Raw genomic sequence first — 144,179 nt, forward strand, 5'->3', positions numbered from 1 at the left:
AGTTTGAGAAAAACTTACATAGATCAATGTAGTAGAGTGAAAATACAACAATTTGAGACAAATTTGAGCAAATTTGGTTGAGAAACGAAGGAGAATGAGCAGTTCGAACTTCCGCAACGACGAACGAGCAAACGCAAAGCAGCCAAGAAAACAAAGAAGAAGAAAGGTTTATATTCGCGGAAATGTGAATTTATTGCGGCGTGACAGACCTGTCGCCGCGTTATAAACCCGAATTTGCTTGTGTCAGCTTTTGTGGGTCCCACAATTTGACTTAATGGTCTACATTTATCCATTTGAGCCTCTTGATGCGCAATTGAGTCTTTGATTTGATTGGTTATCAGCGTGATTACAATCTTGATTAATGATCGGCTTGATGACGATCACCGCATTGATTTAATACGCCTAAGCATTGACAAAGCACGATTGAGAATGCCTAAACATTGGTAAAGCATATTTAAGAAGGCCTAAGCATTGGCTAAATACACTTGATAACGCCTAAACATTAGCTAAGCATATTTGATAAGCGCCTAAGCATTGGCTAATCACATTTAAGAGCACCTAAGCATTGGCTAAGCATGTTCATCTAAGCAGTGGTTGAGCATAATCAATACACCTAAGCATTGGTTAAGTCCACCTAAGCATTGGTCTGGCACATATCATTACACCTAAGCATTATATTGGTTAAATCCGCCTAAACATTGGTGGAGTACATTGACTTCTGCGGAAGTTAATTTGAAGCTCAGTAAAGCCTTAAGAGATGGGGTTTACGGTAGATTTTCTAAAGCTGGAGAAGATACCATTTACAGGAGTGAAGGCGAGAAAATTTGAAGATCGCTAAGCATTGTGATCTTCGACGACGTTCCCTAAGATGTGGAGGTTGTCCCCCTAAGGCTTGAAGACCGCTAAGCACTGTGATCTTTGAAGTTTTAAGATTGTTCCCTACGATCTTCAATGACGTTCCCTAAGATTTGGAGGTTTTCACTTTAAACCGAAGAAAGGCTAAGCATTGCAATATTCGATGGAGCTCCCTACGCTTTGAAGTTTGCCAAGTAAAGCAAGGTTCTATTTAGCAAATTGATGTCACATCGAGACGTGTACCCAACGGTGCAAGATACACGTTTCTAACTCCTTTATTTATAAAATTAACGCTTTCTGCAGGTATCAGCGTTAAACAGAGTGATTTAGGATTGTGGAACGTTCTGAATCATTATCGACTTACTTTGACTTTTGTATTCGAAACTTACATTTCTCCAAACTCAGTCAAAGTGGGGGCTTCTGTAGACACCTGATTGTGTCTCCCTAAAAACCAAACCCAGTGATGAGTACCTTTCGCGTCTTTGATTAACGAGTTTGGTAAAGAGTTGAAGAGTCTCGTGAAGTTCCCTCAAGACTTGACCATTTCTAACCTTTCCTACAAGGCTTTAAATCAAAATCATTCATTTCGTGTCTTTGAACCAAAAATCATTCATTTCGTGTCCTTAAAATCATTCATTTCGTGTCCTCTTTATAAAACGTCCAAACCAGTCTAGTTTGGTCAATAATCCTTGTCCAATTATTTCTTAGTTGGATGGGGCTTGGAAAGAGCTTTCCAATTATAAGCCCAAATCCGACTTATAACAATGAAGTTATGGCCAAAATACTAAACTGAGCCCCAACTGAGCCTTACTTACGAGCCATTGATCATGTGGAGGGTCCATTAACCTTAACCTTATTCCTAAGCGAATTAGGATTTATTACAAGCTTCTAGAATCCTCTAAAAGGTTGTTTTCGATCCTAAATCCCTTAGGATTTATAGTTAGCTTCTAGAATCCTCTAGAAGGTTCTACTTTATCCTGTTTTTGAAAAGATAAAGACTTATGAATTTTACATATAATAAAACATCTGTTTTTTGATGATCCTAATCCCGGTCAAAATAGAGTATGTACGGATATTTGTTTAACCCAATCCGATTGGGAATAGGATTCCGTATTGATTCAATCTCTCAAAAACCATCGCTAAGTGACAACACCATCGCGCCGCGACAAGGCTGTCGCGCCGCGATAAGCCTGTCGCGGCGCGATGGAACCTGTTTTACTTTAATTTGATTTCTGACTCTCTTCTGATCCTTCGACCCCTTTTTCCTTACAAATAGAGGTTGTTTCACCCCGTTTTCAATCATCAACAAGCTTGATCACCAACAATCATCACCTAATCCTCTCTCTAAGCTAAAGTTTTTCTCTCTTCTTTCTTGATTTCTAGCCTTAGCCTAAACACATCCTAACACACATCTTTTGATACTTTTCCCAAAACAAACACCATACCTCCTTCACGAGCTTTGAATACTCCTAACCAATCTCGAAGTTGCCTTCGACCTCGACGTGAAAGGTTGATAGTTTTGAGGGTTTGGTCCCTAATATATATTTCAGTAATTATTTGATTTAATCTTTCTTGAAGTTACTAACGCGTGTATTGTTTTGATAAAAAGAGATACGAGGCATCAAGGTGAGTAGATCTACTATCCTTATTCCTCAATTTTGGTATAGAAATCATGTTTACGATATTATATTAATTCCTAGTATCATGTTAGGATGTTGATTTGATTCCTAGTATTATGTTAGGATTTTGAATTTGATTCCTAGTATCATGTTTCGGGTGTTAATTAATATTTCTAATATCATGTTGATTTCTAGAATCATGTTTAGGATAATGTTTTGATTATGATTTTTTATTAGTGACATGCTAGGGTTTGTTATTAATCCGTTTAGTATCATGCCTAGGATCTTGCTAATCATGTTTGGATAAGATTATGATTATGATGATGATTGTTGTGCCATTCATATATTGCTTGATTATTCATGATTTATTGTTACTGCTTGATCACGCCCATCTTGCAGGTTTAAAGGGAATTCGTACTTCTAATAAGATAATTAATAATTTGATTTAGGCTTAATATGATTTTACTTTAAGTGATCACCGATATTAGATTTATTTGTGCATTAATAATCAACCAACGTAGCTTAAATATGCTTAGGATTAATTGGATGAATGTATGTTGATCGAAAAACGCACATGAATATCATAAGAATTAAGTAGAGGTCGATTTAGGGCGGGTTCATCTCTTTTAGGTTGGATTCGTACCATCATCCCCGAATATCCAGTCATGGTTCCGGACTACTATGGAGTCAGCGATCTCCGTGATCGTAAATGGGGTGTAACCTTCACACTCGTGAACGGTTTACAAGTTCCTAAATCTTGTTGGCGACTCTTTTATCTCTAGCTTCCTTTCCTTTGGACGCCATTGATGAGTCTATTTTATATATATTTTTATTCCCCGTCCCATGGTTATATTTGTGTTTATTTGAGCTTTGCGGAGCTATTTTATTACTAATATTCGTTTTCTAGTGTTTTTGTAGAGTTTGTATTGTTTTGTAAAAATTTGCAGAATTATGACAATTCCCGAGCTTATTGAGCCACTACGAAAATATTAGAGTTGGTTCGTATTTAATGACCGTGTGTTTGAGCCCAAGATCGAGCTAATTAAATTTAGTTCGGTGATTAAGGGCCCGATTGGTGAAAATATCCAAGTTTTAGAAGCGAGTATCACGGACCAACCAAGGAAGAAGAGTTGGGCCAAAGTTAGAAGCCCAATCACGTCCACACTCAAGAGCCAGTCCGCGAGCTTACTCCAAGCAATCGGGCCCGATCAGATACATAAATTAACACCTGGACGCGTCTTTTCCTTGGGCCTTACTTTGGCTACTAGGCTAATGTCGGTTTCTGACTTTCAGTGCTTTTGGGTTATTATCCTTATAAAAGGATGGAATATTAGTGGGGGGTTACAGAGGCTTTTCTTTAGTTTAAGTTTAAGTGGGATTTGATAGTTTAATGTTAGGAGTTGACTTTAGTTTTTAGTTTTCCAGTATTTACGCAACTTTTGGGGTTTGTTTTCATAGTTTAGCTTATTTGGTTTTCTTCCAGTTCATTAGTTTTCGTGACGATAGTTTCATTATTTGTAAGATTAATTTTTGCTTCTTTTTTTTTATTATAGTTTAATTTGATTGCTTTCATGTTAGTTTTTATATTATTGTTTTCTATATGCTTACTTTAATTGTTATATTAAATTGCTTTATTTAACTGTTTTTGAATTATGTTTAGTTTATTTGCTTTGATTAGTTTAGTTTTTATTATGTGTGAGTAGTTTAATTCTAGGGTTGTGGGGATCCATAATTAATATGAAGGGGTAATTTATTATTGTTGATTGTCAATGTTGTAGGTTAATTTCCTATTGATTGTTATAATGCTATGCAATTAGATTTGCGCAGGTTTAATTGTATGAGTTATGCAATATTGATTCGAGATTCGAGAGATGAGAATTGATGTTTAGGCTTAGTTTCAATAGACATGTTAATTTATAAATGGTTAAATCAAGATTTGAGAGATGCGATTTAATACCGCTAAGTTAATTATGTGATTATAATACGTAGTGAAAGCCCTTTATAATCTGATTAATTTATGCATTAATAATTGATTGTTATGTTTTATCCCGGAGTATTAATTATTGGTGAACCTATGACCCTATGATTTTTATTATTGATTATTCCCTTAATTTAATTATAGCCTGTAGTATAATTCTCACAATTGTTACTTGTTTCGTGATAATTTAGATTATAATAATTTATTAGGAATAAAAGAGCATTGTTTCCCTGTGGATTCGACCCTACTTCCCTATCTATTTTAGTTAGTGGTTTTAGAAATTACTTTTGATTAGGTGATACGACTTTAGCCTGTCAGCCACCATGCTTAAATGCATGATCACAGTGGGGCTCAAAGGTTAAGTTTGAAATATTCCTTACACATACCACTATGAGGTTTAAGGCTTTATTGTATTTATCACCCTCCGACGGTAAGTCTTTGTCAGAAAAAGTGATCAAATTATTTGGATTAGGGAGGTCACTTGTTCCGGAGTTGCTTCGGAATCTACTCCTACTTTTGCTAAAGCATTCATTACTGCAACTCTATGCTCATGAGATGAAGCTAGAAGCTTCCATACATTCATCTCTACTTTATTCTTCTTAAGTTGCTTGACTATATCATTGTCTTCTATGATGGATGTTGGAGCTTGTTGAGTTGTAGGTAGAGGCACAGTTGTAACTGGTTGTTGTAACCTCCCGGACCTTGTAAGCACTGTAATTGGGAAATCTTCATCCCATATATCATCATTGTCATTGTATGGGTAAAGTGCAGCAAGGGGTGATTCGATCATGTCCTTGAGGTATACATCTTCATCATCACTGTCCCATATTCCATTGACAATGGTATCGTTGGAGGTTGGGATAGTGTCATCTTCTAGTGGGATATTTGTCCTATTAATGAAGAGCTTCTTTTCTTCTATGATCTTTTGGACATATTCTCTGAAGCGAAAACATTATTCAATTGAGTGGCCTCTAGATTGATGGTATTTTCAATAGAAGCCATCTACCTTCATAAGGGATTCAAATGGTTTTGGTTCAAGAGGCTTGACCATACCCTTGTTATGAAGCATGTCAAAGGCTCTTTCATAGGTAGTGCCTATAGGTGTGTAAGCCTTTCTTTTCTTTCTCTCTTGTGGCTTATTAGCGTTGAAGATGAATGACTTTCTTTCAACGGTATTTGGTTTACGAGAGGAAGATGGAGGGTCACACTGGCATCCACGGTTTATCATAGAGTCTTGAAAGGCGGACTTTCTTTCATCACGACGGCATTCTATGATTGTCATTCGTCTAATAAGATCTTGAACTACGAGCTGGATTGCATCAACATGTTCACTGAGGTTAGCAAATGTCTTTATTGGTGTCCTTGCTTTGGAAATCGTTCATAGCATCGAAGAAGATGTCCTCTTCTTCTTCAACGGCAACAACCTCTTCCATGGACATATCTTCAATAGGCTTAATAAGGAGTGATGGATCGAGCAAGGTTTGATCATCAGAAATAGCCAAGGTGTCAGAAAGTGAAAAAGTGTTATGCTTGGCTTTTTGCCAACAGGAGGCACGGGAAGCTTGTTGTTATCAATCAAATATTGAATACCTTCCTTTAGCTTCCAACAACTCTCAGTAATGTGGCCCGTACCTTGATGGTACTTGCAATGGGCATTGGGATTTCAGTTAGATGACCTCTTCTCAGGTGCAGGATCTTGGATAGGTCCAATAGGAGTGATGAGTCCCTTGGCATGGAGATGATCAAAGGCGGTATCATAGCATATCCCAATAGGGGTGAACTCCTTCTTTAGTTGCCTTCTTTGGCCCTTGATTATCCATGGCTAAGACATCATTAAGATTAACGGTGCTAATATTTTTGCTAGAGTGGGTGTTTTTGGAAGAAGAAGGATGGTCGTTCTTCTTTCCTTTGTAGCCACTGTTATTACTATTGTTAGCAGCTTTCGATTTATAAGGTCATCTTGGATTTCAATGCCTACTTTATAAACGGCCTTGAAGGTACTTAAATTGTATTGATATTTTAGATGCTTTTGATATTTCTCTTGAAGGTTTCGAATGAACATTCTCACATATTCTCTCTCATTTGGGACTTCAATCATTCTAGCGGAAGTTTCTTTCCATCTATTGTAAAATGCAATGAAGCCTTCATTTTCTTTTTGCTTAAGAATTTCAAGTTCTCTATGATCAGTTTCTACTTGGATATTACATTTGTATCTATCAATAAAAGCATGTGTAATACTATCCCAATCAGCAATTTTCGCAGCGCCTAATGAGAAGAACCATTGTTGGCGTATTGGTGCAAGTGAAAGAGAAAAGATTGAGGGGAAATACTTTCTTGTCGATGCCCTTGATCTCCATGATTGTCTCGAATGCCTTCAAGTGAAAATAAGGATTGTCAGTAGCTTTGAACTTAGGGATGTCATTGGAAGAGAACTTTTGCGGTAGAAGGTCCTTGTCCACTAAGATCCCTTTAGAGCATAGACCAAGGTACTCGTAGTCATTGGAGATTTGACTTAAGTTGTCTTCGATGTGCTTGATTGTCTCAGTTGGTACTTGCTTATTAGTGTCCTCAGCCTTCTCCATTCGAGTGCTAAGTCCCTTGATCATTTCAGCAAGACCTTCCATGTTTTTTGGAGTTTTTCGACATCTTCTTATTTAGCTGCCATTGGTTTTGCTTTTCTTCTTGTTCTAACCGGGCTCTGGAAAAGGAGTACTTGAACAAAAGTGTTGTCTCAAATCAAACGCCCTTCTCTCCTTCACCAAGCGCTGTAAAAAATTATTGACTCGTTTAATAACTTGACTCTTATTGACTTGTATTTTTATTGGCTTAAAAAGCAAAAAATGGGTGCAAATTTTGTAGGAATCAAGCAAAGGAGACAAGTTTTTTCAAACAACATAGTTCATGTTAGGAGGATAATATCCGACTTACCCCCCTAAAAAAAATTACGGAAAAAATGCACGCAGGACTCTAAGCATGGTCATGGTGAAGAAGGGACATGTACAAAGTGTGTGCAAGGACTCATGAGCGAAAGTGATATGTTCAAGACTCGTGTGATGACCATGAGACTAGACATGTGGTCGGACTCAAATAAAGACCAAGTTAAGACCTCATTTATTCATTAAACTGGTTAATCATGAAGTTAGACTCAATGTGAAGACTCGGAAGGAATCAACCGAACCATCGCAGGACACTAGAACCATCACCGCGCGATAGAGACCTATGTTTTGTGCCACAGACCAAATTTTTGCGCCAATACTGGAACGTCAATCTGATCTGTTTTCGGTGACTCTTTCGAAGGTTTAATCCTATAGTCTGCTAGGTCGAGTAAATTTAAATTTATAGGTTCATATTAGTTAACCAATTTAATTAACAATGTACTTTTTAGTCCTTGGTTAGTTCATTAGACTTTATTTACAAGAAATCAAAGTCAACACAAAGGGTTAGTTTAATCACCAATAAGGTATGCACAAGTAAGGGATGCACAAGTAGTCAAGTAGTCACAATATGATGCAATGAGTTTGTCACTTAACCATGGCTTTAGTTCTCTAAGGTCAAGGATTATGGTGTCCAAGAGGGTCCATGGTTATGTGTCCGGATGCATCGCGCGGAAGCCTTACCTTAGAAGGGTTGGCACGATGGATGGGGACCCACAATTTTAACTCACTTCCATGGTTTGGTGAATTCACAAACTCGGATGCACCCATTGTTTCATGGAGCGTTTATTAGGGTGGATGGAGCGTGAATTCCCAAGGGATAAAACCATATGTAGAACACATATGGATTCAGAAAAGTCAAAAAACTAAATCAGGATCTAGAATCATTGAGACAGTATTATAATCGGGCAAAACAGGAAGACAGAATTCTGGCGCAATGTCGCCAGATCGTGTCGCTGACAGCAAGGACTATCGCACAGCGATAGCTTCATCGCTGTGCGATGGAACTATCGTCTGGCGATAGTTTCTAACGTCCTGTGACGGTTTCGACGCGTTGCAGCAATTTCAATTTTTGTTGTTTTTTCCAATTTTTCGTAGTGTCTGTTCGATTCTAGACGTGAAAGATATTTCCTGCCTTTCCTACGTGCATATTCCTATGTTTTTGACGCATTACGGATGGTCTTTCCAATGCGAACCTTTTAATTCTTATGCCACAATGTTAATAAAAATTACGCACAATGAATATTTAGAATCTTTCAAGTCTCATCCACTCATTCTAGATCAATTGCCAAAATAAATTTTAGGAATCAATCTAGAATTCCTCCCCAGTGGAGTCGCCAAAAACTGTAGGGAAATTTTCAAAATCAACCTTTTGAGCCCTACTGTGTTCATGCTTTTAGGCATGGTGGCGCTCCAAGGGAAGGAAGCTAGAGATAGAAGAGTCGCCACCTAGTGTTAGGAACTTGTAAACCATCCACGGGTGTGAAGGTTACACCCCATTCACAATCACGAAGATCACTAACTCTATAGTGGTCGGGAACCATGATTGGATATTCGGGGATGATGGTACGAATCCAACCTATAAGAGATTGAACCCGCCCTAAATCGGCCTCTACTTAATTCTTATGATATTCATGTGCGCTTTCCGATCAACATACATACATCAAGTTAGCCCTAAACCTATTTATTCTACATTGGTTGATTATTAATGCACAATCAAATCTATTATTGGTGATCACTTGAATTAAAATCATATTAGCCTAAATACAAATTATTAATTATCTTATTAGGCGTAATTTCAAGTACAAATTCCTTTAAGACCTGCAGAAAGGGGCGTGATCCAGCAATAACTGATTAGGGGATTTTTGTCCACCAATCACCGTCTGACAAGTGGACCAACCAGGTTCCGCCACGTGTCCTTCACGAAGGCCAACAGGAGCTTGCCACGTGTCAGTCACAGATACGCCCTCCACGGACCACTTAAGACACGCCACGTGTCCACCCATGCCAAATGGGACAACCGGCCATCAAGGCCCAATTCAGTCTAGAGGCCCGATCAGCCCTAGGTTTACCTTAAACCTAGAGAGTTGCACGCTTCCCAAGGCTATAAATACTCGATTAATCCTCATTAATCACACAACGGAAAACAACCGAATAATTAAGAGATCAAGCAGAGAAGAACAGACTTATTAACCGGCTAATCTCGTTAACAACACAGATTACCAACACTAAGCACTCTCACCTAGAGAGACCTCATTACTTTAATTTCTGTATTGATTACTCCTTAATCAGGTACTAACTTGACCGTTGGAGGCGGAGCTCTCAGGAGTCTCCGTTATTTTGCAGGTACAGGCGTCCGGTTCCAGTCTCGGAATTGTAACTCTCCCGCAGGACATCAGAAAACCTCGAAACATTTGGCGCCGTCTGTGGGGAGAGTACTTCAGAGATGGCATCCAAGTCTGTACCGACTCAAGAAGAGAGGCGTCCCCTAGACGACCCTCAAGTTCAGTCGGACCATGATACCGAAAGTGAATTTGAAGTTGAAACTCACACAGCTCCAGACGGGACCCTAAGGGCCCGACGTACCCGTCATACCGAAATGAGGGAACGGGAGTATCTTCGAACAGGAAGCGAGCCAGCAGGCGCACCGCTTGCTCGGCAACAGCCGACTGATGGGTCTGCTCCCATCACAAGGAACGAACTCATGACCTTCATGAGGGACTTCAAGGGAGAGATCCAAGAGTTAATCAACAAAAAACCGCCTGCTTCAGTCAAAGAGCAGTCGGCCAAGAAACCTTCCACTTCACTGAAGAGGAAGCCAGTTCAAGGGCGAGAGGCGACTCCCCATCCCAAATACAAGAAGCGGGAGCCGTCTGCTCTTGATTTCACAAAACTCTGTTATCCTACTGGAAATAGAAAACCGGTTCGTCATATTCAGGCGGACGGGTCAAAGCAAACGTTCACAGATGCTCGGCACTTGCTAGAGCAGAAGAAGAGTGACCGATTATCAGAGTCGGCTTCTACTTCAAATTTTCAGGACAGTTTGCGAAATACCTCGATGAGGCCAACTCAGTCGTACCATGAGAGTCAGTCAGGCGGCACCTCCCGTCAGTCCGGCTTTCATAGTGCCCAGGCGGTACCAAACTTACCATTTGTGCCGCAACAACAGTATTTTATGCAGCCACCTCCATTTGGTGGACCTGCAGCAAAAAACGTCCAACCTATGGACTGGCAGCTACGGCTGCTTAGACTTGGTGAACAGCCGACGGCTTTCTCCAAGGAAATTATTGAAGCCGCTCAGCCGGCCAAAGTAAAAAATATTCTAGTAGGCGCCTATGACGGCACTACTAACCCAGAAGACCATCTGATGGCATTCACCAACCTGATGTACCTTCAAGGGTTGGATGATCCCACTTGGTGCAAGTGTTTCCCAGCGACTCTCAAGGGAATTGCACAGCAATGGTTCGGCAACCTGCCGACTGGTTGTGTAAACAACTTCAGGACGCTTGCTTACTTATTTGCCTCCAACTTCGCAATGAACATCCCTGCGAAGAAAACGACCCTTGATTTGGGAACAATTCAGCAGGGTGAAAAGGAGGGGCTTCGTTCCTACATCAGGCGGTTCAACCTGATGAGAATACAGATTCAAGGGTTACCGGATGAGGTAGCTTATACTGACTTTTTTAGAGGTCTCAAAGACGGGTCTACCTTCAAATTTGATTTAGTTCGAAAAAGGGTGGCGACTCTTCAAGAGGCCTTGATTGAAGCAGAAGCCTATATACAGGCAACTGATCTGTGTACGATGAAACAGTCGGACGGGAAGAGGTTCGACAATAGAGAGGGACGACAGAAACAGTCGTCCAACAAAGATGAAAAAAGAAAAGGGGTCTGGGCGGCTGATTCCTCTAAACAGCCGGCCCAGAAAAAGAAAAAAGAATTCAAACCATACTCCCCAAAGTATGTGTTTAACAAGGATAACCAATTTATCCTAAAAGAAATAAAGGGACGGCTCTCAATTGAGAAGCCGCTCCCCATGAAGGGTTCTGTGAGCAACCGGAACCAAGACAAAATCTGTGCTTATCACGATGACATTGGTCATCACACCAATTACTGCATCAGTCTCATGCGGTACCTAGACCGCCTGGCTGAGCAAGGTGATCTTGACACTTATGTCAAGAAATCTACGGGGAATACTTCCTCAAAAAAGCAGTCGGCCAAAAAGAATCAACAGGCCGACAGTTCCGATACAGATGATGCAGTCGTCTACACCATTGCAGGCGGCTTCTCAGGAGGCGGCCCCACTATTAGGGGCAACAAAGATAATATAAGACGTTTAGATGTAAATTCCGTTCACCAAGAACGGCCGTCTAAATATACATTTCCTGAGATTGTCATCACTGAAGAGGATCTAGGAGGAATAAGGGGGCCGCATGACGACCCTCTCGTAATTGAATGTAAAGTGGCCAACCAGAGAGTTGGTCGAATCCTCATAGATACCGGGAGCTCTTCAGATCTCATCAGCAGCAAATGTCTGTCAAAACTGAAATATCAGACGGACTGCATACATCCAGCCTCCCACCCTTTAATAGGTTTTGGAGGAGGAGTCGTCCACCCACTGGGACGAGTAGATCTACCCGTCCGCCTGGGCGAAAAAGGGGAAGGACGACACATGGTAGTCCGGTTCCTAGTGGTAGAGGAACTCTCGGCCTACAACATGATTTTGGGTCGACCAACCCTGAATAATTCCAAGGCTGTTATAATTCCGTCACTTATGCTGCTTAAGTTTGAAAGGGACAACGGAACAGTCGGCTCCCTAAGGGGAGATCAGAGGATGGCCCGAGAGTGCTATCTCTCGGATGTCAAGCCCACTGCTATGGCCACTGGGTCAAGTGGAGAAAAAACAGACCTTGACAATGTCAAGGAAAGTGCGCCTGTTCAAGAAACAGGCGACAGAAAAAGAAAGGCGCCCCAGACTGAGTCCGCAAGAAAAGCAAGAAAATAGCAATCATTGGCAGGGGACCGGCCGGATGAGTTCCGCCCTCAGCCGGCTGGAGAGCATGCGGACCTGATATTAGACGACTCCCATCCTGACCGAACAGTCAAAGTAGGGACGACTGCTCTGAGAAACCTTGGGGACGACTTTCACAACTTGTTGAAAGAATACAAGGACATCTTTGCATTTGAAGTCCATGAAATGCCAGGCATTAGTCCTGATCTGGCAGTACATAAACTCGCTGTGGATCCGAAAAAGAAGCCGGTACGACAAAAGAAACGGAACCATGGTGAAGAAAGAGGTCAGGCGGCAGCCGCCGAAGTCAAAAAATTACTTGATGCAGGGTTCATTCGGCAATGTTACTTCCCAGATTGGGTTGCAAATGTGGTACTTGTTAAAAAGCCGAATGGCACCTGGCGAATGTGTGTAGACTACACAGACTTGAACAAGGCGTGCCCCAAAGACAGTTACCCTCTGCCTAAAATTGATAACCTGGTCGACTCAACAGCCGGCCATGCCTTGATGAGTTTTATGGACGCCTATTCTGGTTTTCATCAAATTCCTTTATGGAAGAAAGATCAGGAGAAGACGGCCTTCGTCACTGATCAGGGATTATACTGTTACACGGTCATGCCGTTTGGTCTTAAGAATGCCCCGGCTACCTTCCAACGAATGATAAACACAGTGTTCTTTGATCAGATTGGGAGAAACGTCGAGGCATACATTGATGATATGATTGTCAAGACTAAACTTCAGAAAGATCATCTGACGGACCTCCGAGAAACTTTCGCCACACTCAGGCGGCACCATGTCATGCTCAATCCCAAGAAATGTGTATTTGGAGTTGAGTCTGGGAAATTTCTCGGATTCCTTATCAACCAGAGAGGAATAGAGGCGAACCCTGAGAAGGTACAGGCGGTCATTGACATGCAGTCGCCTCGTACCGTCCGAGAAGTTCAGAAGTTAACAGGTTGTCTGGCGGCCTTGGGAAGATTTCTAAGCCGATCAGGCGACAAATGCCTATACTTTTTCCAGGCAATTAAGAAAAAGGCAAGGTTTGAATGGGGGCCGGATGCTGAGGCCGCCTTCCAGAAATTAAAGGTTCATTTGCATTCCTTGCCGAGGCTGGTCAGCCCTTTGCCCAAAGAAAATCTCTACATGTACCTGGCCGTCTCTGATCATGCGTTAAGCGCGGTGCTCCTTGCTGAAAGGGACGGCTGTCAACTTCCGGTCTACTTTGTCAGTCACGTACTGAAAAATGCTGAGTTGAGGTATCCCCTAGTGGAGAAATTTGGTCTTGCACTCTTCATGGCTGTTAAAAAATTGAAGCCCTACTTTCTGGCACATGCAGTCGTCGTGTATACCGACCAACCGATCAAGCGGCCCCTTACCACCATGGAGTCCTCCGGACGAATGATCAAATGGGCCATAGAAATGCAGAGTCTCGAAGTTACTTTCGAGCCTAGAAAAGCAGTGAAGGGGCAAGCCTTTGCTGACTTTATTGTAGAGATGACTCGTCCTCCAGACTCTCAAGTTCCAGACCAAGTCTGGAAGGTATATGTGGACGGAAGCTCTACTTCAAACGGTTGTGGAGCAGGCGTCGTATGTCAATCTCCAGAGGGCGACAGGTTCGAGTATGCTCTACGCTTCAGTTTCCAGGCTTCAAACAATGAGGCAGAATATGAAGCTTTACTAGCCGGGATCCGCATGTGTAAGGCGGCCGGAGCAAGGAAAATAGACGCCTGTTCTGATTCACAATTGATAGTGAGTCAGTACAACGGCGAATACGAAGCAACACATCCGGCCATGATCAAGTATTTACAGGCGGTCCGACAAGCAGTCGGCTCCCTTGAGGATTTCCATCTGATCCAAGTGCCGAGATCCGAAAACAACCAGGCAGATGCACTTTCGAAATTAGCATCGTCCGCCTCCTCCGATACTCCTCGAACTGTGTTTTGGGAAGTAATGGAGAAGAGAAGCATCGAGGAAAATCCTATTGGAATTCTAGACAGAAGCTCAACCTGGATGGATTCAATCAGGGCATATCTAACAAACGGTACACTGCCGGATGATCCTCAACAGGCGGCAGCATTGAAAAAACGAGCCTCCTGTTTTGAAATGATACAAGGAGAACTTCACAAGAGGGGGCACCTTCAACCCTTCTTAAAGTGTGTTACTCCTGAAAAGGGACGAGAGATACTAGATGATCTTCACTCTGGTTTCTGTGCTTCCCATATAGGTGGTAGGATGCTTGCCCAAAGGGCAAGGCGGCAGGGCTACTTTTGGCCTACTTTGGAAGCAGATGCAATGGAGATGGTGAAAAAATGTGACAAGTGCCAAAGGTTTGGCAAATTAATTCACCGTCCGGCTACTGACCTCACTACCATTCACAGCCCCCTACCGTTTGCTAAGTGGGGCATGGACATTCTGGGTCCATATACGCCTGCTACAGGCGGCAGAAGGTATATACTTGTTGCCGTTGACTACTTCACTAAATGGGTAGAGGCGGAGGCTGTAAAGGGAATCAAGACGAAAGATGTAATTTCATTCATTTGGAAAAACGTCATCACTCGGTTCGGGGTTCCCATGTCTATGGTTTTTGATAATGGTCCCCAATTTGAGACGCCTGTTCTCAAAAGCTGGTTGGGAGACCAAGGAATTGCACATTACTTTGCATCTGTCGGCCGTCCACAAGCAAACGGCCAGGTAGAAGCCTTTAATAAAATCATCTCAGACGGCCTCAAGAAAAAGATTGAACGAGCAGGCGGCCTATGGGCAGATGAACTACCACATGTTCTTTGGGCCATTAGGACGACTGAAAAAGGGGCGACTGGGGAAACTCCCTTCCTCCTAACTTATGGTGCAGAAGCTGTTCTTCCAATAGAACACTACGAGCCGACTCTTCGAGTAATGCTATATGACGAAGAGGCAAACTGGGAAGCTATGCGCCTGGCATTAGACTCACTTCCTGAAAAGAGGGGCAATGCTGTTTTGCGCCATGAGATCTACCGCCTGAGAATGACTAGATCATACAACAAAAAAGTACACAGGCGTCCACTCAAAGTAGGGGACTTTGTACTTAGAAAAATGGAAGCAGTTGGTAGGGCTAATGAGTCTGGCAAACTAACTCCCAACTGGGAAGGACCCTACCGAATCTATGCGGAAGTCAGGGACGGTACCTACCGTCTGGAAACACCAGACGGCCAACCGTTGCCTCGAACTTGGAATGTAGATAACCTTAAAAAATATTTTTTCTGAATGATGTAAAGTAAAGAGCTACTTAATAAAGTTTGCACTTACTATTCAATTTTGTATTACGAGGGGCATGCCGTCTGTACCTTTACAGTCGGCTACTCTCCATTGAGTTTTCACTCTATCTTTAGAGGGGCATGCCGTCTGTTCCTTTACAGTCGGCTACTCTCCATCGAGTATTTTACTCACCATACTTAGCTAAAAAGATTAGGGCCTGATCGATCCTGTACCTAACAGGCGGCTACCCTTCTTTTACTTAGCACCTACGTTCACCAAGAACGTTCACCAAGAACTGATCCAACTTTTGAAAACCAATCCGACCTGTCCCAACATTATAGCAGGCGTCCGGCGGCATCCATTAGGATGAAATTCGTCGCAGAGAGCAGCTCCCTTTTGGGTGGAACATTGTTCTATAAACTAATTACACGGCACCTATACGACTGTCCCAAAGGGCAACCACGTAGCCGTTTTTGAGACAAGGATAACCCTATCACTAACCAAACCAGTGGTAGCAGTTGACATCTGAGTCAGATGACCGCCTGTATTACTTGGGATAAATGCAGGGGGTACCTATTGAGTTAATAGCCAACAAACATTGGCGAATCAAGGGGTCTAGCCGGCCTACGCCGCCTGGTACCTCTACTTCTCAAACAAAAGTGACGGCGACTGAGTAACTCCAAAGTTAACTCATAGTCACTCCTTCAAATTTGGTATGGAACCTAAAAAGTTTGAGTCGTCCGCCTGTTTTAAACAAACAAGGGCACTCGAACCCCTATTCCTACTGGATAACCTATTGAGTAAATAGCCAACAAACATTGGTGAATCAAGGGGTCTAGCCGGCCTACGCCGCCTGATACCTTTACTACTCAATCAAGATTGTGACAAAGACTAAGTAACTCCTATGTTAACTTAATAGTCACTCAAACTTAGTATGGAGCCTAAAAGGTATGAGTCGTCCACTTGTTTTTAAACAAAGGCTCTCAACCAATACTCTTGCTAGGTTAACAAATAACAAATTAAAGGCCAACATTGGCAATAAAGGGAAACAACCGGTACCCGCCGCTTGTTTCCCTACTTAAATTCCTTGGCTACTAGGTAATTCAATTTACTTGGTCAAATTGAATAAAGAGTTCGAATACCGATTGATTAAATGGCCGACTGATCATCTATCCTGGAAACAGACAACCAGTCGTCCAGGGGCATAGGCGGCATACTTACTATTTGTACCTGTCTTAACGTTCGGCCATACACAACAGTCGGTCAAGTGAGCAAATTTCAAATACTTAGACAAATTTGAACAAAAACAAAAAATTTGATTAAAATGAGCCGGCCATAAAAGACCAGCAGAATATTCAAAACCCCGGCCCCCTGGCCGGGTAATTACAAAGCAAACGGCACGCAGGCCGTGAAAAGAAAAAAAATATACTTAAAGCTTAAGAAGGGGGCAGTTCAGCATCAGCAGCAGCCGCCTGGTCAACACTCTTCTTGCTGGACTCGGCCTTAGCTGCATCATCTTTTGATGCCTTACCCCCAAGTGGCACAAGCGCCACAACCGGCTCTTCCTCCTCCAACGCAACGTCCAACGCCTCTTCTTCAGCAGCCGCCAGGATCTGTTGATTATATATTTCCGAACACTGGCGGTACGTTCTTTCCCATGAGGCAAAGTCGGCACTGGGGAACAGTCGTTCCCAGGTCATGCGTTGGATTTGGGCGGAGTCTTCCACCATCTCCCGGACGAGCTCTTGTTTCTCTTGCTCGGCCTTGTCCGAGAGCTCTTGGGTAAGACTCTTCTCCTGGTTCACCAGGCGTTCTTTTACGTTAGCCAAAGATTTCTCCATGGCTTCGTAAGAGTGCATTTTTTGGCGAAGGGGTTTCAGCTCGGTTTTAAGTTTGGTGACGGTCCCCTCCAGCTCGTCAACCTTCTTTTGGGCCGTCTCTAGCTGAGCCCGAACAGCGGCGGTCGCCTGCGCCTGATAATAAAGAAGATCAAGGGTCAGTACTTCATTTTGGGCAATTTGAAACATTGCCTTATCACAGCTGGAGGCGGCCATAGCCTTTGCGGCCTTTACCTCTTTGTTTTTCCGATCAATCGGCTTGCGAAGGCTGTTGACTCGGAGCAGGGCCTAAGTACAAAGAAAAACAGGCGTCAGTTTCCAATCAAAAGAGTTAACAGGCGTCCTGGAACTCAAAAGCTCAAAAAGGTGCTAAGTATACCTCAGCTAGGATCCCCGAAATTCCATCGAGGTCAAGGGTGCCGGCACCCTTGACCGCCTCCCTGTCAGATGGAGGAACTACTTTAACCATTGACTTGGCTACCTCAACCAAGTCAAGTCCCTGGGGGCCGGCTGCATTAAGCAAAAGGAAAAAACAAGTTAGATCTAATCAAGAAGGAAGCAAGGGTGAGTTTTTACAAGCGAAGTGTCCATACATCTAGGCGGCCCCGCCTGGGTTTTTGAAGAAGTGGCCGGCTGCTTCTCAGCCGCCACTGTTTTCCTGGAAGACCCAGGAGAGCTTGCAACAGTCGTCCTCCGGGCCTTGGGGTCCGGCTGTTGCGAGGAAGAAGCCCTTGGAGTGCCAGACTGAAAAAAAAAAAAAAAAAAAAAAGAAGTTAGTATATGCATAATACAACTAAAAGGAGAAGAGTTTTCAAAGCTTACCAAGGGTGCCTCCTTGCTGGGGGAGTCGGCATACGACTGCTTCATAAGCGAGACCCGCAGCATGGCCGCCGCAGTCTTAGATGCTGTTATTTTACTCATGGCGTCGGCTGAAAGAAATAAACAGCAAAGTTAGTAAAAATTCCAAGTAAACAAGGCGTGAAAAAACAGAGTATTCGTCAGGCCGAGTACCTCTAGAGCACCGACTGCCGAGGCCACAGGCGGCCAAGAAGTACTCATCATAGAGCCACTTGAAGTTCGGGACGCAGTTTAGGGGTACTTGCTCTCGTACCCCTGAAGTAGAGTTCACCCTAGTCTCTACTTTGAAGAGTCCTTTGTCTAGGATCTCTTTTTTAGCCTTTGGGGGAACAGGCGGCATGCTGCGACCGCCTGCGAGAAGAGGCGGATCCCTGTTCCACTTGTTAAAACGTTTGTTCAGCTCCGTGTCTGAACTCTCGATAATAAGGAAGGTGTTCCGCCAATCCTTCCATTTGTTTGCCTTACCTCTCGTCATGAGGTAACCCCTATGGCTTGTTAATTGATACCAGCCGGTACCTCCCGACTTAGGGGTCCGGCTGAGATAGTTCATGTGGGCGAAAGCCTCAAAACTTGGCTCCACCCCGTTCAGTTCGCACCCGGCCACATAGCCGAGTACGTTAACCCAAGAGTTGGGGGCTAACTGCCATAACCCCAGATCATACCCATCTAAAATCCGCTGAACAGCCGGATGTAATGGGAAGCGCAGTCCAGCTTTGATGGCCGCCACATAGCAGCCAAAGCAGCCGTCACCATAGCTGGTACCAGCCGGCCAGACGACAGTATCTTCTGGATCCGGCACAAACAGTAAATACTCTGAGCCCATTTTGTGGTTAGCAATAAAGCTCGCCACGTTGTCTCGCATGGTTGCGATCCGGCCCCGGGGCACCCTGCAGTAGTAGGGGGCGTTTTCCTCTCTGTAAGAGGCGGACGGCTCTGCCCAATTATCCCCCTTCTCCACTGCATGGGAACTTCTCGCCTCTTGTAGGCGGCTATGTTTCTCTTCTGAGCCAGAAGAACTATGGTCAGAAGAGCTGGAATCGGACTCGTCCCCTGACGAGTCCGAAGAGGACGACTCCTCCCCTCTCCTAGAGGGGCCCGCCTCCTCTCCCTTAGAAGGAGCAGAAGGGAAATTAGACATGTCCACGGTTAGATGAGAAGGGAACACCTTGGTCCCTCTCTCAGAACTGTCAGCTTGACAGTCGCCTCGTTCTACATCTGGCGCCTGGTCAGATGTTTCGCTAAGGAGCACCCTTTGGGAGGAGCCGTCTGAGTTTGATATCATAGCAGTCTTTTTTGTTCTGGCCATCACGTTCTGCATAGACACAGATTCAGTCGGACTTTGTATAAAGGGCAAAGATGGGTCCAGAAAAGGGCAGGCGGCACTCCTAGTCCTAGATTCAGCCGTCCCCGGTGACCGGCTGATCACTAACTTAGGGCGTGTCGTGTGCTTCCATGGTGCCATTTCAAAAAATAAAAAGAAAATTAAGAGTAAGAGAACTGAGTTACCTGAACGGATGACGGTTGATGAAGTCCTGAAAGTTCGGGTCAGTCGGCTTGTCAGAACAGGCGGTAGGCAGAAAAAGTCCGAAATGTCAGAGCAAGTTCAGGGGTCCGAATGTTCTCGCAAAAGTTCTCAAATGTGAAAATGACCGAAGTCAGCACTTCCTTTTATAGGCAAAATGAGAAGGCGAAGGGTCGCTTCCGAATTCAAAATTTGGGCGGGAAAGTCTCTCGGCCGTCTGCAAGGTGACACCTGTAACGGGCCGTCGCCTGTCACCGTGCGACACCTGTCACAGGCGACACGTGACCAGTCGCGTGCCACCTGTGAGGGGCAAATGATTAGGGGATTTTTGTCCACCAATCACCGTCTGACAAGTGGACCAACCAGGTTCCGCCACGTGTCCTTCACGAAGGCCAACAGGAGCTTGCCACGTGTCAGTCACAGATACGTCCTCCACGGACCACTTAAGACACGCCACGTGTCCACCCATGCCAAATGGGACAACCGGCCATCAAGGCCCAATTCAGTCTAGAGGCCCGATCAGCCCTAGGTTTACCTTAAACCTAGAGAGTTGCACGCTTCCCAAGGCTATAAATACTCGATTAATCCTCATTAATCACACAACGGAAAACAACCGAATAATTAAGAGATCAAGCAGAGAAGAACAGACTTATTAACCGGCTAATCTCGTTAACAACACAGATTACCAACACTAAGCACTCTCACCTAGAGAGACCTCATTACTTTAATTTCTGTATTGATTACTCCTTAATCAGGTACTAACTTGACCGTTGGAGGCGGAGCTCTCAGGAGTCTCCGTTATTTTGCAGGTACAGGCGTCCGGTTCCAGTCTCGGAATTGTAACTCTCCCGCAGGACATCAGAAAACCCCGAAACAATAACAATAAATCATGAATAATTAAGCAACATATGATTAATACAACAATCATCATCATAACATCATCAAAACATCATCAATAGTAAGATCCTAGGCATGATACTAAACGGATTAATAACAAATCATAGCATGTCACTAATAAAAATCATAATCAAAGAATTATCCTAAACATAATACTAGAAATCATTAAAACATCCTAACATGATACTAGAAGTAAAACATCCTAGCATGATACTAGGAATTAAAATAATATTGTGAACATGATTTCTATTGCAAAATAAAAAAAACGATAATAAGGGTGATTGAATTACTTACTTTGATGCCGTTACCTTCTTGCTATTAACACAATACACACATTAGTAACTTCGAGAAAAATTAAATCAACAAAGTAAATAAATCAAATATGAATTGAAATACAGATTTGGGACCAAACCCTCAAAACTATCAGCTTTTCACGTTGAGGTCGAAGGCAATGTCGAGGATGGCTAGGAGTATTCAAATCTCGTGAATGAGGAATGGTGAATGATTTGGATGAATATCAAGGATGTATTTAGGGTTTGCTTAGGCTAAGGCTTAGAACATGGGAGAAGAGAGAAGAAAAGGGATGATTAAGAATATTTAAGGTGATGATGATGATTGTTGGTGATTAAAAACGGGGTGAAAGGACCTCTATTTATAGGGAAAAAAGAGAGTCTGGACGATCAGAAAAGATCAGAATATGGAACGGAATAAAACAGATTCCATCGCATGGCGATAAGAGTATCGCGGCGCGATGGTCCTGTAGTTCTGCGATGGATGCAAAGATGACTAAGCCGTACGAAATTTGATTCCTAATAGACCGGTTTAACGAAATACACCCGTACGTCTTTTAATTCGATCGGGATTAGGATTATCAAAAAGAGAGATGTTTTATTCAATATCAAATTTTGATCTTTTCTGATCGTCCAGACTCTCTTTCCTTAAAAATAGAGGTCGTTTCACCTCGCCAAAAACTTTAGGGAATTTTTCAAACTCAACTTTGAGCCCTACTGTGGTTCATGCTTTTAGGCATGGCGGCGTTCCAAGGAAAATAAGCTAGAGATAAAAGATTCGCCAACAAGTTTTAGGAATTTGTAAACCGTTCACGGGTGTGAAGGTTACACCCCATTCACGATCACGGAGATCGCTAACTCCATAGTGGTCCGGAACCATGACTGGATGTTCAGGGATAATGGTACGAATCCAACCTTAAAGTGATTGAACCTGCCCTAAATAGGCATCTACTCAATTCTTATGATATTCATGCGCGCTTTTCAATCAACATACATACATCAAATTAACCCTAAACCTCTTTAATCTATGTTGGTTGAATATTAATGCACAATCAAATCTTTTATTGGTGATCACTTGAATTAAAGTCATATTAAGCCTAAATTAAATTATTAATTATCTTATTAGGCGTGATTTCAAGTACAAATTCCATTTAAACCTGCCAAAAGGGGCGTGATCAAGCAATAACAATAAATCATGAATAATCAATTCAAGCAACATATGATTATTACAACAATCATCATCATAATAGATCATCAAAATAATATTAATGGTAAGATCCTAGGCATGATACTAAACGGATTAATAACAAATCCTAACATGTCACTAATAATCAAATCAAAGCTTTAACCTAAACATGATACTAGAAATCATAAAAATATCATAAACATGATACTAGAAATCAAAATAATGTTATAAGCATGATACTAGAAATCATAAAAACATCCTAAGCATGATACTAGGAATTAACATAATATTGTAAACATGATTTCTACTCCGAAATCAAAAGAATAATAATAATTAAGTAATCGAATTAATTACTTTGATGCCTCACCCTTCTTGCTTTCACGTTGAGGTCGAAGGCAACGTCGAGGATGGTTTGGAAAATTCGGATCTCGTGAATGAGGTATTGTATCAAGGATATGTTTAGGCTTTGCTTAGGCTTAGGCTTAGAACATGGGATCAAGAGAGAGAAGAGTTGATTAAAAATATTAGGGGTGATGATGAAGATTGTTGGTGATTTGACACGGGGTAAAGCAACCTCTATTTATAAGGTAAAAAGAGAGTCGAAGCAATCAGAAAAGTTCAAAATTTGAATGGAAGTAAAACTGCTTTTATCACAGCGCGATAGAAGTATCTCGGTCTGATGATGTCCATCGCGGAGTACCAGAGTCCATCTCGGCGCGTTAGTGCTGTAGCGGTGCGATAGTCCTGCAGTTTTGGTTTTTGTTTTATCTTAACTTTTGATCCAGAAATTGGAATAAGATAAATAATATATCGTTGAAAATCTCTAGAAGTCTAATTTCCAACCCAATTGGAATCAAATTGATATCTTTTGTAGAATTTTAGATAGGATTGAAATAGTGGAACAGTGTCAGTTTTGGATAAAGTTTAGTATTTTAATCATATCTTTTTCGTTTCTAATCGGAATTGGGATTATGATCTATCATTGGAAAACAAGTTTTGAGGGCTATCCAACCATCTAAGACTTGGATAAAAATTATGAGGCACGAAAATCAGAATGGCTCGATTTAGGCTTGTTTTAGTATTTTGGCCATATCTAATTCGTTTTAAGTCGAATTTGGGCTTATAATATATCGTTGGAAAACTAGTTTCAAACCCCATCCAACTAAGCAATAATTAGACCAGGATTATGGAAAAAATAATCTAGTTTGGACGTTTTTATGGATTGGACACAAATGAATGATTTTAAGGACACAAAATGAATGATTTTGGGTTTAAAGACACGAAATGAATGATTTTAGATTAAAACATTTTAGGTAAGGTTAGGAATATGGTCGAGGCTTAAGGGAACTTCACGAGACTCTTCAACACTTTACCGAGCTCGTAAATCAGAACGTGAAAGATACTCATCACTAGATTTGGTTTTTGGGGAAACACAATCAAGTGTCTACGGAAACCGAAATAAGATGATTAAAAATATGGTTGGACAATCAATTAACACCTAGCTCTTAATGGCATGCTCTGTAGCACAAATAACATTCATATGTGGCATGCCATTGATGATGTTATACGGAAATAATCAAAATAATTGACAAAAAAAAAATATATAAAACAACTCTAGCTTAATTTGTTTATTTTTTTTTTAACTTTTCTTCAACATGTAAACAGTCTAATATATTTTATTAACGAAATGCAAACAGAGAATTGAATTATATTCACATGTCATACTGTAGATTTGGATCTTTGAATATGTAACAAACAAAAGAGTCCTTAATTACTCCATCCTTTTAGAACTACGGTATGGTAGTTCTATGATTGGATTAAAATCGATAATGATTAACTCTTATAAAATGTATGTAAATTAATATATTCATGTAAATCATTAAAAAAAACATATTAATATTCTTTCGTAATGACTTTTATATTATATATGAACAAATATTATGTTGAAGCATATACATGCATTTATATTTATAATTTTCAGCGTGGATTTTCCACCTCATCAAGTTTGTTACGATTTCTGTTAGAATAACAAAATGTTGTTACTAGAATAGCTTCATGTATGTATAAATATTCTTCTTGGTTCTTCTTTCACTTTAACTTAATGAAAATTATCTTCCCCAAATTTCTTCTCTCTGATTTCTTCTTCTCTCTCTTTCTCTCTCTATTTTCTAGAATCTTCTCTAATACTTGATAAAAAAAAGACTAAGTTTCTACATGGTATCAAAGCTATTAGGTGCTCGATTCTCTTGATTTTCTCTTGATTTTATGAGATTCTTTAATTTTTCTTCTGATTTTGAGGTTTGATCGAAACTGTAATGGCGGCTTCCAGTAAATTTGGAGGAGTTTCTCATAATTCGAGCGTCAATTTTAATGACCCTTACTACCTTACGAATGGAGATCATCTAGGTATGCAACTTGGAACGCATGTTCTCACTGGTTCTAATTTCATTAATTGGAGTAGTACTGTAAATAGCATTAATTGCAAGGAATAAGCTAGGGTTTGTTGATGGTAGTATTCCTACACCTGATATTGCTAGTCCACATTATAAAAAATGGTTGAGAAATGACTATATGGTGATGAGCTGGTTGTTGAATTCTATGGAGAAAAACTTAGCATAAAGTTTTTATTCATAAATTCTTATGCTCGATTGTGGAAGGAATTATGGGAGATGTTTGAACATTCAAATTTACCACAATTATTTAAGTTACGTAGAAATTTGACACACATTCAACAAAATGATGCTTTGTTTGCTGAGTACTAAGACAATTTGAAGAGAATTTGGGACCATCTTTAGGTTCTTGAAGGTTTTCCTGATTGTAGTTAGGTGCTATGAAGCTTTGCTTATGTAGAATTTCGAAGAAGATTCTTGAGAATGATCAGAGGCAAAAGCCGATGCAATTTCTGTGTGGCTTAAACAAAAACTTTGATTAGTATAGGGCTGTAGTAATGATTTTGGGGGCCATGTTCCAAATCGAAAAAGGGGCCTTAAATAATGTGAAAATTATACAATTTTTTTTATCTATAATTTAGGAAATGCATAATTTCCCTATATATACATAACAAAATGAAAATGCTTTCATATAACAATGATATATTCAATTACGCAAAATTAAATTCAGATATTTTATTCATGTTGATAATAGCAACTAAATAGAATTCAAAGGCTCAAAGCTTATATCAACTTAACTTTTATTAACTTCTATTTATTTAAAAGGTGATATTCACTAACGCTCTTTGAGGCAAAATCATCAATCAAGTCTTCATATTCCACTTTCTCCAGATGATTCTTCTCAATTGCTATCATCACCAATCCATAAAGTCTTTCTTGTAGCATCGTAGAACGAAGGTATGACTTCAATAGCTTTAACTTTGAAAAACTCCTTTCTGCAGTTGCAACTGTCACCGGAATAGTTAACAAAATTCTATACGTAATAGTTGCATTAGGAAAACAGTCCACCCGTTTCAAAAATAAACCTCAAAATATCAATAGGTCCTTTTATGTCATTGGGCAAAATTTCTTTAAGCAACTTCAACTCCACACATAATTCATTCCCATAAATATCAAATTGTTCATTAGACATAAGTGCATTTTCAAATTTCAAACAAGAGGACTTCTATATGCGTCGATTGAAGCGCGCCTACGTAAGCATGTTGTGAATATGCTTGGCAATCATAGGAAGTGGGGTTTAACGTTATACGATAAGGGACAATATAAGTAGGGATCCGCCAACAAGTTTTTAAGGAACTTGTAAACCATTCACGGATCATTTAAGGCAACCACGATAAGGGACAACAAAAGGCAACAATGATTGACCCGTGAAGGTTACACCTAATTCATAATCCATGAGATTACTAAATCCATATGGTCATGAACCACGAATGAAGGATCGGGGATAATGGTACGAAGTGAGTCATGGAAGTCAACTTCGCCCTTATTGGCCCCTACTAGATTCTTATAGCGAAAAATATTTCTTGCGATCTCAAAGACATATAAACAAAGATTCGATTTGCTCCAAACCAGATTAGGCTAAATTGGCTGAATATTAATGCACACATAATTCTAAATATTTGTGACAACTTCAACTAATAACAAGATTAAAAAGGAACCTAAATCGATCGTCCAAATTATCTTATTAGTCGTGATTTTCAATTACAAATTTCCTTTAAACATGCAATACGGTGATCAACAATACAATAGAATAAAAAATAATATTGGAAGCAATTTAACCATAAAAACATAACAATTAATATATGAGAATCTTAATGAAAATCGTTAGTAATATAATAAAAATAACAGGAGCATGATGTCTTGCTTTGATTGCGTTTGCTTGCAACTATAAAACAATAAACGCGTTATTAACTTCAAGGAAAATAATAATTAAATTCGAAATTAAGAACAAATGAGTTGATTTGGTCAAACCCTCAATCGGTTCTACTTTTCACGTCTTGGTTTAAGTATAGAATTTCGGGTATAGTATGGACTCCGTGGAGTGCTTGAGAGAGGTATGGTGACGTTACAAGGGTCTTGCTTAATGCATAAGTATTAAACTATCTCCATTGGTGAGACTCAACTTTGAGTATTGAAATACAAAATGAGTTGTTTTTTTACCTTCAATGGTGATACCCAACCCACTTCTCAATTTAGCAACTCATGAGAAGTCTAATTTCCCAATGGTGAGACTCTCTAAAGTATACTAATGTCACTTTCAATTTATAGCCCACCAAATCCATATTGTAAGTTTTTCAAAAAAAAAAAAAAAAAAAAAACCTTATATAAATTACAAAATATATTATAAAATTGATAAAGGGCCCACACTTTTTGTCAAATGAGACTCAAAGTTGAGTATCTAAACTTAGCAACTTTCTTTTGGAGTTGCTAAGTTTAGATACCAACTTATTGGTATCCTTTGCAAAACATACTCTCTTTCTCCTAAAAAAACTCCCTCAAGTCTCACCATTGGAGATGGTCTTAAGGAGAGAAAGGAGAATAGAGGAGAATGTGTGTTGGTGCACCGAAACTCGTAAATGAGCCTTATATTTATAGGCAAAAATGAGGGAAAACAGTTCGGAACCCTAAAATGAGTCGTCGTTGAAAAACAAATGTACAGCAACACGACATGTGTACCTTGTCAAGGCACATTGTACCGTATCACGGCACATTGTACCGTGGTGCGGTACTTAATAATATATCGTTGGAAAGATCTTTAAGTGTGATTTCTATTCCAATTGGAATTAGGTCAAAATCTTTTGTAGATTTTATGATATGGCTGTTTTAGTGAAGGGGTGTTGGTTTTGGGCCGAGTTTTAATGTTTTGCTCATATCTTCTTCGTTTTAAATTAGAATTGGGCTTATGATGTATCGTTGGAAAGATTATTTCAAGGTATATTAAAAAAATTTAGATTTGAATTAAATCAAAGTTATGGGGCCAAAAAATCAGTTTTGCTCGGTTTTGGGTTGTATTCACGAAAAGAGAAAAATAAATCATGGTTTAGGAAAATGGGATAGGTATTGGGTTGTTTTAGGTTAATGAAATGGAAAAGTGCTGGGCTAAGGCTATGGTTTAAGCACTTCATGGATTCAATACGCAATCCTACCAATAACGGCGATGAAAGGTTGTTCATCATCGGGTTTGGATTTTGGGAGACATTTTTAGGTGTCTACAACTTCAAACTTAAATCATATGAATAAGAAACCAAAAACACTTTCATATTTCCTCAAATTGCTCAAATATTTTTCAAAGAGAACTAATAGCTTGATCAACAATGTAAAGAAAGTAATCAACTCTAAATGATTCTTCTAGAGATATAGGAGCATTTTATGAAGTGCGTGGATTTTCATCAAAATGTTTTTTTCTTTGAATTTTATGTTTTGGGGAAACGTAGGATCAATATCCATTTCGATAGCAATTTCTGTAGCATTATCTAAAGCATCATAAAATTCAGTTTCTCTATACCCCTCAAAAAAAGAAATCAACCCTCTTTTTTTTTTTCTTTAGCCATATCAATAAGAATATCCTTTGATTGTAAAAGCTTGCTTACCAAATTAATTGCACATAGTATTTCATACCAAATTATTATGGCAATTAAAAACTCAAAATCACCAATCTCATTATTTGCTTAGGATTTGGCTTCACTCTATATATTGTAATACTTATCATTACAATTTGCTACTCTAAGTAAAGCTTCTCGTATATTTGACATTTGAAATCTAATAGCCTTAACACTTTCAACACGAATTTTCCAACGAGTAGATGGCAAAGACTTATTAGTTAGTCCTTTTGCATTTTCTTTCAAGATTTTCCATCGCTTAGTAGAAGTTGCAAAAATTGTATATATACGTTCAATGACTCCAAAAAATTCTATAGCTTTACTACATGTGTTGGCCATATCACATAATGTCAAGTTTAAACTATGACAACCACAAGGAGCATAAAAAGCATTATAATTTAAATCAAAAAATTTCTTTTGAACTCCTTTATGTTTTGATTTCATATTAGATCCATTATCATAGCCTTTTCCTCGCACATCTATTATATCAAGATCAAGATTTTTCAATTCAATTTGTAAAACATTAAAAAGCCCTTGGCCAGCTGTATTATTTACATTCAAAAATCCTAAGAAAGATTCCTCAATGCAAACATCATAAGCAGAGACATTCACATATCTTAATATCAATGACATTTGCTCTTGATGGCTAACATTGGGAGTACAATCAAGAATTACCGAGAAATATTTTGCTTGCTTTATATTACTAATGATTTCATTTTTCGTTGTAGAACCAAGCAAAAGTATTAACTCGTTTTGAATTATATGACCTAAAATATGAAATTGAATATCATTATTAGTAATACGCTTGACATGTTCTTGAATAGTGCGGTCAAACTCGATCAACATTTCATTCAAGCCCAAAAAATTTCCATTACTTTTTTGGTATAGTTTCCTATTTGAACTATGAAAGGCTAGATTATGCTTGGCAATAAATTTGACAATTAAAACAATTCTTTGTAACACTTTCTTCCAATGGTCTTTTTCTTTTTCAATTAGCATTTTACACTAGTACATAACTAACCTTAAGTAAAACCCAAAAAATGTTACATAAAGGGTCAAAAGTGTTATTATAGACAATAGGTAACACTTTAGTGGGTGATACATCCGCCCATGTTCCCTAAGGTCTTATGTAACACTTTAGGTAACGTATGGTAACACTTTTACAAGTGTTACTAGAGACCCTCTTATGTATCACTTTTTTATTATATTAGTATCATTTTTAAAGTGTTACTTTTTTGTCCTTATGTAACATTTACTTATCTTTTGTAACATTTTTCAATTATATAGTAACACTTTATCCAACATTGTGTATCACTTGACGAACTAATGTAACACATTGTTAATTATTAGGTAACATTTTTCAATCATCTTTTAACACATAGTAACACTTTATTCGACATTATATATCACTTTTTGCAAACTAATGTAATACATATATTATTTAAATATAATATTAACATGTACAACCATAAATGAGAAATTAACATATGCGATAGCCAATATTTTGAATAGATATAATTTCATAGCTTCTTAAAAAAGTCCATATACACCAATTTTTTGTTTGGCTAAACAATTTAATAAATAAAATAAAAAGAAAGCCAACTTCGGCCTCTATTAGACCACCAAATTTACAAAAACAGAAAAAGCAAAATAAGTTAGCAGTAGTAACAACAAATAGCAGCAGCAAGCAATAACATCAACTAGCAGTATTAGTTGATAGTAGCAGCAGATGGCAGTGACAGCAGCAGGCATCAGTATTAGCAATAACAACAGCATGCATTAGTAACAACAATAACAGCACGCAGCAGCAATAACAGTGACATCGGCAGCTACATATATGCAAGCATGTTTCTTGTGGCATCATTACTTGCTACTTCAATCCTTCATCAATCTTGATCCATTTGATCCTACATATGACATAAGTATAAAGTATCTTAATAACTAATGTCTATATAATAGAAATCAGACCACTATTTATTTAATCTTTTACACTATAGTAAGGAATTTGAGTTGAGAGGGGACTTACTAGTGACAACTTAAATTTCAAATCTTATTGCTTTACAAGTCTTATAATGTTTCTACACACAATTAAGTTTTATTCCTAGTGTTTCTGAACTGCATTGGCACAAATTATTTAATTCTATTGCTACATGCTAAGTCCTTAATTGCTCTTATATATTAACGTATTACTTGGTATTTATTTTAAGAATTTATCAAATAATAAACTAAGTGGAAACATACCTGACTTCCTCACTGAGAATCTTGTAAACCCTTTTTCTTTCATTGCTTTATTGATTGTCAAACAATTCAATATAAGTAGAGTAACTGTCTTGGAACTGCTTCCAGGGATCCTTCAGGAAATAGCTTCATTTGTTCAGTTTCAAAACTTCTGCTAGAAAGATCCAAAAAAAGGATTGCTTTCGTTGAGGTAATTTTCTATAAAAGAAAAGAGGATTTTGTTATTCTTTTCTAATTAACTTACTAGTTACTATTTTAAATTCTATTCCTGAAAAACGAGATTCAGTTGATAAAAATCATTTTTTGTTGAGTTCAACTATAGCAAATCAGTTAAATAAACCAACTTTGTTACCCTTGCAATGAAAGTGTGGACAATAACCTAGCTCTTTGCTTGAGCACATCATGTACTTCACCGAAGAAAAAGATCGAAAGACTTCATTACACCAGTAGCAGCTTGTGTCGCTCTCTTTGTCCTACTTACAGCTGGTTTTCTTTCAATTTTGGTCTACATAAGAAGAAATAAGCAAAGTAGGAAAAATGTTGATATTTCTCTCATTATTTAATTAGCCATAACACTGTTCTCAAGAAGATAATAGCTGGATCATTTCATGCAGAATCATCAATAATAGAACTATGAAACCTCTAGCTATAACAAACATACCAAATCCGACTTAAAATGAATAAGTTATGGCCAACATACTAAACCAAGCCCAAACCGGACCTAGGTCCACCTTACCTACGACCCAATGATCATGTGGAGGGTCCAATACCTTAATCTCATTCCTAAACCAATTAGGATTCATTAGGAACTTCTAGAAGCCTCTAGAAGGTTCTAATCTATCCTTTTTGAAAGATAAAGATCAAAGAGTTTGAAATTGAATAAAACTCCTATTTTTTAAAGTCATTGTTCTATTCGAATTCAAAGATGTTCAGATATGATTTTCATGCCTCATAATTTTTATCCAAATATTAAATGGTTGGATTGAACTTGAAATTATCTTTCCAATGATATATCATAATCCCAATTCCGAGCTATAACGAAAAAGATATGATCAAAATACCAAACTCTATCCAAAACTGACACCGTTCCACTATTTCAGCCATATCTTTTAATATAAAATTGATATCAATCTGATTCTAATTGGGATGGAAATCAGACTTCTAGAGCTTTCCAATGATATGTTATTTATCTCATTCCGATTTATGGATCAAAAGATATGATAAAAACAAAAACCGCAAAAACTACTGTCCATCGAAAGAGTTTTATTCCTATTCGAATTTGGATCTTTTGCTAATCTTTCGACCCTCTTTTTTCTTATTAATAGAGGTCATTTCACCCCGTTTTCTATCATCAACAAGCTTGATCACCAAAAATCATCATCTAATCCCCTCTCTCTTTAAGCTAAAAGTTTTTCTCTCTTTCTTAGCCTAGCCTAAACACATCACAACACCTTCTTGACATCACACACCATACCTCCTTCACGAGCTTCGAATACTCCAAGCCAAGCTCGAAGTTGCCTTCGACCTCGACGTGAAAGGTTTATAGTTATGAGGGTTTAGTCCCAAATCTATATTTCAATTCTTATTTGATTTATTTGGTTTATTTGATTTAATCTTTCTTGAATTTACTAACATGTGTATTGTTTTGATAGAAAGGGATACGAGGCGTCAAAGTAAGTAATTTGATTACTTAATTATTCCTTTGATATAAAAATCATGCTTATAATATTATTTTGATTCCTAGTATCATGTTTAGGGTATGGATTAATATTTCTAATATCATGCTTTCTAGTATTATGTTTAGGCTAAAGCTTTGATTTTTATTATTTAGTGACATGCTAGGGTTTGTTATTAGTCTGTTTAGTATCATGCCTAGGATTTTGCTAATTATGATTATATTGATGATGATGATTGTTGTGTCAATTAATAATAATTATGTTGCTTGATTATTCTTGTTTATGGTTATTGCTTGATCATGCCCTTTTTTGCAGGTTTAAAGGGAATTTGTACTTGAAATCACGCCTAATAAGATAATTAATAATTTAGGCTTAATATGATTTCAATTCAAGTGATCGCCAATAATAGATTTATTTGTGCACTAATAATCAATCAATATAGATTAAATAGGTTTAGGGCTAACTTGTTGTATGTATGTTGATCGAAAAGCGCACATGAATATCATAAGAATTAAGTAGAGGCCGATTTAGGGCGGGTTCAATCTCTTTTAGGTTGGATTCGTACCATCATCCCTGAATATCCAGTCATGGTTCTATATTTTTTTTATGAAAAGATATAGTGAGTTTGATCATGGGTAATAGGTTTATGTTAGTACACTATAGTACTAAACTTTGTAATTAGAGTAGTCTAATTGTTTTCTTTTTGAGGAATTTCAATGAAAGCGGGTTTCTCCGCCATATATTTAATATAACGGGCAAGAATATAAATACAACTCAGCACAATTTCTAATAAATATGGGCAACCAGTTAAGGTAATGTGTCACCCCAACTATACTTACAGGCAACAAACTAATATTTTGTGGCCCAAAAGAATTAAAGGGCAACGCATTTCCCGTGTCTTTGCCCATAATTTGTAATATATAGGGCAACGAAATCAATACTTGTAGCTCTTTCTACTACATACTTTAGGCAACACATACAATCTCGTCGCCATTGATAACAAATTTGTGCAACAAAACGTTTTTTCGTCACCTGAACAACTCATTGCCCAAAAGTGTTTTTCTTGTAGTGTAATTATCAAAGACACCACCATTGTCCATATACCGACTTCTTATAAAAAAATAAAAAAAAATCTCTCGCTAAAACTATTACTGACATCTATCATTTTTTTTTCCTTTTCATAATGTTTGGAAAAAATAGATTAATTATACATTTTCTTAAAAGTTTTTATGATTTAATTGACTAACTACACAATTTCCTATAGAGTAAAAATAATAATAAAAAAAAAGGTGGATGGTCTCTTTCATTTTTCTTTTTGAAAAATTTATAAATATTAAGTCAACCTTTTGGTCGCCTGCTTTTATTACGTCAACCTTTTAATTATTTCTAAACACGTCAACCTTGTAGTACCATTAACTTTTATTATGTATTTTTACTGGTTACCTGATAAACCCTTAATATTGTTTAACTTGTGTGATGGAAAATCTGACTTGGCATTTTAACCCCTAAAAAAAATTAAAAATTGTCATTTAATGATGCCAACTCATCAAGACTATACTCCAATTTTACTAAAAAAAAAAAGGACTAGTACTATACTCCAATTTTGCAAACTCACGGTTCCTTCTTTTCACCATCTTCCTTTCATCATCATACTACTACTCCATTAAACACAATACTATACAATTCTTCCTTTAATTTGTCTTCATTCCTTTAAACACCTTATATTCTTCTTTTCTCTTTAAACTCCATTAAAACCCACTCCATACTCCAGGTGGTTAATGCAGTAGAAGATGTTTTGAGAATAATTTGGCAAGTTTTTAAGGTTAGTTTGCAAAATTAAATCTCCTATTTTGTGCGTTTAATGTGTAATTGGTGTAATTGTTGGAATTTTATGGTGATTGCTTCTTTAAATTGCAGAAATTGGGAATTAACTAGGGATTTTTTAAATTGAGGGAAAAATGGGAATTAGGGATTATTACTATACGATTGTAATTTACGATGTAAAATAAAGGGAATTCAACCAAGTAATATAAATTGTGTGTTAATTTTTATTTAATTAATCTAATTTGAAATCATATAAATATCAATTTAGATGAAAATGGTGGACCAAATATTTGATACTGTGACATTAAGTTTAGGCATGGTGGTCAGTTTAAAGTGATGGATAATGAGTTGTTGGTGTATTTTGGAGGAGAAGGTAAAACATTTTACCTTGATCCTGATGACATGAGTTATTTTGATGTGGTTGACTTGGCTAAGAAGTGTGGTGGTTACAGCAATGTGGATGAAATTTCATACTTAGTGCCTGGGTTGAAATTGGAAGATGGGTTAAGGAAAATTTTTAGTGATAGTGAAGTTGTGAAAATGGCAAAATTGTTGTGAAATTTAAGGTTGTAAATGTGTATGTTGTGCATTTAGATATGGACTTGAATATGGCTTCCAATCATACAACAAACAGTCCCCCCAAAACATAACCAACCCTTTGCAAATGAGAATTGAGTGATGCAAACGACGAAGCTACTAAGGCCTTTACTACATACAAACCAGAGTTATTTTGTAGGGCTTTCTTATCCACTATCATGAGGTCATATGCTATTACCAATAACATGGCAGAGACTTTTAATGGATACATAATTAATGCTAGAACCAAGCATTTGATTTATATGTTGGAGGATATAAGGGTAGCACTAATGGAAAGGTTAGTTTCTAAAAGAAAGCACATGGAGAAGCAGACCTCAACCTTTGCCCTAGAATTCAAGCTATATTAGAGAAAGGAAAGACCAAGGTAGCTTATTGTGATGTTATGCCTTCCACAAACACTTTGTTCAATGTTAGGCATAGCTTAGATCAGCTTAATGTAGACTTAGAAGCTAAGACTTGTACATGTAGAAAGTGGGAGATGACAGGAGTACCTTGTTGCCATGTTGTCGCATGTATATTCTTCTTACACAAACAATATGAGGATTATGTTGACCATTGGTTTACGAGGGAGGATTATTTGAGATCATATGCTGGAAGCAGACCACCTTGTGCTGGGGAGAAGCATTGGCCGAAGGTGAACGTGAGGTTAGACCTCCTGTAATCAAGGTGGGACCAGGAAGGCCAAGAAAAAACGGGATAAAAGATCCATTTGAGGATAAAAAGAAACTTGGGACTTTGAGAAGACATGGGATGGAGATGACTTGTAGTTTGTGTAAGGTCAATTGGCATAACAAAAGAAAATGCCTAATGGCAGTCAAATTGGAAGTGAGGTGACAGAACCAGCACCTAAGAAAGCTAAGGGAAGGCCTAAGAAGAGCACTACAACATCTTTGAGTCATCCTGAATCCACATGTACACCTCAGCCACAACCTACTCTAGAGCACTTCACCACTACCATACACCCTACTCAGATTGGTAGAGGTGGGAGAATGATTTTAGGTGGCCAAGGATCAAAGGGGAGAGGAACCAGAAGGAGAAGAGCTACAACTAAACAAGGTGAAGTTCAGACTCAAGATTTTGGAAGCAATGGAAGGGGTAAAGGAAAGGGAAGGGGTCAGGGTCGAGGCTCCACACATGCATGATATCTTCATTTGTAATTTATTTTTATAGTTAAGATCATCATCTAACAACGTAACTTGTTCATTTTCAAGCGATTCCAGGTGGAGTTGGTGTGTTTTTTACAAAAGATGAAATTCTAATGACCAATGAAAGCTTCTCATTAATGCATATATTATTATGCTCTACTTTGTTCTAATTACATTTGACATATATGTTTGGTTTTTTATTCTTTCTTTTTTTTTTTTTTTTTTTTTTTTTTTTTTGTGTGTGTTGCAAGCAAGTGGTAGAAGAGGCTCCGGAAGGGTTCTGACCACTCAATCAAGTCAAGTTTGATAAAGATGCTTCTATTATTGAACTTATTTATGTAATAAACTAGTTTAAGTTATTTGATGGACTTGAGTATGTTATACACTTAAGAGATGTAGACTTATTTTATTATAACATATTGGTAACCTATTATTCAGTATGAATTTCTGAAAAATCATGACCCTTGATTTGTGAGAAATCATAGTTTTAGATTATTATTAATATATTATATACAATGAAGCTTAGCAAGAGATTGAATAAAAAAAGTCCAAGAAGGCACATACGTGCCACTTTAAGGCTCATAATTATTCTTTGTTAGGTTCGGGTACACAAATGCGTTCATTGCATCAAAAAATAAATAAATAAATAAATCAAACATCATTCGTCTTTTGTTTTGAAAAAATAAATTTTAAACGTAAAAAAATAATGATATTACAAGGTTAACGTGTTAAAAAAATAATCAAAAGGTTGACGTAATAAAAGCGAACAACCAAAAGGTTGACTTATTATTTACATATTTTCCTTTTTTGGAAAATTACATCACCTTTTTACCTCCACCTAATACTCCACATAAGCAATTAACCCGCTTTTGCAGGTCATTTTCTATTTTAACATAATAAAATTTAATGGTACTACAAGGTTGACGTATTTAGAAATAATCCAAAGGTTGACCTAATAAAAGCGGATAGCTAAAAGGTTGACTTAATAATTACATATTTTCCTTTCTTTTTTTTCCTCCTATATAGATTTTTTTACAAATAATCTCCTACATTTTATTAATGATGGTATGAGTTTGGATTTTTCACTCTTTATTAATTTTTTAATTTTTTCATAATAAAACAGAAACCATTAAATTAATGTTACATTTATTATTTAAATTTTATTTTAATTAAAAATAGAAATAAAACTACTCAATCATAAAATAAATAATTAAAAATTGATCTAATAAAGAAACCATAATTTCTTGTAACAAATAAATAAAATATAGAATAAAAATAATTCAATGAATTAAAATAATAAACCCAATTCTAATCTAAAAATGATTAACAAAAAAAAAATAAGTGCGTTTTCTGTGTGGCTATCCACACCGTGTGACCAGCTAACACACACAAAAACACTGACCGAGTAACCCCTGATTGAATAACCCTTAACCGACCAAATAATACCTGACCTGACCAACCGAGTAACCCCTAACCAAGTAACCCCAACCACACGGTGTGGCCAGCCACATACTACCTCCGTTTTTTTTAGTTGACACCATTTGACTTTTACACTATTCAGAAACTACACTTTGACTACTTTGTGTTGTGACTTATAGCTATGATAAAACATAGTTAAGTGAGATCTTGTTTGAATCGTCTCATTGTAGATTTTATTAATATTCACTTTTTATAATTTTACAATGTCGAGAATTAAAGTATTACTCGTTAATATAGTGCATTGGCAAGCGCGATATATAAAATAAAGATGTCAACTAAATAAAAATGGAGGTAGTATGAAACTTTATGAAATAAAATATGAAAAGTAGCAACCACATAAGTGTTATTATGAATGGTCGATTAAAGGCGACAAGTCGAAGTGTAGTCGACAAGTGCTTGTGATGGTGGGAAGACGAGGCCATTGAAGACCTGTTGTGCACGCCCAAATAAGCAATTGTTGGCCAACCGACGGGCTGACAAGAAGCTCCTTAATGACTTGCTCCCGTGCTCCGTCGACTTGCGGGCTCTGGTCGTTCGCTAGTTCAATTGGTCGTCTTTCAGGGATTGTATCTCGAGTTCTAGGAAGTGCATGAGGGCATGTGACCTATCATTGATAAGCTCTTTAAGTCTCGTTTCCAACCCCACTTGATTCACCTCAATAAGATGTATAAAGCTCAAGTTATAGTTAAAAGAGTGAACAAAGGTTTGTTTTTGACACTTCATTCATCAACGTCTTGCTTTGTTTTCAACTCAAGTTCAATTTCGAAGACACTTCATTTCATGCATAAAATTCAAAATCAACACCCACAAACATAAACTTTTCAATCAACGAACTTAATCCATCGACTCTTCATCCAATCATCCGAATCATCTCTAAACACTACGATCGAAAGCATCTAAATAAATGGACAATTTATGCATATGTGACCCTAAAAAACGACTTGAAGACCTAAAAGCAACTATAAATGTTCTTATACATCCTATATAAATATGATTCATCAACCACATGGTCATGTGAATCGCTAAGTAGTTGTGTAGACTTCATGGTCATGTATCATGAACTACATGGTCATGTACCTATTCGATCACATATTCAAGGCCTATTCCATCATATATTACACACATACAACGCACGGGATTAACCTAGCTATTCATAAATTAGCAGCACCACATATCACTTGCAAAAAAAAATTTTATGGAAATGGTTTAGCATAGCAAAAACAAGTTGATGATAGTTTAACTATGCCATGAGTAACATATCTTTAATGTAGTGTCCCTTCACCCATGTCTATTATAAGGATTGTTTGCACCTAGATAACAAAACAATGTCAACTTTCTTTCTAACCAAAAGTCATATGCCTAGGTTTTGATAACAAAGATTTATGCACAAATAATCTATTTATGTTTTTAAGAAAGTAATTATTATAGGTATGGTAGTTCTCATTATTTTTTATCGTCATTGCTAAAGTATTAATTTATGATAAATGCCTATGATTTAGTTTTAAAAAGATGGAATTTGGGTATCTAATAGCTAAGAACCAAATTGAATAAGACCTCAAATTTAACAGAATTGTCATATAACCACAAAAAATCCAACAAAACTCTCCTAAAAGATAAAAAGAAGAATCTTCCATATTAATTAACTAGAGATGATCAACTACAGCCCAGCCCGCTAACCCGACCCGATCTAACAGAAAAAATTGGTGGGTTTGGATAAGCTTAAATATACATTTTTAGTTAAAGACACGAATCTGGCCTGATAAATGTCCAATGAGCCTACTTAGGCCCGATACGCCTGTCACTTTTGGGTGGTTGGGCATGAGTTATGATATTAAGGCCCAGCACAACCCAATTTTTTGATCACCTCTAATATTTAGGGGTGGCAATTCGGGTCAGTAGGTCTGGTTCGGGTCAGATTTCGGGTCGATTTCGAGTTGTGCTTAGAAACTATCAAAAATAGTGTAAAACTGAATATTATTACAAAATATGAAATTTAGGTCAAATCGAGTCGAATTCGAGTTATTCGGGTTTGGGTTGGGTTGGGGTCGAGTTTCTCTCATTAACTTCAAGTCGGGTCATGGATTCCCAGCCCTACTAATATTAACCCAAGTTTTACAGCTTACAAGATCATAATACAACACTCATGAAAATTGGCAAAAATGCGAATATCATTTAAGTATGCCCTTGGAGTTGGGTGGATTCTCGAGCAACCTTACAATACAACAATCCGTGTTATTTTAGCTCCTACCCAATTGGGGCACAAGCACGGCGAGGAAAAGTAGCTCTTCGACACTTTTTCTTGCGTTTCTTTAAGAGCTACTTTTCCTCGCCCTGCTCATGCCCCAAGTGGGCGAGCTCGGCCTGGGGCACCAGGTGAGGTTTCAGGGCAACGGAATTGGCGATTTTTGAACTTTTCTTCAAAACTTATAAATGCCCATTGTGCCTATTCATTGCTGACATATACAAAAGACGGAGTATTCTGAAACCCTAAACACAATAAACAAAATATCATTCCTCATGTAGATATCTGAGAAGTTTTTGAAATAATTTCACCCTTCCATTTGAGACACAAAGTTGGAAGGTAGCTGTGTTATCCCGGGAACCAATCGTCATTGAGAACCACAGATCTGTGGTGGTAAAATGCGTTTCTACAACTCCCGTAAATCGCATCACAACTTATTTGAGATCTTTTATCTTAGTATAGCATATTTTCCTAATTCTCTATCATTTTTCATACCATTACGCCCTTTGCATCTCTTCTTCATCATATGAAAATGTTCCATGGCTATATCAAGATATAATCATTGATTAGTCTTCTCGGAACAAAAGCACTTTGGTTCTGAGGAATGATTTTACAAAAAATATCTTTCAACCACCAGACTAAACACCTTCCGAATCCCTCCATGTAGATTTGATCTCCGACTCTCTCAACCACACTTCCACCTTCCGAATCCCTCCATGCAGATTTGATCACCTCCTTATATCCTTCCTCCAAATGCCAACAAGTTTCAAATTTAAAGCCCTTTCTTTTCTTCTTCTTTTTCGCTTGAGCCGGCTAGGTAGAAAGAATTATCGATGCATGATCCAGTTTAAATCTCATAAGATGTTTTACAGTGGCCTCCAAGTGCACCTAGAATCCAAACCCAAGAATTATTTAGATCTTTCACGCACCTGGGTTGAAGGCGTTTTGCCTCGTTCCCAAGTATACCAATCACCGTCCGTGGCGGAACCAGGGGAGCGTGAGCCATGGCCTCCCCCCTTGGTTATGGTTATTTATTAGATTTTGCAAATGATTATGTTAAAGTGTATCATAACTTAGTTGGTAATAGTGTTAAAGAGATCTATTTTGGAGGTCTCAAGTTAAAACCTTGCTCCTTACAATCTTTTGAAGCTTTTATTATTTTGCAACACTACATAGTTTACTATTTTGTATAATAAGGTTATAATACAACTTTAGGCATTAATTCCCTTTTCTATATATTTCGAATTTTTTTTTAAAAATAATACTTTCTCACCCTATTTTTTGACATTTCAATATTTTTTTTTTGAAAGAAGACATTTTAATGTTATATTTATTTATATATGTATGAGATATTAGTACATATATTAAGTTTGGCCCCCTAATACAAAAAATCTGGCTCTGTCCCTAATCATTGTGGAACTCCAAATCATGCAAATCACATGCTTCCACTACTTCTCTAAAATCCTCCAACTCCTTCCCAACACCACCTGTCCTTCCTTCCCTCTCTTCATAAGATATCGATAGCAGCTAATAGTAATTGCTCGGACTATGGCTAGACCCAGTCTAGCTAATAATTTGGGGTGAACAACCGGTCCAGCTCTGGTTAGGCGCGAGTCCAACCAATACTAACCTGTGAACGACCCTCCAAACTAAAAAGCCCAGTAACCCCCCTTACTATACGTTCGGCCAAACCAAAAAAAATTGCCAATTTGCTTCAACATTCATTTTTCTTTCTGTTTGCTAGGGTTTTAGAAAACTTACAAAGGTTTTAGAGAGAGAATAACCTCAACATCAACTTCAATCGGCTACCATGTCTTTCAACTCCCCTGAATTGCAGAATCTTCTCGAGGTTCGTCGACGTATCTTATCCTCTCCTTCATATTTTGAATATTTTGTGTACACATTTTTTTGATGATGTGAAACTTTGATTGAGATAAAACTGAAATCATAAGAATATCGCCGAATGTTTGGGGGTTTTTGCTATTGTTCGGCTATTATTGAGTAATTCGGTGTAATTTTGGGATTGTTTATATATGATGAATTGATGATATGGTAGGGTTTTTTGAATTTTTGTTATTTTTATGTAATAGAATATATCCTAATTATTGATTAAGTTGTGAAATAAGTGTTACGGAGTAATTTTTTCGAAGTGCGCGAATTGTATTGAGAAAATCTCAATAATTGTCAGCTAAATGTATTTTATTTTGTTTTTAGGACTGGTTGAATTGCATACCTATATTCGTCGATTTTTTTGTGTGTAAAATTGATCAAATATAAGCAAAAATTTAATGCCATTACGATATGCTATGAAAACTTGTTTAGTCGGCCGGAATGTGGTGGAATACTGGCATTGCCATAGTGTTGTAATAGAAGTGTTTGAAAGTAAGTACGATTGTTGAGAAACAACCCATAAATATAAAGCTCTTTGGGATCTAAAATAGTCACACCATGATGCTTTGTTGTAAGCTTTTCTTGAGATATTGGTACTAATATTGTGTAGTGAGGAGATTATGGGAAAGGTGCAACTTAGTCCTTGAATATAAGAGGTGGATCACGCGACAACAATTATTACTTTCGGAGGGAGGAATTTCTAATTTACAGTGAAATATGAATGTTTAACTACTTAAATGTAATACAAGTATTGTGTATATTGTTATGTGCTTTTAATCGTACCAACTACCAATAAGATGGAGAATTAGGATTGTTTGAAGCATCTTTTTTGGTATTTAAAGGAAAAATTGTTTACTTCATATGTGCTACTGTGTTAGAGTAAGTTTCTGTATCTTCAAATAATTCATCTAGTAGACTGATATAATTAAATGGTAACTTAAAGATGCTTTTTGATTGGAAGAGTGGGGTATAGTACTCCGTACTAAAGAGTGGAAAGAATATTATATGCTTATTTGTAGAAATTAGCTGCTGAATTTGTGGCAAATGATATTCCTTGTACTCTGTTTTTGTCTGTAACTCTCCTCTTCTTTTTTTGAGTTCCAATTTTCTCTATATATTTCCACTTAAGGGTGCGTTCTGTTCAGTTCATTTTCATTATTTTGAACTTACATGAAGTTCTTTCAAACTTCTCTGATTTCTAATGCAATTCCCCAAAATTAATCTTTTTACCGCAATATCTAAAAAATTCTGGTGTAAATTTTCTCCTCTTTTCACTAACATTGAGGTCTGATATTCTGATCCAAAATTATCACTTCCCTCCTATGCAAATTTACCCTTGCTAAGAACCAAATATGTTTGTATTGCGTTCTTGATTTTTGAACAGTTGAAGTGATTTCTCTATCTCTCTTTGCTTGTGTTAGTTTCATTGGTCTTAAGGGCTGGTTGGTGTGTTGATGATCTTACCTGGGAATGGGGTTTCTTATTTAGGCATTTGCAAAGAATTATGGTGATGGTACTATATTTTTGAGGAACGAATTATGTAGCTTAATTACCAGTGTTGCTTAAAAGTGAGTTTGATGTTAGTTTTGGAACTTAAGTATAGAAAAGCTACCTATTTTCAGTTTTTTTTTTAATTCTTGTCAGCTCAGTGACTAAGATTAATAGTGTACCTAATCCACCACTGTTCGGTCATTTTGGAGCACTCTCCTTCTGTTCTCCATTTCTTGAGCCACTGAGATGATAAACATGATGAAGTATTCAGGAGAATTCTGTTTAATCTTTAATGTGATATGTATTGTCCTGTTGTAATGCAAGTGTCTGTATGATACTTTATGTAGCCTTTGCTTTGTACTGTTAAGTTTTTAAAGGGGTGGGGTGTAGGGGGTATTTTCTATTGGAAGGTAATCCTTGAAATGATAGGAGAAAAAAATAAATCAAGGTTGTATTCTTTGTTACTAAATCATGTATATTTGGTTTATGTGGAAGTTTGACTCCATGGTCTGGGTGTTGGTTATATTGGACATAAAATGATGTAAAATTTTGTTGACTTTCTTAAGAGCTGCCTAATAATTATTCATGTTTAGTTGTGATTGATGTTATTTTCAAATTAAGTTATGTTGGTTGAAATTTTAAGAAGCCAGTCATTCTTGATAATTACTCTTGTGCAATATGTGCATTCCACTTCCTTCATTAGATACGGAGTAATTGTGTTGCTAACTGGCTATTGATGATAAAATTTCTGAGACTTTATTTATTAAGTTTCTTGTGGTAATCTGAAAGTTTCTTAAAGGAAGGGCATTGATAAAAGTTTTGGCATGTGTAACAGTATGCATCTCACTGCCATATACACAAGCTGATTATGTGGTGTCATCACAGCTGAGGTGCTCACTATTGAGTCATGCTAATTAATCTGGTTAATTCTTCGATCTAGATAATCCTTTTTTATTTTTTTTTTTTGGTGCTATCCATGCATGAATTTAGATAACTCGAAGAGAAATACTTTCTAGTTTTGCGAAGGTAGACCAGGTCCCCATAACCTTGCAGAAGTGGGGGCTAGAATAGTAGATAACCAATTTACTCTCAAAAGGCTCAAATTTGTTTTTGTGTAGTTTTAGCAGTAGTGCTCCCATTGCTGAATATGGGAAGCTCACACAGTCACACTTAGCTTATTATGCCCATCATACATAGTAAAAATTCTGTCTTTATTTGTTAGCATTTTCCTGCATGGGCTTGTTTTTGTACATGGTTTTTGTTTATTTTTGTTCAACCTTTATCTGTGCATCAATGTCTATAGAATGTTCAGTATTTGCAAGCCCTTGGTATTTACTGAAAAACAAATGCATACTCTGGAATACACTTTCTTTAATAAATTACTTTGCTGTATGATTTTGCAGTGCTGATTTTTTTTCCGTTGGTTTTGTTTTATTTGCAGCAAGAGAAGCAGAGAGCCATGGTCAATGAGATGGTATCGAAAATGACAAGTGCTTGCTGGGATAAATGCATTACCAGTGCACCCGGAAGCAAGTTCAGTAACAGTGAAGCAGCCTGCCTTCAGAATTGTGCTCAACGATATGTTGAGATGAGCATGATAATTATGAAGCGCTTTCAATCTATGCAGTAGAATAGGCAAGAAATCTCGATAAATTGCTCATTGATGATTGCTGTCTCACTTTTATGGTCTCCTTTAAATTAAACTTCCCTGTCGGGGTTTTACTGTTGCAACTGTGCATTGCCTATACATTTGATGCAAGAAAACACGAACTTACGCCACAATAATTTATCTATGAAAGTCTTTTTGCACATGCGTAATATCGTCTAGCATTTATGTTTTACTCAATGAACAATGTTTTTGAGGAGTTAAACTCTTCTGTAAATTAAACAAAGGAAATCCTTGGCTGCCAATCTTTTTTTGCCTTCGTTCTAATGTTGAATAAGTGATATAACTTAATTCTTTTGCCATTTGCAGTTGATACGCGTGGGGTTTAACTCTCATTTTGTTTTGCTTCAGTCATGACTTACCTTGCTTCTTGAGAAGTCGAATATTGTGGTGTTTTTGGTTAGAGCTCGATATTGGTTTTGCAATGGACACCATTCCTATGGGTGGAGCAGTTTGATATTAGCTGTTCGGTCTTGACCCAGATAGCTTGTCAGCTACTCAAACTTGGCCTAATATGGTTGTGACTCTTGTGAGTTGTGGCTATAAGCTCAAATTTAGTTATAAGATGCACTTATTTAGTTATTTTAACACAAATAATATCTTTAACCACGTAATATTACTCTGATAAAATTCTGAAAAGCCAATATTTCGAGATAATAAGACACTTCGTCGTTTGTACCGACCCATTGGCTACAAGTAATATGGAGTTGCGGGTCTGTGACTTAATTGACCACAACAATAATTCGTGGGATATTGACATCATTACCAACAATTTCAATGCAGCAGGTAAGGCTGTGATCCTTAACTAAGGTACCCTATTAAAATTCCTTACATCATTAACAACAATAGGGTACCCTATTAAAATTCCTGGAATCGGAATTGGGACATGTTGCAGCAAGTTCCTTAAAATGAGAATCAGAACCTGTTGAACAGGTTTCTAGAAAGTGGGAATCGGAACCGAAACTTGCAGGTTTCGACCCCGATTCAGAGTACCCTGTCTTTCAATATATTTCGTACTTTCTTTGCAAAGTTATTTCAAAAAAATTGGAAGGTCATATATTTACGACTCTTACAACTTGCAAATACATTAAACCAAAAATAGTTATTTACCAAATTTAATACATATATTTATAACTATTATTTATAAAAAATTGGACTTAAACTGATATATAATTTGGGTTGAAATAATACCGTTATTAAGTTACAGTGTACCCTACAGATTCCGGTTCCAAAAAAATCGAGAACCTATTACAACAGTTTCTCCATTTTACTACCCGGAACCGGAACCTCTTGTACAGGTTCCAGTTCCGGAACCTGCGATTTCTAACAGGTTCCGGTTTCGATTCAAGGTACCCTGATGTGTTCCTCACCCTTAACTCTCACCATCCACTATCTCCTAATCGCCCACCGGATAAAACGTTTTGGTGGCCTTCAAAGGATGGCGTATATAATGTGAAGTCGGGTTATTGGCTATGCAAGAAGGCTTAGAAGTCAGCAACTACTGCAGATATGAATGAGGTGTGGAAGCTAATTTGGTCTCTTATGTGCCCTCCTAAGCTCAAGCACTTCCTTTGTAGGGCTTGTAAAGGCTTCCTCGCAGTTAAGGAGCGCTTAATGTACCGCCACATTGTCACAGACAAAGCTTGCTCCATCTGTGGCGCCTCGGGGGAATCAATCATCCATGCTACCTTCAAGTGCACCACAGCTAAAGAGATTTGGGCTGCTAGCTCATTTACGGTCCAAATTCAGCTAGCTCCTTCATCGAGTTTTTTGGAGCGCTTATTATGGCTTTCGAAAAAGGTGTCTAAAGATGGGAAAATACTGGTTGATCTTCGTGATCAACATAATTTGTCAATCACAGGGGTGATGGTGTCTTTTCATTCATCAAGTCAAGAATAGTAATATCATTGCACATGTATTGACGTGTTCATATTGCCAGCTATGCAATATTGTGTTAGTCAAGGTTTGATGGCGTTAACAACAAAGTTAGGGTCAAAGCCCCAAATCCCCACACTCTTTCTCTCTCCTCTCTCAAAGTCTCAACAATGGCGGGTGTGTAGTAGCTCTGGCGCTGGAGGGTGTAGCGGTGACAATGAAACTGAAATCAATGCTGGGCGTAACTAGCTATGACTCCGGCAAAGGGTGGTGGTGGTGTCTGTACTTAAATCAATCTCTCATCCGCCAACGTCGGCAAGAATTATGTCCAAGAGCTTCTTGACAAAGCTTCTTAGGTTATTAATTTCAAGGTAAAATGGTGACCCTTACCCTTTGGGGTTGACCAAGCCCTTAATTTCACCTTTGATTCCTAGGATTTTCGTTTAATTCGGCAGCGAAGCCGCCGAAGATGGTGGTGTCGGTGGATGATTTATTGGATGAAAATTAGACATGATGAAGATGGTGGTGTGGTAGCTAGCTTCAATGGAGGAAGCAGCTTGAACACTACTATTGTTACCAATAAACGGAGTTAGGATTTAGGCTTGCATTCTTGGTTACTAAGCGGCTGACGAAGCACAAGTATGAGTTGGCTAGTATGAGTAAGCACTAGATTGACAAAATATGTTGACCATGAAGATCAATTGGGGCAAGCCCTCTGAAGATGAGCTAGTTATCATGGCTGCTCTTGCTTGGGCATCGTGGCACTGCAGGAATACGACTATCTTTGAGCAAGGCTCTTTCAATGCGGTTGAGGTTGCAAGGGGGGGTGAATATGGTGCGTGAGTGCAACGAGTATGTGGGGAAATTTGTGTGCAGAACTAGGCAATCAGGGGGGCAATCAGCTAGTTCATGGAGCTGCCAAGTTAGAGTTCTGTAAAAATTAATTGTGATGCTCACTTGGGTGCAAAAAACTGGTATGGGGTCTGTGATTAGGAATGAGCAAGGAGCTGTGATTGTTGCTATTGTGCGTCAGGAAGGGGCTGGGTGGGATGTGGGTACTGCAGAGGCTACAGCCTGCAGATTCGGATTGCTTGTGGCTAGAAGACTGGGTTTTGAACGTGTTCATCTTGAGTGTGATGCTGTGACTGTAGTGCCAGCTGTTAAGAGCAAGGCAAAAGGTTTTTCTCCTGTTTTTATGCTGTACGATGATATAGTTAAGCTTTCTTCTTGTTTTAGTTCGTTTTAGATTTCTCATGTCAAGTGTGCGGGTAATAGTATAGCACATAATGTTGCAAGATGGGATGCTAGGGGAGTGCTGAGCTTGTATCTTTTGGCCCTTTCCCTCAAAGTCTAATAACTTTGGCGGAGATTGATCTTTTTTAATGAAATTTGCGGCTTGGTTTAAAAAAAATAAAAATAAATAAATAAATAAAAAGAAAGAAAGAAAATAAAAGACAAGTGAACAAAAGAGTATTGTAAATCTGTAAGTTAGCAAAATAGAAATTTCGGGCTCGACAGTCGGAATTGAGCAAGAGTTTGAACAATTAGGATTGGTGCGAGCCAAATGAGTTATCTCTAAACCAAAGAAAATTTGCAAATTACAACCGGTTAAAATTCTCATTTTGTGGGTTACATTGTTACAACCATCAAAGTTTATTTTTGAAAATTACCACCAAAAAAGTCACCGAACATTTAAACTACAATTAAAATCCGATTTTCGGCCACTTTCACCGGAATATGACGTCAATGTATCAATAAATGATTCCAAACTAGTGCTGGCTAGGGATTATTTATTATATCAATAAATGATTAGTGACATCATATCCCAGTAAAAGTAGCCGAAAATCGGATTTTGATTGTAGTTTACAATATTTGGTGAACTTTTTGATTGTCATTTGTTAAAATAAACTTTGATGATTTTAACCTGCAAAAAGAATACTTTTATTAATTGTAATTGGCAAATTGCTTTTGTCCTAACGAGACATGAAATTGGTTCACAGAGGTTCATGTGCCCAAAAAAAAGATTTACTTCGTGCAATCAAAAAAATTAAGTCAGACAAACTAATCAACAAAGTAGAAATATGAAAACAATGGAAAATAACATAAAACTAAACTGTCAGGCATTAAACAAAAACATAAAAAGAGGTCCTACCGGGAGTCGAACCCAGGTCGCTGGATTCAAAGTCCAGAGTGCTAACCACTACACCATAGAACCCAATGTGCGAAAAAAGGTTTCTGGTTCATACTAACCTAAATTTAAAAAAAAATAAATTCACGGCCAACGCATTATGACTGATTTTTTTTTTTTTTTTTGAGGAAACATTATGACTGATTCTTAATGAAAGTAATCTCTTTTATATGACCAAATTATACACATAAAGCAATAAAACACATTTGGTAATTGGATTGTTTGACATGTCTATCGCTAAGATTGTCTGATATTCATTAGCTCACTTTTTAAAGAGTTGATTCATTTGAAAGTATGTGGTTAAAGTTTTGAAATATCTCTCTTTTTTTTTTCTTTTTTTTTTTTTTTTTGGACATTCCATCCATTAGTAGGTATATATACACAAGTTCATATCCAAGTAATTAAGGCCTAAGCCCAAAATATACATATAACTAAGTAAATGTTAATTACATAATATACTCCATCAATCCTAACACATCTCAAGTGAGAGTATGCAAATCACAAATATCCAACTAGCAAGTAGCAACAACACCTTCTTGTATAACATTTCTCATATATTGACTTGTAGCAATTATACCAAATTAGACTCGAGGATGAGAGTACATATTTGGCCAAAGGAGTCTAAACACGTCCATTAAATTGAACAATCTCTACTTGCTTGATTCAATTTGACATAACAAATTATTCCAATAGCAACATACAATCATCCATATACACCTGAGTGTATATAAAAAGGTGTTGTCTTAAGGTTGCATATAACTATACAACATGAAACACATTTCCTAAAATGTATTAGTTTGAAATTGATGACAATACCACACGATAATTGGCACTCTCTCCGTTTCATAATGATGTTCTTGTTTACGTAAATCAATGCAAATTTTTAATTGCAAAATTTTTTGAATCTGATCTCACACTAGCAAAAATTATAAAAGTTAGATACTTGTATTAATAATTTATTCACCAAGACGAATCATATTATACCCCATATGGTATATGACTATTTATTTTTATGAATTGAGAGAAATTTAGAGGATTTCGTCTCATTTTTAACAGTCAAAAGATCTCAAATTACATCATTTGTGAAACGGTGAGATTATTATTAATGTTTAGTGTTCCTTTATAATCTTCTAAGAATATACCCATTTAGTATGAAATCTGTCAAAGATCTGTTGAAAGCTAATTTTTTTTTTTACTATGATTGAGAATTGAGATTAATTTAAGCGTAATTAATCTGTGACCGTTTGTATTGAGAAACTGGTAGGATATGCAATGTCTGATTGTTATCAAAGAAAACCAATACTGTTTAGTATAGTATATTTTTAGCTGTTATTAGAGAGCTTTCTAACAGCTGGGTATGATTCTATAATCCAAATGGATTAGTGATTCAGCTAACTTTTCATTTTAATGATAAATAATTGTAAGTACAATTAGGATAGCTCAAGTGGTAAGAGCTATCCTTCCGGTTTTAAGAGATCAAGACCGACTCATCACTTGTTCTTGGCTCTTTTAACACCCAAAAAAAATAAAAAAATAAAAAATGGTAATATTAAAATGTTATAGACTTTGATTTCTTAGCCTCACTAATATTAATATGCACCAAGTCACCAATGTCACTTTCATGAAACCCTTACTAGAATGAATGTCATTCCAATTTTGTAAATTTTTATTAAAATTATAGATCAAGATTCTGGCTTGACCTAGAACTTGTTCTCTACACATAAAATAAGGTATTCTGGTCTGCTTAAAATAGGGTATGGTGTGGTATAATCTAAATTTTTCTAATCAGATCTGATTAGATCAAATGTACTAATAATTGACACACTCAAACTTTGCACGTATACACGCCGATACACTAGTTTGACCTTATTTTATATAAGTAAATATTAATGAAAATTAGAGAAAAATAATGTTATGAAACTTTATTTATATCAATACTTATCTAACAACATATTTTACAATAAATAGGGTGTAATTATGTTAATAAAAAAACCATAGTCGATGTTAATATATGAATACACTATAAAAAAAATTGTGCATATAGAAACGGAATACTAGAGACGGAAATTCAATCCGTTTCTAATATAGAAACGGAAATTACATAATCCATCTCTAAAATAATTTAGAGATGGAATTAAAAATCTGTCTCTAAATTAGCAACGAAATTAAATATCCGTATCTAAATTAGAGACGAATTTTGAAAATATGTCTCTAATTTAGGGATGGAATTAAAGTCGATCCGTCTCTAATTTAGGGGCAGAATTAAAATCCATTCTAAACTAGAGAAGGATTTCAATTCCGTCTCTAATTTAGAGACGAATTCTTGATTCCGTCCCTAATTTAGAGACAAATTTTTTAATTTTGTCTCTAAATTATGTAAAATAGTACTCCGTAATTTAGAGACGAATTAGGTAAAGACGGATTTGCAGTTCTGTCTCTAATATTTCTTTTACTTATCATCAATTATGTGCGTAGAAGTAAACAAATAGTATTTGGTAAGAGTTTCACCATATGACTTTGAGGTCACAGGTTCGCCTCTTACCAATTGCGATTCGATCTTGAGACAATAGAGTAAATGGGTTATGTGTTTTCATTTAGGCTTATTCTATTTTGGCAAAAGCTAACAAGCACCCCCGGGGCGTTAGATAAGAGAACTAAATGTGGAAATATTATAGTAAAACTAACATTATTTACACCGATCAACGCGTGATTTGTCATGCATTCCGAACTTAATACTATTTTAAGTAATATATTAATCCCTTATCTAACGCTCCGGGACGCTTGTTAGCAATAACCTTCTATTTTAGTGATCTATATAATACTTCATGTTGCTTGTAAATATGTGTATCTTTTGTTCTTTTTTGTTAATCTTTCTTATATCTGTCACAACCGTTCATTATTATCTTGTTTTTATAATTTAATGAAGTTATTGATTTTTTATTTTTCTTTTTTATTTTATTTTTATTTTTATTTTTTTAGGAGGTGGGTTGGGGGGAGGGGGGTGTTTATACAAGTCTGATAATTGTTTTTCTCTTATTTGATTTAAACTAAATGGTGTTGCCACATCAATGATCTATAGTATACCTTGATGGTCCTCGAATTTTAACCAATACAAAAGAGCACACAAAGTCGGTACACAACATTAGAGGTGTTAATTAATAATTTGGATATTCAGATTGGGTTCGATGAGATCGGATCGGATCAATTTTTAAAGTTGAGTCATATTAACTTATTGTATCTATGCGAGTCGAAATTTAAATCAGATTAATTTCGCATTGGTTTCTTATCGGGTCGAATTGGGTGTACTTTTAACACCTCTTCACAACATACACAACTACTCTAGTATAGTAGTTTAGCCGTTTATACCATGGATTCATTGGCACTACTAGGCGGCCTAGTATTGTAACTTTGATAAAAGATTTGTCATTTCAAAATTAACCAGACACGTATTATAAGAGAATCAATTATTATATTATTTTCTTGCTACCATTGACCAAACACATGGTTGTATTCAATAACAAATCATTAAGATAGCTCTTAATTGCGCCTATATATAAACGATTGATTTAGTTTTCATATGATTAGCTTGTATACAACGTGAAAACTGAAGCCATAATAAACCTTGTTATTAGATATATTTGGGTTTCGTTATCATTGTAATTAATGTAAAAAGACAATTAAGCATGTCAAATGCACAAAGTCAAAAGATAAAGTGATGGAGGCAAAAATGATTATATAGATTAATTTAATCAAAAGAACACATGGAGCACGTTGGTTGGAGCATAACTGTTTAAGGCCACTGTTAGGTGTTAATCCATTATTATAGGCCTCCCATGCTAAAAATGCACTAATTTTGTATACTTGTACTTGTTTTTTGGTTGGCTAAAAGACCTCTCTTTTAAAATCTATTCCTCGGGAGTTGATATAGAGAGATAAATTTCAACAACTCCCATTTTAACGTACTCCTCCGCCTTTAAGAGTTCTTCATGCTTCTCGTAAGTGATAAAGAAGGAAAAAATCAAATAGAAAGTTTGTTAAATTATCCAAAGATACCTTACCAACTCCTTTGCTACAAAGAGAATCAAATAAACAAAAGTTTATCTTCATCGCTTAATCTTGACGGTTTGAATTGAAATTACAGTTATTTGCTGTTAACCCTAAGTTTTGATGATGACTTGTTGGAACTTAAGCAAACTCATAAGGACTTAACTATGTATTTAAGTTGTATGAATAACAGGTTCTTTGTAGAATTAAGTTATGTGCTATGACAATCCAGAGTAGGAGAAAGCATGTAGCAATGTTTGAAGGCAGCTCATGGAGTTAAGGAAAGTAATAATGAAGACTATCAGAGGTCGAGTTCCTTAAGGGAGGAACTGAGGCTTCAGAGTCGAAGTTTCAAGAGTGTTCAAGGAGTCTAATTTATATTGTGCTTATCTTAGGCTTCTTATGTATATGTTAAGCACATTGATTTTATTTAGGAGTCAAGTGGATTTTATTTAATATGATAAGATTTTATTTTCCATATTTTAATTGGATGGAATATTTTATATCTTTTTAAATTAAAGATTGGTTTATTTGTTAACTTATCTGTCGGAAAATCTATTTTGGAAAAATCTCTTTAAACGTGTGTTTACTTCGTCAAAGGTTGTTAAGAGGAGTGGGGAAGTGGAAATTGTTCTTTAGTAAAAATAGGGAAGTTGGTTTTGCTTGTTGCCCAAGTTACCTCTAACTGCATGCTCCTACAAATCAAGAAGTTGTGGCTAAGTGGGGCAAAAGTAACGAGCAAATCAACTACCTTACTCCTTTATAAATAGACTTGGTTTTTCTGTTAAAAACCACACTTGAGCATCGCAATCATTCATGTTTTAAAGAGTCGAAATTCACTTGAGTCCTTGAGTGTCTTTGTGCTTAATATTAAAGTTTAATCTTGAGTTTTATTGGGTAAGAGTTTGAGCGAACTCTAAAGTATTTATTGCTTTGAGTGAAGCAAGGAGAAAGAGAGAGTTTGAGAGATCAACTGGTTGAGGGATCAGTTGAAAGGGGAACTCGAGTTTGTTAAGGAACTTGAGTTGTAGTCTTAGATTGTAATAGGTTGTTTGACCTTTTATAATTAAGAGTTGAGTTTTAAAATCCCTTGTGATCGTGGTTTTTCTTCTTGATTATGGCCAAGAAGTTTTCCACGTAAAAACTCTCTTTACACTTTAAGTTTCTTTATGTTTTATTTTATAAATTCCGCAAAAATTACCCTATTTCCTCTACAATACAATTCACCCCCCTCTTGTATTGTTCATTCGAGTCAACAATTGGTATCAAAGCTAAGTTCCTCGAAGAAATCAGGAAACCTCGACGAGTTAAGTTCCTGGAATCAAGATGAACAATCACGAGAAGCTGGAAGAAGGTTGCTCTACACAACGGCCACCTATGTTCAATGGAAACTTCTACACCTATTGGAAGAACAGAATGGAGATTTTTATCAAAGCCGAGAATTACCAAATTTGGTGGGTTTTTGAAGTTAGTGATTTCAACCAAAACAAATGCTGAAAATGAGGTAGTTCCTAAACCCAAGTCTGAATTTGAAAAAGAGTAGGACTTTGATAAAATAGAAATTAATGCACTTGTTAAACTGCTTCACTTTGGTCTTGGACCCCATGAACACAATCATGTTATGGGTTGCAAGAACGCTAAAGAAATTTGGGATTTGCTTCAAGTTGCTCACGAAGGAACTATTGAAGTAAAACATTCTAAAATTGATCTGCTTATGTCTAAGTATGAACGTTCGAAATGCAGCCAAAAGAAACTATCCAGGAAATGTTGACTAGATTTACTAACATTATTTACGAGTTAGTTTCTCTTGGAAAGAAAATCCCTATTGATGAGCAGGTTAGGAAAATTTTGAGAAGCCTTCCTTAAGACAAGAGATGGAGAGCCAAGGTGACGGGCTTACAAGAAACTAAAGACTTCACTAAGTTCAACATTGAGCAACTTGCTGGTTCTTTCATGACATATGAGTTACATTTGGGAACTAGCAACAGTGAAGGGAACAGAGGAAAAGGTTTGGCTCTCAAAGCCGAATAACAAGAGGATTCAGAGGTAGATGAAGAAGAAGCTGCCATGTTGGTGAGAAGGTTCAAAAGGATGTTCAACCGAAATAATTGAATAAGGAACTTCACCAAAAGGACCTCTACATCGAAAGCTGACTCTGGAAGTCATAAATGTGGATCTCAAGATCACTTTATTCAAGAGTGTCCACTTTGGGATATAGAGAAAGGAAAAGGGAAAACTAAGGAACAAAGCAAGGGCAACAAGACTCCATTCTCCAAAACTGATATCAGGAAAGCCATGATAGCTGCTTGGGTAGATTCTAATGAGTCTATTATATATATATTTTATTTCCCATCCCACGGTCATATTTGTGCTTATTTGAGCTCTACGGAGCTATTTTTATTACAAATATGCATTTTCTAGTGTTTTTGTAGAGTTGGTATTATTTCGTAGGAATTTGTAGATTTATGACAATTTCCCGAGCTTATTGAGCCATTACGAAGATATTGGAGTTTTATCATATTTTATGACTATATTTGAAGCCCAAGACTGAGTTGAAAGAATTTGGTTTGGTGATTAAGGCTCGATTAAGTAAAGAGATTCAAAATTTTAATGTTATTATCACAGACCAAACAAGTGTTGCGGATCAAGTGAGAATGAAAGAAGATTTGGGCCCAGGCAAAAGAAGCTGTCAAGGCCCATCTCTCCACTCAGCTGACCGGGCCCGATCGGGCAAGGCCCGATCTGGAGAAGGAGGCCACGAGTTCTGTTGGGCGACTTTTCTCCTTAGGCCTGCTGCTATGGGCTACTGATTTGGGTTTTGATTGGTTGGTTTTCATTGTTTAGGGGAGTAGTACTTTTAGTGGGATTAGGAGTTGACTTGGAATCAAACTCCTTTTCCTTTCTTTATAAAAGGAGGGTTGTTACATAGGTTTAGGGGTGTAGCTTTAGCTTTACTTTTTTTGTTAACTTTCTTTTAGTTTAGTTTTACGTAAATTATAGTTAAGTTTTGTTCTTTTTATTAGTTTTGTTTTTACTTTAGTTTTAATATATTGTCTTTACAGTAGTTTTATTATTATTATTATTATTATTTTTTTTTTTTTTAGTATTTGCTTTGTTATTAGTTTTATTATTATTGCTTTAATCATGTTTAATTTAATTATTTTGATTAGTTTAATTTTAATTATACACGAGTAGTTTAATTCTAGGGTTCCTGGGAATCCATATTTAATATAAAGGGATAAATTACTAAAGTTGATTATTGATGTTGCATGTTAATTTCTTATTGAAGTGTTTTAATTCTTTACAATTAGATTATGAATCGAGCAGATGTGATTTGATTGTAAAAGTATAGCAATATTGAGTTGATGAATCGAGCAGATGTTAATTTGATATTAAAGGCTATTTTCAATAGGAACTTAGGTCTAGTAAATTGCGAGAGCCTCTTAGATCTATGTTGATTAATAAATTGCGAAAGTCTGTTAATCATGTTATGTTTGCAATGTTAATTGTTGATTGTTATATTTTATCCCAGAGTATTAATTATTGGTGAACCTGTGACGTTAGACCTTTTTATTATTGATTATGCCCTCAGATTTAATTATTGTCTTAGTATAATTCTCACAATTCATCCTTGTTCTCTGACAATTTAGGTTATAATAATTAATTAGGAATAGAAGAACATTGTTTCCCTGTGGATTCGACCCTACTTCCCTATCTATATTAATTAGAGGAATTTAGGAATTACTTTTGATTAGGAGATACGACTTTACCCTGTCTGATTCTGACAGTGAAGATGAAGAGGAACAACCTGAAGAAGAAAAACCAATCTATGTTTGATGGCTAAACGAGATGAAAAGGCATATGATGATGAGCTTGCTAAAGAGGTATTCCTTGAACCTAAACAACTTAGAACTCTCTCTAAAGAAGTACTCGTTGATTTTCTTTTAGATATGAAAGATGATTAGAGAACTGATATAATTTGTTTGAATGAATGTGAAAAAGCTCTCAAAGTATGCAAGGAACACAATACTTGGCTTGAAAACCAACACACTGATGTTCAAGGCAGATTTGGTTAATGTGGAACTGACTCAATACAAGCTTGCATTGCTAGCGCAAATTTGAAATCGTCAGTTTCCTCTTCTGAATCCTTGCCCAAATTTAATGAAGATTTCGGAAAACTGAAAAAGAATCTTGATGAGTTAAGAATTGAAAAGGCAAATTTGGAAAAGGAACTTGCTATCAGAAAAGAAAGAAGCACTAGTCAGCTTGGTATTCCTAAATGGATTGAAAATGCTCAAACCAAGAGAACTAAAGGATTAGGATACATTCAAACTAATCATAAAGGCAAATAGAAAAAAGTATGTTGATTTGCCTAGTTATAAAGTGTGTTCCCTCTATGGAAAAACTGGTCGCCTAGTTAATACTTGTAAAAAGAAGGAAGAATCTATTACTAAGAATGTTAGCCAAGTTTGGGTTAGAAAATCTGATATTGCTTTAGCGTCCAAGGAACCCAAGGAAACCCGGGTTCCTGAAACTAATCAATAGTTCTTTTGCAGGTCTTAGTGAGGGGGAAAAACATGTGGTACTTCGACAACGATTGTTCAAAGCATATGACAGAAGGCAAATCAAAATTCCTCTCACTTGAGGCTTATCTAGGAGGAACTGTGACCTTTGAAGACAACAAGAAGGGTGAAGTTTTGGCAAGAGGAAAAGTAGGAAGGTCCAGTTCCCATTCAATTGAAAATGTACTTTTGGTCGAGGGATTGATACACAATTTACTGAGCATATCACAATTTTGTGATAAAGGAAACTATGTAAGTTCTACTTATGATAAATGCAAAATCATCAAAGACAAAACAGGGTGGGTTGTTCTTGAAGGAACTAGAAAAGGGAACACATACATTATGGATCTTAATTCTGTCCCAAGGAACAACCTTACATGCCTGAGTGTCATTGATGATGATCCTTCATTATGGCATAGACGTCTTGGACATGCAAGTTTCTCACTCATGGATAAACTTCGCATGAGGAACTTGGTCATAGGGTTACCCTCAGTCAAGTTCCCTGTGTAACATATTTGTGAAGCATGTGTGAGAGGCAAGCAAGTCAAATCTTCTTTCAAAAGCAAAAACATGGTCAACACCACAAAGCCATTGGAACTTATTCACATGGATTTGTGTGGCCCCGTGTGTGTTTAAAGTAGAAGTGGAAAGAAATATGTTCTAGTCATAGTTGATGACTTTTCTAGATTTACCTGGGTGATTTTTTTGTCTAGCAAGGATGAAACCTTTGATGAATTTGTGTCTTTTGCCAAGAAAGTGCAAAAATTGAGTGGACATCAAATTATGCACATTCGATTAGATCATGGAACAGAGTTCGAAAATTCAAGCTTTGATGATTTTTGCAAGGAGAATGGCATGGATCATAACTTCTCAGCTCCAAGAACCCCTCAACAGAACGGGGTTGTACATTGAAAGGAAGAATAGGACCCTAGAAGACATGACAAGAACTATGCTCATACCTAGTGGTCTTCCAAGGAACTTCTGGGCTAAAGCTATTAATACTGTCTGCTATATTATTAATCGAGTTATGATGAGACTAATCATCAATAAGACTCCATATGAATTGTTTCAGGGCGGAAAACCCAATATTTCTCACTTTAGAGCTTTTGGATGCAGGTGCTTTGTGCATAACAATGGAAAAAGGAACATTGGAAAATTTGATGAAAGAAGTGATGAAGTTGTGTTCCTTGGCTATGCCTCAAATAGAAAGGCTTACAAAGTTTTAAATAAAAATTCTTTGTGTGTCGAAGAAAGCATTCATGTTATTTTTGATGAATCTAATGTGTTTATGGATGTGCAGGATCAAGACACTAATTGGAATGATTAGAACCATGGAAGAAGATGAAGAGAGTTCAAAGCAAACCAAGGAAAGTGAGAAGGAACTAGTGTAAGAACAACAAGAGAATGCTGAAGTTCCTCAGCCTAAAATACAGGAGGAACAAGAAAATGAAGGAGCTGGCAACGAAGAGGATGTAGGAGAAACTGTGTCAGAAGTGCCTCAAATTGGAGTTCCATCCAGAGAGTTTCAACCAAAACCATTCAAATATCAAGGCTTTCATCCTACTAATCTCATAATAAGTGATATTGATAAAAGAAATCAAACCAAGTCGTAAATGAGGAACTTTTGTGCCTTTCAAGCCTTTCTATCCATAATTGAGCCAAGAATTCATGAAGAGGCTCTAAGAGATGCTGAATGGATAATTGCTATGTAAGATAAACTCAATGAGTTTGAGAGAAATAAGGTCTGGCATCTTGAGGAGAAACCCAAGAACAAAAAGGTGATAGGGCTCAAGTGGGTATTCATAAACAAGCTGGATGAATATGGAACAATTGTGAGAAACAAGGCCAGACTTGTTGTGCTAGGCTATAATTAGCAAGAGGGTATTGACTTCGAAGAAACTTTTTCTCTTGTTGCTAGATTAGAAGCTATTTGAATGTTAATTGCTTTTGCTTCCTTTATAGGTTTTTAAACTATATCAAATGGATGTTAAATGTGCTTTATTAAATGGTTTTCTTGAAGAGGATGTTTCCGTGGAACAACCACCTGGTTTTGAAAATCCCTAATTTCCTAATCATGTCTTTAAGCTTGATAAAGCTCTCTATGGGCTGAAACAAGCACCAAGAGCTTGGTATGAAAGGCTCTCGAAGTTCCTTCTTCCAAATGATTTTAAAAGAGCAAAAGTTGATAAAACATTGTTTTTGAAATATGAAGGAACTGACTTATTAGTTGTTCAAATATATGTTGTTGATATTATTTTTGGAGCAATTAACAAAAGTTTGTGCAAGTACTTTGCAAATCTGATGAGTGGTGAATTTGAGATGAGTATAATGGGGGAACTTAATTTTGTTTCTTGGACTTAAAATCAAACAAACTGAGAAAGGAATTGCAATTCACCAACAAAAATATGTCAAGGAATTGCTGAAGAAATATAATCTTGACCAAGCAAAAACAAATCATACTCCTATGGGTAATGGCATAAGATTGGATGAAGATCCACAAGGAACTAGTGTGGATCAAACAAAATATAGAGGTGTGATCGGATCTCTTCTTTATCTAACTGCTAGTAAACCTGATATTGCATTTAGTGTTGGCTTATGTGCTAGGTTTCAATCTAATCCTAAGGAGTCACACCTCACTGCAGTTAAGAGGATCCTTAAATACCTCAAAGGAACTGACACTCTCTGTCTCTTCTATCCTAGAAGTGATACTTTTGATTAAAAGGTTTTGCAGATGCTGGCTATGCAGGAGACTTGGTGAATAGTAAAAGTGCTTCAGGAATGATCCAATTCCTCGGGCCATGCTTAGTTTCTTGGGAAAAGAAACAAAATACAGTGGCCTTATCAACTGCTGAAGCTGAGTATATGGATGCTGCAGCTTGTTGCTCACAAGTACTTTGGATAAAACAACAACAAAGAGACTATGATATGAAGTATGATTGCATTCCTATTTATTGTGATAATACTAGTGCCATATGCATTTCGAAAGATCCAATTCATCATTCTCGTGTAAAGAATATTCATATAAGGCATCATTTTCTAAAGGATAATGTGGAAAAAAGGCTTGATTAAATTAGATTTTGTGATACTGAAAATCAGATTGCTGACATTCTTACTAAGCCTTTAAGCAGGGATAAATTTGAAAAGATGCACATGGAACTTGGTATGATACAATTGAGTTGAGAATACCTCAAGTTTCCCCCCAAGGTATTAGTCAATCTTGTATGCTTATTGTGTCTTGCACAACTTGAATATGTGAAAATATAGTCCTGAGTTCATTTGAATGTATGGCATTGCATATGGGATTGTGGCTAGTATATGAAGAAATCAAATGCATTAAGCGTGTTAATATTGCATTAAAGCTATGTTGATTTGTTCCAAGTTCCTCCATATTTTTATCTCAAAAGATTTGTTCTTATCTTACCAGATAAATTAGCTTCACAGTTAATTAATTCTATCTTCCAAAAAGATCTTTTATTCAAATTCCAGATATTTTTCAAACCTCTTCTCAAACCAAAACAAGAAAACATTGAGAATGACTGAAGAGGAGGAGTTGGAGAGATGGCTGGAGGAAGAAGAGAAGAATGTGGGAGTGAATGAGAAAATGGAGGAAAAGAAAGAAAAAGGTGAAGTTTTGGTCAAAGAAAAAGAGTGAGATTGACTATAAGGCCAAAATTAAAGATTGTGAGGATTGAGAAACTTGCCTTTGTTGATTTGAGTGAGGAGAAAGTATTTGTTCAGAGGGAACAGGGCACCTTTGAATAAGGTTCTATTACGTTCCTTTCCAACAACTATAGGGTTTGCTTCCTTTAGCTCTCTAAGTTCCTCAAATGAACTAAAAGAACTCAAAAAGTTTGTGAAGACATCGACCGATTGTAGACACCTAAAAATATCTTCCTTAAACCAAACCCGATGATGAACAACCTTTCACCACCATTATTGGTCGGGTCAAGTATTTATTCTTGGGAGTACTTAAAACCCACATTCAGTCAAACATAACCTGCAAATCAGTTAACAGATCAGTCCAAATGTTTATTCAAACTCAGTCCAATCCACATTTCAGCCCAAACCATTTTTAATTCGTTTTGTGTTATTTATTAATTAAGCCCGATTAATAAATAAAAAACCCTAAGCCTAAAATAAATCTATTTATCTGAAACGACGTCTAATTTATCACGTGCTTAATGCAAATTTAAACATAAAAATGAACTTAAACGATTTTCCAGAAAACAAAAATGTCGCGACATAGAAATGTTTTACGCGACACGGCGATTTCTGCCAAGCCACAACAATTTTTGCCGCGCCACAACAACATTTGCCGCAAACTATACCGTGTCACGGCAATTTGCGCCGTGACACGACAATTTTTAGGTTTAATTTCCTCTGCGGCGCTTTAATTCTAGGGTTCCGTGCTTTACCCCTCATATTTTCTCTATAAATACAAAGCTGATTTCTCAATTTTGGGGCACCAAACAATTCTCTCTTTCCCTCTTATACACCAAATCATTCTCTTTTTCTCTCTTATGCTCTAGCATAAACACTAGCCTTCCCTGTTCTTCAACAATACATCCCCTAAGCACTCCCCGGAATCCATACTTTACCCGAGCTTCTAAACTTAAACCAAGGCGTGAATGGTAAACCTGTTTGAGGGTTTGGCCCTAAATCAACTCTACTTTTATTTAATTAAATTTCAATTTTGATTTATTATTCTTTGAAGTTACTAACAATTTATTCATGATGTAGCAATTTAAAGGAGCGCACGGAACATGAGTAATTAATCACTTCATTACTCTTATTTTTATTCTTATTGCTAGTATCATGATTAGGATTATTATTATGATTTGATTTTACTAACGTTATTAAGGGTGAATTGCTTCTAATGTTAATGATGGTTATATTGTTATTGTAATGATCACCATATTGCATGTTTTAAGGGAATATGTAATGGGGAATATAACGCCTAATGAGATAATTTGGACGACCAGTTTAGGTTCCTTTTTAATCTTGTTTCTTAATCAAGTGATCACAATAGTTTAGAATTATATGTTGCATTAACATTCAACCAATTTAGCCTAATACTAGTTTAGAGAAAATTGAATCTTTGTTTGTATGCCTTTGAGATCGCAGAGAGGTCAATACGGGCAAATGTGACTCCATGACTCACTTCGTACCATCATCCCCGATCCTCCTTCGTGGTTCCAAACCATGTGGAGCTAGTAATTACATGGATTATGAATGGGTTGTAACTTTCACAGGTCAAGCGTTGTTGCCTTCATTGTCCCTTAATCGTGGTTGCCTTAAATGGTCCGTGAACGGTTTACAAGCTCCTTAAAAACTTGTTGGCTGCTCCCTACTTTTCTTTGTCCCTAATCGTGTCTTTAATCGTATAATGTAAATTCCCACTTTCTATGATTGCCAAGCATATTCACAACATGCTTAACGTAGGTGCACTTCGAATGACGCCTACAATTTGGCGACTCCACTAGGGAGGATTCTTGGTTACTTATCGATTTGAGTGATCGGTATTTAATTAAGATGAGTGGATGAGACTTGAAAGATTCTTGAATCGTATTCCTGTGATTAATTTGGCATTTTTGTATATGCATTGACGTTTTAACGTCGTATTTAGGTTCGCCTCATAGGAAAAATCGAATAACCTGATCGCAAACGAAATAAAACAAAGGCACTGGTCAGATTTCCTGACTGCCACGCCACGGCATAGTTGTCGTGTCACGTCACAGTTTACCGTCACGCGGTAAACTGTACCGTGACACGGTAATCCCTGCCGTGTCACGACAGTCCTGAAATCCTTCCAGTGGCTCTGTATTTTTCTAGTTATAAGCTTCCTTCATTTTTTTATGAAAACCGTATGTGTTCTACATACGTTTTATCCTTGGGGATTTAAGCTCTATCAACCTGAAAACATTCATGACAATAAGGGTTCATCCGAGTTATTAAATCCACCCAAACCATGGAGTCGTGTTCGATTTAATCACGAACTTGCAGAGCCGCCCGTTGGCATACACCCTCAAGGGAGGCTGCCTTGCTAACGCGTCCAAACTCATAACCGTGGTACCCTTTTGACACCAAAAAGCTTGACCATAGTGGAACATATAACTTGACTCTAGGTTGCGAACTTTTCGTTGCATCATTGTGACTGCGTGCCCTATGTGTGTATATTTGATCGTTTTGATCCTAACCTTAATGACTATTCTTTGTCTATGGTGTTGGTTTATTTCATGACTAACAAATGCCCATGGACCGTACTCACTTAGTAATTAGCGCAAACTCTAAAATTGAAAAAAAATGAAAAAACCGTACAAACAAACCTAGAACTGACCACCGTGCCACGGCAAAATTGCCGCGCCACGGCAGTCAGTGCCGTGTAACGGCAACTTGTACCGCACCACGGTACAGTTTTCCGTGATGCGACAGTATTACCGCAGCACAGTACCCAGGTTTGAGTCCAGTCAGTACTATTTTGGTCCACACGTCGGTCGTCTTGATACTGTTTACATGTCTCGCCATACGATCATACAACACGCCTATCACTTAATTAATAACTCACGAGTCAAGTTGAGTCCACACAAAATTTTATTTTTGACTTGAGTTGTGCACCATGTCGTTATGATCGTACACTAGGTTCATGCATGTGTCTCCTTTTTCCGTCACAATAAAGAATGAGTGGAGTTTTCTTATCTATTTTTTTTTAAATAAAAAAAAAACTCCTCTCTCTTTTTCTTTCCTATTTGGAATGTTGAGTCAAACCATTAAGCGAATTTGTTTTATTTCACAGTACTTGGTCAAGAAGCAGGGGTAGATTGGTACGATTCGAGCGCTGCCACAACAACCTCTTATACCTAAGAGGCGTACAAGGAAACCACCACAATCGTCTCCACGAAATTTATCTCCATCACCATCTCCTGTTTACTTTCAATTCATTCCAATGGCCACTAAGGAAGATATTGAGGGCATTCACAAGTCCATCGAGGTCTGCCATGATGCAAAAACTCACTACCCAAGTCAATACCATGGAACTAACTAAGGTCACTGTTGTTGCAGTTGACAAGATCAAAGAGCAAGTGAGCAAGATTTTTGAGGACTTCACCTATGTTGAACAACCTTCCACTGCTTTGGTTGTAAAGGACAAGCTTCCTGAAAAGTTCTCCACTGCCCACATACTTAAGTTTAAACCTACTAAAAATCCAATGATTCATTTGAAGGCCTTCTGATGAGTGACATTTATGTCACTTTTAGGGGTAGTGTTTAGGCCTTTTTCCTCCTATTTTTCTTAGGTTTTTCTACCTCATTTCTCCTCTTATGGCTTCTTTATGTGTTTATGAAAAGTATGCTTATTTGCGCTTGTTTTGATAATCTTTATGCATTATTTTATCATCCCCATGCTCTCGTGATCTATGCTATCTTTTGCAGGTTCCATGGCGGTCCTAAGTATGGTGGGAGGCCCCTTGGCCAAGTATGGAGGCATGGACAAAGGCAAGAGGAGCAAAAGGGAAGGAGAGGAAGCAAGAAAAGGAAGTGTAAGAGGAGGTGTGGCCGAACCTCTGAAAGGTTCGGTCGAACCTAGGTGTGGTCAAACTTTTGAAAAGTTTGACCGAACCTCCAAGGTGCAAAGAAGGCTGAGTCAAACCAGTTTTCAGCAATTTTGCAGGAGGGGTCGAACCTCAAAAGTTCGACCAAACAAGGATCAGGGAGGTTCGACCGAACCTACCCAGAGTTCGACCGAAACTACCCTGAGTCCGACCGAACCTACCCAGAGTTCGGTCGGACCTTTTCACGACCTCAGCCAACTCTGTACGGACTATTTAAGTTCCTTTTTAGATTGTTTTTTGGGGGAGAGAAGAAAAACAGTAGAATAGTTTTCAGCAAAAACTTTCTCTTAGTTATCACCTTAGTTCATTAAATTAGTTGATGATCTAGTTTGGAAACTCAAAAAAATCTAATCATTGTAGAAGCAAACTTCAAGGATTATTCTCATATTTTCAGCAATTATTCAACATTTTGAAGCTTCAATAGTAACTTCTTTCACTTATCTCGACTTATTTTTCTGATTTTATTTTGTTATTGTAAGTCACTTGAATGTCTCTTTTTCTTGATAAATTGTTGTTGCATGTTAGTTTTATCCATAGTGAATCACTTTTCCCCAATTTTAGAATTACTTAGAATTCCAACTTGGAGTTTTGCATGTTAATCAAAATGAATTGTGAGTAGTCCTCTTGGCTAGGGGTTGGGTGAAACCCATCCTAATGGTGATTATGTGAGTTTGGGAGTGATTTTGATGATGGATTGTGATTAAAATGGATTATATGGGATTGCTTGTTAGTTCTTCATGATAGGAGTAATTAACCTAGATTATTGAACTTGATGGCATGAAATGTTTGGTTCGACATGGAAATGTGAGTTGAATGTTTCATTACCTATTACAATATGAATATGTATCTTTTGTTGCTAAGTTAATGAGGGATCTAAGCTTAGTGATTTGAGTTGTTTTCATAACGTTTGAAGTTGGTCTTGCATGTGGTCTTTGCTATTCCATTATCCTTGCTCCTCCCTATTTTCCTAATTGCTATTGGTTGAGTGAATCCCATTCCCCTAGTGTTTTAATTCCTTGAATTCAATCCTTAGTTGTAGTTTGTTAGTTAATCACCAGTTTTATCTTGATTTCGATTTAGCTTGAGTGTTAAGATTATTTAGCAATTGATTCCCGTTCTCCGTGGACCGAACCCTTGCTTGCCATTGTACTTGTTTGAGTGAGGTGTTTGTTATAAATGTGTTTGACCTAGCCTAGATTGTGCGACCAATTTAGCGCTTGTCAAAATGGCGCCGTTGCCGGGGACTGTGTTGTTGATTGCTATTTGATTGTTTGAGTCTAATTCATTTAAAAAAATAACACAAAAAGAGTTGTTTTCCTTTTTGGCTACGCTTGTAGCCTTGCTACTAATTGTGTTTGTTGAGTGCGTATGCGTAGGACTCAACATCGTGAGTTGGTGCCTTACGATCCCGAGATTGAGCAAACTTTTAGAAGAAGAAGGAGATCCCGTTCGCAGTCTTCCACTTCCCCAAGAAGAGAGTCCAAACCGGAACCACAAAGAAATCCAATGGGTTACAACCCACCCCCACCTCCAAGACCTTTGAAGGAGTTGGGAACTCCGGGAGCTTATAGAGCTTCAAGTGGGATTGCTCCCCCAAACACCGCGGCCAATGACTTCGAGATTCGGCCCGCAATGATAAATTTGATTGAGAGGAGACAATTTAGTGGAACAAAACACGAGAGCCCTCTTGCACATTTTAACGAGTTTGAGAAATATTGCAACACGATCAAGGTGAATGGGGTCACTCAAGAGTTTGTGAGACTAAAACTATTTCCTTTCTCCTTAATAGGAAGGGCTCTCGAATGGCTTGAAAAGGAAGTGAGACCCAATTCTTTGAGGACTTGGGATGAGGTCACCACGGCCTTCTTAGGGAGATTTTACTCTCAAAAGAAAACCGCCGAAGCAAGGGCGTTAATCCAAGGTTTTCAGAAAAGGGCTAGTGAGACTATCTATGAAGCTTGGGAGAGGTACAAGGAGTACCAAAGAGAGTGCCCTCACCATGGAATCCCAACATACCAAGTTTTACAAATCTTCTATGGAGGCTTGAGTCCTCAAGGTAAAACAAGTTTGGATGCGGGAGCCGGTGGGCCAATCATGAATAAAACCGAAGAGCAAGTGATTGAGATCATTGAAGATGTGGTAACACACCACATGGATTGGAAAGAAGGAGAGAGGGAGTCTTCAAGCAAAGGAGGGAGCGTGGTTTAATCCGTTGATCACCTCAACGCCATCAATAATTTGACGTCTCAAATCACCAACCTTGGCAAGGAGATGACATCAATCAAGGCGAAGCTTGAGTCCTCCTCTTCACACCAAGAGCGTCCCTCCCAATCTAAGGGGAGAGGTATGAGTTCTAACCCTTCTACTTCTACATCTAATAACATGCCAAATGGATGTTTATTTTGTGAAAATTGTGGATCATATGATCATGACACCTCTTCTTGCACTTATGATTCTCAAACCCAACCCCCATATGAGGATGGTAATGAACTTGAAAATGAACATGTTAATGCTTTGTCTTACGATAATAGACCTAGGAATGACAATCAAAGATATTTACCACCTAATAAAAGAGGGCAAGGGGGAAATTCCTATAATCAAAGAGGAAATGATTATGATTATCATAACCAAAATTCATGGGGTGGTAGAAACCAAAGGGACCAAAATCCACAAGGTAACTACAACCAACAAAGTGGTTATGGTAACCATAACTATAATAATCAAGGGAATTATGGGAACCAAGGCCAATACCACCAAGGGGGGAGTTCTAATAATCGGAACAATTGGAATAATAATGGTAATAGAGGCTTTAACAATCAAAATGCTCAAAATTCTAATGTGAGAGGTCCTAGAGCGTAACAAGACAATTTTTACACTCAAGCACCTCCACAAAAGTCTAGCCTAGAAGAGATGATGGAGAGCCAAACCAAAATGTTTAATACCTTAATGGCTACTAGTGAAAAGAAGTTCAATGAGGTTATGACTCACAATAAAATGCTAGAAACCCAAATCTCCCAATTAGCCAATGCCATTAAAGAGGGAACTAGCACTTCTAAACTTCCACCGCAAGGGCTTGACCCCAAGAGACCGGTGAACGCCATTTCTACTAGGAGTGGGAAGTTGTTGAAGGAGAGTGAGCCAAAGAAAACCAATGAGAGAGTGACCATGAATGAGCCCTCCCTTGAGAGTGAGTTTGAGCAAGACGATGAGAGAAGTTGTGAAAACGAAAAAGGTGATAAAGTTGAGAAAGAAGTTGGAGTTGAAAATGAAAGAGATATTGAAAAAGAAAAGAGAGTTAAAAAAGAGAAAGAGAAGGAACCAACACAATTGCAAAAATTTCCATATCCTCATAAGTTTTTGAGACACAAGCTAGATGTGCAATTTGGTAAGTTCCTAGAAACCTTGAAACAAGTCCACCTCTCAATACCCTTTATCGATGCCATAAAAGAAATGCCCAATTATGCTAGGTTTCTAAAGGATATTGTGAGTGGAAGGAGAATTTGTGATGTTGTTGAAACGGTGAACCTCACCGAAAGTTGTAGTGCTATCATAATGAACAAGATGCCTCCAAAGTTAGGAGATCCGGGTAACTTTTCCATTCCTTGTGCCATAAATCAAATACAAATTGATAATGCTTTATGTGACTTAGGGGCTAGTGTTAGCCTTATTCCATATACGGTTTACCAAAGACTTGATATAGGGTAGCTTTTTCCTACCAACATTACCCTCCAATTAGCGGATAGATCAATCAAATTCCCTAAGGGTAAGGTAGAGGATGTTCCTCTAAGGGTTGGAAAGTTTGTTATACCGGTTGATTTTGTTGTGCTTGACATGGATGAGGATTTTCATATTCCTATCATTCTAGGGAGACCTTTTCTAGCTACTTCTGGTGCTTTGATTGATGTGAAAAGTGCTAAAATTACACTTAAAGTAGATGAAGAGGTTCTTGAGTTTGATTTGAATGCAAGCATGAAATATCCTAGTTCTACTCTAGAGAAATGCATGAAAATTGACACCATTGATTGTATTGTGAATTCTATGCAAGAGCACTTGCTCTCTACTAACAATGCCCTTGAGAATGTCTTGTTAAACAAGGAAAAGATAGGTGATAAAAGCAAGGAAATGGCGTTGTATGAAGAGTTGCTTGATGAGAATGTTGAAGGAAATGTTGAGCAAGCTTGCATGGGAATCACACTCAAACATGCTATGGAGATTTCCCCTACAAAGGAAGGTAAGGGTGTGCCTATGGTAGAGCTAAAACCTCTACCATCACACCTTAGGTATGAATTTCTTGGACCCAATTCCACGTTTCCCGTTATTATGAATGCATCTTTGAATGAACACCAAACTCGAATGTTATGTGGTGTGTTAAGAAACCACCAAAATGCCTTGGGCTATACCCTTGATAATCTCAAGGGTATTAGTCCCGCTATTTGCATGCATCACATAACATTGGAGGAGGGTGCAAAGCCATCCATGGAGAGGCAAAGAAAACTCAACCCTCAAATGGGGGAGGTGGAGAAGAAGGAAATCACCAAGCTCCTAGATGTCGGCATCATCTTCCCCATTTCGAGCTCAAGGTGGGTTTCCCCCGTGCATGTTGTTCCTAAGAAAGGGGGTATGACTGTAGTTGACAATGAGGAAGGTGATCTCATCTCAACTAGGACAGTGACCGGTTGGCGGATGTGTATAGACTATAGACGTCTAAATGCATCTACCAAAAAGGACCATTTGAGTAGGGTCGTGCGGGACCTTAAAAACCAGCGCTTATTGGGAGGCAACCCGTTTTAAGCCTTTTTTATTCATTTATTTACGACTAACTACACTAATGTGTGCTCAAGTGATAATGTCTCCTATCAGGTACATGCATAACTAAATTTCTTAGTTTGGACATCTACCATATTACAACTACCAATCGTGGTGGAAATGTCTATACCTTTTGATGCTCCCTTTGCTTACCCACCCCTTTGTAAGTTTTGCCTCTCCTTTATTTATGCTTTAGTTTCCTCTTTATTCACATTTAGGACAATGTGATGTTTAGCTTGGGGGAGGATGATTGTCATCATTACTTTGTGCATGTTAGTTGTGTTTTAGTTTAGTTTTTACTGCTTTGTAGGTGTTGTACAGTTTGTACCACTCACTAGGGGTGGGAGTTTACGTACAATGAAAAAGTATGTAATGCTTTTGTAGTTTTTTTTAGTTGTTTTTTTTGTAATGCATACTTGTGTCTATCTTTCATATTTTTTACTTCGAACCGTGTGCGAATTTGATTTGACTCTCTTAAGCTTCTTTTGATCTTAGTTATGATTCTGAAATTCAGTCGGTATGTGCTATACATTGCTAATTGCTTGACATCGTGTAAATTAATTGAATGGTTTGTGGTAAGATCGGTTGTCCCATATCAAGTATAGCTAGCCAATTCTCTTGTTAGGTCACCTTACTTTGTGTTTGTGTGATTGATTCAATTTGTTATTTCAATGACTTTAGCTTGAGATTTATTAGTAATTTGATTATGATTCACGCATACCGCACATGATAAAGGCCATGTTCTTTAGGTAACCTTTAGATGATATTTAGATACATTTGTTCCCTTTTTGCTCACCCATGTTGTTGTCTTGCTCATTCATTGATATTTAGCTATATTACAAGCCTTTTTAGCCCCATTGGTTACTATTCCCAAGTCTAGCTAGCTTGGGGGAGCTTATTGATGTGTTGTCATTGTTTGTCATTGTCAAGCTTCATTTTATTTAGTCGTGTTTATATCATTATTTGGTCGTGTTTATGTTTTTGCTCCCCAAGTTGGCTTTTCGCTCACATTTTCCTAAATATTGTCCTACCCCTTTACCTTAGCCCAATTACAAGCTTATTATAAAGTCCTTTTGATCGGCATGTGTGTTTTGTGACCGAGTGAACATTATTTCTTGATATCGTCAAGTTACCCTTTGTTGCATCAAATATTTATATTCTCCAAGGTGTGCGGCGACGACTAGCTTGATTGGGAAATCGTTTGTGGCTAAGTTTGGTTTCAATTGTGGATCATTATGTTGAGTGGTTCTATTTGTATCCGAGCTAGATTTTGGTCTTAATAACATTGGTTTGATTGTTTGCTCGAGAGTCGAGTCAGTCTTATTCTGGTTCACTGGAAGTCCTATTTGTCATGTTTCTACGTCTTGAGTCTAGTATTGCTTGGGGACAAACAACGGTTTACCTTGGGGGAATTTGATGAATAAAATTTATATAGCATTTATAGGCACATTTATGCTAGTTTTATAGTGGTTATTTAGGTCTTTTTGTCGCTTTTTAAGACGCACATGCATAAGTTGTTTGTTTTGTGCTCTATTACGCTCTGTTTGTGTTTTTCTTAATGTTTCAGGTGATTTCATAGTGTAGGCGTCATTCAAAGCGCGCCTACTTAAGCATGTTGTGAATATGCTTGGCAATCATAGGAAGTGGGAATTGACATATACGATTAGGGACAAGGAAAGTAGGGAGCCGCCAACAAGTTATTAAGGAACTTGTAAGCCGTACACGGATCATTAAAAGGCAACCACGAATAAGGGACAACGATAGGCAACAACAACTGACCCGTGAAGGTCACACCCCATTCATAATCCATGAGATTACTAACTCCATATGGTTCGGAACCACGAAAGGAGGATCGGGGATGATGGTACAAAGTGAGTCATGGAGTCACATTCGCCCGTATTGGTCTCTACTCGATTCCTATTGTGAAAAGTAGTTTCTGCGATCTTAAAGGCATACAAACAAAGATTCAATTTTCTCCAAACTATTATTAAACTAAGTTGGTTGAACGTTAATGCAACATATAATTCTAAAATATTAGCGATCACTTTGATTAAACAACAATATTAAAAAGGAACCTAAACCGGTCATCCAAATTATCTTATTAATCGTTATATTTAATTATATAATCCCTTTGACATGCAATATGGTGATCAATAACTATAATAAAAATAACATCAACATTAGAAGCATTTTAACCATAACGATTAGTATATGAAAAATATAACAAAAATCGTTAGAAATATAATAGGAACAAAAGGAACATGATTCCATACTTTGATTGCGTTTGCTTGCAACTATAAAACAAAAAACGCGTTAGTAACTTCAAAGAAAATAATAAACAACAATGAAAATTAAATTAAATAAAGTAGAGTTGATTTGGGGCAAAACCCTAATACAACTCTACTTTTCAAGCCTTGGTTTAAGTGTGGAACTTCGGGTAAGATACGGACTCCGGGGAGTGCTTAAAGGATGTATGGTGAAAGAATAGGGAAGGCTAGTGTTTAGGCTAAAGCATAAGAGAGAAAGAGAGAATGATTTTTGGTGCCTCGAAACTGAGAAATCAGCCTCATATTTATAGAAGAAATGAGTAGGGTGATGTACGAAACCCTAGAAATGAAAAGCGCCACAGAGAAAACCCAAGAAATTGCCGTGGCACGGCGTAAATTGTCGTGACACGGCAAAATCTGCCGTGGCTCGGCAAACAAGTTTTCCTGAATTCGGTTTAAATTCATTTTATCTTTTTATTAAGCATTAAGCACGTGATAAATTAGGCGTTGTTTCAGTGTTACGGACTTATTTAGGGTTTAATATTTATTAATCGGGCTTAATTAATAAATATAACGAAATGGATTAAAATGGTTTGGGTTGAAATGTGAGTTGGACTGAGTTTGAATAAATGCTTGGACTGATTTGTGGACTGAATATGTTTGACTAAATATGGATTTTTAAGCGCTTCTGAGATTAAATACTCGACCCGACCAATAATGGCGGTGAAAGGTTGTTCATCATCGGGTTTGGTTTTGGGGAGACATTTTTAGATGTCTAAGAAGCCCCCACTTTGACTGAGTTTGTAGAATCGTGAGTTTCAAAAACGATAGTCAAAGTAGTCGATTGGGACGGAGAATGATATAAGACGTTCTGCGATCCTAAATCACTCTCTATACGCCGATACCTGCAGAAAAGCGTTAGTTCCACAGATAAAAGAGCAAAGTGTATAGAATGCGTATCTGACACCATTGTATTGGTAGCAAATACGTTTGGTAGTTTTCTACGCCTCGATAAATCCACCGGACGATAATTTTCCACGCCTCAGGAATTCTATTGTGAACCACTATGCCTCGAGCTATCCCATAGATAAAAGGTAACAAGCTTCTACGACTCGGGAAACATGTCGTAGACTCCTACGCCTCGAGCAGACTACTGAATGATGATCTTCCGCGCCTTGGGAAGACTGACATGAGATAGTTTCCACACCTCGAGAACCTTATCGTGAGCTCCTATGCCTTGAGTAGCTCACAAGTGAAATTCCATTCTCCGGGAACAACACTAAGTGTCCACGCCTTGGGACACAATCACCGACTTCTACTCCTTGAGAAGTGTTCAACGATTGACAATTTTCCGCGCCTCGGGAAAACTTGTCTAATGATGAGAAATTACAAGTCTCTATGTCTCGAGAACCTTGCAACGTGGAATCCTCCGCGCCTCGAGAGATGATCACTAGGTGTTCGATAAATGTCTGATTGATGATTATTCGATTGTCCCGAACAAAGGTTATAGTATTGTTTGTTGATGTTTAGACCTTCAAGCCGAGTATATTCGACCATATTAGGAGCTCAAAATGATGAAATTGTGGCATTGATATTTGCTGAGGGAAAAATGGCAATTTTGATACCATTTAAATATCAGTTGGAATTTCCCGCGAGTTTATGGTGAAGAAATAACTGCCAAATAATTGCGGAAAACTATTCAAACTGGTCAAAGCACGTGGGGAATATTCGCTGAAAAGTTAAAGAATACGCACCTTTGCCGAGTCACGTGACAAATTGCCGTGACACGACAAATTTTTCCGTCACACGGCGAATTTTGCCATTACGCGGCAAAATTGTCGTGACACGGCAAATCAGCCTTTGGTTTAAATTCGAGCAAAGTCTGATTTTTTTCATTTTCCATCATTTTTTCGCTGCTTCGAGTTTCGCTACTTGTAGGCGTCATTCGAAGCGCGCCTACTTTAAGCATGTTGTGAATATGCTTGGCACTCATAGGAAGTGGGAATTGACATACACGATTAGGGACAAAGCAAAGTAGGGAGCCGCCAACAAGTTTTTAAGGAACTTGTAAACCGTTCACGGATCATTTAAGGCAACCACGAATAAGGGACAAAAAAAGGCAACAACGATTGACCCGTGAAGGTTACACCCCATTCATAATCCATGGGATTACTAACTCCATGTGGTTCGGAACCATGAAAGGAGGATCGGTGATGATGGTACGAAGTGAGTCAAGGAGTAACATTCTCCCGTATTGGCCTCTACTCGATTCTTATAGAGAAAATTATTCCCTGCGATCTCAATGGCATGCAAACAAAGATTCAATTTGCTCTAAACTAAAATTAGGCTAAATTGGTTGAATATTAATGCAACATATAATTCTAAAATATTGTGATCACTTAATTAAACAACAAGATTAAAAGGAACCTAAACCGGTCCTCCAAATTATCTTATTAGTCGTGATATTCAATTACATATTTCCTTTAAATATGCAATATGGTGATCAACAATAAATAATAGAATAAACATCAACATTGGAAGTAATTTAACAATAATAATGTTAGTCAAATCAAATTACAATAAACCTAATCATGATACTAGCAATATAAAATAAAATAAGTAATTAAATTAATTAATTACTCACATTCCGCGCGTTCCTTTAAATTGCTACATCATGAATAAATTGTTAGTAACTTCAATAAAAAAAAAATCAAATTGAAACAATTAAATTAAATTAAAAGTAGAATGGATTTGGTCCAAACCTTCAGTCGGCTCTACCTTTCACGCCTTGGTTTAAGTATGGAACTTCGGGTTAAGTATGGATTCCTTGGAGTGCTTAGGGAATGAATGATGAAATTAGGAAAATAGGTTTAAGGCTTAGAATATGAAAGAGAGAGAGAGAGAGATAGAGAGAGAGAATGATTTTTTTGGTGTATAAGAGAGGAACAAAGAATGATTTTTGGTGTAGGGAGAAAGAGAATGATTTTTGGTGCCCACGAAACTGGAGAAATCAGGTTCGTAATTTATAGAGAAAAAGAGTAGGGTGAAGCACTGAACCTTAGAAGTGAAGGCGCCGCAAAGAAAATCCCAGAAAAATGCCGTGTCCAGCAAATATGTCGCGCCACGCTGTAAATTTCCATGACACGGCAGAAAATGCCGTTGCGCGGCATTTCTGACGTGGCGCGGTAAATTCCAGTTTTTACGCGTTTTTAATACTATGATAACTTTTGATCCGTAACTCGGAATAAGGAATATAATATATTGTTGGAAATTTTATCAAGTCTATTTTCAAAAACAATTAAAATCAGATAAAAATATTTTTTATATTTTAAGATATGGCCGTTTTAGTGAAAGGGTGTCGGTTTTGGGCCGAGTTTAGTGTTTTGCTTATATCTTCTTCGTTTTAAATCGGAATATGGATTTTGATATACTGTTGGAAAGCTTATTGAAAGTCCTATCCAAAAAAATAATATTTGAATCATAGGGCCAAAAAATCATTTTATTCGATTTTGTGATGTGGACACGAAAAGTGGAAAGTAAGTTATGGTTCAGGGAAATGGGCTAAGAATTAGGTTGATTTGTGAAATGTATTGTATTGAACATGGATTTAAGCACTTAAAAAGATTAAATACTCAACTCTAGCAATAATGGTGGTGAAAGGTTGTTCATCATCGGGTTTGGTTTTGGGGAGACATTTTTAGGTGTCTACACTAGGTGTCTACGCTACTGTTGTTGCTATTCTTCGCCAATTCCTCACTCATGTCTTCACCAAATTCGCTCCAATATTTTGCAAAGTCTCTCATTTTTGCATCACTACTCAAATCCATGTAAGTTTTTCAGCTTTTATGTTCATTTTGGCCAAAATTTAATGAATTTTTCGCGTGAAGAACCATAAAAAATCGAATTGGGGTTTTTTTCTTCTAATTTTGATGCTTTTTGTTGAAATTCTTGCTATGACTTTGCTTTTTAACAAATGTATGAACCAAATAGTATGCCTCGACAATGAGATAGAGACGTTTTCCGCTCGCGGCCAGCGCCAGGTCTACAAGGAGGACACTCCTTCAGCACTTGAGGAGGAGGAGGAGGAGGACAAGGTTTTACAGCCCGAGCCCCGGGCTTCTACCAGTAGGAGTAGGTGGACTCCACCTGAGTGGACCCTAGAGGAGTTGGTTTTCTGTCGCGAGAACCACATTTCTCACCGTCCACTTGCTGGTTTAGTTGATGGTGTGCTTTGCCATCACGGCTCAGGATCAGGAGATTTGATCCCCAGGTTACATGATCGTATCACAAGGGACCCTACTACCAGTGCTTTGTGGGAGTCCAAGGTCAGAGTGACTTTTACTCGGCGGTTTCTGGGTTTTTTAGCTCCCGAGGCTGCGGTTCGACCATTGTTCGAGCCCTATTGAGGTATTTTTGGGATACTACCAACACCTTTCACTTTGCTTGGGGGGAGATAACAGTGACCCCCCCTAGACTTCAACATTATTAGCGGCTTGCGCTTCATCGATCGACCTGTTCAACAAAGACCTGAGCTTACTTGGTCTTTGAATGATGTAGGGGCTTGGTTAGGCCCTGTTGTACAGGCTATTAGGGCCCATTCGCTACCTCGGAGCGGTTGTCGGAGTCAGCGGTCAGAGTTAGTATCTACTCTAGCTCGAGGTGTTGACATGGCAAGGACGATGCCCGAGCAGCGTGTTCGGATTTTCGTCTTGATTCTTATCTTTGGGACTCTCTCTCCTGAGAAGAGTTCTCGTGCACTTCTCCGCTACCTGCCTTCTCTAGTCTTGATTGCTGAGATTGGGTCCTTTAACTGGGCCAACATGGGGTATGCTAATTTTCTTTTGTCCCCAAGGCTATCGGCAGTTGAACGACCAGACTCCTGTCACCATCTACGATCTTTAAAGGGTTGTAGAGGTGATGATCCCATTTCTTGTGTTTTGATTTACTTCTTTGGTTCGTGAACTAATAGATTATTCTTGTTGCAGCTGTGGTTATACGAGTACTTCCCGAGATTGGCTCCTCAACGGCATCGGGGAGTAGTTTGCGGATTTCCCATTGGCGCGAGCTGGCACCGACGGGGCGAGTCTCGCGTGGAGTCAGTGGCGGGTCTTCGTGGGCTATTGCGTCGGGGTACCACCGCTGTTGGTGTAAGGATCGCCTCTTTGTTCTATTCTCCTTATCTTGCCACTATGCCTTGGCATTCACCCTGTATTTTTCTTTTCAGGTTCCGATCGAGATTCGGTACCGTCCTTGGGTCAACCTTGCTGATCTTCTAGAGGCTTTGGATCTCTCGACGTACCATGCTATTTTCTTTGGCACTGCGCACCCTGTTTGGTATATGGGGGAGCGAGTGACCCGGCAGCATAGTATTGATTGCTTTGTGGTGCCAGTACTTCCACCTTCATCGATGTTGCATGTGCGTACGCTGGAGGCACTCGTACACAATAAAGGTCGCCATCGGATCTTTCGTCGGGAGCTTGTGCGTATGGGCGCTAACTATTCTCGAGAGTTACTTCCTTACTTGGATCCACCACCACGTCTTCCTCAAGTTTGATCTTTGGGAGATATGTTTTTATTATAGTCACTTTTTTAAACCGTCGAATAACCTGATTATTCGATCATGTTTTAGGTGGCCGGTCGTCGCAGTGGGAGGCTTCAGATCCCATCCCAGCCGGTTCTCGATCTGGGGCCGATCGATATGGTCGAGGAGCATATTGCCGACGCGCCGGAGGGCTATAGACAGGCCCAAGAGTCTTGTCTTGAGGACTTGGATTCATTAATTTTTCGGGTGAGATTTTGGCTTTGTTTAATATTACTTGTTACTGACTTGATGTTTTTTCTTCCAGGTTTAGCGTCCGGACGTGATGAGCATGATGCGGGTTATTGATGCCCTAAAGTACTGGATTATCAAGTTACGGCGTGGTGCGAGATGTCGGAGTAGTTCGGATAGCGTCTATGTGGTATGTTTATACTTGAATGTTTCCATTTCTGTTTTTTGCTTTTTCATCACTGGTCATTTCCTCACTTTTGTCTTTTAGGAGCGGCGGAGGTCTCACTCGCGTCCGAGGCATAGAGGCTCGGGCGAGGGAGAGTTTAGTCGTTGCCGACGATCCCTAAAGACTCGACGGCATTCTCAGCCTCAGCGGCAACAACCACAGCCGACTCAGCCTTTTCAGCCTCTACAGCCTACATTTAGGCTAGTGACTTCTCCTCTGGACTAGGGCTTGCATTCTGTTCTGGTGTTTTCAACGATGCCTGCACCGACGACGCCTATGTGGGGCAGCCATCCCAGCCTATGCAGTTCACCGATTGGTCAGGGCATTCTTTGAATTTGACTTCTACAGGAGTTATGGAGCCGAGCAGGGACGCGACTCCACGTACTCAGATGGTGGAGGGACTTTTCGACGCGCCATTTCCTTACCAAAGCCAGAGGGAGCCTGACCCAGAGTTTGTACCTAGTTCATCTAGATCAGGAGATTTTTGACCGAGGAATTTTATTATGTACTTGTTGATGGCACTAGACATTACTATTGTATTATGACTCATTAAGTACATTTTAATCAAACTTTATGCATTTGACACTTTATTAATTCATTTGATGTGTATGTTAGTGTGTGCTTGTGACTATTTGTGTATGAGTGACGACGCGAAAAATTTTCATAATTTTTTGTCATGAGTGGAGGGTATTGACTTTCTCCTGAAAAAGAAAGACGTGGAAAATGAAGTTTTGGAAGAAGTTTCAAACTTCCCCAAAAGAAATTTTGAAATTTTTTTTTAACTTCTCCAAAAGAAAAACGATTAAAAAATGGGAAGAATTATTGAACTTCCTCGTTGAGCAAGGCGAGGTGAATCGCATGGATTTTCTTCTTGTCAAATTGAATCGCTCGTGTTGAAATTAATGTATGCATGATGAATGTTCTTAGGCCATGAGGCTAAGAACAATTACATCATGTGACACGATCAATGAATGCACTTAGATCAGGAAGCTAAGCACAGTATAATCGTAGTTTATTGTCGATGTATGTTGCTTAGATCAGGAAGCTAAGCATCATATATAGTATATGAAAAACAATCTTGATGAACGTTGCTTAGGTCTTGAAACTAAGCAAGTATACAATGATGATTGTTGAATGTTATTTTGCAAGATGATGAAGCATGCGCATTAATGAAACAAGATTTCATGATAAGGGGTTCTTATGGGAAGGAGGATATGGCCATGTATGTGTGAATGATGTGTGTGAAAGTGATACTAGATGTTGGCTACGAAGGCTATGGTGATGGAAATAGATGTGAAAAGAGTCAAAGATAGTGACTCTTTAGGCTAGGTAAGCTAAGTGATTTGGGTTCAAGCCCCCAAGTCTAGGTCTAGATAGATAGGGATGAGCATTGGAAATCCCTTGATGCGATCATGCATGAATGTGAATATGAATATGGTCGCACCTCAATGTGAGGTTGCCTACGTATCCGTCAGGAATCAGGCCGAACGTAGCTCTAGCCGAACTTCGATCAAGTATGTGTACACCTCAAAGAGGTCTTTTGAGGGTTGTAACGTAGTTAAGCTGATGGTTAAAGAAGAAAGGGTAAAAAGCTCAAGACCCGAGAGAAGCCCCTCAAGATGTGTAATTTCAACTTTGCAAATTTTATTTTTTTCACATTTTATTTTTTTAGCATTGAAATTTTCATCCTTTTTTTTTTGGTTGTTTGTTTGTTTTGAATCAATGTGGGCAATCTCGGATCATGCGGTCCATCACTCACTTACCATTCATGTATCTCAGGCATAGTACCAAGCACTCGATGAGAGACGCAATTCGAGACGTGTTCATATCAAAGATATTGGAACACTTGCCCTTAGCCATCGTTTTAATTTCTTTTTAAACTTGCTTTTGAATGTTACACAAATTACGCACCTTCCCATCCCAAGGCTAGGTGAATGTGGGTTGAATAAATGAAGCCAAACGTTAGACGAGGCTCAAAGTGGTTAATGAAATAATGGAATATGTATTTGAATGGTAAAAAAAGGGAATAATGGGTTGCAAGGGTGCCTCAAATCATTGGTGTACCTTATGTTTGGTTTGACAATTGATTTTTTTTTTTACTAATGGAAAAATGACATGATCGAAATGTAAAGGAAATATGCTCATTTTATTAATGGAAAAGGTGAATAAACATATAGAAACATATAGAAATTCAGAATGGGAAACCTATGCTAGACAAAAATGGGGAGAAAAAAATGAATAAAAGAAAGAAATCATGAGATCTTGCAGAAGGACTCGCCGGAACGCCTTGTCTTCACTACTTCTTGCCGCCTGGAAGGACAGAAAGTTTGTTAACATCAACCAAATTTTGAATGGCATATTTCAGATTCCAGTACTATTTAGTAGAGTGACCTCGTCCTTCGTGGAACTTGCAGTAAGCATTAGGGTTCCATTTGGCACTCCTTTCTTCAGCTTTTGGCACTAGAAATGGCCCAATAGGTGTTATCAAACCTTGACTGTAAAAGCAATCAAAAGCAACATCATAAGTCATTCCCAAAGGAGTGTAAGTTCTCCTTGAGCAATGGAGCATCAAGAGCTAAGACTTCATTAAGATCAACCTGGCTTACATTGTTGGTAGTATTTTCGGGCTTAGAAGACGAAGAAGAAGGTAGGTCGTTCTTCTTGTTTTTCCAAGCGTTATTGCTATTATTACTACTAGCAGTCTTTATTAGCTCGTCCTAAATATTGATGCCTATATCATATACATCTTCGAAAGTTTTCAATGGTAGGAATTTGAGATGTTGCCTGTACTTATGGGTCAGATTTTTGATAAAGAGACTAAACATCTCCTTTTCCCTTGGTGGCTCAACCATTTGCGAAGCTGTTTCTCTCCATCTACTTAGATAGGCAGTGAACCCTTCATTTTCTTTCTGCTTAAGGATAGAAAGCTCACGTTCTGAAGTCCTGGTTTGAATGTTACACTTGTAACGATTCATGAAACTTTCAGTGGCATCTTGCCAAGTTGCAATGTACTTGGCATCTAGAGAATAATACCATTGTTGGCATGCATGCTCTAAGGAGAGAGGGAACACCGTAGGGAAGAGTGCTACGTCCAATCCCTTGAGAGCCATGGTTGTAGAGAAGGCCTTCAAATGGAATATTGGATTGTCAGTAGGTTTGAACTTGGGTATGTCAGAAGTGGAGAATTTTTCAGGGAGCTTGTCCTTCACAGCCAAAGTAGTGGAAGTTTGTTCCACGTAGGTGAACTCTTTAGAAATTTTGCTCACTTGTTCTTTTATCTTGTCAACTGTAGCAACAGTGACTTTGGTTTGTTCCTTGGTATTGACCTTGGTGGTAAGGGTTTGCATCATGGCAGAAAGTGCCTCGATGGTGAATGCCCTCAATATCTTCTTTAGTGGCCATTGGAATGAATTGAAAGTGGTTTGAAGGTGATAGTAAGTGTGGAGATGGTGAAGTTTTCTTTAAACGTCTCTTAGGTCTAAGAGGTTGTTGTGGTAGTGACGTGAAGCGCACCAATCTACCCCTACTCCTTGACCAAGTACTGTAAAATAAAACAAATTCACTTGATGGTTTGACTTATTGCTCAAAATAAGAAAGAAAGGGGGAAAGACATAATTTTGAAAACAGGTGAGAGAAACTCCAATCATTTTTTATTATGCAGGAAATGACACATGCATGAACCGAGTATACGATCATAAACAATTAATAGTGCATGACTCGAAGACAAAGTGTGTGCAACGACTCAACAAGTGTGATTAGGTGAGTTTATTAAGACTCGTGATATGATCGTATGGCTAGCCAGACATGCTAACGTTAATTAAAAAAGAAAAACGCAAGGACCAAATAGCACGGAAGACTAAAAGACAAACTAACTTGATTAATTTTGTCCAATTTTAATGTTTATGCTATTTACTAGGTGAAAACTGTCCATTAGCAATCGTTAGTCATAAATAAGATCAAACACAACCAAATACAAAGAACACACGTTAAGGTTAGCACAATAATCACAAGAAACTAGGAAGAGGACTGGAATTCTAGAAGAGTTTAGACTCATAGGAAAAGAACAAAAATAAAATAAATAAAATCTACAAATCCTATGTTATACAAATTGACATGGATTAGAAGAATAAGAGAAGTAGAAGATTGGTTAAGACTAGCTTGACATGAAAAGATTTAAAAAAAATAAAATATAATAAAATAAAATTGGACGCTAATTAAAAGGAACTCCTAAACTGGACAGGCTGTAGTATTTCAGTTATACCTTTTGATCTGTGACTCTGATTGGGACGAAATCAATGCCAAATGAAAGATAAAACTCGGGGCTACAGATCCAAAGGTGGCACGACACATAACTTTTTTTAGAACTCCGGCTATGACCAAAACAAGTTAACACTTGTGCAGGATACGGGAATAAAAATCCAGGTTGACTCAAAAAAAAAAAAAAAAAAAATAAAAAAAGAACTATGACTCGGCTCTAATAAAAAAGTAGGGTTAGATAAGAAAAAAAAAATAATAAATAAATAAATCAATAAAAATATGCACATATAAGCACATTGTCACACATGATGCAATGAAGTTCGCAACCTAAAGTCATTATCTATGTTCGACTATGGTCAAGCTTATTTGGGTGTCAAAAGGGTACCATGGTTAAGAGTTTGGACGCGTTAACAAGGCAGCCTCCCTTGAGGGTGTATGCTAACGGGCAGCTCTGCAAGTTCGTGATGAAATCGAACTCGACTCCATGGTTTGGGTGTATTTAAAAACTTGGACGAACCCTTATTGTTATGAACGTGTTCGGGTTGATAGAGCTTAAATCCCCCAGGGCTAAAACGTATGTAGAACACATATGGTTTTTCAGAAAAACGAAGGAAGCTTATAACGAGAAAAATACAGAACCCCTGGAGAAATTTCAGGACTGCTGCGACACGGTAAAAATTACCGTGTCACGGTACAGATTGCCGCATCACGGTAATCCTAAATCGCACGATTTCGTCGATAATAATACAACACAACTCAACATACTACCCATCAACATCACATGAATCAAGTGCCAAAAAAAAAATAATTTGACAAGTTAAATTTACTAAAATTCGATTGATTATAAATAAAAATAAAACATGGCAACCTAAATTAATCCAACAACACCAATATTCACGATTCATACACAATTATCGTCAATGCCATTAATTGATTCAAACCCTAAGTAAGATCCACAAAACTAAAACAAATTCACAAATTAAAAAAAAAAAAAAAAAAAAAAAAAAAAAAAAAAAAAAAAAAAAAAATTAACATTGGGAAGAGCGAGAAAATACCTGAACAGAGAGAGAGTGAGGGTGTCGGGTGTAATTTAGGTAGTATATATAGATGCACAAATAAAAAGCTTGAAGAACAAGTAAATCAGAAAATTAAAACAATAGGCTTCCATGATACGAGTATAATTAATTTGGGTTTGGTGATTGGATTTGGGCCCAAAGATTTAATTTATAAAGATTGCTCTCATTCATCCGTAGGTGGTCCAATCTAAAAATACACCTTTTTAATGTTATTTGGGCTTCTTATATCTTCTCCAACCAATCTAATTATTGCCTATCAATATTTTATGTTAAAAACTAGTGTGTGCCTTGAACGATGTCCCAGGTTGCTAGTGTGTGTACTTCTTTAATATGATAATTATGTTCGACTGTTTGTATATATAGTTACTTAGTTAATGTGTGGTTCAGACTCGGGTGTCACTTTTTTTTTTTTTTGTAAATAAATGAATTATATTACCTCTCATTTCCTTAATAAATGAAAGGAAAATATAATATTATGTGAAATTTGAAACATGAATAAAAGTTGGTTAAGATGGTAAATGTATTATATTTATGTCTCGGAGGTTATGAGTTCGATTCTAGCTCAAAGCATAAACACTAAGACGTTGAATTTGATTTTGGATACATACTATTCAACTCTAGTGCAGAAAATGATGGAAATATTGTTCCCATGAAACATGGAAATTGTATAAAATTCAAAACAAGTCATGTAAAGGTGTCATTCAGACAGTTGACCACATGATAAACCAATAGCATCAGATAATTTAACACTTAAATATGTGACAATATTGGTGCGGCACATTATCTAGAATCTAGTGCAATATATGACCTAGTGTGCAATGTATATGGATGTAGAGAAGCATACATTAACAAGACAGCCCAAAGTATACCAGGGAAAACAACACAACTCCGATTCTCATATGCTTGTTAGTAATCATTTGAGCATGTCACAAGAGTTAATTCATGAATCCCATATAATTGCAGTTTATCAACAAAACAAAAAAATAAAAATTTGAGCCATTTCTAATTTTCAATCAATTATGCACAGGTACATTAGCCCATCATCATCATGTAAACAAGTAGCGCGTGGTACTTTGAAAACAAAAAGAAGACATTGTTTCAAAGCCTAAGCTCCATTTTAGTCCGTGTATCCTACATTCTACAAAAATAAGTTACCCATTATTGTAAGCGAGTACAATGTCCATTCTCAATGGCCTATCATGTTAATATATGTTTTTTTTATGTAACACCCCCCCCCCCCTCCCCTAAACCCCCTCAAACCAAAGGAAAACCAAAGACTCATAGCATAAGTTAGCCTTACTGTACTTAGAGGCAAATGCTAGCTTGACAAGATTACCAGGAAACACCCCGTAACAAGTACCAGGTTACCAAGCAAAAATCCCAAATTTCGTAGTTCACTAGTTTAGACCGAATGGTGTGGGCCTATGGGGCATGAAAGGCAAGGTCTCCATTGTTAGTATCAAATTTTATAGCTTTTGTGGGCCAATTGACCAAATTGGTAAATAAAAAAGACCCCTAGCGACAACTTGGTAAAGAAAATAGTTCCGGCGACAATTTGGTAAAAAAAAGCTAAACCCAAGCGACAATTTGGTAAAAAAAAAAAATCATCTCTGACGACAATTAACCCAAATATACAAAAAATTCCGACAAACTACTCGTAAATGTTTAATAAGTTAGTTCGTTTTTCAAGGTTTTCTTACCAAAATCTCCAACCCCTTTTTCAGAATTAACAATTTGAAGAATAATTATTGTTTAATTATTAATTTTCACATAATTTTTCTACCCCATATTATCGATTTCTTAAAAAATGAGGTTGAAAATAAATTTGATATCGAGATATAGCAAAATAAAACAAGATGACATATTAATTAAATTTTAAAATGACAAAAATAATTTTAAAAAATATAATAACGAATTGAATTAGGAAATGTGAATACTTTGTCTAGAAAAAAAAATTAGATATTTTGGTCTAAATATCGCCTGAGAATAAATTTTTTTACCAAATTGTCGCTTCGAGTTAACTTTTTTTACCATATTGTCGCCAAAGTTATTTTTTTGCCAAATTGTCACTAGGGGTTTTTTAATTACCAATTTGGTCAATATTATCATATCTAATAGTTCGAAAGTATATGGTGTAGTACAAATAGCAATAAGAAAATACTCCATGCAGTTTTGCATCATTCATTATCCACCACTTTCCTGATTCCTCTTATCCTCTTCCACCATCATATACTTATTTGATAGCAAATAACATTTTTGGACACAATTATAAAGTTCTAGGTTTGAACCTATGGCCTTCAACCATGGAATAATCCTATTGAAGATATTCTCACTCAAGTTTTAGGGTTTCTACCACATCAATTATCCATACAACATAGGGAGAATATTACTACATCAATTATCCATACCTGTATGAAAGCATCTAACTCATTAAAATGAATGAATTAGCACTATCTTTTTTGAATCTTAATTAGTTGATTAGAAATTAGCTCACAATCTTCTCCAGCCACTTGTATTCTTTTTTCACAATGTTTTTTTTTTTACTAGTTTCAAGTCTCTCTCCACTCTTATAAAATATAAAAGAGCTCAAAATATGTTTAACAAGATCGATCTATTATAGATTATATCTTGCAACTTCTTACCATTTATCATAGATTGTCTCCTCCGCATTCTAACTTATTACTATCTATCATAGATTATCCACTCCGCATTACTGTACCTTGCTTAGTTACTGCTTTTGTGTTACTTGGACTGTAAATAATACAAGAACAATTTAAAACCATAAATTACATCAATTCAATTGAAATTAATATTAAATAAAATTTAAAAACCCCAAGAAAATACATCTCATGCTGCAATCAATATTAAGGTTTTTGCTATTTCATATACATCCGCAGAAATTACTTCAACTCCGATCGGAGCACATATGTCGCCGGCAACCACGAAAAACAGACACGATCATTCTGCTGTGAAGTGCGATCTTTAAAAATCTCCTCCATTGTGTTCGGAAAAATCTCCAAAACTGTTTTGATAAATCTTAATTGAATGAAATTAGAATGAATAATTTTAAAGAGTTTGAAGATTTATAACATTCATATAAAAAAAAATTTTAAAAAATTAAAAAATTTGATTATCAACTTGTATAGCTATCTTATTATAATATATATTGACTTTACTTTTTGGTGACATATAAAATAACTCAAAACAACATTAATGTTTGTGATGACATATATAAAACTTTGAGGGTTATTTTGTTTTTTTTTTTGTTTTTTTTTTTTTTTTTTACCCTACCATTATTCCACTTATTTTTATTATTAAAAAAAATTATTACAAACATTTAAAAAATAAATAATTAAACAAGTTTAGAATACTCTATTAATACATATAATTATATATATCAAATAGTATATATGTAATTTTACGTAATTTGTTAATTAATAAATAATTTTTAATATAATTGTTTTCTTTAACATGGCATATCTTATGACGTAGTTTAATTTTTAAATAATAAACACTTTCATAATGATTTAGCTTATATACATAAGAAAAGTTTAATTAATCTCATAAAAATATAAATTATTATTTCGTTTATATTTATTTTATGCGTCATTACAAAAGTTTATTTATTTAAATAATTATAAAAGTGTATTTATATGATTTTTGTAATAATTTCTATGAATATATTTATTTATATTAATTTTAAAAAATGCTAGATCGCCATTGTCTTTCCAAATTTTATGTCCCGATTTGAAATTTTTATTTAAATAAATAAATCAACATTAATTTTTAAATACTTACTTCTTATTATTAGAAGTGATGATATGATATCTACAACTTTATGTTTCTCTACTCAAAAGACGATAAATTTAATTAAAGACCTAAAATATACCAATAAATTTCTTTATTTTACGAATAATATTTTTATTGCGAATAATTAAAAACGAAAGTACGTATTATATTAACAATTGATTAATTGTCATACCCTTAAACAAATAAACAGTTAAAATAATACTAAAGTTACCAACAGCTTCCCATAAAAAAAAATAAAAAAAAATACTCCTATGCTACTCGTCTCTGTACACTACTTTTGTGTCTGAACTTAATATCCATCCTTACAATTTCAAAATTATTTACAACCCTCTTTGTGATGCAGCTTTACAGGAGACATCACGCTTTAACACTCGCCTCACAACTCATAGAAGAAAGAGGCAGCGAATGCTCGCCTTCATGATCACTCCTCCCTTGTCAAGTGTGCCAGTTGTTTCATCTTATCCCACCTGTGAAACATTAAAAGAAAAGATAACGTGAATGCACATCCTAATTTAGGGGGATTCTGCAGGTCCTGTTAAAACTTTTATTTTACCTTTTTTGTCGCAATGTTGCTGCTTTATTGTTCTGAAACTGATATTCGTATTTACAGAGTGAGACTATCAGAGCTCTCAGTTTCACCATCGTCACCTTCATCACGGTAGGTTGTTAGGTATGCTTCATCTTCTTCCTCCTATAGAATACCAGTCAGTTAAAAGAAAGATGAACTAGCATCTAGAGAACAAGAAAATGAGAAATACTACTATTTGACCTCATCTTCCGTGGAATACGCAGCATCTAATCTATCATAAAACACTTCTTTTTGGTGTTCCTCTTCCATGACATCCATGTGTTCCTAATATAGTTTAGTCAAGGTTAGTACAGTTAGGAGTAGAGAAAGATGAAATAAGTGGAACAGTTCATACAAGCTGGAATATAGAATATACTACAGAGGCCTTACGATTTCAGATTTTAGTTTCTCTGCATTCCGCCGCAACTGTGCAATATGCTTCAAAAGAGCCTGTATGTAACAGTAATGGTAATGGATTCATTATAAAAGATTAAATATTGACAGACAAAAGGTAATCTGATGGAGACACCCTTACTCAAAAAAAAAAAAAAAAAAAAAAAAAAAAAAAAAAAAAAAAAAAAAAAAACTATGATGAAGACACCTCTCCCTATAAAAAATAATCTTATGAAATGACATGAGAGAAAATAGGAAAAAATTCAAGCAGTTAAAATAACATTACAAATAAACAATTAATATAAAAATCTCAATTTTATCTTATTCTCTTTATCGTTATTTGAAGCACAATCACTGCACAAAAATTACCAGGCAAACGCAGTTTTACAAATAAATATCAGAATCTCAAACCCAGTTTCCTCAACATTGTGCAAGGAAAATGATGTCACAATAGCATTTTTAGATTGCTGCAGCTGGGACCTATGTTACCCGCACTCAATGGCAAGGATCCTATGGCAGAGAACTAAGAGTCAACCCATCTTTTGCAAATTTAAGACTGAGAATCCATACAAAGGATACAGGCCTTTGGTTAAAGATTCACAAAATTTGAAACAAGTTTAAATACTCTGTATGCTGGAGTATAGATAATAAGTTAGGGGAAAAAAAAAAAAGGGGTACAAACTGCTAACATGCAATCATGTGTAGCTTATAGAACAGGATATTAGAAACGGGGAACGGAGAAAAGGATGGGTCTTGCAGAAGAACAAAATATGAATACAATGGAAGAAGATAGCATCATCCTAGATTTAGCCATAGGCCGAGCTGGGTTAGGCTAGGCCTGGGCCAACTCAGGTATAGAGTCAGGCCTGTCTGACCTAGTTGTCCAAGGATTGACTCCAGACTAGACCAAGCCAGGCCGTGAGCTAATTCAGGTCCGCTGAGCAGTTGTAAAGTAAATAATCCCACACTAAATTAGAATAACAATATTAACTTATTATTTAGTTAAGAGTTGCAGGTAACAACACAAGACCTGCAAGGTTAACCTCTTTGAGCAATTGAACACACATATTATTGTAGTATAACAACCTTCAGAAAGTCACCTACTCAGCTAGTACATGTACAACTGCTACTTCACGAGTCAAAGAAATATTTACTACCAATATGAATATATTGAGATCCAGGTCCTCTATTTAGGCTTCTTTATTGGAATTAAATGAGGCATTCCATATAATCACATCTCCATTCTATTTAGTACTATCAGTTAGAAAATAGTTTAAATACTTCCTCTGTTCTAATTAAGTTGACACATTTCTTTTATCAAATTTGCTAATGCAAAAGTTCAATTGCTAATATCTTCAATTAAAAAGTAAATATTTTGAAAATATATATTGAGAACTAAAAAAGATCCCAAAAGACTATGTATTTTCTTAGCTAAATCATGAAAGCAAGTCAAAGTAGAGACTGTGAATAGTCTCAAACGTCAAAATCTGTCAACTAAAAAAGAACGGAGGAAATATGTAAAATCACACAAATCTAAACTTGGCACTAGTCATCAAAAACAAAAGCGTGGAGCTACTAGTTCCAGGTTCCAACCAGTAAAAAGTTCAAGTGAAATCACTAGCTCCACCCTCTAATAAGTAACTTATTGCAGAAAAATACCTCACGCCTTTGCAGCTCAATAGAACGTGCTAAAGCCTTCCTCTTAGTCAAGAGGTTCTTTGGCCTCAATGTAGGAGGACGCTTATAATCTTTTCCTCGGAAAACTATGATAGCATAGCCTTTGGAGACTTTGTCAACTGAAACCAAGATGCCTCCACTCTCAGCTTCAAGTGCTAAAGCAATGTTTTTAACTTCTTCAAAATTCTTTGCCTTCAAAATGATCTTAACTAGCTCACGGTATTTCCAATGCAAATGCATGTTCTCAACTGTACCATCAAAAACTCCACGCCTACCTGAAACAGTAAATTTACAAAGCTGTATCAGTTAATATTCCAGATCAAGAATGTAAAAACTTCAGTAATTTGTCATACCAAGAAGTAAAAACGCTTTCATTCTCAAACCAAGCTTTCTAAACATAAATCTCTCTTCATCAGTAATACTCCCAGAATCCACCTGTTGATCTGTTGGTTTCAAGAATTCCTCCACTTTTGACAAAGTTTTTTCAGCTTTCATCAGCTTCCGTTCAGCCTAGCAGAAAATTTTAGAGCTTTATGTCATGGAAGCACGTATAATTATACACTACATGTAAGATATTGTTCCGACCAAAGAACATGGTCATGAAATAAAATGTGAGTTAGTGAGTAAAAAAACAATCATTGATAACTTACAGAGATATAACTGCGTGAGGACACACTCAAAAGAAAAAATTCTCAGGCATCAGGAATAATTAAACTATGCATGAAACATTCTTTATCATCCAAAATGCAATCAACTATCCAAATGCCCAATTATATCTCAATCAAACATATACAATATTCCCTTTTGATTCATTGCTTCCTCATATTGAAGAATATGAAGATTCTACTTTTAATACCTTTAAACACACTTTACTTCTCTATTGTGAATTTATTATTTTTCAGACAAAAAAGATGGGTAGGACCAGCCAATAGCAATTCCCCCCCCCCCCCAAAAAAAAAGGAGGACAAAAATTCCACTTCACTTCCTTCAGGGGCAAAACATTCTATGCAACAAACCTCTCTGTAGATCCTAACCCACACGAGGCTCCTAAACTATTATATTCAGCATAATTTCATTAACTAAAAAGGCTTTACTTAAATCTGTTTCGTCTTTCAAAACTTGAGCAGGGTTTATACCCCATTTCTAGAATGTTTTGAGAAGAGATCAGCTGGAAAGCTCAGAGAAGAGAAGAAATCATATTGGCTATGGTTGAGGTTATCAGCAACATTTAAAATGCATCTTGGTAGTGAGTAGAAGCTTATGCATATTTATTAAAGCTTCACTTAGGTGCATGTTGTGGGATTCCGCTTGTACTTTTAGAAACATCTCTGAGGTATAAAGCAACAATCGTACTAAACAAAGGCATATTACATGAAGGGTATTATGCAACAATCGTACTAAACAAAAGCCTGGTTAATTATATAAAATGTAGGTGATATATGGTGTGTAAAAAGACATGTTATTGTACTTAAAGTCTATTTCTAAGGCATTTTAACTACTCTATAAGCGACATATGTACTAAAGTACAGATTAGATGCATGAAATCTTTACATGAGAGCCTGAAAACACTTAAAATAACTTGTTGATACTATAATCAAGTAGGGGAAACACTGCGTGTAAAAAATTCTTATAGAACTGTTTCCATATTCATTTCTTTAGTTGTGGACAACGCTTCCTCCCACAAGGAAGAATCTTCAACTGTCAAGTATTTCTAAGGGAGCTAAACACACCATGAGTCTGTTTGATGTTTCTCATATATTACTTCCCTAAATAATATTCTCTAACTCTTTGGTATTTGATTAAATCCGAAAGCCCGAAAGGGCTACTTGATCACTCTTGAAGTCTTATTTTATTTTATTCTTCAAGGGAGATTGATCTTCTTTATAAGAAAGAAAACTTAGTGTGTAGGCACAGCACATGCACCCTGCATGTAAGAGTGTGTCACTAACAAGAGCAGAAGAGAAAGAAATGTCACTTGAAGTCATTGCCTTTCTCTTCCACCACATCAAAAGAAAGTATAGGAACTTACAAAAGCAAGCTTCCCTTCTAGCTTCCTGACAAGTTTGGCATGCCTCATTACTTCTGCTTGTCTCAGCACCTTTTCTGCCTCGTGACCATCAAGTCTCTTCCCCCACTTAGTATTAGCATCCAAAGTTTCAGAGAGTGTACCAGCAGCTCCATAATGTTCCCCAGTTCCAACAGAAGGTATAAATGAGCCTGAGGCTCTTGTTCGTGCCAGCTCCTCTTCATCCTGAAGGTCCTTCGCCAATCTCTCCCTTTCTAGTAAAGCTTCAGTGACATCTGATGATAAAAAGTCCTTGCCCCTGTAAAATACCATGAAATCCTTGTTTCTGGAAAGCATTACTCCCCCAGTCAACCTCTGCAATATATATAAGACAATGTAAAACAACAGCTTGGTAAAATTGGACTGCACTTGGGACACCGGACAATATCAAACTGCCGAACTATTAATGAACATTGATTCAATAATCCTGGAGAGACTCCAATTTAGATCAGGAAGAATTGCTTATCAAAAAAAATTTATGCAGTGAAATTAATAATATTAAATAATAAGAAATAAAACACAGCAATCAATATCCATTAGCTCACCTTAATCTCCTCAGCCATTTTCTCACTTGTAGTAAGCTGAACACCACGCTTCAGCGCTACCTTTGCAATGGAACTTCTTTCCCATAACTTAACAATGGCGGCTGCCAAACCTTCTAGTTGCCTACTTCTGCCTGAAGACAACCTCAATACACAGTTAGCAAAAATCTAAGAAGCTTGAAGCAAGTAAGTAGAAGAGCCAACATACCTAAAGCAAAATGAGGGGGAAGTGTTCTAGCAATCCTTCTTAACGATGTAGACTCTTTCATTCCAAGAGTACGTCTGAATCCATACGGGAGCAATCTAAATGGTGGCTGGTAGCCAGGAACTAGATTTGGGAGCAAATCAGCATCAACAGGCAATGGGTTATCACCAGGCCAGTCCGCATATCTAGGCCCAAGGTCAGATAACAACTTGTCTATTTCATCCTCGTACTTTACATTAGTTAAAGATTCAGAATCTTTTTTATCGACATCATTTCTGTGGAGGCCCTCTTCTGGAGAATGTTTACTGTCATAAGAATCATTTTGTGAAGGTTTTGTAAGATTCTGATCAAGCAACAATCGGCCAGCAACCTGAGTTCCATGGATCTTAGATGTACGCCCAGAAACTTCATAGCTCACTCCTCGATATAGAGATACAGATGTCCCTGACCTCCAAATAACAAGACCACCAGTTTTCCTCTGGATTGAAAATGAAGAATAATGCCAATAAACTTACAGGAAACTAAAAGGTTACAAGCCATATATACAAGAAGATCAACAAAAATGCAATGACAAGAGAACCCAAATACGAAGTCACACTATTCTATATAAGAAGAGATAAGACACTACAGTTAATGTATTTAGATAGTAATGAACAATCAACATAAATTTCCAGCCTCATGGAAATAAATAAACTTTCTTCCATAGCTCTACAGGTTCAGCAAATAAGAAGAGCTAGTAGGAAGGGAGAAAGTTTTAATAGCTAAGGAAAAATCTTCGATGCTCCAGACTTACAAAGGATAAAGAGGTTTGTGCTTGTAGACACGAGTCATGACAAACAGAATCTTGGATGTTCCAGTCTCATATTCAAGGACTACAAACAACAGCCTCTTGTGATCATAAACATGCACCACAACTCAACAAGTTTCAGGACAAGCTAAGCATGCACACAACAGTAGTGACATTGCTGGAATGAGCCAACATACCTGATCTGTCCACCCAATCAGCTTTTCATGCTATTTCTCTTTCTCTGTTGATTGTAATTTAACCTAGTGACTAGGTTAGTAGGTTTCACATATATTGCTGTTATAACATGAATCCTGTTCTATAAGAAGGTCTTGAACTCTTGATATAAATTCGAAGAATATAGTCTGTAAGATCAGAAATCACTGATAAAGTTTAACAGTCACCTTCACTCCATGAGATCTATAGGGTATCTATGAGATTTACTTCATTTTCTTAAAGATTAAATTAAAGTGATTGCCAGAATAATGGTAAGGATGGTTGAATTGAAAAGGTAATTTTAATCAAAGAGTAACTGAATTTTCATCTCCTTCAACAATAGGCTCAAGTATCAATTATCAATGGCCATATAGTGGACACTAGTAAAAAGGAGGGGGGGAATAGGCTAACTTGATAGAGTGACAGTTTGTTTTTACCTATTCCAATGATAACTGATTGCTAACCAAGTATCTCACACTCCCACTTATAAATTGTCATTAACTTTCAATGAAGTTCAGTGACTATGTTGATGATAAGTGAGTTAATAACTTATTGAGAATTGAGATCATGGGAGTTGAGAGGAAAGACCTTTACCATAAACAAAATACTTTGTACGGGGAATTTTATAGGATATCTATTCCTTTAGATTATGTGCTTCATGTTCATTCAACCACGAGATCATTTGTGAAGACTCTTGAGCCATTTGCACATTGGCATATGATATGAAACTAATTGTTTCTCTTCAGAAATGACTAAGAGTTGGCAAGTAAAGCCTTACCAAAGATTTGCTTCACAGTGATTTTAAGTCCTATAATGCTTATTCAGCACAGCATCATTTACTAAGATATTCAATATATTTGCAAAATGACAAATGAAACACTAAAACAGATGCATAATGTTTACTTATGTACGGACTATCTTGATTTTTGAGAATGTGGAGTATCTCAAACAATCTATAAGAAAAACATTTAAACAAGGATATGATGGTTATTACACCCGAGGTACAAAAGGATACTCTGACAAGTGCTTAGACAAGTAGAGGAAAATTATGACCATTTCAAAGATTTTTAGTAATGAACCTTCTGCAATCAAGTATAAATGTGTGTATATCGCAAGTACTGATGGTCGATTATGGTGCAAAACATAGATTTATGAGGAAAAAAATCATGACTAAGTGCAAGTGTAGCCTCATGGCAGTGCCTCCTATGTGTCTCATCATTTTCCACATAATGGTCTAAAGGTCCCCAGAATAGGCACAATGATCTATCACCACAAAGATACAAAAAAGGGCAATTTAGCACTTTCTTCATATATATTATATTCGATTTTGACAACATTCAGCTAAGCAGAGAGACAGCAACCAAAATTAAATTGCAAGGCAATAAATACCAGTAAAAGTAAAGGAGATTAAAATCATAAGATGCAAACCTCAAGAATCTCATGCATACGTTTCATATTTAGTGCAGGAGGGCCCTCTACTTTCAATCTCACTATTTCTGCAGATTTCCACTTCTCATGGATGCGATCAACCACTGCTTGTGTAACGCCTCCACCACCTATCTTCACTTTTTGCTTCGTGTTTAAAGTCAATTGCATTAACCTCCTTCTCTCAGACTCTGGTAGAGTAAGCTCAGCCATATAAGTCCTGCTTCTCTTTATGACTGAATTAGCTTCCTCAGGTTTTGCAGCAGGTTTCTCCCATGGGAATCGTACGTCGTCCTCATTGTCAAAACCTTGCTCTATCCCTAATGAGAAATTCTCAGAAAACTCACCATGTGTATTAGGGAGCATTCCTTCTTCTACATAGAATATATCCTCAACTGACCCTTTCTCAATCATCCTTTCTTGGTTATCATCATTTTCATTGGCATCATCCAAATAGCCAAACTTTTTCAATTTTTTTACTATCCTATCCATAGTACTACCACTGGTATGAGTACTAGATGAGTCACTGCTAGAACTAAACGAATTCAACATATTATCCCTGCTTCTATAGTTCAATGCAAGTTGGGGTGATTTGGGAGAATTTCTTTGGCGGGTTTCCTTCCACTTCTCTAACCAAGCACTTGATGATTTTTCATCACTATTTGACTGAGAAAATGATGTATGGATGGAATTCTCATCAGTTCTGTTTGACCTGGAAAAGGATGCTTGACTAGAGGATCCCTGATTTTTATATTTACTAAGCAGAAAACTCGAAGTCCTAGGTAAGTCCTGCTCATTGATTGAACATGACCGAATAAAATTCTGGGTTGAGCAATAATTGCGTCTACCAAAAGTACCAGTGTAATTGTACCTAAGTAGTGGCATAGGAACACCTTGAAACTTGGAGAACGAGCTCAGAAATGAGTCAATATAACTTGTAGAGCAGAGTTGACAACTCTGAACCACAGACATCCTATCTTGAGTGCAGAAACAAATCTAGCAAAGTTAATAGAAATCCTAAAATGCTAATATACAAATTTTAAACTTAATTCATCTTTGACTCTTTGACAGTTGACACCAACCATGATAATTGTGAAACACTAAAAAAGTATAAAATGAACCAAATTAATTTCAAGAATGCCAAGTCGAGGAGATGTTCAGATATTTAGGGCCTTAAGTTTAAGATATATAGGAAGCCTAGTCCACCAACTCAATACAAAGTATTTCTTTCTAATCCGTTTTGATTCGCAAAATGATAGATATAGTTTGCCATCAATAAATTCTAACTTTTTATACACTCAAAATATGATTATGACTCCATTTAATTTATCATGGAAAAATTACAAACAAAAATCAAAGATGAAGGAAATTCAAACTGATGAAGGATTAGCTTCTCTAAGGATCTATCAGTGCACAGCTTCAGTCTTCTTCATTTTTTTTCACTCTCACTAAACCTTAAAACCCTAGATTGTGAATTGATATGATGATAACAACAACAACTTACCTTAGAAGCTGCTTCAATGGGGTATCCAAGAATTAGATTTGACGGAGAACGCTTCAATGGAGAACGTTGAGTGCACTTCAATTAAATAACTCGGAGAGGTAGGAAATAGGAATGGAGGCCTTTAAAAGCCATGACCCGCCATAGTTATAATATGTGTTAAATCCGTCTGACAAATAAATAAGGCAGGTTTTTATATGATTGTCTAATTATGAGATATGTGGGTTTTATAAAGGTTCTATGTAAATATCTTTTAAATATTTTTAAATATTTTCAACACTAAAGCTTGTATCAATTCTTTGTAAGTTCTGTAGACTTTTTTTAAAAAAACAAAAAAACAGCTGAAATCACATTAATTAAACTGAGTTTACAACAAACGAAAGGACGGTAACTAACATAAGTTACTATTGGCATAAGAAGCCCTTACACAATATCAATTAAGGTCATTAGCGATATTTACCTTTAAGCTATTACAACGAGTGAGGACAACGCATATAAGACTTACCAATATGCATTTAAACATGCAATGGGACTATTGATAGAACGAGGGTAGTTGGTGATGATGTTTCGTGTTGTGCAAGGTATTTTCTAACATACAATTAAAAGTCTATGAATGTTGCTAAAATGACGGAGACAACCCAAAATCAGTATGTCTTACCCTAAGGGACCCCAATAATTCAAATGGATAAAATCTTCTTGAGATCTATGCTTCATACGATATTTACCTTTAAGCTATTACAACGAGTGAGGACAACGCATATAAGACTTACCAATATGCATTTAAACATGCAATGGGACTATTGATAGAACGAGGGTAGTTGGTGATGATGTTTCGTGTTGTGCAAGGTATTTTCTAACATACAATTAAAAGTCTATGAATGTTGCTAAAATGACGGAGACAACCCAAAATCAGTATGTCTTACCCTAAGGGACCCCAATAATTCAAATGGATAAAATCTTCTTGAGATCTATGCTTCATACATGTCAATCACATTTCTTTGTGATCTGACGAAACCATATCTTATACTCCCTCCGTCCCATAATATAGTTCCTATTGTGTTTCTTTCACGGTATTTAAGAAATAGGAGGAGAAGTGGAAAAAAGCTAGACAAAAGTACAAGGCAAGTGGATAATTTAAGGGGAAAAGAGTGAAAAGTACAATTATAGACAAAAGTTAGAGGGAGGAAGTGAAAAAAGTACAATGCAAGTGGATAAGTTAAGGGTAAATTAGGAAGTTCAATGAATAAAGTAAAAAATAAGGGTATAATGGTCTTTCCGTACTATTCAAAAATAGAAATAGGAACAACATTTTGGGTCTCTAAAATAGGAAAACAGAAACTATATTGTGGGTCAGAGAGAGTGTATATTCTCATACAAGGTCATGATGTTGTAATGACTTTTACTGATATCACATACAAATGAGTTTAACAACACCTACTACCATCCTCCTTCAACAAGGGTTTATGTAAATCTGAAATTGAAATTTTGCTACATCTCCCAACAAACATAAGTAACACCACTTCCATTAAAGGAACACATTTTTATTAAAACTAAAGAGACTAAAAAGGGCAATTTCAAGAGTCAAACGACTCCATTTCATCCTCCAATTAACCCTGAATTCGACTTGTCTTCGCTTTTCGATCTATTATATTGGGCGCTTCCAAAATCTAAGTTTTATTTTTTAGAAAAATTCACTTTAATTTATTAATCCGAATCCCTAAAATAGCCCCTCCCTTCTCAGGTTGATGAAACCGCCCCTCCTCCATTTCCTCGTCGTTGAAACGACCGATTTTTTAACTCCCTCAATTGGAAATTATTGCCAAGAAATTAAATGTAGTTGTGTTACTCAAGGTTTTTGTGGTAGATTTTTTTTTTTTTTTTTTTTTTTTTTTTTTACAAATAAATAAATGGTAGTTGTTCTCAAAGTAATCATTATAATGGTAGTTGTTGGTAAAATTTTCTTAAGTTTTCACAAAATTCCCTTTGTCGCTTTTTATTGGATACGTTTTGACTTTTACACGTTTGTCAATACACCTATTTGATTATTATTCATTACATACTTTTTAAAATTATAACGATTGAAAATTAATCGAGCATTCGTTGACGAATCAAACATGATCTCACGTGATTATTTTACTTTTGTGAGTAAATTTGAAGATTATCTAATACTCCCTTTATCCCAGAATACATGACACAGTCAACATTGCACACATGTCAATGCACTACTTTGAATTTATTTGTATATAATTAAATATTAATGAAAATTATTATTTTAAATACTTTATATATATACCTATTTAACAACATATTTTATGATAAAATATGTTTTTATTATGTTAGTAAAAAATTATGATCAAAACTATTACATGAATAGTGAAAAAATTCCAATGTCTCATATATTTTAGGACGGATGAGAGTATTATGAATAATGTTTAAAATCTAAACATAACCAATAAAATGAAACAGAGGAAGTATTATGAATAGTATTTAAAATCGGAGAATAACCAATAAAAAAACGGAAGGGTACCCTACAAAATTAATCATCCTAATTCTTGCTCTCATCAGCTGATTGAAAAAGTTGAAACGATCTAACCCCTGTATTCTATTTGCAATAAGAAAACGATAGTGATTACAGAAACAATAAATGAGAAAATTTTGAAGATGATTAGTAGGAAAGCTAACCTCGGAATTTGCCGCCATTTTTGCAGTTCACCGGAAAAACACAGCTAAAACAGAGAGATTGTAATGTGTAAGCATATAAAGTCTAAAAATTATGGCTTTAAAAATTATGGGCTAATTGTGTTGGAGAGGTAGACAACCCATTACTATGCTCTAGTCTAAGTCCAATCCTTTAATTAAAACTATACGGATATGGGTTCGGATGTGGATACGGTTACGGATAGTAGCATACGACGTAGAATGTTCAATTCGGGTGCAAGATATGAAGTTCTTTAAAAGACGGAGACCGTATTTTAATTGTAGATCAAAAGGCAATGTGAAATTCACCATGGACCTTAGTCACCTCCAAATCAAGTACAAGAGGAAACAATTTTATCTCATGTGTTTGATCACTACTTTATCATCTACTTCGTAGCTAACTAGTTTGTGCAAATATAATTGCATGTTAATTATTTGTACCAATTGTATGGTATTGAATTCAAAATTTATCTTTAAAAAATCAACTATTTCACTTTTTAATTACTAACAATTGTCTCATAAATTCTCTTTCTTTTTTCATTTACAAAATACCCAATAGTTACCAATACTAGTATGTTCTATGTGTAATTACATTACATGATCTTTGTCGACTTCATTATACCTTTACTAGTGTGATATTTTTAGGGGAATTTTATGATTAGATTTTTGGTCCAATTAGTAGGTAAAAAGTTTTTAAGTGACTAAAGTGTTGTACAACCATTCATTACAAACTCAAAGAATCAAATTCTTCTCAAAAAAAAAAAACTTTGTTGCAATTGATAGAGAGTCATATCATGATAGAATTACTCCATATATATCCTCAACATTCCATGAAATTATAGCAAAAAACGCATCTACAATTGCTTTGAATTTGTAATACAAGGCCTCTCTTTAGTAAACCAAATTTGACTTTTTATGATAAACAATTTTAAACTTTAACGCCGAATATATTTTGTTAAAATTTTTTTTAATTGGTTAAGTACTTGTAGTAAATTAATGGCTTAATTAAATATATCAAATTAACATACAAGCAATATCCATCATATCCATTCATACACAACCATTTCTAATGTGAATATACAAATTTAATATGCTTTTATTAAAAAATATTTGTATTAATTAATTTTTATCACTACAAAGTACAAACTCTATCTAGATGTTTGCGGCTTGAACTTATTCTTCTTCCACTTCCACTAATTTATATAAGCATAGATTCTTATGTATTTTTTTTTCAATTAATATGAGACATGTAGCCATAATTAGGAATAAAGATTTTTTTTATTTTTTTTAATCAAAGAGATGAATCCAATACTTTATTGTTTCATCAACCACTTTGGAAATAAAGTAATATGGAGGGAATAACACATAACACCAAAAATTATATTCTCGATATGATCGATTATCTCATGCATGCACCTACATACTCTTTATAAATACCGTACACTAGACAAGTATATTTCCTACACACCAAAAAAATTAGATCAGATTCCACATTATTTTCATTTCTTACTCCAAATTACAAGCAATTGATTATATTTACATTGTGAAATATGACATGGGGATGGGGATATGGGCATCATCAACACACATCACCATGGCAAGGCTCATATGGCTATGGTGGTAACCCATATGGTTATGGAGACTATCATCATGGAGGGCACCATGGTTATGGTCATCATGGTGGTCATCACCATGATTATTATGATCACGATCATCATCACCATCACGGTCATTATGATGATCATCACCACCATGGCCACCATCACCATGGTCATCACGACGGCCATCACCACCATCACCACGGCCATCATCATTATGATGATCATTGTTCATAAAACTCATTATTTGTATGAGGTTTTATGTAAGATATATGGCTAAACTTTGTTGCTATGCTTTTGTGAGATGAGTTTCAATTCTATGTATTAAAAGAGTAAAGATTTAAATTGTGAAATATGACATGGGGATGGGGATATGGGCATCAACACACATCACCATGGCAAGGCTCATATGGCTATGGTGGTAACCCATATGGTTATGGAGACTATCATCATGGAGGGCACCATGGTTATGGTCATCATGGTGGTCATCACCATGATTATTATGATCACGATCATCATCACCATCATGGTCATCACGAAGGCCATCACCACCATCACGACGGCCACCATCATTATGATGATCATTGTTCATAAAACTCATTATTTATATGAGGTTTATATGTGTAAGATATATGGCTAAACTTTGTTGCTATGCTTTTATGAGATGAGTTTCAATTCTATGTTAAAAGAATAAAGAATGCCCAACTATTATGTGTAACTTAGTTTGTAGTCTTTGTACTAGCTAGCTATATGATATTATGATGTACTCCTTATTTGTGTGTGTAATATTAGTAAGATTAACTTTTTATTTTATGATCATCAAATCCATATGAAATTTTCACTTAGCAATTTATTATGTTCCAATTATTCGAAGCTCGTCATTTCGTATGTTCCAATTATTCGAAGTTCGTCATTTCCTTATAAGCTAAGTGGCGTGGTACCTACGTACATAGCTAGTAATAAGTAGGACGTATTATAAGTTTTATATATTTTATACTCCGTAGAAGATAAAAAACCCATGTATATTGTATAGTAATACATGCATGTATCAATAAAAACATAATGGTATGATAACTTGGTAACTAATGAGTGTAAGTATGATTGATAATCTAATGAAGGACACCTTCTTAATAGGAACTCGGGATATCAAGTTGGTATTTAGAACCATGCATATTTTGTAAATTTCACTACCAATCCAATATAACTCCTAAATAGCCACATATTAAACAATACTCATTCTCATGACTTTATTATAGCCCTACTGAGAGATTTGTTTTGGCTTAGCTCCAAACTTACGTAAATGACATTGAGGGATAACCCACATATTCTCTTCAAAATTGGAAAAATTATCCGAAATTGGTCAAAAAGCATGGAGGCCTTTAGTTTTGGAAATTTAACGACTTTTTTGGACAAAAAAAAAAGGAGAGTTCGGGGTGTTTTGCATGACTCCACGACATCCAAGGAGGGCATTTGGGTGGTTGAACCATCCACTTCACCTCTAAACTGAAAAGAGGAAAATTTATAGTATTTTAGAAACAAAGAGTACCTGTAAAAAGCTTGGATAATAAATCTTGCTTTTATTTTTGTAAGAAAAAAGATAAATAGTTGCTAATGATCTCCCTATCAGATTCCCCAAAAAATAAAAAATAAAAATTATCAATTTCGAAAATTTAAGTCATTACCCGTAGCTCAATAGCCTCAATCATAATTTAAACACTATTCATATACTCTGATGATTAAAAAAAAAAAAAAAGATTCTACCTTGCTTAATTTTCGTTCGAGATAAATCGAGCACTTTGAAAAAAAATAAAAAAAATATCAATACTTAATCAATATTTAAACACTATTTATATACTCCCTTTGTGAGAGTCTGTCCCAATTGTTCTGAGATTTTCCCAATTTTTTGGGATTTTGATTTTCATCTATGGATAAGAATTTTATTTTTGGGGTTTTAACAATAATTGAGAAGGTGATTTGAATTCATATAGGTTTAGGGTTCGTCATCAACTCTACGATCAAAACATCAGCGCAGATTGCGAAGATCTCTACTTGGAAAGATGCGAAGACATCGAAAATCACTGCTCGCGTCAAGTTTGAAGCGGTGGAACGTGAGTTATGCCCGATATGCAAAGTAGTAATGATTTTGATGGTAAAAGTTATGTTCTTTTCTCTAGATCTGTGGTTTACAAATCTTTATTATTATTATTGTAGATGTCGTATGTCCATATATTAATGATACTATTATTCTAGTGTGTAAAAAAAAAGATTGGAGCCATGGCCAAGGGCAAAAGCTTCAAAGTTCAAGCAAACATTGCAACCTTTGCATTCAAAAAATAATCAAGACTTTTGACTTAACATGAATAACATCCACCATTTTGTCTTAAAAAAAAAGAAGTCAAAATCGACAACTTTGAACATAAAAATAGAAAACCTAAAAAAAAAAAAAAAAAAAAAAGAAAACAATTTATTCAACAAGAGCTCTTTCCCTCAATAATGCTCCCAAAAAATGTAATTCCATAAATGCAGCCATTCTTTTACAAATTCCCATTATATTGCCCACATCATCATCTAAGCATTAATTCGATTTTTGTTAATCCGGTTCAACCCAAAACCGCCATTTTAATTAGCGGTTTTCAAATGTGAAAAACCGCTAACTGAAGTAGCGGTTTTCCATTTTATGTAAATAAAAAAAAATTATTGAAATAAGCTATCAAATCTACTATAATCAAGGGACAAATTCAGAAGAACATATTGAAATTAAGCTATATGATTGATAATACTCCAAATTAAATCAAACTAAAAAAAATCAAATTTGAGCTATGATTGATAATACTTCAAATTAAATCAAACTAAAAAAAAATCAAATCTTATTTTTGTTAGATCTTACATACTGTAATTATAAAAAATCACATTATACATTATTAACCTAGTGGCGGAAAAGCTTGTGACGATGAGGTAGCGGTTCAGCTACGGTGGTGATGGCAGCGATGGCACAACGATGGTGGTGATGGCGACAGTACGTAACCCATAGCAGTGATTAAAATTTTAGGGTTAAGAGAGAGAATTGCAAGATAATCAATTTCCCAAACTTAATTTATCTATGTCCAAATTGATTCAAAAGCCCACCAACCAACAGGTTTTGAGGATGATAAGAAGCAATAGATAATGAAATTGTCAGATAAAATTTGAGAAGGATTAGCAATGGAGAATGATGGAACTTTGGTTTGAAACGCAGGAGAGAGAAAAAGATGATTGGCTTTTTATTTTTTTAAAATGTACTAGCATAATTATTATAAGGTGGAAACCGCTATTTTAAATAGCGGTTTAGCGGTTTTCCTATCTAAACCGCCATTTGAATTAGTGGTTTTGTGATAAAACCGGACAAAAAAATATAATCAATTAAACCGCTGACGTGAACAGTATATTTAGAATTGATAAAAATGTGGCTGTGTTTGTGGAATTACAACACTTCTCAACATTATTTCGGGAAAGCACTCATTCAACAACGACTCCTTTTCATTTTCTCTCTCCTCCTCCTCTCACTTCCTCTCTCCTCGACCTTCCACAGTTTCAGCCATGGAAACCTCAACTTCCGGCAATGGCGGCGGCGGCGGTGGCGGAGGTCCGGCGCCGTTTCTGTTCAAGACATACGACATGGTAGACGATCCGTCGACCAACGAGATCGTATCTTGGAGTGATTCCAACACTAGTTTCATCGTCTGGAATCCTCCTGAATTTGCTAGGCTTTTGCTTCCTACTTACTTCAAGCATAGCAATTTCTCCAGTTTCATTCGTCAGCTCAACACTTATGTAATTTTCTCTCAATTTTTTTTCGTTTTCTACTTTGATTAATTTGCTTAATTTTAGGTTTTTGATTCAACTATGTCGAATTTTGATAGGCTTGTTCTGTTTCTTATGTTGATGTTGATTAATTTGCTTAATCTTAGTTTTTGATTTATCTTTAGGAAATTTGTAGTTTTTGTTCTGTTTCTTATGATGATGTTAATTAATTTGCGTTAATCTTATTTTTGATTCATTTTTTAGGACTTTTGTAGTTTTTGTTCTGTTTATTAGGATGATGTTGATTAATGTGCTTAATCGTAGGTTTTTTAATCGTTTTTGAGGAAATTTGTAGTTTTTATTCAATTTCTTATGAATTTTATGATGATTGTTTATATTAATAGGTGTTGTTGAAGTGTTGATTGTGTTATTGTACTGGACTTTTGGTTATCTATGCGAATTTAAGAACTTGCTTGATTGTAAGATTAGTTCAGGAATTAATAGGCTGATTGAAAGCCAAACTTTGTTCTAAACGGTATTCCTGTAGCAATTGGTGTTATGGATGTTTAGTTATGGGAGGCAGTATGGGATCCATAGTAGGGGAAAAGATCACCCGATTGATTGTGTTGTCGAATGGCTTGTTCTCCCTGGTCTGAATAGGAGGGTCAATTCCTATAAAATACATTAATTTTTTTTTGGCAGGGATTTCGGAAGATTGACCCAGAAAAATGGGAATTTTTGAATGATGATTTTATAAAAGATAAGAAGCATCTCTTGAAAAATATCCACCGGCGAAAGCCCGTCCATAGCCACAGTCATCCTCCACCAGATCCAGAAAGAGAGTAGCATTTGAGGAAGAGATGGAAAAGCTCAATCGTGAGAAAAATGAACTTGATGCAAAAGTTTCAGGTTTCAATATGCACCATTGTGCGGCAAAGTCTCAACTTGAAGATGTCACGCTGCGACTTTGCGATATGGAGAAAAGGCAAGAGAAGCTAATTACCTACTTGCAAAAAGCAGTTCAAAATCCTGCTTTTGTTGAACATCTTTCTCAGAAAATAGATGCTATGGACCTCACGGCATATAACAAGAAGAGGCGGTTGCCCCGATCCGATCACTTCCTACCAGCAGGGGAGAATAATTTTGGGGACAACCAAAGCTTTTGCAGACCAGAGGTTGCTAATATTTATCAGCAAGATTTGTCGAATAAACTTAAACTAGAGCTGTCAACAGCTGTTTCTAAGATGAATTTGGTCTCAAATAGTACACATAGCTCAAATGAAGACTGGGCAAGTCCAACAAGGAGATCATCTGGGACAGACCCAAAAGATGCAGAATTGGGTATATGTACGCTGCCATTTGCCACAGAAACTTTCGATTTGTCAGACGCTGGAACATGCCTGGAATTTAAGATGGATGCTTCATTGTCGGACAAAGTTGGAGTAAAGGAATGTTCAGGTTTGCCATCTTTGCAGCAAAACATGGTGTCAGCAGAAGAATGTGATGTGATATGCTGCCAGTTGAATCTTTCATTAGCTTCTTCCCCTGTACAACTCAATCAAAATGCCTATTCAAGTAGAGCAACCCATATGGACGTGGATGCTAGTGGATCTCAAGGGACAAAACCTGATGCCAGCGGTAGTAATAGAGATGGACTGGGGGTGGCTTCAAAGAACAATCATCCAATTGGTAATGTTGCCAATTCCTCATCATCACAAGAGACTCGGAGTCATAACCAGGATCCTACTCCTGCTGCACCTGCCCGAGTAAATGACCACTTCTGGGAGCAGTTTTTGACTGAAAGGCCTGGAGCTTCAGATAAGAAGAGGCTTCTTCATGTTATAGGGCTCTACCTGGTGATGAGCAAGAAGACAGAGGGTCAAGCCATGGAATTTCCAGAAATGCAAAGAATTTGGGTAAGCTCACTCTTTGAGCTGCCACATTTATTATGAATAGGATTTGTATAGACAATTAACAGTTTTCATTCTGTTGAAATTATCCAGATCTATACGATTTAAACTACGCCAACCATAATTTAAGTTGAATCAACTAAACATTAAATGTTGTATTTTGTAAATAGTAATCTAATACGAGTAGTATACTGCTGAAATCTGATTGTTTCTTTTGATAACTGCTAGTTGCTCGGCTTGCTCATGCAATTAGCTTATCCTTGTTTTCCTCTTTACGCCTTTTAGTTGCAGACCTTGCAATGCATTAGTTATTGTTTTCTAGAATGCCAATTAAAATGTAGATTTCTGTAGTCTGTTTTTGATCATCGAATGTGCCAAATAGCTGAAAAAGCTTGCCATATTTTTATCCAAGTTCCCTAGAGTCGCCCATAAACACTCTAGATGGAAAGGTTCAAATATGTCATAAGTTTACAGGACTTGAGCCATTATTAGAAGCCTTTTACTTCCTTTCCTTATAGCTCCAGACCTAAATCCTACTGGAACTCCTCGTTTACCTCTGTTACCTACATTCGATACCCAACAAAACTAAACACTTCAAAGACCAGCCAAACGGCCCAAACCTTCATAAACTAGCCGAGCCTAACACTTGGACAAGTATCATCATCTAATAATTCACTAGCATCCCTATTATCGACCTGTATCGGAAGCTAGCAAAGCAGTAGGCTCACGACTGTAACAAGGCTCAGCCATTCTTGTCTTGTATAGATTTGGATCTGTTACAGCCGTTAATCAATTTTCAAAGTACCTGACAAAATATGCTTTTCAGTCTGCTTTTTCCCCCCTCTTCTTGTCCTTAAGCTGTAGGCTTGTGCAGTACAAAAACATTTGGTAGTGACTTAGTGAGCCGCTGAAGTTAGTCAAACATTAGTAGTAGTTTCTATCTCATCACTGTCTAGCTTCTGTTGACTTTTGTTGCTAATGGAGCTCACAAAGCTTTGCATATGTAATACAGTAAGACTGTTGAGAGTGGAAGTCATTTCAGCACCTTTAAAATGATTCCCACACTTTTAGGGGGTGTTTGGTATGGAGTTAGTATAGGAAACGGAATGGAAATAAATTAGGAGGGGAAAGGGTAACAAATAGTGTTACCCTTACTAATTGTTTGGTACATCAAAGGACACGGAAACAATTATTACCATTCCGTTTCCTCTTGTTTGGTATAACAAACGGAAATGAAAAATAAGAATGAAAAATACAATATTGTCTATGCTACATATTTTACGGTTAAAAAAAAGATAAAAACAAAATAAAATAACATGTATTGCTATATATATATATATAAAGCAAAGTTGGCACTCATTACTTATCCAAACATTGACTAATAATATGTTAATCATCATATGAATAATCCCAAGACATAACCTATATTGCTCAAGTTGCATATGTTCAACAAAAAAACAAAGACATGGCACACAACCAAATGCTACTTCTTCTTAAGAAGATCAATTGCATATTGTTTTTTCATATTAAATGGTGCTTGATAGAAGATGCGAAGCTTATGTTCTTCCGCCATGAGAATAGTAGCAACCTCTAAAGCTTCGGATGGAGAAATGCCATCTAACTTCATCACCTCGTCCAATACCTTGTTCACCTTTTCATCCATCCTTTGGTCACTTTCTTCCGCTTTAGACCATGCACTAGCCATAGTCCCGAGATTAACATTGATATTTTCAAATATCTTCCCAAAATTGTTGGAAACATCATGGAAAGAGGCCACCAAATCATCATCATCATTCCTACACAAACTCTTCAAATTTACCTTGTTCTTTCCTTTCACCTTAGTCTCCTTCGCCTTTGTAGAGCGTTTTCCGGATTGAGTAGTAGAATCACTTGCGGTAGAATGAATTGTAGAAGCCTTCACTTTTGCCATTTTTGAAGGAGTTATATGATCATCCTCTATCTTCATGGGGCGTTTTCCGGATTGACTTGTAGAAGAATAAGTGTCCGAATGAATAGAATTCACATCATCTTCTTCATCACTCTCGACATTGGATGGTTGCTTATCAATCTCTTGATCCATTTCTTCTATAGCATCAACAAACGACTCACTTGCATCTCCGGTAGCTTTGTCTATTGCGTAGATCTCCGCAAGAGTTTCATAGTGAATGAATGGAACTCCAAACAACCCTTTAGCTTTCTTATGAGTCTGCCATATAAGAGAATGCAACAAGTCAAAACATGAAAATCAAAACTGAATCATGCAACTGATAAACTTGCAAAAACAGCCAAAAGCAACTACAGCCACACATACACTCACTAAAACAGCCACACAACAGATTAATATTTACAGCCGCAATTAGGCCACAAATTTGAGCCATGTAACACATCAAAATCGCATCATACTTGTTAGCAACAAAGGATGTAATAGAGTAGTTGCATTTCAACAAAAAAAAAAAAGAAAGAAAGAATTCAGTAAAACTATCTAACACAACCTCAAAATATGTAAACGTGATGGCTGATAGTCAAACACAAAGTTCTAACTTGTAACTAATAAACATCTCTAATTTATATCCCTGTAGTGCACTATGAAGGTAGGAGCAATACCATAACTCTTATCATAAGTGTATTTACTGAAATGCTCAGTCAATTTAGTTAGCCTTATTATGGACTAGTAAATAAGTTCTACCAAATCTACGGTTGAAATTAGTATGTTTTAGCCACTAAAGTCAAATACGAGTATACGACCTATTATTTAGGACAAATGTCTCTAAAAATGAACAAAGTATAAAAACCAAGTATTAAATTTTCTACACAATGTGTATCCAAAAAAAAGATACTAGACCTAGGTCTAACACAATGTATGAAATTTGGCTATGAATTGATCATTTCATCAGCAGCCACCCTCCCCTCCTTCCCCCCTCTTATTCAGCTCGAGGAATTCAACCAACATATACCATTGACTCATTGATCAGATTGATACAAATGCAGAAGAGGTAATAACTTGGTTAACTCAGATGATAAGCTAATGCTGCAGAATATTACCTTCTTTGACCTGCTGCCCCTAACCCTAGCTGAACACCTACCCCTCTCCCCCTATCACCTATTCTAGACAGAAACTATTCTAGATCATTTACATGACATGAAACACCAATATCAAGCAGCATATTATGACAGAATCAGAAATTTAATTGACAACTTGATTAATGCAGAAGCAGTGGCAGTGAGTTAACAACAATTACAGAAGACTAAAGAGGGTGCAGACTACATATGAACTCTGGTCATATGAATTGTCCAGCAGCAGTTCTACAGATTGGCCGCCTTTAATAGCATTACAATCTTCAGAAGAAGAAAAAAATGAACAAAGAGGAATGAAATAGCAGTTCATACCTTCACCCATTCATCGTACACGGCCTTGTCTACTTGCAACAATTTCTTTTCAGCATCCCATCCAAATCCTGAGGTGGATAGCATTTCTGCAAATGCACTATATTTCTCCGACTAATGCTTGATCCTCGACTCAATGTGGGGAACCGCTCTCAAGCCACAATTAGGAAGTACACCATTGATCATCTCTTCCAACTTATTCATGTAACCATTCTTAAATCCATTCTCACACTTCCACTTCGGATCGCAACTCAACTCATGCAAATATCTTATTAGAACCGCATCTTCTTCATACGTCCAATACCTTTTATTTTTACCTCTTCCTCGATTGCTAGTCTCCATCCTAAACAAATTGTAGATTAGAAGGTAGATTAGAAATGAACATAACATAAGGTAGATTAGAAATAAACAGAGCAGAAGGCAGATTAGAAATGAACAGAACAAAAGGCAGATTCAAAGTGGCAGTGGCTTCAAAATGAACAAAAACAGAAAATACACCTATATATATAATGTAATCGAAGGGGAAAAAAAATCATACATTTTTTGCTATTGACCATGTCTACCTCTCGCCCTTCAATCATTAAACATATCTTGGGCTAATTTGTTTCTAAAATTGGTCCAATGATCCGAAGTAGCAACACTTGTAATAAATTCCCTTTCATCATCGGAATCACTTTCGGAATCATCATCGGATTCATTTAATTCATCTTCGTTTATATCATCCGTAGGCATGAATTTTCTAATTAGATTATGCAATAAGCAACAAGCCATCACGATACGTCCATGAGTTCTTATAGGGAAAAATGAAGGACTTCTAAGAATACTCCATCTTCCTTTAAGTAGGCCAAAACATCTCTCAATCACATTTCGCGCCCTAGCATGTTTCATGTTATAGAACTCCTCGGCACTTTCGGGTTGTCGATCCGTCCATTCTTTTAAATGGTATCTTTGACCTCTATATGGAGCAAGAAAGCCCTCACAATTTGTATATCCCGCATCAACCAAATAATAATTACCTTCAAAGTTATTAATGAAAAGGATTACTACCTACCAAAACTAACAAAACTTATACACTCACAAAAGAATGAGCTTCACTTACCTCGAGGTACCCTAAAACCGTTTGGTCTAGAGAGAGCATTGCGAAGTACACGCATATCATGGGCCGAACCTTCCCAACCAGGAAGAACATAAATAAATTGCAAATTGGGTGCACAAACACCCAATACATTCATAGCAATTGTTCCTTTTCTTGTTCTATACTTTGGTCGTTCTTGTGAAGGCACATTTACATTAATGTAAGTCCCATCTAATGCCCTTAAACAATTCTACAAAAATAAGAAAAAAATATGACTTACAAACAATCAAAAATAAGAAAATCCTAGCAAAATTTAGGGGTTTAGAAAAGACCAATACCTTGAAAAATTTCCACCTTTCATCTTCACAATCATTCAATATTGGTGTGGGATTGTAAAGTAATACTTCGTGTAATTTGAGAAAAGCCCTTAGACAAAGGTGAAATTGTCGGCTCATGGTTTCTCCACTTCTGAAGAAATATTGTCCAATAGACCTATTCTTCTTATGGTGAGCCAACGTGTATAAAATTCATGGCTACGATCTCTTGAAGCGACATATTTTTTGTTCCACTCAAACCCCCAATGTCTCTAAGCATCTCACAAATAATATTGAAAGTTCTTCTATTAACGCGAAGCTCACTCTTGCATTTCACATCACTCTCTCTGTAAAGCCCTCTCAAAACTAACATTCGTAGCAACTTTTTGTTTCTTTTTCTTTCTTTCAATTGAACACCCTTTATTGTAACAACACACATCATATGCCATATCCAATACATCATCAAAATAATAATAACCATTGAAATAACTAGTTGTATTTGTTTTAGCTTTTTCTTCCTTATGGAACGCATAAGCCGAGGCATTGTAGAAACCTTGAAAAATTAGTCCAAAAAATATACAATAGGATCAATATATTACCCATCAAAAACCATTAAAATACAAGAAACAGAGAAAATAAATCGCAATTGAACCCGATAAACAGCAAAACAACAGCAATCAACAAAGAATGCTCCACCAATCACGTAGATTAGCAAATAAAACATTGTAATTATATCAATATCTAGTTAATCAACAAAGAATGCTCCACCAATCACGCAGATTAGCAAATACAACATTGTAATTATATCTAAATCAAAGTCATTGATATTGTCGAGCGAGTATAGCAATAATTAACAATTATAGCAATAATAGCAATATATAATTATATACCATCAAATTCAGCAGAAAATCAACAAAAGATAAAAAAAAATTCAATCGAACAAGCAAGTAAAGAATTCAAACCAGAAACGGCAAAATTGATATTGAATGAACCCTAGAAATTGAACGAGAGAAATGAAGATAGCAAACCTGATAATTTTTGAAGATTTGCAGTAGAAAATTGAAAATTTAGGAGCAAGATCTGGAGAATTGCAGCTTTCCTTGTAGAATCGTCGAACAATTTTGGGAATTTTCAGATAATCGAGCGAGCGAAGAGGAGAGAGAAGAGTTTTCTTTATTTTTTTGTGTTAGAGGGAGGAAAGAGAATCTGATTCCTCACTTATTACAGCGGAAACAATTGGGTGGAAATGGTTACCACTTACTAACGGTTTGTGTTACTTTAGTCCGTAACCAAACACAATGTAACGTAAAAACTAACATGATTCCGTTTCCACCCCTTTAAAAACCTATACCAAACACCCCCTTAAATTGTGAGCGGAGTTGGAACAACTCTAAAAGTACCCGAAATGGTGCTGATGGCCATGCTCTCCCTTTCGAGGTTGAGCATGTCATGCGCGTAGGAGTCATAGGAGCACTGTTTTAGCTACTCTTAGATGCAATGTATTTCAAGCTTAAAGACGTACTCAATTTTTTATGGGTTGCCACTTGCTATATAGCCTAAATTATAATCAAGGAATAATCTATGGATTATTTTTTATAATCTTCCAAATTTTATACTGAATAGCTTGCTGTCAGCCACCTATTATCATATAATAATTACTATCTAATCATAATCACATACATGGACAACTAACAATTTGCAATAAAAAATATCCAATTTTCACTTCCACTACAAACATTATTCACAATCTATATTCATAACTTTATTTCTTTTAACATCACTCGCCGCCTTCTATGGAGAAACAAAAGCCTCACTTCCTCCTAGTCACCTTCCCGGTGCAAGGCCACATCAATCCGGCCCTCCAATTCGCCAAGCTGCTCCTACGAGCTGGGGTCGATGTCACCTTTATCACCGCTACCTCTGCCCACCGATTCCTTAAAAAGGCCACGGTTCCTAAGGGTATAAACTTCACCACGTTTTCTGGTGGGTATGGCGATAGTTTTAAGGTCGCCGATGCAGATATACTGAACTACCTCTCAACGTTTCACCAGCGCGGGGTTGAGGCCTTATCGGAGTTCCTTGACAAGAGTGTTGTCAAGGGTAAACAAATTACATGCGTGGTGCACACAATCATACCTTGGGCCGCCGAGGTGGCACGTAAGTTTCACGTGCCATCTGCGCTCCTTTGGGTTCAACCTGCCATGGTTTTTAATATCCGTGCGGTAGTCAGGAAATTTAATCAGTGTTTCTGTTTTTTCGTTCGCAATCAGGTTATTCGATTTTTCCTACGAGGCGAACCTAAATACGACATTAAAACGTCAATGCATATGTAAAATTGCCAAATTAATCAAAAGAATACGATTCAAGAATCTTTCAAGTCTCATCCACTTATCTTAATTAAATACCGATCACTCAAATCAATAAATAACCAAGAATCCTCCCCAGTGGAGTCGCCAAATTGTAGGCTTCATTCGAAGCGCGCTTACCTAAGCATGTTGTGAATATGTTTTGCAATCATAGGAAGTGGGAATTGACATATACGATTAAGGACAAGGAAAGTAGGGAGCCGCCAACAAGTTCTTAAGAAACTTGTAAACCGTTCACGGATCATTAAAAGGCAACCACGAATAAGGGACAACGATAGGCAACAACAATTGACCAGTGAAGGTTACACCCCATTCATAATCCATGAGATTACTAACTCCATATGGTTCAGAACCACGAAAGGAGGACCGGGGATGATGTTACGAAGTGAGTCATGGAGTTACATTCGCCCGTATTGGCCTCTACTCGATTCTTATTGTGAAAAGTAATTCATGCGATCTCAAAGGCATACAAACAAAGATTCAATTTGCTCCAAACTATTATTAAGCTAAGTTGGTTGAACGTTAATGCAACATATAATTCTAAAATATTAGCGATCACTTTGATTAAACAATAAGATTAAAAAGGAACCTAAACCGGTCGTCCAAATTATCTTATTAATCGTTATATTCAATTACATATTCCCTTTAACATGCAATATGGTGATCAATAAATATAATAAAAATAACATCAACATTGGAAGCAATTAACCATAACGATTAGTATATGACAAATATAACAAAAATCGTTAGAAATATAATAGGAACAAAAGGAACATGATTCCTTACTTTGATTGCATTTGCTTGCAACTATAAAACAATAAACGTGGGCGTTAGTAACTTCAAGGAAGATAATAAACAACAATGAAAATTAAATTAAATAAAAGTAGAGTTGATTTGGGGCCAAACCCACAAACAGTTCCACCTTTCACGCCTTGGTTTAATTGTGGAACTTCGTGTATGGTACAGACTCCGGGGCGTGCTTAAAAGTATGTATGGTGAAAGAATAGGGAAGGCTAGTGTTTAGGCTAAAGCATAAGAGAGAAAGAGAGAATGATTTTTGGTGCCCCAAAACTAATAAATCAACCTCGTATTTATATAACAAATGAGTAGGGTGATGCACGAAACCCTAGAAATGAAAAGCGTCGCGGAGAAAACCCTAGAAATTTCCGTGTTACAGCGCAAATTTCCGTGACATGGCAAAATCTGCCGTGGCGCGGCAAACAGGTTTTCCTGAATTCGGTCTAAAGTCATTTTATCTTTTTATTAAGTATTAAGCACGTGATAACTTAGGCGTCGTTTTAGTGTTACGGACTTATTTAGGGTTTAATATTTATTAATCGGGCTTAATTAATAAATATAACAAAGTGGATTAAAGTGGTTTGGGTTGAAATGTGAGTTGGACTAAGTTTGAATAAATGTTTAGATTGATTTGTGGACTGAATATGTTTGACTAAATATGGATTTTAAGCACTTCCGAGATTAAATTCTCGACCTGACCAATAATGGCGGTGAAAGGTTGTTCATTATTGGGTTTGGTTTTGGGGAGACATTTTTAGATGTCTACACGTAGTCATTTGGACGCTTTCGTAGTGTTTGGAGTTGATTCGGATGATATTTGGATGGAAGTCGATGAGTTTAGTTTATTTATCAAAGATCCCATGTTCGTGGATGTTGATTTTGATTATTGTGTGCATGGAAAATGAACATAGCGTTCACAAGGGTCACTATGTGCCTTTTCGAATTGAATTTGAGTTGAATTTAAACGATGATGAACCATATGTCAAAACTAACCCTTGTCTACTCTTTTGATCATAACTTGAATTCTAGAGATTGTATTGGAGTGATTCAAGTTGTGCTAGAAACTAGACTTGAAGGGTTTTCCAACGATAGGCCACACGTCTCAAGAAGCCTCCTAAAACAGAATTTATGGCCGTTTTAATTCGAGCAATACAGTCAGCTACCTGCAGGATTTGTTACGAGCCTATCCCGCGCCCGCACGAAGCGCCCAACACTACTACTAGCTTGCAGCTATGCCTGCGACTGTGGGTTTCAGCTAGTGAACAGCAGCACGTATGCAAGGAGCATTATTCCATTGTCTTTGGCCCTCGATTCCATCGAGCATCTTCATGTCACGTCATCTGTTATCATCCAATAGTATTGCAACTTATGTAAATATTATATCTTATTTAATTTCTTTATTTATCTTTAGATTGGAATTGAGGATTTTATAAATACTCCAAGGGATTTTTATTTTTCCCTTATGCCTTTTATGCCGTTTATTTGCCTTTTATTTTGTACGTTCGTTGTAGATTTCTCTTGAACCCTAGTTTCTCATGGCATCTCCATGGATTCTTCCATGGATGATTATTGGGTTTATTATTTTAATTTTATTGTGGTATTTTTATTTCTATTTATTTCTTTTAATTATGTTTTATTCCTTAGATCTAGTCTTAATTGTTCCATGTTTGAGTAGTTTTATTTCTAGGGTTTGGGAATCCATGTTTTTACTATGAATCTTGATTGATATTATTTATATTTAGATTATTGATTTATCTAATTGATAGTGTTTTATGGTTAATCTTGCAACCAGATCAATTGTTTGATTAATTTATTGTTAATAAGAGTTTGTATCGAAAGATCTTACTTTTAGATGCTTACCTACAATTAGCTATTATGATTATGTTAGCGACCGAACTACATATGTTGAATTGAGAGCATTAAGACCCGACCGTAGGCTTAGCAATAGCTCTAGATACTTGATTGATTGAATTATTATTAATATTTCGATAGATTTAGAACTATAAGCATGGTGAACCATAACCCTAGGTTTTTTTTTTTTTTTTTATTATTATAATTTTTTTTATTGATTTTTACACTTTCTATCCCAATTTCATGACATAATTTAGTTTCTCCAAATTCTTAGAGGTTAGATTAAATACCTTCTCTCTGTGGATTCGACCCTACTTACCCTACTACATTGTTAGTTGGTTTTGTTAGGAATTTATCTTTGACAGGTGTACGACAACCAATCAATACACAAATTAATATACTTCCTCCATTAACAGTTATTTGCAACAAAGGGAGTCTACGCGGACTCCTTGGCAAAACTTCTTAAACATGATTATTGAAAGTTATGGACATGTAATTAACTATTAATCAAATTAAAAAAAAAAGCAATTACAATTAAACCAAAACCACCACCACACGCCACCTGAAACCACCAACCATGCCACCCAGAACCCACGAACCACCACCCACGTCACCCACAAATCACCGAAACCACCCACAAACCACCGAAATTCACCTAAGAACCACGAAAACCACCCAAAAACCACCAGATTTGAAACCCAAAAACCAAACCCACCCACGAAACAGCCACCCGCGAACCACCAATAACCACGAAATAGCCAGCCACAAACCACCAACACCCACGAAATAGCCACCCACGAACCACCAACACACACGAACCACCAACACCCACGAATCACCAACACCCACGAAGTAACCACCCACCAGATCTACCGAACCCACCCACAAACCACCAACAACCACCCACGAACCAAATGAGAGATGAGAAATATAATCTAAAGTAGAAATGAGGGATGAGAAATGAAGAAGGAGATGAGAGACAAAGAAGGAAGAAGACGATGAAGGGAGAGATGTGGATGGAGGAGAGAGATGAAAATGGAGAAGAGAGATGGTGGGGAGATGGATGAATCAGATTTTTTTTGGGGAAAAGTTTAGATGATTAAGTTAGATTAGAATTATAATAATTTGTAGTTATGTGTTAATAATTTTTAAATGAGGGTATTTTGGTCATTTTACCAGAAAAAAGTTACTATATTAGGAAAGAAATAATTTTGCTGCAAATAATAGTTAGCACCCTTTTTTGGTATATGTTGCAAATAACTGTTAACGGAGGTAGTACGTATTTCGCTCAACATGACCTACTTCATGGAGCAAGAGATCAGATGAATAGTATCTTCTTAAAAGCTTTCATGGAGGATAAAGAAGAAATACAATGAAGGAGATACAACACCCTCCTTCTCACAAATCTCTCAAGTGGGGTTGCATATCTTGACTTGAATAGCTAGTGGGGTTGCATATCTTGACTTGAATAGCTAGGCTCATCGTACTTCTAATTATCCGCCCAATGGTTTCTTATATATATAATATAAGGAAAACTTAAAGAAAGAAGAAACCCTAAGTTATTCCCCAAAAATTAACATTATTAGTTCTCATGAGCATAACAGATATTAGAAAACTAAATCAAGATATAAACCAAAATTTAAGTAAAGAGGAGCCCAGGCCGGCAAAATTCTCATCAGAATCTTTTTATTTGATTGTTATTTGTAAAATGATCATCTCGTTTCAAATTGGTGTTAGGCTTATGACTAGTTATTTGAAAACTCTTGACATTAAACAAGCTATCACATGTAAGTTTGCAACTTGAATCACCTCAAGATCACTTTTTAGATTTAGAGATACATGCATCTGAAGTCATCTAATCCATTCACCATCTTTTTTAGATTATAAGTCACAAAATAACAAGGAATAATTTACATGTGTGTTGTTCCACATCGATAAGAAGAAAACGAGAGATAAATGACTAATTGGGTTGCACACGCCATGAGTGTCCATTTTATATGTCAAAGGAGGTTTCACCTCAAAACCATATGACAATGAGAGGAGTAGCCTCTTAGCCTTATAAAGTGGACACAACTTTCTCTTTTCTTCAATGTGGAATACACATCTCAATACTTCTCTTTACTTTTACACTCTTTCAATATGGGACAACGTATACTTCCACTCATATGCGGGTTTGCTCATAAGCTCAACATTCCATACGAAACTATGCACTGTTAAATTTACTCCTGCATACGATTACATTTTTGCAAACCCATAGAAGATCTATGGAGAATTTACACTTGGTTACGAAAAAAATATACAAATGAACATATTGACGTATCATAAGCAAATGAGACAAAATGGCAAAATGCATGATTGCTTCTATTTTCCAACTAACATATATAAATTTTCTTATAATAAAAATAATTCGTGGAACTCAGCACATCACAAATGGTATAATTGATGGGTCCTAATGTAATTATAATCCAAAAATGATATCAACGATAGAGGATTAATTGAAGGCAAGTGTGTGTACAAAATATGATTCAAATAGTTTGAAGATTGATCAATCAATTAGAATTCCAAACTCCAAAAAACATGTAGAAAATGACTTAGCTTAATAATAGTGTACTAGTGACACATGCATTGTTCTATAATAGTGCACAAAACTTCATAAATAATAAAGTATTAGGGTTAAACTTAGATTTTGTATGGTCCAATTACTATCAACTATCACGTGACATGCATAAAATATGTGGACTAGGAATATTTAATTTGTTAAATATTTTTGCATATATGTTAACATATTACACCTGAAGTTGACAAAGGTTGGTAGTCGTCCAAACCTAATTGTGGAAATTGTTATATACAACCAAAGAAATGTGACTATTGATTAGGTTTCAATTGCTGTTTGGATTTTATATGCATGGTTGGTGTTATGAGTCTTAGAGATAGGGAGAATGTTGAATAATATTTATGTGAAAAAATACTGATTATGCATCGTAAAAATCTTTGAATATATGCTTTTTTCTTGTTGATTTTAGAAGGATATTATTTTTGTTTTTAAGTCGAGTTATAATGTTTGATATCCAAAAGATAGAACAATAGTAACTAGTAGGATAAGTACATTGAATTTGTATGCGTACAATACAATAATTTATTGGGACATAGAAAATAAGCAATGGCAAAATAACATGAGGAAACATGTGTACATGTCCAAAGTATGTAAGCGACATTATCACAAATTGACATTTTTACTATTGTTGTTCTATCACATGTATCATCAGAATGAAAGTGGATTCCAATAAGGTTTCACTTAGTGATTAAAACTACTTAGATTCAAGAAGTATAGATGCAAGTTACGACCTTCTATAAGAATGCAAAATTAATTCTGTTTTTTCATTAAACAGAGGCCACACTTCAGCATTTGGCGGCCAAAATTTCAACAATCATTGAACTCTGATCTATACATCGTATGGGGTATATAGAATCAATTTTTCTGTACATATAGTATGTACGTAGTATACAAACATAAAATGTTTACCCTCTCTCACTTTTCTTTTCTCTCTTTTTTTTTTAGAAAAAAAAAAAAAAATCTTACAAATTTTCTTTTCTCTTACATAAAGATTTTTTTCTTATTCTTCTTTCATTGATTGGATAAACTTATTAGATTGCCATTTGCCAATACCACCTAGACATAAAAGAAACACTTCTCATACTCGATAAGATATTCCATACATTTTTTTTCCTGTTTCAACTCATGCATCAAACGGGCTTAAAACCTAGGTGGTACAAAACTATTTTTTTGTTGTATAAAGTTTTGATGGAAATGTAATTTTGTCTCAAGTATTGGCATGGTACCATCCTTTAAGTTTCTAATTCACTTAGTAAGTTTGCGACCAACATTTGTAAAAACTTACAACCAGTGAAAATAGTACAAATATTTTTGCACTATTACTAACAAGCTACCAAACAGGCTGTAAAAATTTAGAGAAACTTATCAATCCTGTGAAAATAGCACAAATAATAATGATTTGATGTGTTCTTGACATTGTAATGCCCATGATAATAAAGAGAAAATACAAGTTTATTTTCATGATAAACTTATTAATATTTATCTATTGGCATTTTTATGAATAAATTAACAACTTTTATCAAACGCGGGTCTCACAAATGTTGTTCATTTACGAAAATCCTATGTTGACTCGGATATTTTATTAATCTATTTATAAAAATACAACTAGATAAACGATTTTTGTTTACCGTGAAGATTAATTGGGGCTACCTCGATAATAAATGTCAAGTAAAAAATTGAAGCTCTAAAATGCCCACATTTAAAATAAATTTCCTAATTTTTTTTAATGGACATGGCCACTTTGTTCGTAATTGGGCTTAATTTAGAAGCTAATAAAGCCTTAATCTTCTGCTAAAGCATAGTTATCAGCAAACAGATGATAATGGGAAACTTGTCCATGCATGCAGCCCCACGTATACAGTTATTCTATCGTCTCATATAATCCTATTTTTTTTGGTCATTTTGTAAAATGCATAGAGCTATAAGTAATATTTCGTATATTATATTATGGCCCTAACACAACAACAACATCAAATTTTCTACTACTACATATTATTATTTTCTTGAATATATAATTATGTTTTGTTTTTTCCTACTACATATAAATTGAATTACAATTTTGTTTAAGCTCAATTCGTATATATATTGTAGAAGATCGAAAAATTCAACCTCTTTTTTTGAAGATATTAATATAAAATATCATACATAGGTCAAAATAACAACACTTATAATAACAATATGCCCTGAAATACTAAAAAAGAATATAATTTTTTTATTATTATTATATTAATTGATGACCACATTTACTTCTCTTATAATAAAGTATTTATGGATTATATTATGCTTGAATTTTAAAATTAAACAACATATATATTATAAGCACTACTACTATCATGGTCTTGATGCTCATTGTTTGGGGTAAAAATACCCTAAACACGTGGCCCAATGGCCTAGTGACACGTGGCATCCAGCCGTTGGTCAGCAGGGCTCCAATCCTCTGCTGACACGTGTCCTCTAAACCCTAAAAGGGAAACCATCCCTTCCTCACTATAAATAGTGGAAGGACCCTCATTAATGGGGGGCTGGAACATTTGTTGTTCACATTGAATACTCCTCAAAAAGAAAAACACTTACCCCGAGCAATATTAATTGCAGAATTCTCCCATTACGCGAGAAGTAACTTCTACATTACGTGCATTCTACCTCCCGTATCTTTACTAACTTGATCGTCGGAGGCGGAGCTCCTACCCCCAGGAGTCTTCGTGATTTTGCAGGCACAGGCGTCGAAGGGCATTCTTGGAATTGTAACTCTCCCGCAGGACACATCAAAAAACCCCGAAACATTTGGCGCCGTCTGTGGGGAGAGTACTTCTAAGATGACTTCTGATACTGTGTCACCGAATCAGGGCAAACGGCCTGTGGTCGAGCCTGAGGTCCAGACGGACCATGAAAGTGGAGACGAAATTGAAACATATGTGGCCCCGGATGGGTCTTTCAGAACGAAGCACCCTCGTGCTAGAGATAGAAGAGAACGGGAAATCAGCCAAGCTGCTCCCAGCAACCCAGCCGGGCAACCGGCTGGAATTGCCCAAACGGTGGAGGGCTCAGCCCCCGTTACAAGAAACAAACTCATGTCTTTCATGAATAGTTTCAAGGGTGAGATCAAGAGCCTCATCCGGTCAGCTACTCCAAAGAAGGGTCAGCCGGCCAAGAAGCCTTCTGGAAAGAAGGCGGTCAAAGAACGAGTTCCTACCCCTCATCCCAAGCCAAAGGAGGGGGAGGGCTTAAGGTTTGATCCAAGCAGACTCCGTTTTCCTCAAGGGGAGCTGCGAAAGGCCATCCGGCACGTACAGCCGGATGGCTCCAAGAAAACATTCTCAGACGCCCGCACATTTCTCCAAGAGAAGCAAGGTCAGGCGTCTGCGTCGGCCTCAACGTCGACCTTCCCGGACAGTTTCCATGACGTCTCACACAGGCGTACGGGAACGAACCTTGGGAGCCAGACGGGCGAAGCTTCTGCCCGGTCTGGACCCAAAGTGATCCAGCCTGGCCTATTCGGCACACCGAATGGGTTGGGTGGATCCCCTTTTATGTCACCGGGTCTTTTCGGTGGGCAAGCGCAGCAGCCGTTCCAACCCACGGACTGGCAGCTGCGCCTGCTAAATTTGGGGGAACAGCCAACGGCGTTCTCACCAGAGATAACCCAGGCGGCACAGCCGCCTAAGATCAAGAATGTTTTGGTGGGGGCCTATGACGGCACCACCAACCCAGAAGACCATCTAATGGCCTACTCTAACCTCATGTACCTCCAGGGGTTAGATGATGCCGTCTGGTGTCGATGCTTCCCGGCTACCCTCAAGGGCATAGCCCAGCGGTGGTTTGGTAACCTACCAGCCGGTTGCATCAACAGCTTTCGAACTTTGGCGTACTTGTTTACGTCAAATTTCTCAATGAATATTCCTGCCAAAAAGACTAGCCTCGACCTAGGGGCAATACAGCAGGGCGACCGGGAGGGCCTCCGGTCATACGTCAGACGGTTCAATCTGATGAGAATTCAGATTCCAGGACTATCAAACGAAGTGGCTTATACAGACTTCTTTCGAGGTCTGAAGGATGGGTCGACCTTTAAGTTTGACCTCGTCCGGAAGAGGGTTGCTACCCTCCAAGAGGCGTTAATTGAAGCTGAAGCCTATATACAGGCGACGGAGCTTTGTGCGGTCAAGCAGCCGTCAGATTATAAAAAGTCTGACAAAAAAGAGAGCCGGCAACAGCATCAGCCGGCAAGAAAGGAAGAAAAGAGAAAAGGGGTCTGGGCAGCTGACCGATCAGGACAGCCGGCCCAGAAGATCAGGCGGAAGTCAGAACCATATGTCCCCAAATACGAGTTCACAAAAGATTGCTCCACCATCCTCCTGGAAATCAAAGACCGGATGTCTCTCGACAAACCGGCTGAAATGAAAAGCCCCGTGAATAAACGGGACAAGAGCAAGTATTGCCAATACCACGAGGATGTCGACCTCGACACCAATGGCTGCTATAGCCTCAGGCGGCTATTGGACCGTCTGGCAGATGAGGGGGCCCTAAAATCCTACCTACCCAAGGCTAAGGGTAATACCCAGGCCAAGAAAGGGCAGGCGGCAAAAACCGGCCCAGTAAACTCCGAGACGGATGAAGAGACCATCTTCACCATAGCAGGCGGTTTTGCCGGAGGGGGTCCCACCATCCGGGGCACCAAAGACAACATCAGGAAGCTGGTCAACTCAGTGGATGAGGGCCAGGCGTCGAAAGACATCTTCCCTGAGGTCCTTATTTCTGAAAAGGACCGGGGCAAGGTCAGGCGGCCTCATGATGACCCCATCGTCATCGAATGCAAGGTTGCCAACCAGAAGGTTGGCCGAATCCTAATAGACACCGGGAGCTCGTCTGACCTAATCAGTTATCAGTGCTTGACCAAGCTCAAGTACACATCCGGTAACATGCACCAGGCTCCTCACCCACTAGTCGGTTTTGGGGGTGGAGTAGTGCATCCGGTCGGAAGCATAGATCTTCCGATCCGACTGGGTGAAAAGGGGCAAGGACGCCACATGATAGTCAAGTTTTTAGTTGTGGAAGAAATGTCCGCCTACAACATGATATTTGGCCGTCCTACCCTCAACGCATCTAAGGCTGTCATCATCCCGTCCCTCATGTTGGTCAAATTTCAAAAGGATGATGGTACAGTCGGTGCCCTAAGCGGGGACCAGAAGACGACAAGAGAGTGCTATCTCTCTGACGTCAAGACAACTATGGGTGCAGCCGGCCAGGGCGAGCCCATAGATATTGATAACTGCGACCCAGCAGTCCCGGCTCCAAGGGCAGCCGGTATGAAAAGAAAGGCGGACCAACTGGCACCCGTCAAAAAGGAGAAATAGCAATCACTAGCCGGGGAAAGGTCAGATGACCAACGACCTCAGCCGGCTGGTGACTGCCTTGATGTCATCCTAGATGACAGCCGTCCTGAAAGAACAGTCAAGGTCGGGACGGTAGCCTTCGAACGGTTGGGAGAAGGCTTGCTCCAGCTGCTGAAGGAATTCAAAGACATCTTTGCCTTTGAAGTGGAAGAGATGCCAGGCGTCAGCCCGGATCTTGCTGTCCACAAGCTAGCCGTAGATCCCAAAAAGCAGCCGGTTAGGCAGAAAAGGAGGGATCATGGTGGAGAAAGATCTCAAGCGGCAGCGGCTGAGGTCAAAAAGCTGTTGGATGCTGGATTCATTAGGCAATGCTACTACCCGGATTGGGTGGCAAATGTCGTTCTAGTAAAGAAGCCGAACGGTACTTGGCGGATGTGTGTGGATTACACAGATCTGAACAAAGCATGCCCAAAAGATAGCTACCCGCTTCCAAAGATTGACAGCCTAGTCGACTCAACAGCCGGCCATGCGTTAATGAGCTTTATGGATGCTTATTCCGGCTTCCATCAAATACCTCTCTGGAATAAAGATCAGGAGAAGACGGCTTTTGTCACTGATCAGGGGTTATTCTGCTATACGGTGATGCCGTTTGGGTTGAAGAATGCACCGGCTACATTCCAGCGCATGATAAACACCGTTTTTATCAACCAGATTAGCAGGAATGTAGAGGCGTATATCGATGACATGATAGTCAAATCCAAGCTACAGACGGATCACCTAGCAGACCTGCGAGAAACCTTCACCACACTCAGGCGGCACCGGGTCATGCTTAACCCAAAGAAATGCGTATTTGGTGTTGAGTCTGGGAAGTTTCTCGGATTCTTGATTGACCAAAGAGTCATCGAAGCTAATCCGGAAAAAATACAGGCGGTAATTGACATGAAGTCTCCCCGCATTGTAAAAGAGGTCCAGAAGTTGACCGGTTGTCTGGCGGCATTGGGGAGGTTCCTCAGCCGGTCAGGTGACAAGTGCCTTTATTTCTTCCAGGCAATCAGGAAGAGGTCATGGTTTGAATGGGGTGAAGAAGCAGAGGCGGCATTCCAGAGGCTTAAGCAGCACTTGCATTCTTTGCCAAGGCTAGTGAGCCCCCTACCCCGGGAGGTTCTGTACATGTACCTAGCCGTCTCTGATCACGCCCTTAGTGCCGTTCTCCTCGCTGAGAGAGACGGCATTCAGCTGCCGGTGTACTTCATCAGCCATGTCTTAAAAAATGCTGAGCTCCGGTACCCCATGATCGAAAAATTTGGGTTGGCCTTATTCGTAGCAGTCAAGCGGTTGAAGCCTTATTTTTTGGCACATCCGGTTGTGGTATACACAGATCAGCCGCTCAAGCGTACGATGACTGCTATAGAGTCATCCGGTAGAATGATCAAGTGGGCTGTTGAAATACAAGGCCTTGAGATAACTTTTGAACCCAGGCGGGCAGTGAAAGGTCAGGCGTTTGCCGACTTTATTGTCGAGATGACTAGGCCGGTGCACCCGGAAAACCCTGATCAGGTCTGGAAGTTATTTGTAGACGGCAGCTCTACGGTGAACGGCTGTGGTGCAGGTGTTATCTGTCATTCCCCGGAAGGGGATAAGTTTGAATATGCACTACGGTTTAAGTTCCAAGCCTCCAACAATGAGGCAGAGTATGAAGCCCTGCTAGCCGGATTGCGCATGTGTAAGGCAACCGGTGCAAGAAAGGTCGACGCCTGCTCAGATTCACAGCTGATCGTTAGCCAATACCTAGGTGACTACGAAGCCACCCATCCGGCTATGATCAAATATTTGCAGGCGGTCAAAGAGGAGGCTGGGTCCTTCGATGAATTTCATCTGCGACAGGTGCCCCTGTCTGAAAACAATCAGGCGGATGCTCTCTCAAAGTTGGCATCATCAGCCTCTGGTGATGCTCCTAGGACGGTCTTTTGGGAAGTCATTGAAAAACGAAGTATTCAGAATGATCCCATTGGAGTCTTGGACAGAAATGCTACCTGGATGGATCCCATCCGGTCCTTTTTGACGGATGGTACCTTGCCGGATGACCCTTCAGAAGCATCAGCGCTCAAGAAGCGTGCTTCAAGTTTTGTTATGCATCAAGGGAAACTCCTCCGGAAGGGATACCTGCAGCCGTTTTTGAAATGTGTAACCCCGGATAGGGGGAGAGAAGTTTTGGAAGATCTGCACGCGGGGTTTTGTGCCTCGCATATTGGCGGCAGGTCCCTGGCCAGAAGAACCAGACGGCAAGGGTACTTCTGGCCCACTCTTGAAGCGGATGCCATGGATCTAGTAAAGAGATGCGACAAGTGCCAAAAATTCGCTAAGTTGATACATCAACCGGCAACAGAACTCACGGCAATCCATAGTCCGGTTCCGTTTGCTAAATGGGGCATGGACATTTTGGGACCTTATACGCCTGCATCAGGCAGCCGCCGCTACATTCTTGTAGCAGTAGACTACTTCACCAAATGGGTTGAGGCAGAGGCGGTAAAAGGGATTAAAACGAAAGACGTGATTTCTTTCATCTGGAGAAACGTCATCACCCGGTTCGGGGTTCCAATGTCCATGGTTTTCGACAACGGACCGCAGTTCGAAACGCCTGTCCTGAAGACCTGGTTGGGAGACCAAGGAATTTCCCATTGTTTTGCATCCGTTGGCCGTCCTCAGGCAAACGGTCAAGTTGAGGCTTTTAACAAGTTGATCTCAGACGGGATAAAGAAGAAAGTAGAAAGAGCCGGTGGACTATGGGCAGAGGAATTACCTCATGTCCTTTGGGCTATCCGGACAACCGAAAAGGGGGCAACCGGTGAGACCCCATTTCTCATGACATACGGCACTGAAGCAGTTCTTCCCATTGAACATTATGAGCCTACTCTACGCATTATGTTATATGATGAGGAGGCTAACTGGGAAGCCATGCGGTTGGCATTAGACGCTCTTCCAGAGCGAAGGGGGAATGCTGCCTTGCGTCATGAGATCTACCGTCTGCGTATGACTAGAGCCTACAATAAGCGGGTTCGTAAAAGACCTTTGAAAGAAGGAGATTTTGTGCTTCGCAAAATGGAGGCAACCGGTAGGGCCAATGAACAAGGCAAATTAACCCCAAATTGGGAGGGACCCTACCGGATCTTTGAAGAAGTACGAGACGGCACTTACCGCCTGGAAACTCCAGACGGAAGAAAGTTGCCTAGAACTTGGAATGTAGATAACCTCAAAAAATACTACTTCTAAGTATTGTACATCTTTTGAAAATTTTCAAATGATTAATGAGAATTACATTCAATTTTGTATACATCCGCCATGTCTTGTGCCTACCACAAGCGGCACCAGTAACTAATTTTTTCATCCGGTGACACCCATACGGGTGAATTCATCGAAGAGAACATCTCCCATTTGGGTGGTAAATTGTTCTAAGCGATCACACAGGCGGACAAATCCGCCTGACGATCCTTCGCACCAAAAAAAAGGGGCAGGCTAGCAACCCCAAACTTGCAGCCGGCTCACTTTTTGGAAGGACAGCCGGTACTCAATACCGCCGCCTGACTCTCTAAGAGCAGGCCTAAACATTTGGTCTAGGCCATAATTCATTCAGGGGTATGCTTGCAAAAGCCCAACCGGTGAATGGACATCCTAATCTGGCGTGATTCTTTTGCGAAGTCCCGACCGGTAATTCAGTATAAACCGACTGGCTCCCGAATCTAATGTTGGCACTTAGTGTATATTCGAGCTATATCATATGGATAGTCGCCTGGCTTGCAAAGACCCAGACCGCTATCCAGGGGCAATTACCCAGACGCCATCCGGTTTGGTTTTGGGTCGAAATTTCTTCGCCTAGTTTGCGAAGACCCAGACGGCAGTGTTACCGGTGGGGTCTTCTTGGCAACCCTTGCAAATTTCTTCGCCTAGTTTGCGAAGACCCAGACGGCAGTGTTACCGGTGGGGTCTTCTTGGCAACTCTAGTAAATTTCTTCGCCTAGTTTGCGAAGACCCAGACGGCAGTGTTACCGGTGGGGTCTTCTTGGCAACCCTAGTAAATTTCTTCGCCTAGTTTGCGAAGACCCAGACGACAGTGTTACCGGTGGGATCTTCTTGGCAACCCTTGCAAATTTCTTCGCCTAGTTTGCAAAGACCCAGACGGCAGTGTTACCGGTGGGGTCTTCTTGGCAACCCTAGTAAATTTCTTCGCCTAGTTTGCGAAGACCCAGACGGCAGTGTTACCGGTGGGGTCTTCTTGGCAACCCTTGCAAATTTCTTCGCCTAGTTTGCGAAGACCCAGACGACAGTGTTCCCGGTGGGGTCTTCTTGGCAACCCTAGTAAATTTCTTCGCATAGTTTGCGAAGACCCAGACGGCAGTGTTACCGGTGGGGTCTTCTTGGCAACCCTTGCAAATTTCTTCGCCTAGTTTGCGAAGACCCAGACGGCAGTGTTACCGGTGGGGTCCTCTTGGCAACCTTTGCAAATTTCTTTGCTGTTTGCGAAGACCCAAGCGGTAGTGTTACCGGCGGGGTTCTTTTGGTTATCCTCGCAGAAATATGTATAGAAAAAAATAATAACAAGAATTCTAGTATTGAAGTGCAGAAACATAAAAAGCATTCAAAAGCCGGCTCATCCGGTGAAAATGTTAATATTCAAAATAAAAATTATTACAGCTTAGCCCATCTCATCCGGTGCTATTACAAGATAATGCAAGGCGCGCAGGCCGGGTAGTTGCTACTCCAGGCGAACAGTGAACCGGTCCTCTTCCGGTTGGTTCTGGGTTGGATCAGGGTGAGCGGCTGCGTCGGCTTCAGGAACAACTTCTTCCTCTTCAGCAGCCGTCGCGCCATCTCCTCCCTAACCCAAGCGTCATAGGGTCCGGGCCCCGACTCATTCGCCTCCTCGGCCAGAATGGCAAGATCAGAATATTTGAAGGCGAGTTCCCAGACGGTGAAGTCCGCCTCCGGGTGGATGAGGGAAAACGCCCGTTGCATCCGGTTTGCACAGTCATGCTCATTCTCTTCAATGAGCCTCTCCTGCTCCGACTCCAAGGTGGCCTTGAAGTTCTCATTGGCAGCAGCCGCCTCTTTGCGCAGGCGCTCATTCTCTTTGGCAAGGCGGCCATTTTCAGTCTCCGCCTTGCTCAGCCGTTGGAGGGGCTCTGTCTGTTCCTCCAACTTTTTATTGGCATCATCCAGGGACGCCTGCAGTTGGTCAACTTGGTTTTTCAGCTGATCAATCTGCTGTTGGAGGGCCTTGGTCTTCTCCGCCTGTTCCATGCGTATAGATTTAGATTCTAAGCCATGCATGTACAAAGAGTAGTCAGCAACATTATGGGCGTCATCAACAACCCGTTTGCTTCTCCTTACCTCCTCAGACTTGCGGGTATAAGCTCGTTTGAGCCCCTCTACGCGCAGCATAGCCTGCAAAAATACAGCCGGTTAATACTGCATATTTAAAAATGCACGTCAAGAAAATTACCGCATGGTTGTTGGAGCATACGTCGGCCAGGTCGACCAGCACCCGGTCGGCATTAAAGGAGTTGATCCCAGGAATCGCCTCCTTCTCGTCCCTGGGGACGGCTTTCAGCATGGCCCGGGCATATTGTGCCCCGTCCGGCCAGCGGGGAGAATTATCTGCACCAGAAACAGACGGGTAGAAACTCGCATATGCTCTGCCTATAGATTGCCGGCTGATTGGAGAATCCCCCGGCTGCGATCGAGACTGTGAATAAGACTTGACCCGCATGGGCAGATCAAGCAGTGTAAGGTCGAAGTTACCTTGGCGGCCCAAACGGCCTTCAGAGGGACCGGTTGCGGTCCTCAATGGGATGGCAGAAAGCACATCCGCAGATCCAGGCCCGCCTGGGACCTTTATTGATTTGCCGCCGGTAGTTTGCCGGTCGGCTGTCTTCTGCACCTTGGATGCAGACTCTTGTTGGGTCGGCGGAGGCCTGACCTGTTTTTGAAGGGACCAGGGCATCTACTTCCCGTCCTGTAAACGAGAAAAATATAAGTTATGGGATAAAAGGATTGAAATAAACGAGAAGGATCAGACGGTTATACCTTCTTCGCCGCCTGGGCAGCAAGTTTTTTCTCGAGATTGGCTTTCCGGATGTCGGCAGCCGACCTAGCCGGTGTCTTCTCGGTGGGCAGCATTTTCTTGGCTTCTTCTGCAGAGGAAGGCACACGGTTAGAATAATAAATAAGAAAGGAAATAAAAGCATCTGGTTCGAAAGAAACCGGCTGAGTTCCGAATACATACGTTTTTTAAACATGTTGCTTAGACCACAAGCGGACAAGAAGCATTCGTCCCTAAAAAAATTCATGTTTGGGCACCCAGTTTCTAGGTACCCTTACTATCTCTCCGGATGAGAGGGTGTCAGGAACTAACTCAAAAAACCCGGAGTCAAGGATGGTCTCTCTATCATCCTCCGGGACAGGGGGCAGGCAGCACTTGGTCCCCAAGAGTTCTGGTTTCCGGTTGTAGATCCGGAATTCTCTGTTCTCTGCCGTAGTTGGGGCCTTAACCAAGTAGAACCGGTGCTTCCAGTCCGACCATTTGGATGGCTTGTCCAAGGTCATAAGGTATTTGGGCTGGGTGGTCAAGGTATACCAGGCTCTCCAGCCGCCTGGGCTCCTACTCAAGTAATGCATGTGGGCAAACGCCTCCCAGCCGGGGTTGAGGCCCTGCATCTCGCAGGCGGCGATATACCCTAAAATATTTACCCATGAGTTGGGGGTTAATTGCCAGAGACCTAGGCCATACCCCCTAAGTATGGCTTTTATTGTGTCGTGGAGAGGGAAGCGGACTCCGGCCACGAAGGCCGCCTCGTAGCACCCAAACCAAGCGTTCGCGTTCGGTTGTCCATCCTCCCACCATATTGTTCCCAGAGCAGCCGGGACTTTTATTGTATAGTCACCCCCCAGCGACCGTCGTTTGATAAAATCTGGCAGCGCAGCCCGCATGAGCTCGCGGTCCTTAGAGGAGACGGCGATCATGAGAGGATCGTTCCTATTATCCCAAGAAGGCCTCTCCGCCTCCTCGCTATCCTCAGATTCGGTTAAGTAGCTGCTACTGCTACTTTGAACGTGACCGGCATCAGAGCCGGCTGGGGAGTTGGAGACCTCCTTATCAGAGCCTACCTGCTCTCTGGTCTCCTGGAGGGGAGCAGTCTCTTCGTTTAAAATGCTATCACCCGGGGTGCTAGGAGCGCCCCCGGGTGAGCCTCTCTGCTCTACCTCTCCTTGCTCTACTTCACCGCCTGAAGCTGGGACCTCAGGCGGTTGCTCATCTGAGCTCCCACTTCTGTAGTTGGGATCTCTGGCAGTAGACCGGATTCTGGCCATTGTGTCCTGTACAGACACAGAGTCGGTCGATATGGGTGTTGAAAAAGGGTTGTCCCGAAGAACAGAGGCGGCAGACCCAGTTCTAGACTCAGCCGTACTAATAAACCGGCTGAGTTCACAGCTAGGTTCCGGGTATGGGTATAAGGGGTCCATCTACTTATGGGACCAATGAACAAAAATGCGAGTAAAAGACTCAAACGGAAATACATGAAAAAGCTAGAAAGAATAGAGACGGTACCTAGATGAAAATCTGGAAATTCTTTGGGATGCTTGCGAAGACGCAGGCGGTTCAAAATCCGGCTGGGTTTCTCTGATTACCCTCTCGAAAACCTTTGGCTAGCTTGAAACGACCCAGACGGTCTGTAGACCGGTTGCTCTCAACGAATCTCAACTCCGAATGCTCTCAACTCACAAATTGCCGGCTGCTCTCAAATTTTCAGAAATTTGGCAAAGTTTGTAAATGAGAGCTCGGGGGACATCTTCTCCTATTTATAGAATTTTTCCCAGAAGGTGAAAAGTCGTGACTCTTCGCCTTCTGCTTTTCCATCCTTCAAAAAAAAAAAAAAAAAAAAAAAAAAAAAAAAAAACCTTTCACCGGCGCCACGTAGCACCCTGCCACGTCAGCACCAGTGAGGGGCAAATGTTTGGGGTAAAAATACCCTAAACACGTGGCCCAATGGCCTAGTGACACGTGGCATCCAGCCGTTGGTCAGCAGGGCTCCAATCCTCTGCTGACACGTGTCCTCTAAACCCTAAAAGGGAAACCATCCCTTCCCCACTATAAATAGTGGAAGAACCCTCATTAATGGGGGGCTGGAACATTTGTTGTTCACATTGAATACTCCTCAAAAAGAAAAACACTTACCCCGAGCAATATTAATTGCAGAATTCTCCCATTACGCGAGAAGTAACTTCTACATTACGTGCATTCTACCTCCCGTATCTTTACTAACTTGATCGTCGGAGGCGGAGCTCCTACCCCCAGGAGTCTTCGTGATTTTGCAGGCACAGGCGTCGAAGGGCATTCTTGGAATTGTAACTCTCCCGCAGGACACATCAAAAAATCCCTAAACACTCATCATCATCATCACTAGTATCAAAGAAATTTTTTTTTAATTATTTTCAGATATTTTTGCAAAAGTGTATGATTAAAGTATATAGTCATATTTTGTACGTCTATTGTTACTATCAACGATATGATATATATCGTAGATATTTAGTAATATAAAATATGTTGTGTAGTTTGATGAGGTTGAGTGATAATGGGTGAGTTAAAGGGATGACTTTAAGATTGTACAACACTTCATTTGTTTGAAATACTATAACTTTAAATTTGGTGATACATTTCAAGTGCTTGAAGATTGGTTATTCGTGGTCATTTGTTATTTGATGTGTTGCGACAACATATTAATAATTGTGTGGGTCATAAGAAAACGATTATAAGTAAAATTATAGTCTCATAAATAGAGAAAAGAGTATCATTACTAGGAAAACCGTTTTCCTATTTGAGATAAGAAAAAGGTTTTATTTGAGTTAGTGGAATATATTTAAGTTATTTTGAAATATTGCATGGATGTCCATTATACTTCCGTGAATTATTTTGAATTATTTTAGATCAGATTTAGGGTTTATTGTTATCCAAACAAACCCTAATTATATTTTTTGTATATATTTATATATTTCGATCATATGAAATACATATGATTTTCTTCCAATCTCTCGTATTTTCTCTTTATTCACAACTCAAGTCGATTTTTTTCATTTTTTGAGTTTAGTATAATACCGATTTTTTTAATGGTAAAGATTAGATAAAAGAGGTTAATTATCATTCGACTACAATCAAGTAAATCAAACGAAAATCATCTTCAAAAACTAACATATCAACATACCCCAATTGTTGAATAATGTTGTAAATTGAAATACAACAATATAAAAAATGGTATGAAGATTGCTTAGCTTGATATCCACAATAGTAGCTTTGGTAGAAATTAATTGTTACTTAGTATCTGATTCAATTGTTATTTATTTGTTTGATTTGAATATCTTAATTGTAAATGTTGTACTACTTTTAATTAATTGGTGAATTAATCTTATTATTAATAACATATGTATCATATCATATATTGGTTTTGTGCACTTTTTTAGACATAAATAAATAAATAAAATGCATGTTTTGTAGAACTATGTACTTTCTACAATTCATTTACTAAAACATGACAAATCATTTGGTAGAGAACTCATCTTGTGATTTTGAGGTCACGAGTTTGGAGCTCACCAACTACATTTGTTTGGGAGTTAGGTGGTTTCCTTACCACCCCCTCCCTCTCAAGCATTGACCTGCACAGCTGGATTGACTTAATTTGTAATAGATGTCGGCTCAATAGGGTCATTTTTACTTTAAAAAGAAAAGGAGTACATGATAAAGACAAACCATTTATTTACTAATAAACATGCATGACAAACCTGAAATAGTTTAAATCTTCCCCTAGAGGGCAAGCCTGAAATAGTTTGAAGTTTTTCCTATCAAATCATAAGCCATTTACTTAGCTTACTTAAGTAACATGACAAACTTGAAATAGTTTAAACATTTTCCTAAGGTAAACCTTTTATATAGATTTTTGCCTAGGACCTTCTATTTTCTTTTTCTTTCTTTTTTTTTTTTTTTTTTATTTAAATTTCACTAAACCAACTAAAATTTTCAAATATTTATTATAAACGATATACAATCGATCATTTGTTAAAAAAAATAGGCAAAACTATTTCTTTTATAGCTATATATATATATATATATATATATATATATATATATATATATATATATATATATATATATATATGAGTTTTATCAACACTTATTTAATAAATAAAGCAAAATTTTGCTATTTCTCTCTCACCTTTAATCTGAACTTAATATACTATATTTATTAGACCTTATTTTAATTGTAAATTAGAATTGATATGTTCACCTAGCTTATTTCCACTTATTTCTACGAAAAATATATTTAAAAAAAGGTTAATAAATTTATATTAGATAAATTAAGAAATAAAATAAGCTCAAAATAAGTTACGATAAGTTTTACTAAGGCTACCATTTTCAATACAATTAAAACAAGACCTAATAATTTCATGCAAAGTAGTATAACACAATCACCGTTAAATGTCAATTTTTTTTTCATTGTGGTTAAAGATAGAACTATTTTTCTTATTAATCCGGATCAAAACTTATTTTGCTGAATTTATCAAAAATTATTTGTTTTAATATAAACGGAAATAAAGTGAACAAAGTAGGGATTTAGTAAGTGAGAATAGTTGATATTTTCTTTTTCTTTTCTTTTCTTTTATTATTATTATTGGACCTTATTCAAGTAAAGCATAAAAAGAAAATATTTAAAATGGAAAAAACAGCATTTTTTTCCACTACAACTAAGATGTAGCACAAAGCAATACGCATGTTGTAGAGATATACATGAAGCTCAGTGACGGACCTAGGATTTTCCGACTGGTGAGTCACAATCGATAATCAAATATGTAAAAAAATTTTTTTACCAAACAACCAAATAATAGTACTAAAAAATACATCCAAATATTCAAACAGTACAAAATACAACCACCCCACTTCTCCTCCATTGTACTCTACAATAGAGCTACATGTAGTGATTCCATCCAACGCAACTGCAACACCCAATTCAGAAAAATTCACCTTTAGGGAAAAACATAAACACAAACACAAGTTATCCAACACTACAAAACACAAGAAACCCACCAAAATTCAGCCACCATTTTAACAAATTCAACAAACCCATCACTCAAAACACAGAATTTCAACAAACCCACAAAAATTCACCACTAAAAAAGCAAGAAATTGAAGAAAATTAGTGATTATACACAACAAACCTGGAGATGAATTCTGGGTATTTTGAAGATGAGGGTTATGATCTTGGGGTTGATACTCGTGAATTCTGAACTCGTTGAAAAGAACAGTAACAGTAATTAAAAGCATAAAGATAAGAGAAATAAGAGGTAAGTGAGACCTTCTCCTGCTCCATTTCCAGCCTTGCACCATAGCTGCTGAAATGTAAGGAGAGAGAAAGTGAGAGGGAAGAAGTAGTAGAGATTCGAATGTTGGATTATGCGACTATGCGAGAAGCCACGAAGAGGACGGAGTCCACGACCACCGACGTCCGACCACCAGGCGATTAGGCGAAGAGAACGGTGGCTGCCTGGCTGGGACGAAGCGAAGAGGCGAACTGAAGAATGGAGATGAGGCGAAGTCGCGAAGAGAAGAAGGCTAGGGCTTGAAGTCTTGAACTGAATTCGTGTTTGGTTTTTTGGGGAAAACTGATTTTAATTATTATTATTATTTTTTTTTTTTAAATAACTTAAAATTTTTTTTTGGGCCTGGTGAGTCATTTGACCCACCAGGTCTAAGTCCAAGTCCGCCACTGATGAAGCTTATATGTCATTAAAAATATTGCTTCTTAGGCTAATAATCTAAGAATTTGAGGAAGTTGGTTTACCAATATAAATGTCATCAATTGAATAAATGGACACTTGTTCCTAATAATTGAGACAATCATTGTGATGATCATTGAAGCTTGATTTTATGACCTTTTTTGGAATTAAGCATCAAAAATCATAAAATTATGTCCACGTGTGATCCATTTATCTTACGTGTATGATAAAATGATCAAGAAAATTAATTTATGGTGTATATTTTCCTTACTTAGCAAAGTTGTCAACAAGGAAGATTCAATCATAGGGAGCATATTTCTATTGTTTGTACGAATTAAAACCTTATTCAATTTTAAACGACTTGTCCACTTGGAGCAACGCAATAGTGGCTGCGCAGTGCGCACCAGATTGTTTTTATTTATTTATTTTTTGTTTTTTTAGGTGGTGAATATCCACTCTAACTCCGCACAATTAAGAACTGATTACTTTTTTATTTCTAATGTATTATTTGAAATCATTAATTATCTTTAAATATGAAAGTCTAACATGTTATTCATCCATTTATATAGGAAAAAACATGGTATCGTAGAATTTTTTATAACATCTATTTGTAGATTTTTGAGCAGAATAGTGTCTCGTATTAAAGCTTCACAAAAAATCAAATGGGACAAAATAAGAATGATCGATGATATATGACCTCTAACCAATTTAAGGAAGTGCTCACCTAACCATTATTGTTTTCCATGCATTATTAATTTGAAAATTCATTATTGAGTACTAATTATTGGTGATCTAATTAAAAGATTCTATATACGAAATTATATATATTAATTATTAAATGAGACATCTAATGTAATCTCAAATGATGTAGATCCGACGAAATACAAAAACTATGTTAATGAGAATCGCGTCAATTCTATAATTTAAGTACAAATGATGTCATTTCACTTAGAGCTTAATTATACTAGCTCTCATATTTAGTTTCACTAGAGATATTATATAATCATAATCATAATCATATCATATTAAAAAAAAAATGGAGGGAGAAGGGAATTGAAGGAAAAAATTGGAGGGCGAAGGGTCGGGGGGTAGGGTTTTCTTAATGTTAATGCCGGAAAATTTTGGTTAATGGACGGATTTTGTCAAAAGGTCCTACCTCACAAATTGTTTTTTGAAATAAGGTCTTTACTAGCCAACTTATATATATATATATATATATTATATATATATATATATATTATATATATATTATATATATATATATATATATATATATATATATATTCTTTCTCACAAATAAGTCACTTAAAAAGGTCCTTTGTCACAAATTTTCCTTAAAAAACTCAATAACTATATGAAATTCTCTTTGAATAAATTTGATTTTTATCCAATACTAGCATTGAGTCACGAGGGGAATTATTCTGCATGTCCTTTTTAGAAGGATATCATCATCTTACCCCTTGACATACAGTCTTATACATAATAGATAAGATTAATATTAGTACCATAGTAGATTTTAACAGGACACCAATATGATGTTTTTATCAATGTTAAGTTTTTGTTTCAATTTAAAGGTTGTGGTTGAAATCGAATTTATCTAATATTTAAATCATGACGTTCATATAAAATTAATAGTTATATATTACGGAGTATTTGATTTTTTTTTTTTTTTTTTTTTTTTTTTTTTTGTTATGTAAGGAGAAAGCCTTAGTGGACCCTTAATTAATTTAGAGTGGGGGGAGAGGTTAGGGACTAATCCTTATCACAAAGTATTACCTAATGAGATTTGATCCCATAATCTCATTATTTTAATTTGAGATGCAAAACCTTTAACTAGGCCAAACCTTGATCTCACTAGACTATTAATTGGTATTGGGTTTGTCTTCTGTACCATTAAACAAAGGCATTGGATAGGGCTATTTTTTTTTTATTGATAATCGATTCAATTTTGTTCAATTTCAAATGAAATTTGTTGATCATCCACAATAGGTCATTAATTAGGGATCTTCTTATCGGTTCCTACCACACCCTACTTCTTTCATTATTGTTTTAGAAAGTTCACATGGTATCAAATCTTAATTTCGATATTAATTTTAAAAATTAAGATAAAATATTAAAAATTTGGCCTATCATGAAGCAAATGGATATATAAAAGGATTTGTCTCTACAATATGTATAGCTCATGTGACTATTTGAAGATGGTTATTGTCCATCACTCCACTTTGGTATGATTCTAAAACACTCACATGTAAAGGGAGTGTTTGTTCACCTAATATGAGTTATTTCACATATATAAGAGAAGATGATAAATAGTAAAACACTTTCTTACAAGCTTGATGTAACTTCTGTCTTCCTAATATTGAGCCGAGTAATTTTGTCACTTATCTTTTTTGTTATTATTCCGACCGTCAATTCGTTCCTTAAAAAGTGTCCTATAAACTGAATATAGTTATCCTAAAATAATTGCTACATACCTAATTGGTATGTTTCTCTACTTATTACAACCTCACTTTCTCTATCTCTCGATCTCTCCTCTTTAACAACTGTGTTCATTCACCTATGTGCACAAATTTGTACTTCTTATAATTGTTAAATTGAAATTTGGGGCAATCTTTTAGGGTTAGAAGAAGTATCTATTTATTTCGCTTAATCTACATTGGTCTCACTATTTCTTTTTCCATCTACCATTATAATAAAATACAATATAAAATGGTTCAACTCTTTGCTTTCCTTCAATAAAATACAGCACCAACTATCTCTTATAATTTCACGTATTTGTACACTAAGCAATTATTTTGAAATGCATAGAATACTTAAAGATTATAGATTAATTTTTTAATAAAGTCATTATAAATAACAAAATACTTAATATAATAAATCAGGTCATTTGGAGATCCGATACGTATAGAATAACATTTAGGTAACAAGGCACTTAATTTTCTTCAATTTCACTCAAGTCCGATCCATTTTCAAGTTACATATAAATGAATATCAACCACTTTCGTATTTGGATCATCGGATTATCAAATGCAATTAATTTGGACAAGTCGTACTACAACTACTTTAATTAGCTATAAAATATAGATAGATTTCATAGAAGTGGTGTTTCATGTTAAGTCTAAAAAGCAAAGATATACGCAATCTTTCAAAATTATAAGAAAAGCGAAGGTAGATGCAATAAATTAATTGCAATTAAGCGTATGAAATCATTAATACATGCGAGAGAGAGTAATTAATTAATTAGTTTGTTGCAAAAGTACCTGAGATTAGTGCCTAATTGCGTACTTTTTACTACTACTAGCTAGGAAATGGCCACCAGCTTACTATGATAAGTTAATTTACGTGATATTGCGACTAATCAAATCATCAAACTTAATCAAAGTTAGCTAGATAATGCAAACATTACTTATTTGGGTGGTACATCCATGATACATATTAATTATATTCAAATACTATCATTAGAGATTAATTATTTAATTCTCACAATTAAGTTAGGATATAAAGTACGTTTGTCACCTATTTATGCTCCACTTTTTTCCCTCCTTCATTGACGGAAAATTATAGAGCATTTATCATATTGATTAAGTGATCATAAGTACATATTTTATCACCCATTTTGGCATTTTGTGTTTCACTTAACTACATATCAATAAAATAGTATTCTGTATCTAAATATTGTTTCTAATTTGACGGTAATTTTCTTAGTTTCTTACAAGATAAGAAATTGAATTTAGAGATGGAGAGAGCTAGTAGTCATTAACTGAAACTTACCGGCGTCTAAATTTATGGTAATGACTAAACTTGACAAACATTGCCTACGCAAATCATGTTACGTTGGAGTTTAAGCATATCTCTTATACATCCTTCACATTGTGGTTAAATTTATTTTCAAAATTTATAGGTTACTTCTCATGGGTTAGAATCTTTAAAAGTTAATATCATAATAAACTTCACTAGCTAGGTCGAGCACAATCTTATGTCAGAAAGAAAGTATTAACATATACAAGCTCAACAATTTTCATCCTAAAAATAATTTATGGAGCAGTCCGCTAACCTTATTTGCTGACTTTAAGAAAATACTGGTTTTTGATAACCTAATTAATAGACAATTAGACATTATATCCGTACTAACTTTGATTTAGAATTATCTGCTAAGGATCTAGCTGTTTAATTAAGGTGTAACTATTAAAGACACAACTAAGATTTAATTAATCAAGAGTAACAAAGTACAGAGTAGACACTCAACAAATCTTATCAATTTAAAGTAAGATATATAGATATTCCACCCCCTCACATTTTCAAAATAAATATCTCATTCTCTCCCCTTTACACCTAAAAGCCAATTCACTTTCTATAAAATTAAACTTCATTTTCAGCCCTAGTGATGCTATGAACCGAGTAATTATATCATTTATATGAGTTTGTTCAAAAATATATATATATATATATATATATATATATATATATATATATATATATATATATATATATATATATACGGGGAGGTTCCGCTAAAAACAGAGCTTATGGTGAAAACTAAAAACAAGCAATCTTAGCCATTCATTACTAGCACAAAAGATCAGACGGTTCTAAAGCCCTAAGATCATTCCAACCTTACATATAATCAATTCAACCGTTTTAAAGGTATTTTTGTTTTTTTTTTTTTTTTTTTTTTTTTTTTGACAAACACAACGTTTTAAAGGTCACTACATGCTAAAATAAGGTAACTTTATCTAATTGACGATATTTACATAGAGTCACTATATATAAAAATAACATAACTATATACAAAAATAGGGTAGCTATATCAATTTTTACAATATTTACATTAAGGTCACTATATACAAAAATAGGGTAACTATTTCAATTTTGACCATATTTACATAGAGGTCACTATATGCAAAAATAGGGTAACTATAACAATTTTTACAACATTTACATTAAGGTCACTATATACAAAATTAAAGTAACTATATCGACTGAGTTTTTGACACCATTTACATAAAGGTCACTATATACAAAAATAAAGGTCACTATATATAAAAATAAGGTGACTGAAACAAAATTTACAACATTTCCATAATTCTAAGGTCATTATATTGAAAATAGGTAACTATATATTAACTTCGGGTAATTATATCAATTTGACACCATTTACCCAGAGGTCAATAAATATAAAAATAAGTATTAAAAAAGTCTATGTAGGATTCGAACCTACATCCCGTGATTACACGGTGCTCGACCAATTGAGCTAATAGGCTTTCAACATGCCAAAACAGCCAATAAAAGCATACCAACATCATACAGACTGAAGCAAAACAAGCTTGACAAGATCAACGTTTCAAGAACAGAAGCAGAGGCAAATATAAGCATACCAAGATATCATGATACGAGCAAGCCACCTGTATATGAGGAATCCCAACTAAATGTAGATATTGAACAGGCAGGCACCAAAAATCATACAATCAGAGATAAATCTTCACAAAGGCTGAAGAAGGTTACTACACTAACTCCAGCTGACAAGGTAAGATAAGGCATGATAGAGCTTGCAATAACGCAAACTAGCATACTCGAATTCTAGGAATAAATTTCTAAAGACACGCTTCTACCATTTAACAGATATAAGCCTATGAGGCTATGATTCACAAAACAATACATGTCTAGCTCGGTATCAGAGTGCACTTAGATTCTGGTACCATTACCTCAAAAGAAAGTCTATAGTAGGATAACAATACAATTGACCACTTGGTACTAACATTTAACTCTCTGACTCTCTGAGTGGAATAATAACAATAACTCAAATGTTTAGACTGTCATGGATGAACTGCACTACTGTTCGAATAAAATCTTAAATGAAAATGTACAAATCTGCTGCAGAATTAAACAAAATATCGTTCACAATCACAAGCAGAACTTAACCAATCACATTCTTTCTTATACACAACATATAACAACCCATTAATAGGCAAAATCACATATCTAGACATCACAGCACACAGGAGTGAAATCAACACGCTCACAATCACAAGCAGAACTTTCACCCAATCACACACCTATACACAAACGAGCAGCTTACAGTCCATTCACAAAAGAGCAGCTTACTGTCCAATTATAGGTTGTATATATAAACAATTTCTACGGCAATACAAAAGCAAGGAAATCACATTTATGACAATCAGACTAAATACATCAATAAAATGCAGCAACATTAGAAAAATATCATCAAAATAATCAAATAAAACATCAAGTTCAGAAAATTTGATGATGAAATTGAAAATCGAACACAAAGTGATAAACTAAGCCGAAAAAATCGAGTGCCTATGATGAATAAAAACAAAACCAATCAAAGAGTGGGAAAAGACAACAACTTGAAAATTTCTACTAGGTATTTCATCGAACAGGTGGTGTGAACTATCAAAATATTGAATGAGCAGAGCACAAAACCTCCATTGAAACTCAAATATCCAAAAAAAATGTGAAAAATAACTCAAATCTATCATCAAACTCAATAAATTTAGGAAGAGGGAACAATTTCGATCAGATTAAAATATTCTGGTCTTCGCATGCACAAATACACATTATTAACACATCGTAAATTGGACAATCAAGTTAAAGAAATAAACAATAATACAGATTAAATATTTCTACTGGGCATTTCGTCGAACAGGTTGTGGACACTATAAAAAATAATGCATGAACACTAAACTTCCATTGAAGCTAAATCTGCAACAAGATAACAACTCAAACCAAAAAATGTGTACAAAATCGATTTCATACCATCATAGTCTTACAGAAAGATAACAACATAACAACAAAGTAAACAATTTGTATGGTTAATCAACAATCATAAGCTTACCACCACTCATTTTCTTCGTTCTTCTCTATCTCTTCCTTTACAATCACATGCATCTACTCTTACATCTTTCGCAACCTATAATATACAAGCACAAAATCAAATCAGCACAAAAAAAAAAAATCAATTCACACGCTCAAAGTTTTAGAATCGGATGGGAAAAATTGAGATTCTGAGAGAGGTTGAGTAATTACATAAAAGCCTAATCTACTAAAATCAAGAAAAATTACACAAAATGCAGCTCAAAACTACTCCTATGAAGCTAAATTTGAAATCGAAAGTAAAAAAATTGAAATCGAAAAATCAGTTTGATTTTCTGTAGGAAAAGTACAAGACACAAAATTAAACATAAATTAAAAACCTAGAAATAACATCATAGCTCACATAATAGATTGTTAATTGAGAAATTGAACAAAATCGAATAGAAAATCGCAAAATCAAACAAAATCGAACAAAATTTATATTCTATTCAAGAATAGAATTGAAACAGCGAATTTTGATTTTAAAATTGATAGAGTAAGAAGATGAAGATGAAGATGATATCAAACCAGAGGAAGATCGGAGATTTCTGGATTCGGAGAGTTCAAGATCTTCAAGAAATTGGGGGAAAAAATGTCGAGAAATTAGGAGAGAGGAGAGAGAAGGAGGAGAGATAAATCTGACGGCTTATAACGCGAGTTTCATCTAATCCATCCGATACAAATCTGACGGTCATAATCATCCGTTTTCAGTTTTCACACTAAGATTTGTTTTCACATGATCCACACTCTATATATATATATATATATATATATATATATATATATATATATATATATATATATATATATATATATATATATATATATATATATTTATATGATTAAATTACATTTATGCATTAATCTTATCTTTGATCTTATATTATATTCCTATTAATCTTATACATGAACATATGATTGAATCTCACTTTAATTTTTCTTTATTATCTTATGTTTTACTAAATTTTTTTTGTTAAAGAATACCTCATAATATGTAAAATTTGAGATCACAGAGTTTAAATCTTATAGAAATCATAGGATTTTTTTTTTAATTTATATATATTTTTTTAAATGATGTCAAAAGTCAAAACTTGTCATATAATTTAAACACAGATAATAAAATTTATCTTACAATTAACAACTAAATAAACCATCTGCAAAAAGCCAATAACATCCCTATGTTCTATTATTAGACTATTACTACTAATTTTGGTGAGTCCATCAAAATATTATCTTGATTTTCCAACATAAGTTATGTATCGATCATTTATTGTACCACGTGTAGTGATAAGAGTCACACGATCAAATTTTTGGGTGCGCCAACTGTAGGTGTGAGTTTAACAATTGATATGTTTGACGTAATCATATCTCATCCTATGACAAAAGAATTGAT

At 37.0% G+C, this 144,179-nt stretch overlaps 5 protein-coding genes, 1 non-coding gene and 1 pseudogene across 7 annotated transcripts; 2 read left to right on the plus strand and 5 right to left on the minus strand.

Annotated features, from left to right (window-relative positions):
- Window positions 1-25,418: 25,418 nt before the first annotated feature.
- On the minus strand, window positions 25,419-29,266 carry LOC110739612 (annotated as a pseudogene).
- An 11,628-nt stretch (window positions 29,267-40,894) lies between these two features.
- On the plus strand, window positions 40,895-44,806 carry LOC110739660 (mitochondrial import inner membrane translocase subunit TIM8-like). The gene is made up of 2 exons (XM_021920115.1): window positions 40,895-41,317; window positions 44,291-44,806. Exons 1-2 carry the CDS (start codon window positions 41,279-41,281, stop codon window positions 44,477-44,479), a joined length of 228 nt encoding a protein of 75 aa, XP_021775807.1. The 5' UTR covers window positions 40,895-41,278; the 3' UTR covers window positions 44,480-44,806.
- A 3,727-nt stretch (window positions 44,807-48,533) lies between these two features.
- Window positions 48,534-48,605, minus strand: TRNAQ-UUG. The gene has a single exon. It is a non-coding gene; the product is annotated as a tRNA-Gln (tRNA).
- A 38,541-nt stretch (window positions 48,606-87,146) lies between these two features.
- LOC110739662 (CRM-domain containing factor CFM3A, chloroplastic/mitochondrial-like) lies at window positions 87,147-96,526 on the minus strand. 2 transcript variants are annotated; one of them, XM_021920116.1, is made up of 11 exons: window positions 96,383-96,526; window positions 94,882-95,874; window positions 92,457-92,931; window positions 92,252-92,382; window positions 91,671-92,021; window positions 89,995-90,151; window positions 89,624-89,916; window positions 87,962-88,021; window positions 87,773-87,856; window positions 87,557-87,694; window positions 87,147-87,470 (listed from the first exon to the last, which is right to left on the minus strand). In XM_021920116.1, exons 2-10 carry the CDS (start codon window positions 95,848-95,850, stop codon window positions 87,608-87,610), a joined length of 2,607 nt encoding a protein of 868 aa, XP_021775808.1. In that variant the 5' UTR covers window positions 95,851-95,874; window positions 96,383-96,526; the 3' UTR covers window positions 87,147-87,470; window positions 87,557-87,607. The 2 variants fall into 2 exon arrangements, with proteins under 2 accessions (XP_021775808.1, XP_021775809.1); XM_021920117.1 differs by having other exon boundaries at window positions 94,882-96,526.
- Window positions 96,527-104,082: 7,556 nt separating this feature from the next.
- LOC110739663 (heat stress transcription factor A-5-like) lies at window positions 104,083-106,591 on the plus strand. Its single transcript, XM_021920118.1, is given in 4 exon segments — window positions 104,083-104,484; window positions 105,157-105,291; window positions 105,294-106,272; window positions 106,275-106,591. Coding segments are annotated over 4 exon segments (1,461 nt in total). The 5' UTR covers window positions 104,083-104,250; the 3' UTR covers window positions 106,388-106,591.
- A 777-nt stretch (window positions 106,592-107,368) lies between these two features.
- Window positions 107,369-110,107, minus strand: LOC110739664. The gene is made up of 2 exons (XM_021920119.1): window positions 109,752-110,107; window positions 107,369-108,570 (listed from the first exon to the last, which is right to left on the minus strand). Exons 1-2 carry the CDS (start codon window positions 109,833-109,835, stop codon window positions 107,848-107,850), a joined length of 807 nt encoding a protein of 268 aa, XP_021775811.1. The 5' UTR covers window positions 109,836-110,107; the 3' UTR covers window positions 107,369-107,847.
- A 90-nt stretch (window positions 110,108-110,197) lies between these two features.
- LOC110739665 (protein ALP1-like) lies at window positions 110,198-111,913 on the minus strand. Its single transcript, XM_021920121.1, has 2 exons — window positions 110,848-111,913; window positions 110,198-110,764 (listed from the first exon to the last, which is right to left on the minus strand). The coding sequence occupies exons 1-2, from the start codon at window positions 110,978-110,980 to the stop codon at window positions 110,322-110,324; spliced, it is 576 nt and encodes a 191-aa protein (XP_021775813.1). The 5' UTR covers window positions 110,981-111,913; the 3' UTR covers window positions 110,198-110,321.
- Window positions 111,914-144,179: the final 32,266 nt, after the last annotated feature.

The sequence above is a fragment of the Chenopodium quinoa genome, unplaced genomic scaffold (assembly GCF_001683475.1).
Source record: "Chenopodium quinoa cultivar QQ74 unplaced genomic scaffold, ASM168347v1, whole genome shotgun sequence".
In the NCBI taxonomy this organism is placed as follows: domain Eukaryota; kingdom Viridiplantae; phylum Streptophyta; class Magnoliopsida; order Caryophyllales; family Amaranthaceae; genus Chenopodium; species Chenopodium quinoa.

Bases quoted from the DNA above. Each gene is read 5' to 3' on its own strand.
- LOC110739660 (XM_021920115.1), top strand. From the start codon at position 41,279: ATGTCTTTCAACTCCCCTGAATTGCAGAATCTTCTCGAG. The intron at 41,318-44,290 runs GTTCGTCGACGT...TTTTATTTGCAG, and splicing joins AATTGCAGAATCTTCTCGAG to CAAGAGAAGCAGAGAGCCAT.
- LOC110739662 (XM_021920116.1), bottom strand. From the start codon at position 95,850: ATGTCTGTGGTTCAGAGTTGTCAACTCTGCTCTACAAGTTATATTGAC. The intron at 89,917-89,994 runs GTATGACAAATT...TTACTGTTTCAG, and splicing joins GAAAGCGTTTTTACTTCTTG to GTAGGCGTGGAGTTTTTGAT. The intron at 87,695-87,772 runs GTCAAATAGTAG...GGTATTCTATAG, and splicing joins CGTATTCCACGGAAGATGAG to GAGGAAGAAGATGAAGCATA.
- LOC110739664 (XM_021920119.1), bottom strand. From the start codon at position 109,835: ATGCTATCCACCTCAGGATTTGGATGGGATGCTGAAAAGAAATTGTTG. The intron at 108,571-109,751 runs GTATGAACTGCT...CTTATATGGCAG, and splicing joins TGTACGATGAATGGGTGAAG to ACTCATAAGAAAGCTAAAGG.
- LOC110739665 (XM_021920121.1), bottom strand. From the start codon at position 110,980: ATGAATGTATTGGGTGTTTGTGCACCCAATTTGCAATTTATTTATGTT. The intron at 110,765-110,847 runs GTAAGTGAAGCT...ATAACTTTGAAG, and splicing joins CGGTTTTAGGGTACCTCGAG to GTAATTATTATTTGGTTGAT.